Source organism: Musca vetustissima, unplaced genomic scaffold, assembly GCF_032173495.1.
Source record: "Musca vetustissima isolate MV318-11 ecotype Yass unplaced genomic scaffold, APGP_CSIRO_Mvet_v1 utg31629, whole genome shotgun sequence".
Lineage (NCBI taxonomy): Eukaryota > Metazoa > Arthropoda > Insecta > Diptera > Muscidae > Musca > Musca vetustissima.
Window position 1 is genome coordinate 269,060 of NW_026882559.1, and position 118,425 is coordinate 387,484.

A 118,425-nucleotide genomic window follows, 5' to 3' on the forward strand; every position below is an offset into this window, starting at 1 on the left:
TTATTTCCCACAAATATCGATAGATTAATAAATAAATCATATTAAAATTTTAAAAGTGTCTGTAAGACAGGGCTGTCCACACTAATACATGCAAATGTGTGTGTTATTGTATTTGTTTCAAATACAAAATTTTCAAATTTATGTTTCTCTCTTATTAAACTGTGACAAAAATTTAAAAACTTGTATTTCAAATTTTAAGACCGAAAAACATTTTGTATTCAATGCAAATATGCTTGTTAATGATATATTTTCCTATATAAAGATAGATTTGCTTCTGCTTCGCCAATCGCCATTGTATTGGTCACATATTTCGACTTTTTCTGAACTAATTTTTGAAAAAAATGTCCTAATTTTTGACAAAAATGTCCTATTTTTTTCGTTCAGTGTATGAAAACAAATGTTCCTATTTTTATCATTGTGTGTGTGAGAGTTTTGACACACACCAACAGCTCATGGGGCCTATTTTGAGCACTGCTGCTGTAGGACTTTATTTTTGTCATTAATTTATCGAATCTTTTCGTTAATTAACGAAATTATATGCACATGGAAATTTGGTATTATCGCCTCTAATTATTTCGTAAAACTGTTAAGGGCTAAGCAGAACGATAAAACTTATGGTGTTTTTAGACGATATGTATTTTACATATGTGTGTCAAAATTAGCGGCATACACAAAAAATTTATTTTTTTGTTCAAATCGGCATATGTATTTTACATATGACATAACCTATAAACAAAAAAATCACTTTTATCTTTTCTTAAATCAACATCAAAATAATAATTTGTAATTGTTGCCTTTTCATCCTTTTTTTGAATTGCAATTGAAATAATTTCTTCCAACAATGTGTTTCATTCAAACAGCTGATTTCCTTATGTTTCACATACGAAAATAGAGCGCGTCCTATTCGGAAAAAAATACATATGTAATTGCATATCGTTTTGACACATTGAAATTTCCGTATGTTTCACATGACGAGTTCGATTTCCATATGTAAAAAAGTGACAGCACATATGTAAAATACATATCGTGTAGAAACACCATTAGTGTTATCGTTTCCGTGTGGCTGTTGTATTTTCCTTAAAACTTAACACGACGGATGACTCAACGCGAACATTCTGCTTAGCCCTGTACAGAATCGCACCACAGATAGGTCATCATCCAATCGTAGATTTCGTAAGCATGTCCGATGTAAACATACACTTAGTATTCGAGCAATCAATTTTGCCACCAAACAGCTGTTCAAACGGTCCTCGTCTTGTTTGCTTTCAACTTCATTCGCAATGGATGGTCCTCGGCTCGTTTGCTTTCGTCCCAGTTTACAGCGTTGTATTTTTGAGTTATAGTAGAGACTGCCGTGCCGCTTTACCAAATAACAACAAATATGTTTTTGTTTGGTGTTGTCTTTTGATACTTGGGTCAGCTTTAAACTTGATCTTAGAGCATTTACCAACAACTAATTAGCATAATCAAATGCACTAAAGTTTAGTACGAGTCGATAATAGACACGTTGTGTGAAACAAAGTGACCTGTCACATGTGAAACGTAGCCCAATACATATTTCTTCTTTCTGTGGCTGGATCCTTGCTTCCACTTCCAAGGATCACATAACGTCGTCAATATGTGGACAATAACTATAACAAAGAAACGATGGAAACAGTTTGCGATCGGAGCTGGAATTACACTCGTTGTAATCGTAATATTTTTCAAAATGCTTAATTTGTCTCTTATCAACAATGGCAATTCTGCAATGCCGGAAAGCCGACCAGAATTTCAAGCTATTTACGAACGCCAACAAAGACTTCTTGAGGATCAACGTCTGGAATTGCAGAGAACCAAAGAGGAATTGACGCGTCTGCAAGACGACCTACGCGCTCTGCAGTCAAACACACCTCGCAAGTACCCTAAAGTAAAATATCTGAATTATAAAAACCGAAAAAGGATCTTAATCACTGGAGGGGCTGGATTTGTCGGTTCCCATTTAGTCGACAACCTTATGTTGGCTGGTCACGAAGTGATTGTTGTTGACAACTTCTTCACAGGACGCAAACGCAACGTTGCTCACTGGCTGGGCCACGAAAACTTTGAACTAATCCATCATGACATTGTAAATCCATTGTTTATTGAAGTGGATGAAATCTATCATTTGGCATCGCCTGCCTCCCCACCGCACTATATGCTGAATCCTGTGAAGACTATCAAAACCAACACTATGGGCACAATAAATGTTTTAGGTTTAGCAAAGCGTGTAATGGCCAGAGTTTTGATAGCAAGTACTTCCGAGGTATATGGAGATCCTACAGTGCATCCGCAACCAGAAACATACTGGGGTCACGTAAACCCAATAGGACCACGAGCATGCTACGACGAGGGTAAACGAGTTTCGGAGACGCTGAGTTATGCGTATGCCAAGCAGGTGAGATTTAATTTTTTTCCAATATATTTTTTTATATGAGATTCAGATTTGAACTTAGCAGATTCCCCAATTTGAAAATTTCATTGGAAAACCAACAGGAAAATGTTACATATACACATTTTCCTGTTTGTTTTCCATGGACTTATTCATTATAATCTATCAAATTTTGGGCATATTCATGAACAAAGCAACAATATAGATAAAGTATATGCATGCATCCGATATCCGATATGGCTGATGTTTCTCTATTCCTTTTTATTTCAAAGAACCATTCCCCTATTTGCTATTTTCGACAAAATGTATGTGTGTATGGAATATATTGTTATCGGCCAGTAAGAAAAATAAACAAAAAATGGAAGATTTTATATTATATGTAAAGTAAACAAATACAAGTGCATTGTAACAAAACGAGCAACAGCGAAATCTGTAAAACCGTTTTTTATTGATATTAGACGTTGATTGTTTAGTGAATGCAGAGATTAAATAAATGTTCTTTTATTGCAGGAAAAAGTTCAAGTGCGGGTAGCTAGAATATTTAATACATACGGTCCTCGTATGCACATGAATGATGGTCGTGTTGTGTCGAATTTCATTCTTCAAGCCTTGCGAAATGAAACCATTACGGTTTATGGCAATGGCAAGCAGACACGTTCCTTTCAGTATGTCGATGATTTGGTCGACGGTCTTATTACCCTCATGGCATCAAATTATACGCAGCCGGTTAACTTGGGTAATCCTGTCGAGCATACAATCGAAGAATTTGCTTTCATCATTAAAGAGTTAGTAGGTGGTTCCAGTAAGGTGGAACGAACAGATGCAATGGAGGATGATCCTCAGCGTCGGAAACCCGATATAAGTAGAGCCAAAAAATACCTTAATTGGGAACCAAAAGTACCACTAAAAATGGGTCTTTTACGCACTATTGACTATTTCCGCAAGGAGCTGGAAAGATCTGATCGCTATGCTGCAAGTTCGAAGAAATATTTCGAATCGCACGATTTGGAACGCAGCCAAAAACACTACGAGTTTGATACTGACAATGGTTAGTGTTCAATGCACGGGAGAGAAAATGGGGAAGAAGTACTTAGCTTAGATTGTTTCCTTAATTCTCCGATAATAGACGACGAAATTCATAGTTTAAAACAACAAAAACAAAATCCTTGAAGCTAGTCTGTAATGTAAATAGAAGAAAACGAAGAAAGACACCGCCATTATCTATTGTAAATTTAAAATTGTTGCAATTACGTGTTCCAAGAAAGTCGCTTCTTCACAAACCAAGTCATTGGAATGATATACGTAAGATTTGAAAACTCCCATCACTAATTTGCAATACGAAATTTTTGTTATAATAATTTGTATGGATAAATTCATAAATAGAAATTATAAGAGCACTACTGTAAATTTTATGTAAGTAATTTATTTTATAAGAAAATATATACACAAAATAAAATTTTTAATGAAATTGAATCTTCAGCCACCCGTTACTATCGATACATTAAATATGAAACCAGTTGCCATCCATCGAGAATCTCTGGTTACTATTCGAATAAAAGAATTTCTATTTTATATTGGTGTTATTGCTTTATTTACAAATATTTTACACATAATATATGTATAGAAATTACCTTAAACATACTTCTACATACTAAATAGTTTGTGTAATTTCGGGTTTCCCTAAATGAAAACGACCAGAATTTCAATATTGTTGTCTTCTATTTTTTAAATATTACACAGATATCTTTGGATTTAAGAACTAGCAAAATGAAAATTAATTCTACAACAAAAACAACTCAAATCATTAATTATGTGAAGTTTACAAATAAACGAGGTAATCTAACCACTGCCAGTAATTATTTCCTTAATTAAGGATGACACATTAACAATAGTCCTACATATTTAAGTAGTTAAGTCTAGATGAGGGTATATAAAAATATCTCTTAATGAAACAAATGCTAAAATTGTGATGTTGTGAACTTTAAATCTCACCGCGATACTGTTTCTAACATTTCCATGAAAAGCTTCTTTAGAGATACTGAACCTTCGGTATTAACATTACGCCAAAAACGACGCAGAATATTATCAGCCTGACGCAGGGAGGGCAGTAGCAGCAGCAGTTGTTGTTGATGCGAAACAGCTGAACTGTGGCGCAACAAATAGACTACATCGTTAAGAGAATTCAATATTGAATCACGAAAGGCTCGCAAAGAGCTTTGATCGTCTAAGAGGATATCACAATTGGCTAAAATTAAAGCTTTTAGCAAATAATATTCCTCTCGACGGGGTGAGATGCGTTCCAAACGCTGTGCCACTTGAACACAATGATAATAGAATTCGGTGTAACCACATTCCTTGGCTAATAACTCATCCATCCAGACGTCGGAGGCAAAGCATAGTTTCCCATTAAATGGCAGCGAACGAAATATCAGCTGAAGAGTCAAGATTTCAGCCCAGGAAACTTGCAGCAGTTTCATTTGGTCATTAAGTGGTAGTTCTGTGAAACCAGGAATTTGCTTGGCCCAGCCAATTACATACACCAATTCCTTATCGTACAAATCGCTGAGCACACACAAAATATCATGAGCATCTGAGTTATTGTTTGTCAGCGAATTAAGCTGGAAAATGCATGTGGTGCTTGTATTGGGCGTCGACGTACTACCCGCTGTCGATGATGTCGGTGTGGATGGCGGTGTTGCATCGGCAGAATCAGCATTTGGCACAATGTTATTATGTTCACTCTTTATATTGGCGCCGGATGAGTTGGTTGAAGGTGTTGACGCATTTCCGGATTCTTCGTCAATTAATGAAGATGTCGAGTTGGCCCTATTCGTTTGAGTTGCCGGAGATTGAACGGAAAGTATATCGGGCTCATAATTGCTGAGGGCATCTAGAATTTTAACATCGCTCAGTGATGTAATGCTTGATTGGTAAAGTAATTGCATGGTTTGGTAAGAGTTGGAAACCGGATTTCGGCGATATTTTTGACGACCGCCACGTACTCGATCCAGACGTACTCCTTCCTAGAAATAAATTAAGAAGTGTCAGGCGATACAATAGGAGCGATTGATTCAAAACTTACCTTTAACATTCCCATGAGCAGGCATTTTTGAAATCGACATGCCTGACATGCTTTGCGCCTTCGCTTATTGATTTCGCACTCATTATTTGCAGGACAGGTATACTCAATGTTACCCTGTATTGTACGTTTGAAGAATGCCTTACAGGCTTCACAGCTTGCTACGCCGTAATGGAAGCCTGAGGCAACATCGCCGCACACTAAACATAGACGCCTCAATTCATCGCGTATTGATGAACTACCGGTTGACCCTGATTGAGTGGTACTTCCACCTGCCGAACCCATATTACCATCGTTATCGACAGCCGTATATGAGCCGTTGCTGTTGAGACTTAATGTTGTCGTTGAGCTGCACATTTGTCTTTCCGGCGAAACTGAAGGCGAAGATTTCATACCATTTCCACCATTGCTACTGGACGCAGCACTGTTTCTTCTATTGAGGACGCCCCCATTGCTGCTTGACCCTGCTGCTGGTGTGGTTGTTGTTGTTGATGATGCCGTAGCCGATGATGGGCTGAAGCAGTTAATGTTGCTGATATTTGTATTTGGTTCCTGAATTTCCTGTTTTATATTTAACACATTCATTCCGTCTGTCATTTTTTGTTTCTTTTCGTCAATATCTTAAATATCTCGTAAGTCGCACCTTGACTGAAATAACAAAAAACAATAAAAAAAAAAATTAGAAATGCATTCCGAACTTTACGAATATATACTATCGGTTGCCCAAATGTTTTCATATTATCAAAATTGGTTTAGTTCTGCCAACATGTTTAAATGTGCATCACCTATGGTAGGTTACCCACTACAATTTAAATATGCCCATTGTAATGCAATCACAGAAATGCAAAGCCATATATGTCTCTTCTTCTTCATTCTTGTTTTGACAAAGACAGCGAGAGAGTGGAGAGTGTGTATTGTGCGAACAACATGTGGGGAAGGAAAACTACAAATGTGCATTTAATCAAACTGAATCGGAATAGTATTTTTTGTTTTGTTCTGTAAAAGCAAAGAAAAAAGTAATGACATTTTATGAGTGTCATATTCATTCAGTGCCAGCGTAATATAAGGGGAAGTAAGACCTACTGGATATTTGGGATGGGTAGTATTAATGGTAATGTACCAACACAAAACTAACTAGAAGTGTTCAACGTACATATATGCATATTAAGTTATAATGAGGAGGACCAAATGCAAATATTCAATTGACTTGAATTATATTTTGACTATTTATTATTTTGACATCTCTATGTTAGCATTCCATCCCACTATATAATGTGCAAGTTAACGGCACATAGGTATTGTAATAAAATATTACAACAATACAGTATTAGCAGCCGCAGCGATGATAACAATTATAAACAACAGATAACAACAATGCCTGGAGAGAAATAAAGAAACGTATTCGCAAAAAAAATCATTGAAGTTTACCAAGCCAAAAGACAAACTTACCTCGAATAGTTTTATTCACACTACTGCAGTATCTACTATCAAGAATGCATCCCGTTAAATTTCCATTATTAACGACAAAACTTTAGAAATGCTATTCTTTGTTGTCACCCTTAGTAACAGTGGAACAGACAGGTTGTAGTATAGGTAGTGGTGGTCTGGTAGTAAACACATAAAACCACGCAGCTAAAGCATTCAAATATCACTTTTTATTATTGCATTCAAGAGGATGTGACGATTAATGCCAATTCGTACCGATGTTGAAACACTTTCACATTATTTTCATCATTGGAACTATTTTCTTGGCCTTTTTATTTTTCATCTATTTTTCTGAACAATTTTACAACCATTTCAAATCTACCCTCTTTTAGCATACAGAATATTGGATTCAATCTACTGACATTATTGTTCCCGCAAGCACTCCGTCTCTATCTCGTTAAAATAAATCAATAAAGTTCCACAGCATTTATTTTCCAAAATATAAGCAAATTTACGAAATCTTCCAAATGTCTAAATAAATAAAAAATTTACTTAATAGAATCGATTTTCAACTAATCGTTTAATCGAATGATGGCAAAGCAATCGATTGTGTTCGCTATGTCGATGTATTACAGTGGGCAACTTTAATAATCCCTGCGATTTGTGTATTTACACAAAGCACGAATTAAGTGGCCTGTTCCCGTACTGCAAGGATATACTACGACAACAACAAGAAAATAGTAAACTAATAGATTCTTGCAGTACGGAAACATACAAAGGATCTACAAATTTTTACTATTTTTTGCGATATCATAAAGAAAAAAGTGTAATCGTAGTAAAAAATAGTAGGTTTTTACAGTAGAGGAACACGCCTAATAATTACAATAACCCAAACAAAAGGTATAAACGATAACTTTTTTAGTAAAAATTACTCACTAAAGGGCTAAACAGAACGTTCGCGTTGAGCGTTTTTTGTTATCGCGTTAACGCACGCAAAAAGTTAAAATATATTTAACTTAAAAGCGCAGCGCGTTGAGCCATCCGTCGCGTTATATGTTATCGAAAATACAACAACCACATTGAAACTATAATCGGTAGTGTTATCGTTTCCTTAGCCCTTAAAGGGCTAAACAGAATGCTCGCATTGAGCCATCCGTCGCGTTATATGATATCGAAAATACAACAACCACAAGGAAACGATATGCGTTTGTGTTATCGTTTCCTTGTGGTTGTGGTTATTTTCGATAACACAAAACGCAACGCTTAAGGGCTAAGCAGAATGCTCGCGTTGAGCCATCCGTCGCGTTTTGTGTTATCGAAAATACAACAACCACAAGGAAACGATAACACTAACGCTTGAAGTTATTGTGCGCTGCGCTTCGAAGTTAAATATATTTTAACTTTTTGCGTGCGTTAACGCGATAACAAAAAACGCACAACGCGAACATTCTGCTTAGCCCTCTAGGCCTTTAAACGCGAAAATTCTGATTTGCCCTTTACAGTTCTGTGAAAAATTGTTGGTATCGATAACAACAACAAATTGTAATCAGACGATAAAAGTCTTTGCAATAATTTTTGTAATTTTTATTACATATCATGATCCAATAATAAGGTCGTCCGATAAAGCCAGATCATTTCACCCGAACAGTCAAAATGCTTTCAATTTTGACTTAATTGAGTGAAAACGTAAACAAAAAATTTGACAGCTGGGGGATTTTAATCCAAAATTGTCGATAATGATTGCTTCTGACACGACCTGTTTATTGGATCATGTTACATATGTTTGATAACCCAATAATTTATAGTGTCGTTCGATAACTTAAAAGTTCAGTAAATTAGAGTAAAGCGGTGTACACACTTTTGAATATTTGCTTTATATTTTGTTTATGCTTTTACTGGTCGACTTCCTAATTAGAGCACGAGGCAACCACAACATCGAAAACTTGAATTCGATAATTTAACTATCTATAAACTCAATCGTCGAACTTCATTAGGTAATATTAAAATCGCACTGGACATCCCTATGCCTTGACGTCGATATTACTACATAATCTCGATAAATAGATAAACAGAAAGTCGACGTTGATATCCCTAACTGGTACTTTCGGATTTCGACTTGACGGTTTTTGACAGATGAACAGAAACGACGATACAAAAACCTCCTCTCCGTTGATGAAGGTTTACTAAAAAAAAAAATAAAAAAGATACAAATTAAGAAGTTGTGTATTTCTGTGTGCTTGCAATAAAAAGGAAAATCGAGTATTTCACAATTAAAAAAAATGAAATAATTCGCGATAAAATAAAAATGTGATGTTTAATGTGAAACAGAAAAATTGTCGCCAGACAATTGAAAAAAAAAAAAAATATTAAAGCATACAAAGAATAGAAAAAAGGAAGTGGCAAATCGACAAATTTTTTAGAAAGCAGTGAAGAAAATTGTAGAAAATTAAGTCGGAAAAAATGTTTCTGTGGAAAAAGTGACGTGAAACATAAAAAACCAATGAGAATTTGAAATAAAATCTAGTCGGGAATTAATGAATACATCTGCAAGTGTGTGCAAGACGAATGACGGCTCGCTCCAGCGCGATGTCGCTGCAATCTTTTGGGCGTGTATTAATCTTGGAAAAGTGAAATAAAAAACACCATGGAATTCGGAAAAAATCTAAAACAAATATTTTTCGTGATTTTTTTAGTCGTACAACAATAATTGAGAAAAAGTGTTCTGCTGTCTATTAAAATGATTGCAACTTCCTTTTTGTGATCAGATTCTTGATTCGGTGTCTACTACACAAGAAGTAAGAAGTGGTGCGTACGACATAAACGGAAAACCAAGAAAAAGTGAAAAAACAACGACAGCAGCGGCAGTGACAACAACGACTCTAATTTCCAATCAGAGCAAATTAAAACAAAAACAAAAATGATTCTAACAACAGAGACCGGGCTGTGTCGTTTTTCTTCAAGGCAAAAATAGAGAACAGAATTAACAAAGTCTTGGAAAAACTATCGGAAGAAAATTTATCACAGCATACACTCCACTTTACTCTGCCTACCCAGAACAAACAGCTAACCACCCACCCACCACTGGCAGGCTGGCTCTCTCGCTCTCTGTCTTTGCATTACTCTCTCCGCGCGTAAAACGTACTGTGCAATTACTATACTACACACATTTACAAGTGAAGTGACAAAGCGAAGCGCAGCGCAGCGCCTTTTTGTGTACTCAATCATCCTTCGTGTAATCCTCTCCGTGTTTCGCCGTCGTCGCCGCGTGTGTCTATTGTTCTTGTTGCTGGCTGTTGTATATTGTGGTGTAGAAACGAAAAAAGAACGACAAAACAACAGATAGAATTATACAGAATTTATTTCAACGTTTCTTTTCGTATCTTTGCTTTGGAACGTGTATCCCCTGATTGGTAGTACCGACGACGACGACAACGAGGACAATGGGTGCTCAACAAGGCAAAGAACGTGGCTCACATTCGAGTGGCGGTCATGGTGGTACCGCCAGCTGTATTGGTGTGTCCAGTAGCAGTCCGGTCGGTTCTCATGGCCTGCCCGTAAATGCTTTAGGTGCTGGTTCCACATTGCGGGGCTCACGCATCAAATCGTCTGTACCACCAGCAGCTGTTGCTAGTGGTTTGCATCGTTCAGTGGGAGGTAGTGGTGTATCAACATCTTCATCATGTCATAATCCAAAGGATACTCGTTGTGCTCCAATCGGAATGAATATCTTTACGGAACATAATGGTAAGTCGGTGTTTTTTAATGGGACAATGGGTGTTCTAATTGGAATTGAAATGTCCAATTGGACACATTCATGTTCTAAAAAGTGAAAGGAGGGGAGTAAATATTGTTAATTTTATTTGTTTGACTTTCGTCTAGTCCTAACATGACATTTGCCGCACTTGCACTAATCTTCCTGATAACTAGTGTTATCATATGTTAAGATAAACTCTTTCAATTTTTCCGAGACTGTCAAGAAGTTTTTAATGTTGCATTGTTGTTGCTATGTGTTCCGATATAAATACCTTTTTTGAAGCTATTTTACGGACGTGTGAAGTATTTATAACAAATGTTTTTTAATTGTATTTTATTTTTCTATATTGCAGTCATGGTATAATAATAAAAGGTAACAGCAAGTGTTGTTGTACAAAAAACGATACAACAACCACATGGAAATTTGTTATTGTAAGTTCTACTAGTGTCAACTCATTTGACAGAAAAATGTAAACAAACAAACAAATTATCATCAAATTATTTTTATTTTGAAAATGGAATATTTTCGAATCCTCAAAATAAAAATTGAAAAAACTTGAATGAAAATCTATCAAATTTATATTTCTATCGCTTCCACATCGTTCCCTTAATTGAGCCATTGCCATATATATGTGTAACACATATGACAATGCTGGGAATAGCGAGTAATTCCTTCAAAAAAGATTTGCTTCCTCAAACTTTCCCAGCAGGCAGATTGAGTAAATTGAATACGGGAGCACATTAATAAAGAACAAATTCAAATTGTTTGCGTTCCCAATTTTCCTGTTGGGTGAATTTTAAAAACATAATTTGTCAAATTCATATTGACACTAGTATTACGTTGGAATCAAATCAGCTGGGATTTGCTGTTACCTTTTATAATTGTACCATGTATTGCAGTATAGATACAATTTAGAAATAAAATCTTTTTTTCTAAATGATCGTTTTTTGACAAATGTACTGAAACATCAATATGGATAAGTTACATATTATGTATTCCGGCCTCTACTTCACTAAAATTTTAATATTTAAAAATTTGTACATATACGAAACATTTGAAAGGCTTTCCTACGTAGTGTACGGGTTCAATCAGTTTTCAAATGACTATCTTAATCATAAATATATTTAATAAAAAGTGGGATATTTTTTGAACTTTGAAACCCCATATCTCGGGAAGTACTGATTGGCTTAACCCCCTTTTTAGTTTACAAATCTTGCATTCAATACAAATAAATGTTATGCTTGGTATTTTAATTTGGGATATATATATATATATATTTTTTTTAATTTGTAGACAGTTTGATTGAATTCCATTGAGAAATCATGTTTTGTTGTATATAATATTGAACACAAGAAACCTGGTATTAATGGTAATTTCTGTCTAATAAATGGACTTTGCTTGGTAAATTTTTTTATAGTTTTTTTTAATAATATTATTCAAGGATAATGTGTATTGTTTTTAAATGCCTTGTTAACCTCGATGTGAGGCTCCAGCGAAATTCTCATGCAGTTTATGTCGTTGGTCAGCTATGTACTTCGCTTTGTTACAAGAGACATTTGGGTATGAAAGGTTTTTTGTATAGGGAGAGGGGAGAATATCCCAACAAAAAACTAAGGAAACTGATGAGGATCAGTGGCGTGATCCGAAACTATAGTCTTCCCTGCCTTACCCCTCGGCAAACAATGCCATAAATTCCCCACTAATAAATAGTTGTTTTTTATAAAAACAACAAACTGGGATTCAGCCTGACTATTTTGCAAATTCAAGGATATTTTGAATACTAGTACAGGAACACTTATATACTATAAGCAAGGAAAGGAAAATGTTCTATTAGCACAGTTTACTATATTCCTATATATGTATATGAGTTAAACTTCTATATATATGCGATGGAGGTATAATGGGAAGCTTAGATTTAATGTTATGTTGTGCAAATTTTTGATTGAATCAAGTTCTTCTTCGAGACTTGTGATTTTTTACAAGTTAATTTTTACTGAAATTAGTTTTACCTCAACACCCATTATGTTTTCAATTTTTTTTATGTAATATGGGGAAAAAGATGAAATACACCTTGGATAGAAAACTAAATTTTAAGAGTAGCTGTGTTTTAGAGTAGCTGTGATGTAAGGTGGATTATTTGTAATTATATATAAATTTCCCATTAAAGTATAATTTGGCTTCAATTACAAAGTAAATGAAGATGAAAAAAAATATACCTATAACCAATTTTGTTGCACGATGCTATCCTAATATTAATGAAATCGTTTCATAAATATCGAGTCATTCATGTTGCAAGATTTATTTTTTCCTTACATATAAAATATCAAAATGTAAAATCATTACTTGAAATGTTACCACAATGTATAATAATTAAGTAGAAAAGGAAATATATTTCTAAACTCTTTATGTATGAATCACTACCCAGTAGTTCGAGTAACTGGTGATGAACTAGATACTTTACTAATTAAAATCATTAGTGAAATGTTACCACTGGTGAATTAAATAATTGGGAAAGTCAAACCAGTATACAATATATTTCGATAGTCGATTCATTATGTATTAATAACACTGAATTGGTATGATATGACAAAAAGGTAACTATATCATCAAGTAACTAGCTATATAACTATATAATAGCGACAATTGATATTTTTTGAACAACTGGGTAATGAAAAGGCTGAAATACATAAATAATCATAGTCTTGAAAAATTAGTTTTATGTAAATATGTAAAGTTTGGATAAAATTGGCTTCCCTTGCCATTTTTGTAAATAGTAAATAAAATTTTCTAACTCCTGAAAAAAAATCATAGCTAATAAGCACGAAAATTCATACAATAAAAATTAGTTTTAATTCACTTAGGAAACATTAGGAAATCACAATCCATGGGAACTTCATAACTATAAGAACGAGCAGCTCAGCTTAGCTAATAATGCTTAGAGCAGAAAACAGCAATACGAAAGAAAAATACATAGGGCAGCGACCGCACAAATAAAAAAGATTAGCGTTGGAAATATTTAACAAGAGCAGCGTGCAAAGGAAGTTCTCGCTGTGCGGAGAAGCAAAGAAATGAAACGGCATCTAATGTGAAATACAAAGCACACACATTAACATACATTTTTACAATTTGCGTTATTTTCTTTACCCAAGTCTGGTTCGAACCCATGAGAGTAACTGTGACAACATTTGAAAAAGTCACCGACAAGCTTTTTTTAATTTTTCAATTCATATTTTCTCCTCCTTTTTTGTGCCCCTGATTTTTTTTTTTTATTCTCAAGTCAATATCAGTAGCGAAATGGAAAACCAAAAACAACAACGACAACAAATAAATCATAAAAATGCAAATTATGTATATTTTGTTGTTGTTGTTTTTTTAAAGCCCAAAGAAAGAACTCAGAAGCGTGATATAGAACAACAAACATGTAAGGCAAGACGGCTTTGGAGACATAAACGATGACAGAAATACAGACGAACGAACGAACGGACGGACGGAAACGAAAGATGGTGGCTAAACTAAACTACTGGTGTGGTGTATACCAAGTGAGAGAACAAAACAATTCTGATAAAGTATGAAAGCAAAATACATACAGATATTATCGTGGAGTTCGTCAGATGATGTAGAAGAATACACAGAAAAGTCACAAAAAATGTTCATAATGGAATCTGAACACAGAGCCATGTCTGCCTAAAACAAAATAATGTATATGGTGATAATTACTTAGCATTTTTATTGATATATTTAGCATTTTTATTGATATATTTATAAATGTCTCAAATCAACTTACAAATATGAACAAATATGTGTGTTCAAACAAATGCAAATCTTTTTAAATCAATATTGAGTTTTAGAAGAATTCCTAACTCATAACTACACATTATATATATAAAATGTCAATGAGTCCCGGTTATCCTGAACAGATTAACTAAATCAGCATTCACTAAGTTATCATTTGAGGTGTTAAAATAAATTTCGTGCAATTTGTGTAGCACCATTATTTATATTGCAATAAAAATGTCTGATACTTATTTAAACATAATAACAGTACTATTTCATTTTAAATAAACTGTGTTTTTGTGTGTGTGGTTTTATTTGCTCTGATTTGTTGCTATTTTCAACATCATTTTATTAATAGCGACATTTTTAAGGCGTAAATAGAAATAAATTGCACTCAAGGCCCGGAAAAAGGTGTCGCTGTAGAATGCCAGAGACGAGCGGCTGTTGAAACTAGACTTAGTCACGCATATGATGAAATAGTACACAGGCATTTGCCTGGCCACATGAAAAGGAGAGAAAGAAAAACACAAACATATAATCATGACAACTGGAGCATTTACAGCAACAGATCATCAATTGGCGAACACCCCAACGAATTGTGGAAAATACGAATGTCATAATCACTCAAAGTAAAAATATTGGTCTGCGATGAAATAACAATAAAAACAAAATTTTGGAAGAACAATAAAATTTCTGTTTTGCGTTTCTCTACCGGCCTACAAGGATGCTTAAACCGTCTTAAACTGAATTATCCATATACGAATATCGTTAAACAAATCAACAACCAAAATTTTCTTGTAAATGTGATTTGTTGTGACCTCATGTGTAATTTATTGCCCCGCACCCTCCTTCGAATGGATAATATTACAGTTATCACATAATGGCGTTCTCAATTGGGGGCAATAATAATTTATTCTGCTTGACCAACAGTAGCTATAAATCACTTTCATTTGTGAATACATCCAAATCAATCAAATTTTACAAAAAGAGTAATAAAATGTTTTATGAAGATGTGGTTAGATGTGTGTGGCAATTAAATATTATTATTATTATAAATATTATAATACTATAAGTATTTTTATATGTCCAAATACAATTCCTTTGGTTATTTGCGGATATATTTTTCATAGACATTCGGATTCAATGATTTTTTGTACTTCTATTTCCTATTTTAAATTCCACATATCCTCAAGCGCAACAGTAAGATTTTGAATTCTACTAATCAACAAAATATGAAAAAAGCAAATCAATTTTGAAAGCGTGAAATGTCTTCCGGTCATAATACGCTCACGTAGAACTACATACATATAAACAAAAAAACCTGAGGCAAATCTAATATAGTATGTGGATGTGTGTGGGCACACGATGTATTACGGTGGCTCTTTAAATGTGTGTGTGTGTGTGAATGTCTTTTTTCAACCCTTAATAGTCAAGAAAACATAAAAACTCCATCCGTATACCATGCAGTGCTATTGTGCCTTCGATAACGACAAAACACCACCAGTGAGTGTCACAGTGACATTATATAGGGGCTTCAATTGCAAAGCAACAAATCCATTGGGAGAACGCAGCTAGCAGAGTGTTGTTGCAATACGTTCCACCGTCCCCCTTCAGCGCGCCCTCATAAAGGAATGCCCCGCAACTAAACACATGTGAAGTGTTGAAATATTTTAACTCAATTTCATTTAGTTGGTTGTCATTTGTTTCCATTTATTTGATTTTGTTCATCCTGTGGCATTGGGTCTTTGTGCATTCTTTGCACAACAGCAAAAACAATGGGAAATGATTCCAGTCACCCCAAACCAATCAACCATCGATCCGACCATCCACCCACCTACAAGAGCAAACAAACACCGTGGACATGCAGGATTCAGCCACATTTTTGTTGTTATTTTCTGCACCCCCAGTGAATGCTAAATTCGCGTGTGTGTATGTGTGTGCGTGTTTAGATAGCACCATACGCATTGAGACAACGGTTTTGTATTGGCAATATCCAAAATAGCAACAACAAGTAGTTATATTCGTTCGTTTATTTTGCCTTTGTGTAATAATTCCTGCCTTTTCCCCTTCCTTTCTATTTCTTCAGTTTTTTTAGCAGTTCTATGGATCTTTATGTTGTGTTGATTTAATGAATTTTCTATATACTATGCTTCCCTCAGTTCTTTTGTGAAATAATTCTTCAATTTAAAGGATAAACCCTAGGGGGAATCGAATGCAAACATAAAACGTCGGTCATGCCTTGAACGATATATTGACTGCATTTATCTTTTGTTTGCTTTCTTATTCGTTTTTTTTTCATTATAAGTGGAAAGAAAGCCTTATTTGTTTCCAATGTTAATTTAATTTTATATCATTTTATGTTTAGAAAGTAGGATATTTGATAAGATATTATTTCTAAAAACCATATCCTGTGTGTCGAGGATTAAAACATTCAGTTAATGCAAGAACTTAGGGCGATCATTGAAGAACGCCTGAAAATGGAATAATATTAACTGATGTGGTACATTTCCAATCATCGGTCTACGTCAAAAAACCCAAGAGGTATTTACCGATTTTTTCTTTCTTAAATGTGGCTATCTCAAATGGTCACCAAGTATTGCTATTCCTTTTGAAATAATACCTATTTAATGTTTTTAAATATTATTTTGAAATAATTCTTAGAGGTTTATGTTCAGACGTTGATCCGACACAGTCAAAGTACGCGGAAATTTTATTTATTTCCCTCTCACAACAACAAAAAAGAAGAAGAAAACATGTTTCATATCGTTAAGTACTGCTTCCTATTCTAGGCATTATTATTTCTGCACTTTTCTATACTTAAGTAATTTGTTGTTTTTGTCGTCGTCAATGACGATGCCGGTGGTGCCAGAGCCGGTGCCATCACAAAACTTATACCATAGATGATATTATCCAATGTGAGTTGAGAGTTTTCCATGTCTAGCTATCGCCATTGTTGTTATTGCTATTTGTTCTTTTTTGTGTTTTTTGTTTGCTTTGCAGAAAACTAACAACAAACTAGCGTTGTATTGTTGTTGTTGTTATATCCGTCCGTATTTGCATAGTAGCGTAAATTATGGGGAGTCAATGAAATTGCTGGCTCCAACTTCTACGTAACGTAACTTATAGTTATTATTAGCTAAACATATGCTGACTTGAAGTACGGGTGATATACAGTAGAGGATAAAAGTGATTGGAGTAGTCACATTTTTACACGGAAACGGAAAGTTCACTTCTGGTCCCAAGGGACCTGCACCGGGCTCAACGTGTTAATAATAAAATGAAATGGATATTTAAATGATTTATAAATTTTAATGCGTTTATAATTTTCAGAAAAGTATCCATACTTTTAGCCCTCACGGTTGCCATTGAATTGATTTGCATGTCATACCCCTGCTTTACCAGCCTACCCAACCCGCTGTGTGATACTCTTCAAGTTTTTTCTTCTCCTTTGTCTTGTGCTCCAAGCCTTTCCGATGGAGTAGCTGATGTCGGTGTCACACTTGAGGCTATTTTGACAGTGTTTCGCTATGTTTATGTGACACATCTCTTATGCATGCTTTGGCATGCGTGTCTCAAATATTATACACACATATTAGGCTCAGTGTATATGTATGAAGTTGGTGCTTCTGTTTTTTTGTGATTACAGCTTGAAGCCTTTGAAGAGTAAAAATACAAAATATATATATATATATATATATATATATATATAAAAAAATGGAAACCTAGGAAAGATGTCTGTCTGGCTGGTATGCAGGCGACAATTTAAGTTTTAATTTATACGAAAATATAAAATTAGGAAATATTGCATTTTTTTATGCAGGTATGATTTTTTTGTGAAATATGTATTTGAAATGTTTTTTTTTTAACATATATCGGGTGTTTTCCTTGTGAAAGGGTGTTGGATTAAATTATATATTTAATTCACGTCTATAAAAATTATTAAACAAAATGAAATATTTAATATAAATAATATTTACCTAAATATTTAATAGATTTAGTGCCGATATAATAAACTATATGAATTCCACTCTTTAATGAATTAGTGAGGTAGGGGAAAATTTGAAGTGGCATTTTCCAGTATGTAAATATCATCTCCAGTAAAGCTTTTAATATGATTAATTATGCTATTTATGGGCTTTATTTAAAATCCTTCTAGAAATCTGTCCTTAGATTGTGTGTGCTCAGCTAGTACAAACATTTGATTATGTAACGTTTAACTTTTACCACAAAATATCAACATTGCCAAAATATCAACATTTAAGTGTGTTTATATTTGCAGATTGCTTACAAATGCATCTTGTTGTCTAAAGGGGCGTCGTTATTTTTGGTATTTGGTTTCTCCTTCAAACAAATCTGTCATTGAATAGATGACTGATTGTGTCTGCCAGTTAAGGGTGTGTGTGTGTGTGTGTGCATGTGCGTACTTTGTAGTTTGTCAACATTTATATGGGATTTCATCAGTTGCGATTATGGTAAAAAGGAAATATTTATATTTTTAAACTATACAATGGTTATAACAAATGAATGATAGAAAACTACTGTTTTAAAACTAAAAAATGTGAAAGCCGCCAACTTTGCAGTATCATTCAAAAACAAAATGTAAATTAATGATACGAAGTTGCAAGGCTTAAATCCGTATGTTTTGTATAAATTCTATAAATTTTTGTAAAAATAAGTTTCAAATGTAGGTCTTTGAATACTCCATATTTTTTCCTAACTCTCAACCCTGTTCAGCATTTGTCACATAGTTTCCCCCCATATGTAACCATTGTGTAAATTATATAGTTTCCACAATTGCCACTTACATGTTTCTATTTTGGAATTGCTCATTACAGCATTTCATACCTTTCAGTGTAATTGAATACTTGGTGTACATTTTCACATCAATGCATACATATTGAAATACGTTTGTACAAAATCTCTTAAGATATTATTGTAGACAACACAATGTATGCTCGCGACATAAATATTTGATTATAATATCTTGGGATTTGTTTGGTTTCATTATGAGAGTTTATCTTCTGCACCGACAAGTTCCTATAATACACCAGTAAATATATTTATACTTTTTTTTTTTTTTTTTTTGGGAGAAATTTTGCAAATAGTTTGTCAAATTCGAGAAAAACTTAATGTTTGCAGTTTATTTCCAATATCTCGGATTTGAATAAATTGTTTATTCAGAGAATATGAAAACCTAATTTAGCTTCAAGATCAATTAGAATCTATGATGGATGTCAGCATCATCTTCGAATGTTGATTTTGGTATATTTTTAGTAAGAAAATAACACACTATTGTGATTTTCCATTTTAAATGTCCTTCAGTGGACATATCAGTATTATTCTATAAATTCATAAAAGGAATATGATTTCCATTTAAAAAAGTAATTGTCTTAAAGTAATATCTTAGTCTAGCTTAACGCACACACAGTCTGTTTTGACCACTGTAATTTTTTTGGAATTTTTTTAACTATTAAAATTGTCCGATAGTTCTTGTCGAAAATACATTGTCATCGTTAAATATCTTCATCTTAATGCAGTGCATGTCAAATACAAAAAGAAAACAAATTCATTAATTGCCACATTACACATTCGGTAGACGATGCACGACGTAAATTTGTGAATTATAAAGCTAGGCGAGACCAATGCAGAGAGAATTGATATGGAAAATATATCAACACACAAAAAAAACTCCATCGAATAAACAAAAAAAAAACTTTGAACTGAACACTTATTGTGGATGACTAATTTTAGAGTGTAACCACCAAGACAAAAGACAACGGAGTGTAAAGGAACAGACTTTGCCACCAGCGACTATGTGCCGCAGCTGACAGACAGCCAACAGCAGTGAATGCACACCAAACATTTGCTACAAAAAAACTTTCAACTTTTGCTTTGCACAGGCAGACACACATTTGAATGAATGCATTCAGATAAACTCACGGTCAGCTCCGTCTAATCCAACATATGCATTACGAGGGGTGAGTTATCCAATGGGGGATAAAAACACAACTATCTAACGTTTCGAAAATCATCCTATAATTAAAACATATGGGGGATTTCACTCAATCACAGTCTTTAGTTTATACAAATACTATTACAAATGTTAATAAAAATATCCGGGTAATAGAATTTAGACCACAATCCAAATTACCAATTATCCCGCAGGGCTTACTTATAATTTCGGTGAAAGTATTTAAAACTTTTCATTGCAAAAATATGAAATTTTAATTAAAAGGTACAATTTTCACTCAAATAGGTAAAATTTGTTGTGACCCCGTTACAAAAGGCCTTGTGCAACCATACTGCACTGCTGTTAATTCTAAGGGTTTCAATTAAAGTTATTAATTTAAAAAAATCCAAGTTATTACATTTAGTATTTTTTTTCCTTGTTTATTTAGGTAAATATTAATTAATCTTCAGTAATTGATTTCTAAGCTCCACTTATTTGTAAGTAATATAATTAAGAAAAACAATACCAAGTGAATTGTGTACTTGTGTAAAAATAAGGTCTGAGGAAAATTATATGTTCGTCAATTCTGACGAATTTCCCTATTTTCTGCACTATTCTTTGCATGCCAGCACGTGTGTATGCAGAGTTCACAAACACACACATATATAGTGAAATATATTCAACATTATTCATTTGCCAATTTAATTTATATATTATATCTTCCCTTCGAGCCTATTATTTGCGTAAATACTCCTGTTGCCTCATAACCATTTATTTTAAACAAAAAAAAAAAAAAAAAATCATTGGAAAAATTATTTTTGAAGTACGCATTGCTGCTGCCTTTGCAACAGTGTGACACAACTGAATCGAAAAGTACGGGTAAAAAATAACGAATCTATAAATAACTTTCCAAAGTAATCGCAATAAATGTGCGGGAGCGCTTCATTATGTGTTCCGCCTGTAAGGAATCTAAATTATATGCATCTTTGTGTATGTACGTACGAGTCTGTGTAATTGAGGATGTACTCACATGAAGCATGGCTGACTATAAATAAAAATTGCCGTCATTTGTATTACAAATATGCAGTGATAAAATGTGACATAAAAGAGTTGGGAGTCAGTTGTGCACAGTGGTTAGGTAGGAGAACATGTTTTATATTAACCGGTTTCACGGATCCGGTTAATATAAAAGGGGTATCATTTTAAAGTTTATAAAAATACGCATAATTAAGGTTAAAATACCTACCTCTGAAAAAAATTCAGAACAATCTGATTGATTTTACTAAACTAGAGTTGTTCCATATTTTATTATAGTTGTTTCCTTTTAACCAAAAGGTTCAAAAAGTAACATGGATATGTGACGTGAATGATCAGTCATTCCAACCACTGTCCTATCCAATGTCACATGTAACAGCAAAAACAGCGACTATGATTTATTAGCTGTTGTGTTCTTATAATGGTCCCAGTGACGACTACTGGTATTCCATTTCAAGGAAATGCTTTATTAACGCACAAACCACTCATTCATCCATACATCATATACTGGCCCCAATGGCGAAGATGCAGTTTTTTATGTTTCGTTTTTTTAGACTTTGCATAGATTGAATGTGTGAATGGTTTATTGCAAAAAATGCATATATAAATATGTGTGTACCCATTGTAATAATTTACAAATTCACCACTAAGCTGGTGGGGCATATTAAGTTTATCATCTCATTTAGAACTGCACGAAATGATAGCAAATTGTTCAGGATATTCGGACTAAAATATGAAAAGGATGTGAAGAAATCTATGCCACAGTTGAGGTCATTGGTTGGTTGGGTGCCCAAAAACTCAGATTTGTCATTATTGAATAGATTACAAAGTAATGTCTGTTGACTACTATGATTAGCATAAGCTCGTATTCCATACTTTTTGGTAGTAAATATATTAAAAGAATGATTTATATACTATTAATTTGGCTTACTATAAAACTGAATATCGCGAGTTTAACTTTCAGTTTGGGCAAATTCACCAATTCTCGATTTCAAAGTTTGGACGATTTTCAACCGGCTGCCAACTGGGAATATATTGCATACATGTATTTGAAGACTTGAAGTGGAAGAAAATAAGTTGACAAAATGTTGTTGTTGTTTCTTGTATTTAAAAAAAAATAATTTTTACGACGGTGGACATTAGTGCCGATCACTGGAACATCCAAGTATCAAATTTGCAACGTTAATAAAAAGAGTACATATCTGGCTCTGGTATGAACTAGGTTTATTGACTTCATTCGAAAATTAGCAATATGGTGGACGTAGGACAATTAATTTTTGAAAAATATATTTTCGACCAAAACCATTGGGAAATAGGAAAAGTCTCTTGGAGGAGAGATTGAATTCGATTAGTTCATACGAATTCCCCTTAAAATGTCATGAAAACATTTTCTTTTGTTGACTTCCACTGCATTATGTTGCGTTTTAATTAAACTATCATTTGCTTGTCTAATGGACTTAATCCATTTTACATTATACAACAACAAATATTCTGTTGCCATTCCGCACATATATACACATTGGAGGTCAAGGTGGCGTATCATAGTCTACTTACGTGCTATGTGTGAATAACCGAAGAATAAACATGTGAAACAGCAAAAAACAATAAAATACGTGATATTAGCCACAATTCAATTGATTCCCAAAGAAGAAAAATAAGCCATTGTCGGTCAGAGTACCTTCGCAAGAAAAATAAAAAACAATGAATGAAATTGGCACACAGAACTGCAAGACAAACCGAACAAATTTAAAAATTCGCATTCAAAAATATAAAGCATTGCTACAACAAATCTAAGCAACAACAAAAAATACAATCGAAATATAAGAAAATATATTCCTCTAGAAGCTGCCTTCACCACATAAAGATGCTAAATTTTCAAAAGAAATTGCAGGAATATCACAAAAAGAAAAAAAAATTAAATATTGAGATTGTGTGATACTGATTAGCATTTAACTGTTTATTATTTAACAACATTTCTTTGGAAATTTCAACAAAATTCTTGACATTCAGTTTTGTTGCTGCTTTCTTTTATTTATTTTTTTGTTTTGTTTTTTTATGAAAAGAAATAAGAAATATTTTTTTTTTTGTTTAGAATAAAAGAATGGAACCAAAGTCAGACATCTTTTGTTGGTGTGTTAGCTAGCAATGCCACTCAACGCTTTTGGCCACAATGAAACAACATCAACTTGAATTCCTGGCTACTTGCTTACTCTACTGGCTCTGAAGCACTGACTGTGTAACATCCATCAGCCGAAGCCAGTTTCAGTGTTGTTTTTTTGTTACTTCTTATTCTTCCTGTTTGCTGCGATTGGCTTCTCTATTGGAGCGTAGCATTGTTAACGTAATTATTAACAGGTTAGTCAACTGTAAATTGCTCTAGTTTTGACATTTAATCGCCTCTGTTATTATGAACGTTTTGTTGCTGCCGTTGTTGTTGCGGTTTAAGACATATTGCCGTTAGACATGATTTTTGGTGTGATTATGGTTATTGCCCTCATTAAATGAATCGCAAATTTGTATTCTTTTTTCATCCGATTTCCATTGGATTTCGTACGGCTAACACCTCCTGCCAACCTTTGTCCGTATGAGAATCTTAATTTACACTTAAAAGCTATGGCATTCTCCTCTGTGTCAGATTATTAGTTAAAAATGATAACTATTTGATATCTTTATTTGTGTTGATCATTGGCTTCGCGTACCGTTATTTTAAGGAAATTAGTATACGAAATTTATCGAACGTTTTTTTTTAATAAAAAAACTATTCCGTACAAAAAGAGGAGAGGTAATTCGGCTTTATTTTTGACCCCTTCGGTAATTCAAGTGTATAATTTAAATTCCGCTCCGCAAGTTTATTTTGTGATTTAAGGTTTAAGGTAAAACGAGAGTTATATATAGACAGAAAAGTAGTAATACGGCCTATAATCTTGAGACTCATCATGTGGAGAAGAAGAGGATGAAATTTCTTGAAGCATTTTCCGGGTTTATATTTAGAAAATGAAATATTTTTCAAAATATTCATATATTTTGGTATAGCCCTCATATAATTTTCCCAGTCAATTTTGAATATTTTGAAGGTTCTGGTCATATGTTAAAAACTTTGTGGCTTAAATTTGGTATCCTGTTTCGAACTAAACATGATTTTTTCAGTAAGGACTTATTTGACTTTCTTATCTGTGAAGAAGAAATGGAAAATTGAAATAGGTTGCAATCCTTTTAATAAAACAGGCTAAATATTGTCGAAATTTTTATTAGGTAATTATTTTTGTTGAATTATCACAAATAATTTAAAATCTTTTTACTTCTACCTTACTTATGATTTTCATTATGATCCTATAGAAATACGAATTCAAAATCATTTACAATCAAAATCCTCTACTAATTGATTCAATTATTGATGACAATTCAAAAACTTTCTAACTTGTTCACCTATTGCTCTTGTCGAAATGTGTAACATTCAACCAAAAATCTGTCATTGATTTCTAATATTTCCAATACCTTGAGACATGTCTGATGATCACTTCCCCATATAAGTTACAATTGTTTGCTAAACAAAGAAGATGAACTTCTTTGTTTTAAACAATACTTTTATTTAATGCCTCGCATAAATATTTATATTTTCCTCCTACTCACTACATTTCGAACGTTTGTTTGTCTGTCTGTGTTTACCATTGATAATTGTTTCCCTTATTTGGTTAATTATTTTGTGTGCCCAAAGCTTTTTTCTGTTTATTTTACGCGACCTTAAATGGTTATTCACGACCTTGGTTGGCTGCTTGCTTGGTGGATTTTTGTTTTATTTATTTGCGTTAAACACAAACAGACACAATCAAGCCAAACGATAAGACTTTCACTTTCAAACAAATTATTGTGCCATTTTTAACAGCTTCCAATTACATTTAATTCTATAATTACAAAACAAAAACAAAAAATCATCAACAAATTGGAAACTTTTAGTTTTCGTTTTTGTATTTTTTTACATTCATTGAACTTTTTCTTTGTCAGACTTTTGACCAAAAACTAAATATAATTACTTAATGGTTAATTAATATTTTCAAAATACATTTTTCTCCATTTCGGGGTGAAATTTCATTTTTTTTATACGCGCGAATAGAGAAAATGAAAAACTGCCGTTAATGCAAAAAATATATTTGAAGACATTAAAAAATTTTTTAATGTAAAAGAAATACATTGGTTGAATTTGTAATGAAATATACAGTGGTGGTCAAAACATATGCAACTGAAATTGAATATGTGGACATAACCGTATTTTTTAAATTCCTCAGAGTTGCATATGTTTTGGCCCAGCTAAAATCGAGTTACCCATTTAATCAGTAAATTTTACAAATACAAAAAAAAAAAATACGTTTTGACCACCACTGTATATGGAAATAAAACATTTATACTGTAAGCGACAGGGTTGACAAATCAAGTAAAAACACAACAAAAGACAGTGAATAAAATAGCCACTTTAGTTCGACACTAATTTCAAAACATCTAAAATATGGAAAATTAAATTATGGAGAATTATAAAATTGTGTGGGTTCCAAATGTTTACTGCAAACGTTTACTACTGAGATTATATACTTTTAAGTGAATCTACACCTAACATGTGTTCATATGCAATGAGGGTCTAATTAAATGTTCGCAATTATCATATGGATATGGCATTTATTGCATTTTTTTTAAATGTCAATGTTATGTTCCTTTCTCCTTCTGAAAAAACATAAATGTGTTTCATTCAAATGTTTTCCCAACACTGACATGCATTGGAAAATGCAACAAATAAAAACAGACACAAACTGTGGCATACAATTATAAATGGAAGATAATATTAAATCTAAAACGGAAATGAATTTCACATCATCATCTCCACACTGTATGCTCTAAATTTCTTAGTACATATATATATACATATATCCATCCATCCATACACAAGAGAACGAAACTGATGATGCTGCCAACCATCCAGTCGAGAGATCTGATAATTCCATGTGTCCCCTTGAATGTGATTTATTTTCTTGTCTTGTTTATTTATTTCAATCTACGAACTTCCTTTCACAGAGTACAGTAGAAATGAAAGAGTCGGCATATTCGGTCATGTGTTATACCCTAAATTGGAATTGGAAATTTTCAGAGAAGGATAAAATGGCTTTGAATATATAAACTATATTTTTTAGTTTCAATGGGAAAATTATTTTGCTTACTTCTTATAATTTTATCTCTTATATAATCTTTATACACGCTGAAACGTAGCCCATTATCCCATGCCATTATAGATGACTTCTCCAAAATAGTAAATAAACTTTTTGGCCATTAAAATCGGTATTCGATCCGATATAAAAATATATTCGAAGGAACATAAACAAATCTGAAATTGTGATACGGCAGATTCTTCTCTATCGTCGCTTTTACATGCTGAAATTATTCAAAGATGTGACAACATTTAAAGACCCCCAGTTTTCCTGACTTTTATATGATTAGGTCACTATGGTTTGTTGGGTGTTTCTTTGTTGTGTGTGTGTGTCTTACGATGTTCATTTAATCGTTATTCATTATTATAAGCTTTGGTATGCATTTATCAAGTTTTGTTAAAGAAAACTATTGTAATTATACGCCTGAGTTAATTCCGTTTAACAAACACTCGTCTTAAGAAAAAAAAACAAAGAAAACCAAAACGAATCGAAAAATACAGTATAATTTTAGACAAGTACGTAACGACCTACATGAAGTAATATTTATTAAGAGCTCTTCTGTAAGCACCCAACAAAGGAAGACATCTATTAGTGTTGAAAAAAAAATTGTAGAAGAAATTGTATTTTTGTTTTTTATAAAAAATTGATTTCAATATTTTTATAAAAAGAAATCCGAATATTAGTTGCACTTGGTTCGAACATGATCGATTCATTTTTGCCCATCAACTTGAGTCTCATGAATTTATACATTTTTTTTAATTTTTAATGAAATTCAAGTTGGGGTAGTTGTGCTTGTTTTGTTTTTATTTCTCATTTTGTTATTTTGTTTGGCATGATTCATAAGTGCCATAACAGGTCTGGGGTTGTCCGATTATTTAGCAGAATTTTCATTATTTAATGGTGGCGCTAGCAAAAACGAAAAACACCTATTTGGCTAATATTAATGGAAATTATCGATCATGATAGACATTTGTGCAAAAATGCAAATGTTTTGATATACATACATCACTTCCAAATTACCTTTATTCCTTACATTTTGAATTTCAACAAATTGTGTTTATATCCATCCTCTGACTTAAGGCTAATAAGTAAGGAGTAATGTAATTGATACAAAACTATTTGCAAATCCATTTCTTACCATTTATATTCTGTTCCTTTTGTGGCTATCCCACACGGAAGGAGTTACCAATTAAATCCAAAATTATGAAAAATTATAAATTTCATTATCCGACTTAGTCCAAACTTTGGACATAATAGTACGAAGTCTACATCAGGTATGAATACGGTCCTTATCGGGTTCAAATTTGGAAAACTTGCAAATTTCTTATGAATAGACTTTTGTATTCTATTGGGGCCAAATATTGCAAATATATATACTTTTACTAAACATATATTTAGTGTAAATAGGCTGACGAGGATTAAGCCTGACTATTTTGCAAAAACAGGCTGACGATATATATCTGTCCACAACACCGACCGATATAAAGCTGATGTCCTATATTCTTATAGCAGGGTTATGATCGAACACACACGTTTTAAACTTATTGAGATTAGGCCTTTACATAAATAATTGAAAAATCATCGATATTTTAAACGAAAGATATGTATGTCCTCTTAAGAAAATAATATATTCCAATGTTTTCCTTCGCCGGTGAAATTTCGTTTAAAACATCAATAGAATTGTTTCAATTTATTACCAACTTTTCAAGTTATTTCTTATATCGGCTAAAAACTGCTAAAATAAACCCGTCCAAAAACAATCGTGTCATGGCTACTTAAAAGAGGCTAAAATTATACAATTTACCTAAATGACGCTTTTAAACATGTAATTAAACAAAAATGTTTTAAACGAATGTTTGCAGTGAAATTTCACACAAAGCAAGCGAAAAAAAGAAATAAACAAAAACAGACCCGCTCACCTCTTAAACACTGCTGCAACAGCAACAGTAATACGATACACTCGAGTAATTAAGGCATCCAAAAGGTTTTTGACACATAAAAGCAAATCCATGAGAAGACACAGGCGAAGAAACCCAACAAATGCCATCGAGTAAACGAATATTTGAAATTCAATAAACCCAGACACCATTATCACCCTGTGTGTTGGCACTGCGACAGGGAGGTGGAGATCGAAGGCGAACGAATCCACAAAAGTAACTCAACTTCATGTCTGTGATTAACTAACCAGTCAAGCGATACAAAAATTACACAAAACTCAAATGAAAAATCCCATCACGAGGCGAAGAAGAAGGAGTAAAATATGTTTTCTAACCAACCCGCCAACCAAACTACAAACAAACAATATCAAATAAGTCCAACCATCTTGCAAGCAGCATTCATTCATTCGATTGTTCGGCCAGCCGAACATAAGTTACAATAAAACAAACATTAAGAAAAATCATAGATGATGCCTAAGATGACGATGAAATTGTTTTCCTTCCTTCTCCCAGTCAGTTGACAGTCAAATTACTCAAGCTATAAATAATTGAGAGGGGCATGTACTGCTGCAGTTCACTTTAGTTCACTTCAGTTCAGTTCATTCATCGCGTTAACGTTGTATATAGTCAGAAATATATGAGGTGGCTTTGTCAATAGTCTCAAATTACGTTATTTATTAAAGGCTCGAAATGCAATGCAATAATGAATGGGAATGGTGGAGAGAAAGGCAAAGGCAGGCGCTCCAAATATATTTGTCTATATGTGTATGTGTGTGTATTCATTCACTCATCGCAAGTGGGGCCGGAGTATCATCAGCAAACAATTTGCTGCTTGCTTTTTCAATCATCATCTTCGTCATCGTCTTCATTCACAACACACACATCTACATACTCGACATATAAAGTGGGTGCCGCCGCTACAGTCAATAAAATTTGGATACAAATTTTAACAATGATATTTACACACCCACTTGAAAATTTGTTTTTCTTTTTCGACTTCTTTCTTGGCTTTTGTTTGTTTTTGGGGAAAACAAAGTACATCAAACAATCGAAACATTTTGTTGTGGTTGCAGTTGTTGTTGTTATGTAGAATTTCATTGGAATTTCACAACATGGAAAATTGTAGTAGGAAGTCTCCAAAAGATATAGGGACAATAAAATATTAAATTTTATTGCTTACAAATGTCTTGCCAAAGAACATGGTCCAGTGGTGCTATCGTTTCGGGAATCCAGGGAATTTAACGCATTAAATTTTCATTTGGGTGACATAAAATGTCATATTTCGTAATTTGGTCTACATTAATGTTGTTATGAAGATTTAGACATGGTAAAATATAATCCCTCCGAAAATATGCCATATAATTTTTTCCTAAAAAATACACGCATAAAAATGTTAAAACTATTTAACGCAAATTGCTCAAAAACATCTATTTATATAATCTCCAAGTAGTTCAATGTACCCGATTCCATAGCTTCTAACTCTCAATTTTTTTTTAGAGAATTATAAAAAGTAACAAATTAAAATGTTTCATCAAGAATTCCATCGAAGAACATTTGTATGTTTAGACATGTGCTGGGTTATTAATTCGTAGCTCAATCCATGTCACAAAAAAACGTTTGTAGCCAATTTCTTTAACCGAACTGATCATTTAAAACCGAAATCATGCAGTCATGTCCAATAGAACAGTTTAAGAATTATCGATATTGTACTACATCATTTTTGGTTTAGTGGTTTTATATAATTAATTAAGTTGAAATATTCAGTTAAGAAATATTCCCAAGTGTGTATGTATATTCTTTTCAAAATCAATAAATCAATTTCTTTTTCGCACATAAAAAAAGAAAAAAAAATCAGCAAAATGTATACATAACCACTTCATTGTCGATTTGTTTCCATTTTTTTTTAATATTATTTTTTATGGATTGGCAATTGTCATAATTTGTTTTCAGTTCATTTTTTTGGCAATAATAGTCCAATTTAGGCACACGAATAGTCGGAAATATTAATTTTTTAACTTATGGTAGACAATTTCGTTTTCTAATTTGCTTTTTTGGCATTTTTCAAAGTTTATAGACCCCACCTCCAACAAGCTGCCAGTGTGTGAGACTCGTACATTTTTTTTATTTTTCAAAGTATGAAACAATTTTGCACTGTGTGTGTGTGTGTGTTCGCGAGTTTTGTATCGGTCTCTTGATTTTCTTTTCGTTATTTATTTTTTTTTTTGCCTTTATCCGCATTTGGAAAATAATTTTACTTGCAATTTTTATGTTGCATGTTTTTCCTGTCGACTTTTTTTGCAACTTTACAGACAATTTAGATTCGCTTGAAAGTTTCCATTTGTACTCTGCCAATTTTTGTCATGTTAAAAAGTGAAATTATGACAAAAAGTGTTGTGCCTTTTATTGGAATAGAAAACAAATTTATAAGGTTTATGAATATACGAACCTAAAAATAATAATTTTGAAAACTTTTCTAACTACAAATTATGAAAAATATATAAACTAGAATAGATTAATATTTTACTTCAAAGATTTTTCTTGTGTCGGTTTTATCAATTTTTTAAGATGAAGATAGAGGGATTCAATTAGGCGATTAAATGTTGCATTTTGTATATTTTGTATAATACAAATATTTGAAATTACTTCTGTCATTATGTACACCAGTGCCTCAAAGTCGTCGGCCTCGGTTTGATACACAGCTTGCAAATTATTGGCGCCCAAGATGACTGTTACGACTGTTACTTTCAGAAATACTTGGAAGGATTTAGACATATATACGGAGATAAAAATATATACCACAACATCAATTTCATTGATACTAATATCAGTATTTCTTCTTATTTTCAGGTAAATACATTTGAAAAATACTGTGGCTATAATCACCTTATATCATGTAAGTTGTATCGTGATCGTGATTTTTACATAAACATATTCATATTACTCATACCATCACGTGGAAATTACTTACAACTTATAAATATATTTGAGAAATAATCACAGACAACTGAAAAGTTATGCATCCAAAAATCTCAATAAATAACCAAAATATTAATGAAACTTATCCACATTGAGGAAAATTATATAAATGTAAGCATCGATCCTTTATATGAATTGGCCATTGAATTATCCATTCGAGAGGCTAAAATACATACTCGATTTTAAAAATGTGGCGAATTTATTCTATACGTACGGCCTATCGTTGTTGACATGCTGGTGAAAACTCAAATAAATACAAAAAATTTCTAAACATCTAAAGATACACTCAACCGAAATTTGCATTAGAATAGATTCTAGAGTGTTTCATCAATATTCATCACAAAGGGACACTGGTGAAAGGGAGGAAAGAAATAAAACTCTTACTTTTCAATTCGACTCTTGCTAATGACCATGGCGGGCAGAACCCGCCGTTTATGTATGCACAATAGTATTCGGAATGTTGCTCGTGCTTTATTTGCCTCGGTCCCTATCCAAGTGGAGTTTTATGGTGTTGTTGTTTTTTCAGTTATTTGCCTTTTTTGGCATAATGCCAGAGAGACAGAACTCCGTCAAGCCAGTCGCCAGCCAGTGTCTGGTAAAATATTTACGTTTTCCTTTTATGTCGCTGCAAATCGACCAAATCCCAGATGACAAAAGAACTTCGACGACAGCGACAACTATGTACATGGACGTTCTGTTAGCCAACCCCAAAAAAATAAAAACTTTTTCTCTTTCATTATTTTTGTTGCGGTTGTTGTTTTCTCCTAAATAAATTGAAAAGGCATTGAAACTGAAAATAGCCGCGCTGGTAGTTGTGTGTTCATTTTACCTTCTCCAAATCGAAAAGCCATAAATGGTTGCTAGTTGTTACATATGGTCGGATGTATTACAGGGGGGGCAGCCAGCAAACCAGCCATCCTGCCCTACAACAGCAACAACACGAGTATCTGTATAATGAGCGTATATTTGGTGATGGTGGTGTTGTTACCAAGAATACCAATAACTTCCGCTGTAATGGTCAAATAGAATAGCAAACTATGTTTATGATGGAAAGTAAAGGGAAAGGTCGGTCGACGCTCGATATCTCGGTGGTCTCATGACTTGGCATGGCTTGTCTCTTTGGCTAGGTGGTGTTATGATGTTGTTGTACTGGTGTGTTGTATGTGTCATGTATGGCATGTGGCATTTATGGTTTGCAACAATGTTGGGCTTGGTTGGTGTGCTCTGGCACTGGTTTTTGTTTATGTCCTATGTTTTTATTTTTTGTGGTATACGTGTATATGGATGAGGCCAAGGTTATCTATCTTACGTTCATTCAACGTCGACATTGTACATCATCCAATCGAATTGGGAAAAGCCACAATTGCGGCGAAAGAACTTTGCTCTTGTTGTTGTGTTTGATGTCTGTGTTAACATTGGAAAATATCAGGGTTTCCTTCACATTTTATTTGCCTTTATTGTTTGCTGTGTTGTGTTGTTCCTTTTTTTGCTGTTGCAGCTGTATTTGAAACGAATAGTCATCTTGTTAATATTTATCACTTTTTATATCTCGTTATCCGTTATCGTTATGGGTGGGTTTCATTCAAGTAGCATCATTGATGTGGCATAAAGACATATTCAAACTTCCTGTGTGGATCTTCGAGGTAGCATTTGGAGAGGTGCTTTACAAATATTAGGTGATGCCTGTGTATATTAAACTAATATCACGCTATGGTTAAATTTCGTCAAGCTACCAAAATCTTGAAGTTAGTTTCATTTTTTTATTTTTCACAAAAAAGAATTTATGCTAAGATGCTTTCAAATCTAAAATGGAATAAAAAACCCCCTATATGTTCCTCATTTCTTTAACCAACCCCCACTTGAGGGGTAATCCGCACATGTAACAATTCACACATGCTTGCCTCCGGATTATGGTCTGTAAAGGACAAAGTAATTGTTGTTTGAATTTCAATGGCAATTATTTTATTGATTTTTTTCAGATTTTTTTTCCTTTTCACATTTATTCCCTTTCGCCAGTAATTATCCTTTCTCTTTACAGTCATTCATTAGTGAATTTCCCACAGCATTGCTTTGCATTGCCATTATAGTCCTCATTTCATGTTGTTGTTGTTGCTGTTTGTATCCTTTGTGGATAGACACAAAACGAGTGGTAGGCATGTTCATTCATGCATTTTCGTATTCAAGTATACCGACTTTGTGCCTGTAAAATGCTGTTGGGAATGCGGCAACAACAACAACTACGATACGATAGGCCGTGTTGAAAAGTACACATGGCTAGAACTACTACAATACTGGTTAGTATCCAGACTACACTCGAAAATAAACAAAAACCACTGGAAATGGCAATTGAACCAATTATTGATCGAAAGATACATCTTATAAATGTTTAAATTTATTGGATATATACAAGAATAAGAAAAATACAGCTCTACAATGAAGTTTTATTTGAACTTGAATATTCCAAATGTGACTAACATTTTGGTTAACCATGAATGTATATTACACTATTTATATTATTAGTATTATTCTCCAAGGTCAGCTCTGAAGTCATCCTTGGCAATGAACATTTATTATTCGAAGAACAAATAAATATTTGTAAGATATATTTTTGTCATTTCTTGTGATAAAACGCTTGCTGTCCCTGTGCCATCTTATGGCTTGATTCGAACTATAAATATGACTTCAAACCTCTTTGTTTACAACTTATTTCCAATTTCAGTTGAGCTTCTACATATTTCTTTCTACAGATACATAGAACAATAAACAATGTTCTGATCGACAATTCTGTTTACCAAACAGAGATATAAGTTTCATTAATGTTGCCGTAGCAAAATTATGTATGCATCTCTATTTTTTTTTTTCCTTGGCTGTAGACAATTTTTGATCCATTCATTTATTTCGTTTATCCTTTAAACTGACACAAAACAAACAAACAACAGTTCTACTACTCAACGTACTCGAACGTTGCAATTTATTTTATTTTAAGTAAACAAAGTTCTAGTGAGCTATGGAAGTCAGTCTGAGAGTGTCTATCCTGTCGTCTGTCTGTCCATTCAGTTCCAGAGTGACTACGTAGTAGTTTGTTGCCGTGCTGCTGGTAATGGATCGTACAACGTTGTAGTACTACACATTTTTGCAACAACAACAACAACTTCGTATCCTCATAACAAAGGACTTATTTTGTTTTTCCTTTTTCTTTTGTCCTGAGCATATTTTTCTATATCCATAATTGGGGGTGGTTTTTTCTTCCATCATTGTTCCTTGTATATGTTTTTTGTTGTTCGTATCGTTTTGCTCCTAATATTTGTTGGCGTTCTCTTTTTGTATCCGGTATTTTTACGTCTCTATTTTATTATCCCATTCTTCTTCTTCTACTACTAGACGAATTGTGATGAGGGTTAACCATGGCAATATACAAACATTTAGTGTTAATGCTTTTATGTCCTTATTAGGATTTTCACCAACCGCCAGCCAGCCATCCAGTTAACCAACAACAAAAAACAGCAACAATTCCATTCCATTGCAATGCAAGGGAAAAAGGAACCATAGAGAGTAGTTTTTCAGCAAGAAATACTCTGCTGCTGGCTGCAATGTGGGTGGGTGAAGCCGGGGAGTGTGTCACGGACAGACATTCGTGTGTAATAGCAAATTCTTGTAACTGGATACTATCAAGGAATATACATATGGCTAGCCGGCACAGCCCTCCATTTTTACAGAATTCTGTACATTTTTATTACTCTTCCAAGTGGGTTTGTATTTTAATTGTTATTGCCCGTGGTTGAACGAACGCCAAGTTAGTTTCAGAATTGAAAGTCATCTGTTTTAATGCGTTTTCCATTGTGACAAATTTCATTTTGTACTTCAAACTCTTTAATTTATTACAGCAGCCGTGTACAACAACAATGGAATAGCCACATGGATTTAATCGAACTATTAGTAGATTCTTTATTGGATTTCAAATTGATTATGACATGGTGGTGGTGGCTAAAGGGATGCCATTATTTGTCGAACAAATTTCGTTGAGTGAGAAGAAGTTATTTTTTGAAGAAGAACTTTAAAAACATATTAGGGCAATAGAAATATTTTAAAATTGTATTACTAATACATGCACAATAAAACTGTCAGAAATTGTTTGACTTTGGATCCGAACACGTGGAAATACGATATAGTTATTGTTACGAAATCGCAAACAGATTGCCTGTATCTGCAATGTTGTATAGATTTCGGATATAGATAGATGACAAATTAGATATAGTTTTAGAACTTATAATATATCTTTTTTTTGCGAACAAAATCACAATAATAATCTTAAAGACGGATAGATTATTTAATGTATTTCGTCCAGAGTCAGTTTATTTTCAAAATTGTTGTGAATTGTGTGTTTACGGTTTTTTTGTTGTTATACGTTTAGTTTACATACATTCATCTTAATTACCAAACTAAGAACAGTTTTGCGGCTTTAGACTACATAACTGCCTGCAGTTAATGTTGCACCCTTAGAATATAGTTCGCCCCAGTTATAGCAAATACATTTTTTTGCATATGAAATAAATTTGCATGTCCAGAATGAGGTCACATGAATGATATTAACAGATTTTCGTCTGATAAAAAATAGAGGGTGTTTGTGATTGCCGGGTGGCTGGCAGCTAGACTGGCTGACTGAGTGTGCTTGTCTAAACCAGAGCTTGTAAAATAGTTTGAGCTTGCTATTTTTTTATGAATTTATCATTCATTCGGTGACCCAAATTTCGCCATCATCAGTTTCAGTAGCAGTAGCAGCAACATCATGAAATGATTGTTTGTTATGGGCATATTGTGATGTGATAGCGTGAGATTCTCTACAGAAATGTTTTTTTTTTTGTTTTATTTTTGCAAAAGATAAAGTCAACTACCCTGGGCATGAGTAGCGTTAATAGAACTACAAGTACGAAACTGATTACTGATTTCAGATTTTGCTGCGATACAAAGTGTAACGCAAATGAATGCCATTGTTTTTGTTTTTCTTTCTGCCTTCTTCTCCCATTCACTCTCTCATTATATCGTTTGCTTGTTTGCTGCGACACTTTTTAAGTTTAAAGTACAAGAAAACAAAAAAAAAAGAAAATGAATAAAGATTATGGCCTATGGCTTTCTCAAAAGTAGTTTGAGATATGTTGCAAATGTCTTGTGAAGTCATAAATGGAAGTAGATATTTTAATGCAGATACAGTAGACCACGGATATAAGAACATTAAAAAAAATCGAGAAATTTGTTCTTATTTGCGGGTTTTTCTTTAATGAATGTATTTATATAATAAACTGTTTTCTTATATGGGTGAAACATGTTCTTATGTCCGTGTTTGTCTTATATAAGATCTTCCTATGTCCGTTTAGTTTTGCTCGGGGAGCTATGAATGGTAAAATGACATTACACTCCTTCGAGTCCAGAAAATTGTTTACATTTAACACATATTGTGAAAACTCTGTCCCAAATTATATTACAAGTTTTAGCTGACATAAATTATAAAAAAATATCCCACTACAAAATTGCTCTCAGAGTACAAAATAATTTGAAAAGTTCGGGAATGCAAATCTAGTTAATATGCCAATATTAGATGACAATACTTCAAAATCAACATAACAGCCAATCAGAAGTAGGCATTCCTGTTTACCATTTTTACTCGACCAAATTTCTCGAGTAAAAAGTTTTCAAAGAGAACGCCATTTTGTTTTGTGCTCTCTTAAATTAGAGTCAATGTTTTACCAGATTTGTTTGTGGGTTAAGAAACGGTTTTCAAGTAAAAAAAAAATGTAAAATGAGTAGATTCTTTTAGGTTCTGGAACGGAATTTATGTTATTTGCAGTTCGCCCAAATAGTTTACATGTCCTCCTTTCCTAACATTCGGAGCGAAAACTTACGGAAATCAGAAAAGCTATATTAAAGTTGTTCGGAATTTTCTTTCACACTTGAAATTCCTAGGATAAAAAGCTATACAGATTTTTGTCATCGTTGGACCGCGAGAAAACAATTATGCTTCGCTTTTAATGCAAACATGTCTGCCTTCGACATCTGCTTTCCTCGATATACACATTTTTTTTAATGCTCCAATAATTTAAAATAAAGAAACAACTTTGGATCTGAATAAAATTAACTTTCGCTAAGAATTCACATAATTAGACACGTCAAGTACACGCTTACCTTTTTTCATCAATTTGAAATGTAATCGAATTCACTGGCGGCCTCAGTAATAGTGAGTTGGTATTCCCTTTCATTTCTTTGTTTTTGGTTTTATCTTTGAAATTAACCCTCATTTGAAAAACGTGACGGACATTTCAATTGAAGAAATGGTCTGAATGAATGCAAGTAATTCAATAATACTTTTGGACATCTGTGGACATTAAAAGTAAAGCAAATATAAATGTCTTCTATACTAACTACCAAAAATTTGGATAATATTAAACCAATTATTAAGTCAGAATATCATCGAAAAGGTATTTATTTATTTTTTAATTAAAAAACGCCAATTGTCTAGTTTACCAAAAAACCCAGAATGAATGAAGCAATGATGAGCATGAATTACTTAAAAATATAAAAAAACAATCATTCTACCGAAAGTGACTGATGGCTGGCTGTAATGTCGTCGACATTGTTGTCTCTTTTTTGTCGTCTATGTCACATTTGCAAAAAAATACATCAGTCAGTCCTCCATTTGTTTCGAACTGTCTGTCTGTCTTTTCGGTTCTTTTTGTAAAGTTCTTCGTGAATTTAATGGCATGAGTTCAGCAAGTATCTGTCTGTGCCACTTTCAGACTTTGAGACGAGCGACTACTACTTGAGTTTTTTCTTTCTGTTTTGGTTTAAATATTGTGTGCCTTTGTTTTTGAAAGTGTAGCAACGCTGTTAGTCGTCGTCATTAAATTTCATTCATTGGGATGTAAGTTTCCTCTATATGAGGTATTCATGGGAATTTGAGGAAATTTATCAAAATTAAAATCGAATTTCTACTAAAATCAATTGTTGATTTTACGACGTGGTTTATATTTAGAATGATGACATGTGTGGCAAACAAAAAATTTAATATTGTAGTATTAGAGGTTTCCAAAAAACCTATAAAAATATTTTTGATGGAACAAACCTAACCTATCGTAATACAATATCTTCGGTGTACCAATAATTTTTAATTTTGATTAGTATACTAAAATTTTACGAAAGTAGTTTTCCGGACCCATTGGTCAGAATATCTGTAGAAATATCCATTCAGTTAAAACGGATATTATGCCCGGAAATACTACAATTGTGTACACCACCTTCTTATTGTTTTTTTTTTTTTTTTTTTTTTTTTGAACATATTTTTATTTTCTATTTTCTTTTTAATTTGAGAAATTACATTTTTAATGCTCCTGCTGTTGTTTTTTCCTGTGCGAGTTTATGACGGTGGAGACTCCAAAAAGAAACAGAACTGGATAGCAAAACAGCATGACACCAGCTATCAAGAAGCTGTTTTTGTTTTTCTTCTAAAGGTTTACAACACACATACACATACTTATGTATGTACTTGTACCCTGAGAGATGTCATCTTAAAACCAGGCACAATCTCACTGACTCACACACATACACACACTCCATAAAGACAAATCTTAAAGTCCTTGAAAATAATTTATCTTGTTTCTTATTTTAATATACAAAATACGATGAACATGCACATTCATGAAAAGCATGCATCGCAAGAATATGTACATGTGAGTGTGTTTACTTCATGCGTGTTCAACTCATGCAATTCAAACAATACCCAGAGTAAATTGAAAGATATGGCACAGAACAATTTCACTGGATAAAAGAAGAATATTAGGAGGTGGACAGAAGGAGAGGGACGGACAGACGTACGAAGAACGGTCCAAAACAAGCATTTGTTGTTTATCAACGTCATCATAAACGAATAGATATCTTCCTACTGCATCTACTATTTGCAGGCCCTTCGTATGCATTGTGTCTGCTATAATTTGCTGCATTTCTTTTGTGACGCAGTCGGTATTCTGGCTATTCTTAAACATAAGAGTACGTCCTAAAAGTTGGCAACCAAGAAAGAAAGAAAGTCACTGTCAACGAAGAGACAAATTGATACCCTTTCGAAAATGAGGGTGGTTTGCTGTTCCATGTTATTTGCCATAAAGGCGAGGTGGAGGGAAATTTAAAAATGTATGTGTCATGCTAGTTATAGTTAATGGATTTTTTTTTATAAATCGTCAACTATGCACAGTAATGATCTTTACAAATTTAACATTGAATTTAAAGGACATTTTTGAAAATACATTATAGTGGATAGTTTTTATATATATATAGGGTTTTCCAATCTAGCGACTACAACTTATATATACATGCTTCGAAATATTCGCTCAGGCAATGGGGCCGCGAGTATTCGAACTATTGCAATTATAATTTGCTCCAAAGGGTCTTAACTTCTGATTACAAATTTGAACTGCTGATCCGAATGAATAGGCTTTAGCCACAGCCTCCTTTGATTGCAGGGTCATCGTACATTACAATTTTCTACAAATCAAATAGGTTAAAAAGGAATTTTTTAATTTCGTTTTTATATCGTGATGTACGTCTCGTGACAAATGACAACTACAAAAAATAGTAATGTTTATATCGTTAGCTAAAATGCAAAAAGGCGTAACTAACAAAAAATTGAATATTTACTTTTTGAATGAATATTGTGAATGTCAACAAACTACATGTGTTGACAAAGTTTTATGTGTCTGCGGTCAAAAAGGAGCTTCTATTAAAAAAAAAAAAACAAAAAAAAAACGTAACTACAAGTGGGTTTATTTGATAAATGCAAAAAGGCGTAACTAACAAAAAATTCACGTTTTTACTTAATTGTTATCGCTGCTATTAAACTAAATAACTAAATTTGTTAAAAAAAATAGTCTATTATTCGTCATATGCAATATCACCCTGCCGGGCATACTTTTTTTGACATGTTTTAAGTTTTTATTCAAAACAGTTTTTTGCTTCTCCTACACGCTTTTGTTAGTTACGCCTTTTTGCATTTTAGCTGACGATATACTTTTATAGATAAGGCAACAAGAAACTCATTAGCTTAGTTTGTATATTAGGGTGTTTAAAATTCTAATATTTTAGATGTTTGGCATTGAAAATTCATTATTCATATTTGTAATATTTTGCAGGAATTTGTCACATTGTTTTAAAGATTTGATTTCAATTTGCTCAATTCGTAAACATAGCGGTTATAGCGGCGGGGTTATTTGATATAAACAAAATCATTTAAGTCTTTACTTCACCCACCCTAGTATAAAATCCATTCACCTTGGAACTCGTAGAAAATTGCCATCATTTTCTTTTTTTTTTTTTTTTTGCAAAAGTGGTAGATAAATTGTTCTATCACTGATAACATTTCTATAATGTGTGGGAAAATAATAAGGTTTGCTGTGATAGATTGGTTGGTTATATGTAATAATGGCTTTCAGCTTACTTTTTAAGGGTGTGTGTTTTTGTAAAAGCCACCAAGCTACTAAGTATTAAATATTAAGTTGGGGAAAATAAATCCATTATTTTTATATGAACTATAGGACTTTATTTAACATGCTTCGGAAAGTCCGATTTGGGCCAAATATGCACCGTCTTGTTGTATGATTTGTTGCCATTTTAAAGTTAACTTCATAATGTCTCTCTCATAGAAGTCCTGCTCTCTATTTGATCCCTAGATATTAATTTTTTATCATTTAAGAAATTTTGCAATGCCAATAAATAAAAATAAAAATTGAAAAATCTACAATAAAAATGTGATAAAAATCTAAAGTCTAATTGGAGATTTGTTTTCCATTATTACCAATACAAGTCGAATATTCGATATTAACAAACATAATGTTAAATTGTAAAGACCTTCTAAAAATCGACATTAAGGTCATTGATCTTAATGTTTATTCTAATGCACAATTTATTTATTGTTGTTACTCTTTACATTGAAGATGTTTTGTTCTGTGAAATGGCGTTGGCATCATTCAGTCAGTCTATCAAATGCACTCTCCCACATTCACCCAATGAATACATCTTCGTTTCTTCAATTCATTCATTTGCGTCAGAAATATTTTCCGATTATACAAAGGCTGACATGTTCGCCATCGACCTCTTTCAACAGAGGAAAGACTTATTCCGAAATCATTTGCACTTGTGCATCTAATCGTTTAGGATCTCACGATTTCAAGTTGATATACATGTCATCCGCAGCGTATTCTCAGTTGCAGCTTCGATTGTTGTTGTTGGGCATCCGTTGCTAGATATGAAAATGATTTAACGGGGTGGGGGATGTGATTTAACCCCAGCAAAGAACTTCATCCGTGGCAACAAAAGAAACTAGGAAACAAAAAAGCAATCATTATGTTGGCAAGAAAAAGTGGAACAATGACTTTTAAAGATTGGTCTTAAGTTTGTGGGCAACAATTGCCGCCACGTCTTTAATTCCCCGAACACGACATTTACATTTCATTTTCATAATTTCCCATCATAGGGTCGTTGTTTTCAATTATTTTGTTCCCATCCATTGTTGTATATACTCTACTTTTGTTTCTTATTTTTTTATATATGTATTATTATATTAACAACTAAAACCAAAATCCTAAATCCTTTTTGATGTTATATCTTCTATTCCACTTCTATTTTAGGTACACTACACAGACTTCCACACCGTGATACAGGAAAATATCAAATGAATTTAGGTAAAATATAACACTTTTATTAAAATTGTTTTCCAAATTGTTTTTTTTTTCTATAACACATAATATCTGATAATAATTAACTTTTAAAATACCAACACAAGTATGTAAACACATTGCCATGGAGTAAACGAAATTCTGACGTCGAAGTACCTGTGAATTGTCAAACCCGTCATAATGTTTGCATTTCATTTAATTTCATTTTTTTTTTTGCCACATTGTTTAACCAAACATTGTCTGTCGCAAAAAGTGAGCGTGGTGAAGCATTGCAAAATGTTTTCTCACCTGACTACGAGATAAGATAACAAAAACGCAAACAATGACATAGTTTTTTTATTTCTTGTATTTAAATAATTAATTTTCATCAAGAATATTTATTGGATAATACATTTTGATCGATTTGTCGGAGGGAGAGTTATTAAAAATGACGTCCAGAAAAACATATTTAAATATGATTTAAAATCATATGGTATTCGTAAAGATCGGCTACATCTTCAAACCCTTTTGATATTTCTTTGAATTAAATTTTCCTTAAGAAAAACCTATATTCATATCTTTTTTTTATAAAACTTATTTTGAAATTAAAACATATAAAACTACTCATGTACTCTGGCTAGGCTAGCTCCGAATTGTTTATATAACTGAAATGTGTATTGATTTGAATTTATTTTATTATTTGGTGACACATTAGCAAACAATTCAAAATATTATAGAAAAATTACATTCTATAAAAATATTTCCGAATTTCAGAAAATGTAAAAGGGTAAAATTTACTCCCGTCCAAAGGATGTTCCACAATCCAAAGGATATTCAACATCACAGGAGGTCCTTGAGGCTTTATGGTCACCCAGTGACCGAAAAAGAAATCATGACTATTTACAAGAAATCTATTATTTTTCGGATTTTTATTTTAAAAATATTGCATAGTTTTCTGAAAAATACCCGCGTTCGAAATACTGTTTTTACTAAAGCATTCGAAGGTTGAAATTAACTGATCAGCATATATTTTCAAAAATATCAATTCGAGAAAGAGAGTCTTAAATTCATGTCTAGGTACAATACCTCAGCCAATCTCAGATCGGCTCGAAATTTTTTGCAATTCTTTTTTAAAATGAGTCAAAACCGTTTGACGTATCAACTACTTAAGACCAGTTCGTGAAATAGACTTCGGATGATTTTATTTTAATTGAAAGATTCTAAGTGAAACCATACTTTTCTTTTGAATTAAATGAAATAAAATATATATCGGGTCATATTTGTATTTTTTTCTCATATATTGCTTCAACACAAAATGATTTTTTATGAAGACGGGATGTGTGCAAGATATGAATATCCACTCCATTCAGTAGTAATAGTGTCTGGCCCTCCGATTTATTTGCCGTCGTATATTATGTGAGCTGAAGAACAAAAAAGACTTCTCATTGTATTCTAATCCCAATAAGGAAATACTATTCACTTAATTTTAATTTCCTTGCGATTCTGTGTAGCAATAACAAATGATCACCAGTGCTGTATTGGCTGGGCTGGGTGTTCCCCCTGAACTCTTTTGTCACACATCAGTAAATTCCTATGAGAACTTTTTTAACGTTTTTTTAGATGCATGGTTTTATGACTATTTCTTTATGAATGGCTGGATTTGTGCCAAGGAAATATTGTTTTGCCTTCCTCCCACCCGTTTTTTTCGGTAGGAGATTATTGGCTATTGTTAAATGTGCGTTCGGCGTGCGCTCTGCATACGTATTGGGTCATTATTGTTAATTCAGTAGGTCAACATTAAATGGTTTGTGGAAGCATTAGGCATACCGTAGGAAGAGATTATAGATATACGATATGAATTAATTACCTGGTTTAGAACATTTAATAATAATTTAATAATAATAATAATTAATTTTCGATTTCCTTTACTCATTTTGAATAAAAGCCCATAAAGAATTATTAACCTATATTATTAATGTCTTTCCATCATCAACAAATCGTTAATTTCTTTGAGTGTACCGCTGAGAGTGATGCGTATATTTTTTGTTGTGTGTGTGTGTCTTGGATTTTCATGAAAAGTCATGCGTTTGTTTTTTATTCCGGAACTATTATAGCTTCCGTTTCCATTTACCCACAAACATGATTAACAGTTCTTTTCATTGTTTATGGAAAATTGTTATTGTTGTTCTATTCGGTTTTGTTTATTAGCTGCTGGCACATATATGGCTCACACAGACACACACACACACGTGGTCAGTTGCACACCCATTCCCCAATATTGTATCTGTTTTCATTTATTTTGTATGTCTGTCTACATGGTGAAGTAAAATAATTTAAATATTCAACCAAAGTGTAAATGATCAGATATGGGTCGTTCCGTTCGAACTTCTCCATAATGTAGGAGTTGAGTAAAACTGATACCCAGTAAATATTGAATATTTGTTGCTTATGATTTGAATGTCACTTTTATGTTTTAATTATATGTAATTATTGAAGATTCTTTGCTATCAAAACAACTCTCACGCAGTTTACATACACAACTTCACAATAAAAGTTGTGAAGACAGCAGTGTAAGCATTTACGTGGATAAGATAACGAAAATATGTAGCTCTTTATCTGTTACCATTCTTTCTTGATTCAATCGATCTTCTTCTATTCATCTCAAACTAGTAAATATTTAATTCAATGTTTTTTTTTTCTTAGCTCCAATGTAAAGACCCACATTCAACCTAATTTTAATAATTGTCATACTTCCTGAAATGTCGTCACTTATTTCCATACCTCTACACATGTAGGTATCTCACACACACATTCGAATTTATATTCTAAAGAGAAAACACACAACGTCTGCCGACACCTTTGCTTTTATTGACATTTTTATTTGTTTATAATTGCATTACCGTATGAAGGTGTTGTCGGGAATATTAATTTAGAAAATTAAAAATATAGGTATTAATCACATAACAGGATACTGGAATATGAGGTTGCAAAAAAAGTCATAGCCCTAATATATATATATATATATATATATCTTGAAAACGAGGCCTATACTTCGGTTGGTTATTTTTCACAATTACAATATAAAAGTGAGTTGACTTCAGCAAAAAATAACTAATAAAAGTTCGTAGCAGATCCAATAATATTGGAGCTGTAATATTGTTTGTAACTAAAATATTCGTCTCTTAACACGTAACGGTGGAACAGTGATTCATTTCCTATTTTGGAGTTCCAGATGTACTGACCAGGTTTCACATCTTTGGTTTTGGGGGTAAATTACAAAATTTGTTCCGCGTCATAATTTTATGAACATAATATAATTTATATTTTTCAATTGTTAATTATATATTATCCTTATTGTCAATATTCGTAGTTATCGCATTGCACATAGTCAGCATATTAAAATTGTAAGCATGAATATATCTTTAGTTTTGTTTCAGATTCTTTCTACCTCATTTAATCAATTGTTACGGTCTAATTTGCAATGAGTTCAATGTTTTTATTGACCCAACCAAGAAATGTAGGTGTAGTTTACACAACCACCGCCGCCCACTTATACATCTAATATGAAAAAGGTCATTACTCATGCGTGATTAGAGCTATGGCAAAGACAAAAAACACTTGGATATGTTTGAACACATTAAAAGTATCATCCATCAGTACCACAAATGATATCGGTTAGAGATTTTATTTTTGTTAAGATTCATATTTGCAACAACGACTTGGATTTATTTGTTTGTGGTATTAGGTTGTCTGAATCGTCGCGTCTCAAGAAAACTAATGCTGAAACCACTACCACAGAAGTATCAGTAACATTAACATGAATCTCTAAAAGCGAAACTGCATATTCAATTTAAAATTTGGCAGTGTTGAATAGCAAGATTTTGGCATCGAAAATATATATAATAGTATTAATTTTTTTTTTTTTTTGTGAAAATGTAAAATGTAGGAGCCAAGTATCAAAAAGATCGCATGAAGAGTTTTAAGATGAGCTCTCTCCTTAACAATTCGTTATTATTTTTAATTGTTTTTTTTTTTAATTCTGAAGGGGCATTCTTGTATGATTAAGTTTCGAATTAAATAAAAATATATGTCCTTCAACAAAATCCCATATATGAAACTAAATCATTTCGTTTGGGTACACAAATTACCTTGTAAACTCATCTACATGGGCCACTATAAAACTTCCTCCTTTCTCTCAATGCCTCCGTTTTGTGGGATGACAACATTCTCATATAAAATTCCCAACGTAGAAAATTCTCAACATTACATACCCACAGATACATTACATCATTCTTAAAACCCACATGAATAGACAACATTCCAAGCTGTCTCAATGTGAGAGCGAACCTTTGTCAAGAACACAATGGAAAATGTCCGCAGCTTAAATCTTTTCGCATATTCTACTGTCGTAGCGCAAAAAACAAAATAAACAAACAAAGATAGACCAGAATTATTTAATGAATTTAGAGAGAGAATGAGGAGGAAACAAGTTTAGTTGAGATTTTTCACTTGAATGACTTGCCGAAGAAGAATAGCTAGAAAATAATTCTTTACAACTTCTTGTCGTTCAGTTTTCCTTTTGTTGTTTTTGTGTTTCCATTCTGTATCTTTTTCCACTTTCTTTGTCTTTATAAATTTGTTGTTATTAGGTTTTTGATTATTATTTTTTTTTGTCGAAACAGTTGTTGAAAGTCATTGTTATTGTCATGGCTCTTCCTGTGCCGAGAAGTGGCAACTGAGATAGGCGGTAAAGCTGTCATAGCTCATTTCACCTTGGCATTTTTATTTTAGAAAATTACCTTGGAAATGTTAAAAGAAGCGAATAATATTTAAAAGAAATGTCTGTCATGTGTATATAACAATGGAAAATAGCACTGTGTGTGTTAGTAATGGTAATGACTTAAACATCACCACTTAAATAATATTCCTGACACTAGATTAGTCCATAATTTTTCTCCAATTCCGGAAAATGTTCCAATTGAAAGTAGTGACGAATAAAATATATGTATGTATAACATGTTTTTTTAAAAGTTAATATTCATATTTTTATTTTTTTTTCACTCTACACTACTCCTGTCAACAATTCATTAGAGAATCGTAAAATTGGATTTGCTCAATCTTACTTTGTCTGTTCCTTTGGTGTGCGTCTGCCATATATTCAACAAATTCCCTGCAGAAATCAAACATCGGGGATACGTTTCATTGTCGCACTATAGCACAATGTTCACTGCAAACGTGTTTTGTAATTGAATTCTGTCCCGCGAGGATGTATGATTGATATGACAGGCCTGGGAAAAATCAAGGCCACTACATTTTTATTTTAGCAATTAGGAAGTAGTCTGCAATGATTGCTGTAATGTGACACGTGGAAACATTTAAATAAGCTCGGAATTTTATATAAATGATATTGCAACTTAGTAAAAAAATCAATAAATTCAAATGGATTTCCAAGATATACCCTTGAGAAAAATACTTGCTGTTGAGACAAAATCGAAACACATTCGATAATTCAACGTAAATATATTATCAGAATCAGTCAATTTTATTTTCAAATTTATTTTATTCCCATAATAATGCATTATATACTTGTTATATTTGCAGAAGCTTTGCTACAATCACGTCCTCTGCCTCACATACCTCCAGGCTCCACAATACTGGGAGGGGTCAGCGATACCTCAGATCATTTGGGCCAAGATGGTATTTCGCTACATACCACACAATCGCATAGTCAAGGACATAGTTCTACAACATCAGGTTTTGAATCTGCTCACAGATGGACTTCTAAAGAGAATCTCCTAGCACCTGGTCCCGAAGAAGATGATCCACAGCTATTTGTGGCTTTATACGATTTCCAAGCGGGCGGTGAAAACCAATTAAGCCTAAAGAAGGGCGAACAAGTACGCATACTGTCATATAATAAATCCGGCGAATGGTGTGAAGCTCATTCCGATTCGGGAAATGTGGGTTGGGTGCCCTCGAACTATGTCACGCCACTTAATTCGCTGGAAAAGCATTCTTGGTATCATGGTCCTATATCACGCAATGCAGCCGAATATTTGCTCAGTTCCGGTATAAATGGCAGTTTTCTGGTCAGAGAAAGTGAAAGTTCACCAGGTCAAAGAAGTATAAGTTTAAGGTATAGCCTCAATGAAATCAAATTCGAATCAATATTTTGTATCATTTGTTTTTTCTGCTGTGTTTACAGATATGAAGGTCGTGTTTATCATTATCGTATTTCCGAAGATCCCGACGGTAAGGTTTTCGTTACAGCTGAAGCCAAATTTAATACTCTAGCCGAACTGGTACACCATCACAGTGTACCGCATGAGGGTCATGGACTGATTACACCCCTCTTGTATCCTGCACCAAAGCAAAATAAACCAACAGTATTTCCCCTTAGTCCTGAGCCGGATGAGTGGGAAATCTGCCGTACTGATATTGTAATGAAACACAAATTGGGCGGCGGCCAATACGGCGAGGTATACGAAGCCATATGGAAACGTTATGGCAATACTGTGGCTGTTAAAACACTCAAAGAGGACACAATGGCCCTTAAGGATTTCCTTGAAGAGGCAGCCATTATGAAAGAAATGAAACATCCAAATTTAGTGCAACTAATTGGTAAGTAATACACATACAACAATACGTAGGGATAGGAAAGTAATTAAATATTGAAGTAAAAAGTAAATACCAACTAGCTATCAATTCAGAAAAATCTCTTCCTCGCGGAATAACATTTTAAAAGGAAATCTTAGAAATATGTTACTACACTTTATCTGAAAAAATTGAAATGCTTAATGGAATGATGTATAGTTGTATCTGTCAAACTAATTATACATATACGAGCCTACTTCTTTTTTCTCTATTTCATATCCCTATTCTTCTAATCATTTTTCACGCTCTTTTTCAGGTGTTTGTACAAGAGAGCCTCCTTTTTATATTATCACCGAATTTATGTCACACGGTAATCTTTTGGATTTCTTACGCTCCGCTGGCAGAGAAACCTTAGATGCTGTGGCTTTACTATATATGGCAACACAAATAGCTTCGGGTATGAGCTATTTGGAATCTCGTAATTATATACACCGTGACTTGGCCGCCCGTAATTGTTTGGTCGGCGACAATAAATTGGTAAAGGTAGCCGATTTCGGTTTGGCTCGTCTGATGCGTGATGACACCTATACGGCGCATGCGGGCGCCAAGTTTCCCATCAAGTGGACCGCCCCCGAGGGATTGGCCTACAATAAGTTCAGTACGAAGTCCGACGTTTGGGCATTTGGTGTTCTTCTGTGGGAAATCGCGACATATGGTATGTCACCATATCCGGGCATTGATCTAACCGATGTCTTTCATAAGCTGGAGAAAGGCTATCGCATGGAAAGACCGCCGGGATGTCCACCAGAAGTGTATGATCTTATGCGTCAGTGTTGGCAATGGAATGCGGCGGATAGGCCGACATTTAAGAGCATACATCATGCTTTGGAACATATGTTTCAGGTGGGTGAATTATGGGAAAGTGGTTGTGGTGTTATTGGTGTTGGTGGTGGAGTTGGTGTTGGTTACCATAGGAATGACGATGATCATAACATTGATGGTGACGATGAATATGAGGACGACGGCATTGAGCTTTGATTTCAACTCACGGATCACGATCGTGAGTGGACACAACATCAAAATCATGGCTATAACAACAATGCTTTACTACATTGTAGAGACATTACTAATAAAAGACTAGAAATCAATTGTTTAGATAAAGCAAATAACAATAATAATGGACAAGCTCATCTTAATTTCTTCGATCTGCAGGAATCATCTATAACTGAAGCGGTCGAAAAACAACTGAACGCCACTACAACGACCTCAGCAACAACGACAAATATCGCTCAAAGCCTAACGCCACAAATGACGAAAAAGGGCATACAGGGTGGTGGCGGCGGAAGTGGTAGTGGTAATAGTGGAGGAGGTGGTCTGACACCAGGTGGTCATCACGATCAGCAAGCCAGTACACCAATGTCAGGTAAGTCGAAAATATATCTATATAACATTATGTCCATAAAACCAACCAAGTTTGCAACTCGGTTCCACTTGTAAATTTATTTCAAATTATAGAAACTGGTTCAACATCAACAAAACTGTCGACGTTTTCCAGCCAAGGCAAAGGCAATGTACAAATGCGTAGAACCACCAACAAGCAAGGCAAACAGGCCCCAGCTCCACCCAAGAGAACAAGGTAAACGATAATTGTAATGTTGTACTCAGTGGCATTTTGAATAATGAACAAATCTCCAATTGTCTCTTGCAGCCTTCTGTCATCGAGTCGTGATAGCACTTATCGTGATGAAGATCCAACGAGTGCATCTACTCGACAACTGATCGATGAAATGCACACAAATGGTAAAACTGTTTACAGATCGTTTACCTTAAGTAGAACTTGTAAACCCTTACATTCGACCTTTTATTCTGCTTTCAACAACAACTACAACAACAATATCAGCAAAAATTATAACAACAGCAACAAATCCTTTGTTGTTAACAATCCCTCTTCTTGTACACAAAAGTTACAGAAGAACGAAATTCAAAATTCTGTCCCCCTCAATCCTACAACGGGGTTTGCTATTAAAAAATCCTCCTCATGCAGTAGTTTTCTAGTTGATATATTATTTCGAGGTATTTGTCCGAAGCGCAGTAAGACGAAATGTATTTTATTTTTTCTTCCTTTCTTTTTCTTGTATTTGTGTTGTTTATTGTTTTTGTCTTGTGTTATTTTTATGTTCTTATTTGCAAATATGTTATTTTTTTTATATTTAATTTTGAGTTTTGTATATTTTTAGTTTTATTATTTAAATTACTAACATAGTAGTATCACATTTGATGATTTATTGGTTTCAATCGGTTATTTTATTGACAACAAAATTAATCTCCTGATAATTTACGCTTTAATATCTGGTCTAATCGGATTAGTTTTTTCTTCTTTTAATCTACACTTTAATTCTGCAGTTTTTCCTAGTTTTATTTTGTTTAATATACAATGTATGTACACAGTTGGAATATAAAGTATTTAGGTATACAACTAACACATGTATATGAGGAAGGATATTTATTTTACCGGAAGAATAAGTAATGCTCAACACAAATTCGTACTCATAGACTAGCGATATTACAGTAATTAGGTATGTTTAATAGCCCAATAATTTGTAATGTTTGCTACTGCGTGTACAAAAGTAATAGTAGGTTTTGTAAGGTGAGGTTGAAAAGAGGGGCGGTCCCACCACATATTCTGTTTTTTATGCTCCCAGAAAGGAAAATATCGCTATTCTTCTATGAGTTTTGTGTTCTTTCACATTCATCAATTTTGTTTGAAAGTTGTTCAAATGTTTTTCTTGCAATGGACACAGTATAATTTTACGTATTTCAAGAAAATTTACATTTAGAAATATTTATAATTAATTTTGTAAAATCTCATTATAATTGAGTATGTGGTAATTGTAGGTGTCTGTATTTGTTATGTCTTTTTTGTTATATTATTATTTGAATTTAATGAACAGTGTCTCACAAAAAATTAGATAATCGAATGCACATCTAAAAAGTAAAAAAAAAATACTTAATTATAGAATTATAATTCTGATGCCAAAGTCGTATTACGAATTACATTTTTCTAAAAACTTTTCGATTTTTGTGGGACACTATACTTATATGTAGTATTTTTGTTATCATTTTTAGTTATTTTTTATAGTTTCTGCTTTACATTCATTTTCTTGCTACGCTTTGGAATGTGGAAAAACGATTTACTGCCCGCAATAACCTCGCAACGTTTCAAATTACAAATCATCACCTAATTCATTTTTTTACCTCTTCCATTCTACCATCTTTTCTTCAACTATCTGTAGGATTACTAGTTGGCAAGTAAATATCCATCTAAACATATCCATTTCTTTATCTCAAAACAGGTTTGACACGTGATATTAACAATTTGAATCAACGCTATGATTCGGAAAATGATAATGCCGGTGGGGGCGATCCCGATACTGATCATACTGGCGATAGTCTGGAACAGAACCAACCAAGTCAACATCAGCAACAGAAAATGCAACATTCGATGCATGTTACCGCTGGCAATAATATTGCTGCCCGAGGAGCTCAAACACATTCCTCATTCAAAAGACCAACTCCTGTTATGGGCAATCGAGGTTTGGAAACACGACAAAGTAAACGATCTCAACATCCCAGGCCAGATACATCAAATCAAAATACCGTTGGCACGGCTCAACCTATACAAGTGGGAGCCTTGGAAGTCATGAATGTCAAGCGAGTCGTAAATCGATATGGCACTTTGCCCAAAGTGCAGAGAATTGGACAATTTTTAGACAGCTTGGAAGATTCTAATGACAGCACCGCAGGAATACTTCCGCAGCCTCCCCAGCCAAACACTAACGTCGTTACAAATGGCCTCGGCACTCGAGTCCTAAATTCAGCAGCCAAAACACCCGTTGCAGGTACTCCATTAGCTGCGCCATTGCCCCAGCAAATGATACGAAGCAATTCATCGGGTGGCGTGACCATGCAGAACAACGCAACGGCCAGTCTAAATAAACTTCAAAGGCATCGTACAACTGCTGATGGCAGCAGCATGATGACATTTTCCTCATTCCGAGGCAACAGTTCAAGTAATTCTCCCAAAAGAAACCAGCAACCAGCTTTGGCCAATTTAGAGTTTCCTCCACCACCGTTGGATTTGCCGCCACCCCCAGAGGAGTTTGAAACTATGCCTCCTCCACCTCCACCACAGCCAGATTGTGATATTGTTCCTCCATTCCCTATGCAATCCCAACATCAGCAGCAACAGCCGCCGCAATACTCCGTCGGAAATTTAGCAGCTAAAACAAGTTGTAATGATGTTTCAAATACGGCACCCAGTGTGGAAGAAGCCAGCTCAAGGTTCGGTGTTTCATTAAGAAAACGAGAACCATCGACAGACTCGTGCAGTTCACTGGGAACTCCAGCTGCCCCAGACAATAACAACGGCAACCAGAGCCAAGACATGAAGGAAAAACTCATGGCCGAAATCAAAGACCGGCAAGTAAAAGAAAATAATTCTACATCAGCTAATATACAAAATGGAAATGCCGGCGGTGTTGATCCGGTTTCATTGCTGGTCAATGAATTGGCCGAAAGCATGAACTTGCCTAAACAAGCAAAGGTTGCCACAAACAACACATCACCGAAATCTCCACCTACTATGCCGGAGACAAATGCAAGTAACTCGAACACTTTCAAAGCTCAACTTAAGAAAGTCGATTCGAAGAAGGTACCGACACCCACCCAGAAACCCGATGCTCCATCAAATATAATCGATTTTAAGGCACATTTGCGCAGAGTTGAAACAAAGACAAATGACATTAAAGACAACAACCAGAAAGAATCTAAAAAAGACAATGAAATTGTGATCACAACTAACACAACAAAGACTCCCACAACGACAAATAACTCCAAACCGGCCATATGCTCTGGCTCATCAACCTTAGGCCGTAAAGATAAGGAGGAGACCAAATTCAGTATTGCTTCCAATGCAGGTTCAATTGTGGGCAGTGGTAGCGGCGGAGGAAGCCAAACACAAAAGACTGAAATCAAAATAGATTTACAAGGCCAACATCCCCAACAACAGCAATCCCAAAATACCAACGTTTCGAATGCCAATGTGACGAATGAAAATTCAGTTGAAACGCCTCAGCAGGACAATCCAGCAGTTGAGGGTGGTAAGAGACGTAGTACAGGTAGTATTAATAGTTTGAAAAAATTGTGGGAGCAGCCCGGCCAAAATCAACCAGACTATGCATCTACACAGAGCATGCAAGGAAACTCCGTTAGCACGAATAGCTCCAATCAATTGTCTCCAAAATTTGCATTTAAGCCCTCTTCCGCAGGTGCAGGTGGTCCACAGACCACGCCCACAAACGCAACCAGCGCCACTAATTCGATATCCAACAACACCACTAGCAGCACCACAACCACTATTATGCATCAACGCACTCAAATATCACCAAGATCTAGCAATAACAAACCTCCACCACCCATGCAACCCCCACCACCACCTCCTCCCCAACAACAACAACAAACTCATAATCCCATTACCAACTCCACCGTCTCCAATGCAACCACATCAACAACATCTACACATTTAACCAATTCCATTTCGACACAATTTACAGAGCTCACCAGCAGTAGCAATAATGGCCTCGCCGGCGGCGAACACCAAGAAAGTGCAGCCAATCAAGCCAATAATGATCTCATGACCCAATCAATGTTCGTAGAGAACACCAACTCCTGCTCAACCGCAGCGGGCAACAACAAACTCACCTCGTCGACCATCAATAAACCGGCCGTTCCACTCAAACCCACCAAACTAACGATCTATGCCACACCAATGGCTCAAAAAATTGCCTCAGCAGGCGGGAATACAGACATCCCCACGACTGCAGCCACTCCAAATTCAACGCAAATCTCACGGGAGAGTATCTTGGAATTGGTTAGTCTGCTGGAGGGTTCTCTCAAGCACCCCGTCAACACAATATCCGCCTCCCAATGGCTCCAGTTGAGTGATAAGCTAAACATTTTACAAAATTCATGTGTCGTTTTTGCCGACAACGAATGCATGCCGCCACACTCCAAATTCCACTTCCGTGAATTGGTCACACGGGTCGAGACGCAGTCGCAAAGTTTGCGCGTGGCTGGCACTAAGAACGTCCAGGATAACGAGCGTTTGGTGGGTGAAGTTGGCCAATCATTAAAACAGATAACGAATGCATTGCATAGGTAAATATTAAGAAATGGGGCGGGCGGGGAATTGTGGTTAGATGCAGAAGGGAATTTCATAAAGAGACAGAAATAGGATGTAGTGGAAAACATGCAGTATGTACAAGGGAATTTGAATTTTTGTAAAGGGTGTTTGTTTTAAGAAATTCCCTTCTATGTCTTGGGAAAAATAACGGCAACAATTGTTAAGGATGTTTGGCAGGGGTATTAGCTCGTCTAAAATTATGAAAGAGGATTCGGGTTTTAAAGAATGAATAATTTTGTTGTATTTAACTTTTGAATAAAAAAGTTATATAAAAATGGGTGTGGCCGAATCACTTTCACAATTAACATTCGTCTTTCCAAGGTCGAGAAAACATCTTTAACAATTAAGAAAATAATTGCTTTAGTTTTTTCTTTTGTTGGAACATTTTTACGTCTCGAAAACCACAATTCAAAATTTACGTTTTAATTTGTAAGCAAAGGTATATTATTTATAAGCTTTACATTTTCTTTATATATAAATTATATTCGTAAAATATCGTCGTACATACATATACATATATTTTTTTCGATCATCTATATTAAACCGCAACAAAGAGGATATATTTATAAAATCTAGTCATATAACAAGCAAACAAAAAACACGATGAAAAAAATTATTAGTATGTATATCAAAGAAGAATAAAACGAAAATAAAATTACAAAAAAAAAAAACATTAAAATTAAAATAACGTAAATATTATACCACAAAAATTATTCTAAAACTAAAATTAACTAAAACGAATTATGAAGAAAGAACTCCATTTATATCGTAGATTGTAGAATTTCATAATTACATACGAACAGAATAAAAGAAACAAACACTCATATATACACATATTTATCATATTCATATACGAAAATACATACACAGACTTATGGCATAAATAAATAATTTAGCTATTCCAAAAACCTCAATAAAAATAAAGCCATCGTCGATTTGGTTCTTTTTCATGCTACTTCTTAAGACAATCCCAAATTACTTTCGACCATTTTCCTATTCACGGTTTTTGTTTAAATATATTTTACATTAATTTGCGATTTATATATTTTATGTATTTATTTCAAATGTTTAGCATTAGTCTTAGAATATTATTATATTTTTTAAATATTGTTTATTTTTTCCTATCAAGCCAAATTATTTTTTAATATAAAAAATTATGTTTTTATTAAATTAAATAAAAAGTAATGATAATACTATAAGACTTCAATAAAAAATTTAAGTCATTATCTTCCAAATAATACAAAAATAGAATTATGTTTTATTATTTAGCGACATTGATTTTTTGAAGTGGTAAGGTGCAGTGTCTTTCTATTTATCGTCAACAAATGATTATTCCTCGTGGGAAGTATAGTACACAGTATTTGTTGCATAGATATGTAGAGGTGGACATAGATACGTTCGAAGTGGACATTTCATACAAAAATTTATTTTTGAAATAAAAATGTTCATATTGAACTTCAGATTACCTTACTGCTGTAGTTACGAGGGACCCAATGTAGGCTATTTTATTTCTATTCTACGGGTATGGGTATACAAAAAAAAAATAATTAAAAAAATGTATGTAATGATTTTTATTAAGTTTTTTGTAATTTATTTTATGAATTATGTTAAAAAACTTTCTATTCCGTTTTGGTTACCATATTGTATCAGTAATATTCGATTTAACGAATTCGAGTGTATTACTGCCAAGATTCTTAAAATATTATATATATTTTTTGGTTTTTTTAAGAAACGATTTCTACACAAATAGGACAGTTTTATGAAAAATAGTTTCAAATCCAAGGGTAATATTACATTATTAATATGTTTTCGAATAAATATGTAATGTTTATACAGGCAAATCTTAGCCATGAAGTTAAAGTAAATCGAGATTTCCCATAATTTACAAATAATTACCATTTTGTATGTATTACAACGTTTAGTTTTTCTTTCTAAAATTGTAAATGTTTCCATTCTGTGTTAATTCGTAAAATGCATAAAAAGCTTCCTTTAATAAAGTCAAAGTGAAAATGATACCACCAAACAAGAAACATTACTGGAATACTCAACAAATTATAGTCTTGGATTTCACATTTACTCTAATTAAACTAATTTAACTTAGTAATGCCATAATTATCACAGCATATATTTTTAATTCAAACTAAAAATAACAAAATATGGCAAAGAAAGTAGATTTGATATTCAAATATTAATGTCCATTTGCTGCAATTTTTCGGAAAATAACTACATATTTTTATAATAGACATCGGAAAAAAAAATTTATTATATATAATAGAAATAATTCAAAGCTTTCTCATTTTTTATTTATAGTAGGTATAGTAAGTATAAGTATATCTCTAACTCATAATGCAACTCAGAACAACGCAATTTTCATAAACAAGTAAATACAAAAAGGAAATGAGTACACTCATGCCCTTTAAAAATTATATTATGTGTATGTGTCGGTGTGAATTACTATTATCTTATTATCAACATATACAAAGATATTTATGGACATTGACAAAAGAAATATATATATATTAGCCTTTAGCCATTAAGTACGGCATCTAATCATTAATATAAAAAAATAACAAAATTATATCATCAAATATGATAAAGTGATTAAAAGAAAACTAAAAACAAATACTATTTAATTTTCCATACATATTTTAAATAATGTAACCAATGTTTTAATCATTTAATTAACGTGTTAATCATTTTACAAATTTAATCATTTTAAAACCGCCATCATTAATCTGAAAATAAATATCATTAAATTCCACACTCTTACACATATATTCATGAACAACACATACATTTTCTATTTCAAATAGAAATAAATGCATTTTCTTTCAATAACTGCAATTAGTTGATAAATATTTTATTCGTGTCCAATAAAAAAATAGCAATTTATTTTTGGAGGATCAAATATAAGGCGGATCAAGGGATAAATTATAATACTATTAACAAATGACATTGAAACAAATATATATAATAGTTTTGTCATACCAAACACACGATTTTATTGAAGTGGTAATGAACATGTAAGTATTATTCGAAATCAATTCCGAAAGCATATGCAGTGTTGCTAATAATAAATTTACATTGTACCAGATTAAGTTAACCCAGTGGGTTTTAATTGTCAATTCCATTACATATTTGTCAAATAAATCGTCATAAAGCATGCTAACCCTGCAAAAAGTTATAATGCACATGTAGTTTAACATATGGTCTGTTCCCGTACTGCAAGAATCTACTAGATTTTACTATTTTCTTCGATATCATAAAGGAAAATTCGTTATCGTAGTAAAAATTAGTAGATTCTTGCAGTACGGGAACAGACCAATAATTTGCCTAACTTCTGCAGCCAAAATATTTTGTTCAAATCCCCATTAAAACTCAAAATTAAAATTCACCTAAAGGAATCCTTCGACTTAGTAGACTTCGAGGAAGAAAGGTATCTAGTTTTATAAAACTAGTATAGCCAACTAGATGCTTTCATATGGTCTGATCTGTACTGAACTTTTTTAACTTTTTGAAATTTTATTGTATAAAGAAAAATATCTTACTCTCCCGTTTAAATTTACGAAATCCTCTCGATCTCAAATGTAAATTCCGTAGCGTTTACGTTATAGTCCACTTGATTTGGGAATTGACAATGTAATTGACAATTTAAATTCTCTGGGTTAACGAAATCCGGTACAATGTAAACGTAGTATATGTACTAACCTCTGTGATGATATGGCTACCTTATTAAATCTGTGTTGAACGTAATTTTACGGAGTTTAAACGAACGTTTTGCCGGTTCCTCTCCTCTATGTGGATTTATTTGACATATATGTAATGAAATTGACATTTAGGTCGACGGAATTAAATAAATCAAGTACAATGTAAACGTACTATTAGAACGGAATTATAGTTCATCGTTTTTCAATTGCCGAATATATCTCGATTAGTCATCAATAACGTGTTTATGGATCCCTATTGCCACTGCCGTTGCCTCTCCGGCATAGAAAGTACATCGGCGACACACAACCGTAGTTATAATCAAAACGGCTTTGTTCTCTGTTCACGCAACAACTAGGGATACATAGTCGAGAGTAAAAGTCGACTTTTAGACATTTCGATTTTTGCCTCTGAATTTATGGGTACTAAATGGTACTATATTTGGAACAATTTGTATTGTTTGTAAACCGATTGAGGTGGGATCCTCAAATTTGGAGTTACTATCTTTGTTAGGGGGTTAGAATTGGGGCATGTAGGAAGTTTTGCAAAATGGTACTGGAATCCTGAAATTGAGAAATTTGATTTCTATTGGATTTATATTAATTGGTTTGTTCCCGTACTGCAAGAATCTACAACTTTTTACTACGATAACGAATTTTCCTTTGTGTTATCGAAGAAAATAGTAAAATGTAGTAGATTCTTGCAGAACGGGAACAGACCAAATGTGTACCAAATGGTACTAAATTTGATAAAATTAAGATTTGGGTTAATCTATAGAGCTCAAACCATGAAATTTGGAATAAGATTCGGAAATAAGTACTATTAGTAATGACCAAACCCAACAGTAACATACAGTTCGAAATTGTTCTTTATTAAATGTCCTCCCTTATTCAATTTACTTAATCTGCCTTCCTGGAAGGTTTGAAGAAGCAAATGGAATTTGCAATTTTTAGAAAATTTTGGGTTTGGTATAATAACCACCAAATCGATCTTGAAAAGTCGACTTTGCAATTTCCTCAAAAATCAAAAGTCAACTTCGACTTTTTGACTTTTCAATACAAAAATTCGATTAATCGATTAGTCGAAAGTCGATTTACTTATCCCTAGCAACAACTGAGAACTAAGAGATATTTTATTGGGAAAATTTTTTAAAACGATAGAAAATTAACATTAAACTTTGCAAATCCACTTCGGCAGTAATAAAAACAAAGCAACGTAATTAAATATCGAAATAATAAAACTGTGGAACCAGAAATTTGGATAAAGACGATAAGCACAGAAGAAGACTAAAAGAGAGAAAAAAGTTTTGTCAGCAGTCTGTCCGGTGAACAGTCAGTCACAGTCACACACGAAGAGCAGAGCAGAAAAACGAAAAAAAGCGACAAAAGGCAAGACGACACATTGCAGACGAAGAGCAAGAAGACACCCTTAAATACCACAAATAATAAAAAATAATACCAAGAACACTTACAAACAATTCCATCGCAGCGATTTAAAATTTTATTTTTTGTAAATTTTTAGTTCGTTATTTGTGTGTGTGTACGCGCGTACGTGAGAGGAGGCACGAGAGGATATGCCGCTCTTTGGTAAATCACAAAAGACTCCAGCTGAGCTGGTCAAGTCACTCAAGGAAGCCATCAATGCCTTGGAGACCGGCGGAGATCGCAAGGCTGAAAAAGCCCAGGAAGATGTCAGTAAAAATCTGGTCAGCATAAAGAATATGCTGTACGGCAGCACAGATTCCGAACCACCGGCCGACTATGTTGTCGCCCAATTGTCTCAGGAATTGTACAACAGCAATCTGTTGTTGTTACTGATACAAAACCTGCAACGCATAGACTTCGAGGGCAAGAAACACGTAGCGTTAATATTTAACAACGTTCTGAGAAGGCAAATCGGCACGAGATCACCCACGGTCGAGTATATTTGTACGAAGCCGGAAATCCTCTTTACCCTTATGGCCGGATATGAAGACGCCCACCCTGAGATTGCCCTTAATTCCGGTACCATGCTGAGAGAGTGTGCCCGATACGAAGCCTTGGCGAAGATAATGATACACTCGGATGAGTTTTTCAAGTTCTTCCGCTATGTTGAAGTGTCCACTTTTGACATAGCAAGCGACGCGTTTTCGACGTTTAAAGAGTTGCTAACCCGCCACAAGTTGCTGTGCGCCGAGTTCTTGGAGGCCAACTACGATAAATTCTTCACCCAGCACTATCAGCACCTGTTAAATTCGGAGAACTATGTCACCCGACGCCAGTCACTTAAGTTGTTGGGTGAACTGCTGTTGGATCGTCACAATTTCAGCGTGATGACACGATATATTTCCGAGCCGGAAAACCTGAAGCTAATGATGAACATGCTCAAAGAGAAATCACGCAACATACAATTTGAGGCCTTCCATGTTTTTAAAGTATTTGTGGCTAATCCCAACAAACCGAAGCCCATACTCGATATCCTGCTACGCAATCAATCAAAACTGGTGGACTTTTTGACCAATTTCCACACAGATCGTTCCGAGGACGAACAATTCAATGACGAGAAGGCGTATCTAATCAAGCAGATTAAGGAGTTGAAGCCACTACAAGAGGCTTAGTGCGCCAGCATAACACACGCCGCCGCCGCCTCCAGCCCTCAAACACACAGCAACAACAAATCCTATGAAGAATGCCAAAATGCATAAAAACGAACATTAAATAAAAAAGAACACACACACAAGACGTTAGAACTGCATGTAAAACAACAACCATTAGACCTAAACCAAGAAGCAGAAAATATTTTAGAAATTAACAACCAAACACACACACAACAAATACTAATAATATCCCGAACCCATAATATCACCACCAATGGCCACTCCTCAAAATGTCCTGGAAGTTGACGATGATGTTGGACTGGAATCAATTTGAAAACTGCTTGGCAGTATGGTTTTTGTTTTCCTTTTTCTAATGATTATGATGATTAAAAAAAGAAAAACAACATAGTAATAGTTTTTATTTAGTAGTTTAACAAAACGTGTTAATATAACGCGACAACCGAACCCGTTTAACGAACGACAGACAGACAAGTTGATGATGATGATGTTGAAGAGACACTACTTTTTAGCTTATACTACAAATTTATAAAGTAAAAGTAAAGAGAAAAAACATAAAACAAAAGAAAAACATATAAACACTTAAAAACAAAATACAATAATTTAATTAATTAAAAATTGAACATTTTTAAAAATAACTGAACAACAACTGAATTTAACAACTAAACTGAGAAAACAACAAAAAGTAATTATATTTTATAACAAAAAAAAAACAACAATTTAACAAATGCAGACACAACATAATTTGGGTATTTCATATCCTTACTCCAGGAGAAGTGAACGGACTAATAGAAGCAATCACGGTACGCAAACACAGACACACACACCCACACATACAGAATGTTGTAAATTTCAATTCCAAACACTTTTCCCTGTTAACTTAACTCAGCCAGTCATTATTTCTATATTCAGAAATCAATTCTTTGTATTGAGCAATATTAATTTATTCCCTATTCCCGATTCTCTTTTAAATTCTTGTAGATGATTTTCCTACATCCGCAACCATTACCCCTCTTCGTTATTTGTATCTCATTAATGTTAGCAAGATAATTTTTTCTTGAAATATTTGTTTAACTATGTGGAATTGAAAATGCATAAAACAATATTTATGTTAAGTTGAAATTTAATGGAAATAACTCACAGCTTATTGAAGAAAAACAACAACAGCAACAAATCAACAACAACAACATTACTGCATATATTATTATAAATTATATTATTATATAATAAAGGAAAGAAAAACAATAAAGAAAACACACTAAAAAGACATCAAAGTCGTAGCGTTAAAGTCGTTAAAAGAAGGAATTGAGGTATAATTTCTTTTTAGAGTCATCAATCAAATCAGTTGTTGTTATATGGTCTGTACGGTATACGGTAGGTAAAGTTTTGAAAATTCTATTTACATTACTTCGTTAGAGAGTATTTATTGCGGAAAGTAAGTACGCATTGCCTTACCCCCGACTGCATACCTATGGAGTTCGTGGAATTTGATTATGTGACATTACACATTGGAAAAACGTTTAGCATAGATATTCGTTTTATTTTGTATTCTTATCAACATTAGGTGAATGCAGTTATACAGGTGCGTGTGTATTTGACCCATTCATATTTTAGACATTGCACAGACGTTTATTGAAATCTTATTTTATGGGGGGAAATCTCAAGTAGCGGTGTTCTTTTTTAGTATTTGAAATAGTACTAACACCGTATTATTAAAAAAATAGGAATGTCGGGAAGTCTCAGGACAAAGAACTTTCATATTTGGAAGATTTAAAATTCTGATCGCATTTTTCCGTTTAAATTGTATTGGAGCTCGGCTTCTTTGAAATTTTAGTCTATGATGCAATAAAAAAATTAAAAATTTGTTAATTCAGTAAAATATTGTTTTTCTTGTTGCCAATAGTCGGCATAATTTTGCCAGAACAAAAATGTATTCAATCCATTGGTTTACATGTATTTTTAAAATAAAGTGGTATTAACGAATGTACTTTATCATATTTAAATACCATAATAACCATGTTAAAGGCGATTCAATTTATTTGCTTTATTGCAAATTCATTTTTATGAATTTAAATAGCTTTATAAAAATGTAATTAAAAAGTTGGTAGCGGAAAAAGTAAAATGACAAATATTTCCTAAAACAATACATTTTTATGCTTAATACAAAATTATGTTCTTTGTACGGTTTTTTAAGACGTACGTGCTAATTTTTTCATAAGAAACATGAATTTTTGTTAGTGTTAAATCAAACATAGTATTCAAATGAGGGGTTTAAAAATCTTTCGTACAGAAATCCCAAGAAAACGTTCTGTCTCTCGATTCAAATTCTATTTGAACGCCCGAGAAGTAGGACATAAATATATGTAAAGTTAACGTTAACTAAAAATATGATCGTGGCTATATAAACAGGCTAAAAAAGTGGAAAGGTCATAACAGTCGTCAAACATGGCAAATTTCAAAATACAAAATCTACACATATATTTTACCAAAAAAAAGCATATTGAGTTTATTTGATAAACCAAGCTCCAATATTATACAATGAATTTCTTATAGTTAACAAAAGTATGTTTTTAATCTTTTCTTAGTTGTACTTCTTTGACTTCAATGCCATCCTTGGTAATTATATTAATAATAACGGCATCACCGGTGTAAATGTCACGTTCGGCAGCTGAAATAAATGTATCCGTGGCGATGGCAACAGCACGCTCCTTGTCCACTTTGGGAATTTCACCATCCAGTTGCATGTTTTTGAAACCAATCTGGTTATCCAAAACGGGTTGTAGCAATGCCCCAGCGGTACCACCGGCTCTGTAAGTGGTACGTTCACAATGTCCAATTGGATCGTATGAATAGACAACACCCTTGCCTTCATTGTCCAAACCAGCCAAAACATTGGATACATAATAGGGGAAGAAGCGTTTGTTGTACATGATAATAGACAACATTTGGGCAATGGCATCGGTGGACATGGTCTTCAGATGGGTGTGCTCGTACATCTGCATGCGAGCTTTGACTAAAGCCGTCAGGGCCAAGGTATCACACCAGCAACCAGTTGAACCCAAAACAGTTTTCTCACTTAATTGGAAAAGTTTATTTTGCTTGCGTGTATGAATGGTGTATCCACTGCTGAGACGAGTGTCGGCTGCTATGACCACATAATCATCGCCTCCAATTGCCACAATGGATCTGCAAACAACATGACGAGTTAATAACACATTTAACCTTATACCGAACAAAAATCTACGCACCCTCCATTGGATTCATAAGGAGAAAAGTCCTGGTGTTGTGTGCCGGGAACTTTGTAATCTGGAAATTGTTCAATACCCATGAAATTCATTTTCGGCTATATTCTATAATTATTTTTGCGAAATTTGCAATAAATTGCCTTTAATTCCGGCTGACTCTTGAAGATGACAAACAATTTTGTTTAATGCCGAACCAGTTCAAAGGAAAGACTTCGTGAAATGAACGGTCGGAACCAATGCAGATTTTATAAGGCTGTCACAAGGTATATTTAATAAGGTAGCCGCATCGGCCCAGCTGTTGGACAAATAAATGTCAAAAATGTTGTTGTAATGTTGAACCAAAAAATTAAAAAACAAAATTATAAATGAAAATCTCCGAATTTCGAAAAGCTTTTTTGGCACTACTTTTATTAACATTTTCTACAAGAATTTTTGTAAAAAAATCTTGTCAATCTGTTTGTTTTTGCAAAATATTTTTGACATATCAAAATACAACAACCGATGTTTGTTGTAGAAATTCGCCGATGCGGCTACCTTGTATATCTACCTTGGGCTGTCACATTAACACAGCTGTTTGTACAATTAGCTGTCAAAATCAAAAAGCACGAATTTAAAAAAAATTTTTGGTGATACATTTAAGAATATTTTCCAAAATAATTTATGTAAACAAAATTATGAATCTGTTTTAAAATATTTTTGGCACATCTGAGTTCTACAACAGTTGTTGTAATCAATAGCTGATGCAGCTACCTTCTAACTTGATTGCAACGATATTTTCTCCATACAATACAATTTAAAATGGTTGTTGTTATGCAAGGGATATATCACCCATGGTACAATAACAAGAAGAAGGTTAATGGTACCCATCATGGTACAATGAATAGGTAGTCCATTTAGCGCAGCTGATGCCTTGATTAACTGTCAAAGTAATTTCTACTTGAGTTCTATGTGCAGTGTTGCCAACCATTTGAAATATTATATGGAAAAATTTGACAGATAATCGAGACAAAAACAAAGGTTTTTGTTTTGATACATCACCTTATTATTGCATCATGGTACCATGTTCTGAAAAAAATTTTACATTCCATTAATTTTTTCGCCATAATTTCCTTATTTCAGAAAATGGTAACAATATGTCAAATAAACAAACCACTTGTTAATATGACATTACACTAGACTACAATTTTTGTTAATTTCGTCAAGTAAGTCTACCTTTTGTTATTGTACCATGTTATTATACCGTGGGGTCAAAATGTTTTTTTTATTTTGATTGGCCATTTAATTTGGCATTGTCGATGTCGATGTATATATACATATATTTGAGATTGAAGCGGAAGACGATATTGCAATCTGAATTTAATCGATTATTTACTGTCCAACAATTATGAATGAATTCGAGGTTGACCGATTAATGACGGAAATAAGCAGAAACAAGCATCACTACTGATAGTGTGTACACCGCTATACACATCGACTTTGCGGTTTTAAGCTACGTAAAAATCGATTAGTCCACCTATATATCCCTAGCCGTATTTGCAAAAAAAAAAACATTTTTTACTTGTTGATTGGAGTTGGGCAATCTAGTTCACGTAGCGGATCGATCATTCTCGTTTCTTTTTTAAAAAGGAACTAGTTCCTTAATGTAGTTCCTTTGAACTATGTAATTACTTCATAATTAAGAGTCGAACCACGAATGAGAGAGGGAACAACGCTCGTCTGTACATGGCATTAGACTTTTCAATACAAAAAGTCGATTTACTTATCCCTAATCATAATTTGCCTAAACCTCATTCGTAAGCGTGGTTTTATATTTGCCGGGATCGGTGTTGAGATTTTCTCTCTCTCTCAGTGGTAAATTGTGAATTGTGTTGGAAAACATTACCACAGGTAGGAACAAAAAAGTGCGAAAAGGTACCTAAAATTCTACTTCAAATGATAATAAATAATAATTATCGAGAAATATTGGCCAATATTTATACCAGTTATTTGCATAAATAATATATGTTATAATTTAAGCGTAAATGTATTCACGAATAATAAAAAATCTAATTTTTGTTTTGGTACGTTTATGTCAATTCGTACCTTTTGTGAACAAAAAGTACGCATGTTACAAAATTAAAAATAGCGCAACTCTAATTACTCTCTCAAGAGAGAGAAACTCTCAACACCGATCCCGATCCCGACAAATATAAAACCACACTAAACAACACGGTTTCCATTTAAGTGGGCCACACACGTCAAACATGTGTTTTCGATCGGTGTGAAGCTTCTAGCCCACACACCTCAAACGGATCCACAAAACTTCATTTCATATTTATTTTTGAAGCGTAAAGATGAGCAGCGATAGTGATGGCGGAAAAAAGACCAAATATTTTTATTTAATATAAATTTAGTAAATACCTTTCTTTTACTCCGGGAAAAACATTTTTACTTCCCACATTGTAGGATATGTGTAAAAACCATCAAAAAATACTTCCAAAACATTTTTTGCATATGTTTGACATTGTCCTCTGCTCCGCACTCCACGAAATTTCACAACAAATGAGAAATTATCCACACACCAGGCCACAGACGTCAAACATGTGCGCGTCGCACAACGAAAAATTAAAAAATTTTAATTTCTTTCGATCGGTGTGCGCACCGCCAAATCGGTGTGAACACCGTACCACAAACGTCAAACATTGATTCGATTCACACCGATCGAACGCACATGTTTGACGTGTGTGGCCCACTTTAGTCTCTATCCCACCTCATTCGTAAACTTTCGGTTATACCATTCGATATTTATAATTTTTAGTAGAGATATTTGGTACGCAATATGAACCCAATGTACAAAATTGCAGCGAATTCGGTTGAAAAGCGCGCTCAAGAACCCCAAAATACCGAAATTGGGGGGTACCCTTATATGGGGGATATCCGAAAAAATTGACCTATATTTAAATTTTTTTGTGGAGAGATTTGGTACCTGCTAAGAACTCAAAATACTAAATTACAGCCAATTCGGTGAAAATACGATAAAAACCCAAAAAATACTGAAAATTAGGAGGTACCGTTATATGGGGGCTACAAGAAAAAGTGGACCTATATTTATAATTTTTTGTGGATACATTTACTACAAATTCGCTTGAAAAACGCGCTCAAGAACCCCAAAATACCGAAAATTGGGGGGTACCCTTATATGGGAGCTATGCCTAAACGTGGACCGATATATCCCATCTTCGAACTTGACCTGCCTGCAGACAAAAGACAACCCTATGCAAAATTTCAGCACCCTATCTCAATTCCTTCAGAAGATAGCGTGATTACAACAGACGGACGGACATGGCTAGATCGTCTTAGAATTTTACCCTGATCACGAATATATACTTTATAGGGTCGGAAATGAATATTTCGATGAGTTACAAACGGAATGACAAAATTAATATACCCTCCATACTATGGTGGAGGGTATAAAAAGTACTGGAACAGACCATTTGTTGGCGAAGGTTTGCGTACGACGTCGCTTGAGTCTTGGCAGAACGACGATTAACAAGCGAATTTTATGAAGGCTGGAGTCTTGGAGGCTTCCCACTGTTCTTTTGAATCTCTCTCTCTCTTATTATTTTTTTTTTTCGTTTTTCCATATATAGTTCCTTTGCTCCATATAGTTCCTTTGATCCATATAGTACCTTTGCTCCATATAATTCCTTTAGTCCATACAATTTCTTTGCTCCATATAGTTCCGACTCCTACATAGTTCTTTTGAATCTCTCTCTTTCATCATTCTTTTTTTCGTTTTTCCATATATATTTCTTTGCTCCATATAGTTCCTTTGCTCTTTATAGTTCCTTTGCTCCATACAGTTCCTTTGCTTCAAATAGTTCAAAAAAAGAACTGGATCAGAGAAAGGAATTATATTAATTAAAGTACTGGAACTAGTTCCGTTCGTTTCTTTCTCGGAATAGTTCCAATGAACTAGTTCGTTCCGGAACTACCCAACATTTTTTACTTGTTGATTCGAGTTGTTTTGTCTTTATTTAAATGTAGGATTAATGTTTTTTTTTAATATTTTAAGTGTGTGCGTTTGTATTCGGGATAGAAAAAGTTATTTGGCAAAAAGTTATAAATCCGTTTCAATCTAAAACTATCAATGAAAACATTTGCGGTTTGTTTGTTGTAATTGCAAATTGAGTTGCAAGTGCTTGTTTTGTGAGAATTCTGAAAGCAGCAACAAGAAGAGAACTTCCAATTGTCGAACAGACAAAAATAGAAAACAAAAAATCATGATTGTGTTGTGAAATGAAAACAAGTGCAAATTGTTATTAGTGTATAAATAACTCTAAATTTCTGTACAAATTGTCCATAATGTCCAAGAATACCTCACCGGTTTTAAGCTCTGTTGAGCCGCCTGCAATGACTGACGACTCTGCAACAACAATAGGCGAAGATTTTGTTCTTATGGCTACTCCAGATAAATTTAAAGACGTTGAACCAGCTGAGGATGAATCGAAGGGTGAGTTGCCAAACAGTCAGTTTGTCTATCGATGTTATGGAACACCTTTTTACACACTGCATGTTGTGTTTGAATGCTACTATAAAATTAAGGCTTAAATGCACTTTACGGACACCTCGCAGATCATTTTGAAATTTTTATCATAGGTAGGCCTTCTGATGCTGGTTACAACAACATACGTTTTTTGGGGAGAAATCAGTACTTCCCGAGATATGGGGTTCCAAAGTTCAAAAAATACCCCACTTTTTATTAAACATATTTAAGAATACCACTCCGAAACGTTTAATTTTTTTACAGCAAATAGTCCTTTTGGAGCTGATTAGAACCACATAATTTTTTTTGGGGAACTTCGTACTTTCGAAAATATGGGGTTCAAAATTTTAAAAATAAGCTTATATGGTTATTTCTTTGATTTAAGGATTTTTTCCTTTAGGGACACTCGGATTGTTCTGGATCAGCAGAGGTATGTATAATTTACATGATTACATAAATATGTTACTATGTGGGAGGAAGTCCATACTTCTTGAGAAATGGGGTTTGGAAAAAATAGGCTGGGGCCGGGGATTTAGTAATGAAGCTTATTAAATATGATTTTAATTTTATTCAATCACGTATAACTTTTAAAAAAGAAATTGAAATTAAAAGAGAATTCCGCTCGCGTAGCCCAATTTTTCACCTGTCCATAGAAGAAAGTCTTAAATCCCCGGCCGAAGGCCGGCTATTTAGAAAAAAATTTAAATTAAAAGAGAATTCTGCTTGCGTAGCCCAAATTTCCACCTGTCCATAGAAGAAAGTCTTAAATCCCCGGCCGAAGGCCGGCTATTCAGAAAAAAATGATATTTAAAGAAAATTTTGTTCTCATAACTCAATTTGTTGTCGGATAATAAGTAAGGGTATAAAATGTAGGTTTTTATTACATTTTGAAGTACGAAGTTCTCCCAAAAAAAAATTATGTGGTTGTAATCAGCTCCATAAGGACTATGTCCTGTAAAAAACGTTAAACGTTTCGGAGTGGCATTCTTAAATATATTTAATAAAAAGTGGGGGTATTTTTTGAACTTTGGAACCCCATATATCGGGAAGTACGGATTTCCCCCCGAAAAAATTTATGTTGCTGTAATCAGCATCAGAAGGGCTACCTATGGTAAAAATTTCAAAAATATCTGAGAGGTGTCTGTAAAGTGCATTTGTTCCACAAAAAACAAAAAGCCGTAACTACAAGTGGGTTTATTTGATAAATGTTAAAAGGCGTAACTAACACGTTTTTTTACTTAATTGTTATGACTGCCTTTAAAGTTAACAACTAAATTTGTTAAAAAAAATTATAGTCTGCCGGGCATACTTTTTTTGACATGTTTATAGTTTTCATTCAAAACTGTTTTTTGCTTCTCCTACAAAATTTTGCTTTCGTTAGTTACGCCTTTTTGCATTTTAGCTGACGATGTATGTACCTATGTATGTTTCAAATATGAAACGAGTCATAGCTTCTAAGTTCATTAGTCAAAATGTATTTGGCTTATCTCTGTAGTATTATAAAATATATATTTCTCATATATTTATTTATTCTTAAAAGAATAAATATTGACAGCCAATGAGGACAGCTTATCGATTATGCTACTCCAAAGAACATTTATCCTAATATAACAGACATATTGGATACCAATTTTAATAACATAGAATGGTCGGCATATATGCCTCTAAGTTCGACAATGCATCCATCGGTCATGCCGGAATATGTCCCTTAGTAAAGGTACATATTATACATTCATCCTGCCTTGTATATCTTTTTTCCAACATTTGCTCTTTTCAAGACTGTTCACTATTTTTTTCGGTAGCATAGCCGAAAATTTGTTCGGTAGCATACAATTGTTCTGTCGTTAACCATACCGATAGATATGAAAAAGTTGGCATACATTTAATTTTTTACATGAAAATATAAGTTTTCTTTTTACCGATTTTTGTTGGTAATTCTAAAAATAGTTACAAAATTGCACTACTGGTTCTGAGACAGGTCAGTTTTGACATTTTGACTATAAGCAGTCCATGGGTCCTTATTACAACGATGTACTTATTTCTTGCGCAAATCGTTATTTTCGTAGATATGGGCCTCTCAAAATTCCGAAATGATCCTTATATATTGGATCGATTTAAAGTCCGGGGACGCTTTTGAAATGCTTTAAAGTAATTTTGGTGTTAACTCTTTTTGCGCTGCCGTTCTTTTAAAAAACACAAAAATGGCAATACCACTGTTAGAAAACAACCGTTATCTCAGTGAATTTTTGTAAATGATTTTAGTTTTTTGTTGTATCTTGTTCTATAGCCCCTAGCTTCATTTTTTAAAACTAAATTTAATTCAGAAATAGTTATTAATAATTAAAATATTTAAGTTTTGAAATTAAATTTAAGATATTTTTAACAAATCTGAGTTAATAAAGAGCGACTGAAGTGCAGATTGCCAAACATGTAATAATTTTTTTTTTATTAAAGACTACATTTATTGTGTACAATGTTTAAAAATTTCTCTGATTTCATTATCTGCAAAACTAGGCTTAATATAGCCAAATACCTTCCTAATCAAGAGTTATAAAAGTTTATTATACCCTACACAATTATGTTGTCAGGGTATTATAGCTTTGTGCCGACACTACTGCTCCGCTCACTAGTTTTTTTTTTTGTTTTTTTTTTTTTATTTTACATTTTGATTATGGTTTTATTATTTTTTTCGTGAAAGTTTTGTTTGCATTTGAAAATATCTTAAACAAATTTACGTTAACGCTAGTGTTTTGCATGATTTTTTTCCATTTTATGTGCTTTTGTTTTGTATTCCGATAAAAAATGTATGGCAGTCAAACATTCAGGTTAGTATTTGATGAATATATCCTTTTTTCGTTTCATTTGTTTTCAATGACCTTGTATGTTATCGCTGACAACTATTAAATATATATGCACTTCTATGCTCTCGAATGAAGAAAATACTCATGTCATATTTTCTTTTATTTTAGTTATTAACAAAGATCTCCCTCACATTACGAATCTCAATTGCCTTTTGTTGGCGGACACGACAATGGAATGCGCGCCTGCCCATTTGCAACATTTACTACAACATTTTGAAAACGCTTCAACAATCCCACCAGGGGAGTTATTGTTTCTGTTAATCTACATCATCGCTTTAGAATCGGGATTTGTAGCACAGAAACACTATGAAGAAATTGGCAAAAAGATACAACTGATGTCATCAACAACATCATTTCATTCCAAAAATGTTTTGCGCCTTAGCCGATTACCACCCGAATATAAAGTCATCGAAGAGAAGACCCGTCTCTATTCGGAATTATGTTCCATTACCAATATGGAAGTAAAGTCAATGGATCACATATCTTCTTTATTGGTAACATTTGTAACAGGAGATTTCCTAATTGTAACCCTATCGCCAGCTACATCAACGGCTGCCAAAGGTTACAGCGTAGCACTTTCCATTGGCCGATATATTCTATCCGTGGCCACGAAAACTAAACCGATTTATCAAAGACTGAGAAAGATGGATGAATTATCGAAAATATTGCGCGAGCAATTATTTGTGCCAATGCGTAATCAACATCTTTATTGGCTGGGTGCCAACATATATCCTTCTTTAGATAGCATGCCGCCGGAACTTTATGATAATATATTAAAATATCTTAACAAAAATCAGTTGAACATTTTGGCCAATGTTAATAAATCTCTTAATAGTGTAACAAATAATAGTAGATACATGTCAAGGAATAGATAGTAGTGAGTTTTTATATAAAAATATGATATTTTATATGTTAATACAATTGTGGTGTCGGGTAATAATGTATGGCCAGATATATGTACTATTTTAAGGAATATTTCTTAAATTATTGTAAACGTGTATCTGAATTGTGAAATAATTACAATTTTTTCAATATTTTTTTTTAATAAATATTTGAATTACTGAAATAAAAATGAAGTTTTATTAATTCTACATTTTGTTTTTTTAATCATTTTTATGTTACTTAATACTTTAAATGTTTTGTAATTTTTATTTTACTTTATTTTTTAAATATTTTGTTATTTTTGTTTTTAGATATACCAGAATCACCCACATCTGTTGTAAGCTCGGTTACATTTGCAGATGGCACATTAGGTAAGTAATATTTCTGTAATATTCGATAAAAATTCGAATTAGTAACTATCAAATCTATTCTTTTGTTAAAACTATTTTGATTACTTACATCAAAACAGTCGAAGATAATAAAAGTGGATACGGGGTTTTTATTCTATATTTTTTAATACAAATTACTGTAGTAAATATGAAATATTAATAAATTGATTGAAATATTATACCACTTGAATTATTTTTTTAAATATTACTTCACACTGTTATGTGCACTAATAGTGATAAGATAAACATTATCATTATTTTATAATTCTAATTTAACTGTAGGAAATATTATTTCGCGCAATTATATGAAAAATAATTATTTATTTAATTTGTTTACGAAGCAATTAAAATCGCCGTTAAGTTCGGCCGGGTCGAACTTTTTATACCCTCCACACTTGGTGTCAATTGTTTTTTCTTTGTACATTGTGCCGATACCTCACGCATTAAAGTACAATTAAAAAAAATATTTTCCCGGAAATGTCCATATATAAATATAATCCTACAAAATGTGAAAACTATTTTTTACTATTTTATTTGAATAATCGTCGATATTGTTTATCTAATTGGTACTAATAACACTTTTTATTATGGACTATGAGGATTCATAGCATCTGTCATTCAGTATGCAACACCACGAAATACTCGTAGGAGACGCCATAAATGCGAGTTGCAATCACGATAGATAGATTGCATATTTATGATAGTGCTTTGGAACTACATCTTTGAAATTTTGTACAGAAATTACTATCCTAGGACGTTTGGTATTGCATATGGAGGGTAGCCGTTAATCCACTGTCTCACTATGTGTTGTGGGTGTATAGGAAGTTATTCCCACTCTGTTATTGTATCGTCTTGAAAACGATTTTGGTTTTGTACACACTAGCACTTACGTAGTACATCGGTGTATGTAGGTGTAATGTACTGGGACTTTTTCTCTGTTGTCTAATTTCTCTGTTATTAGGTTCCCTACTTTTACTGGCATCTCTGTGAATATTTCTGGTTGCCTATTCCCATATTTGCTTAGTGATATCATGGCTGCTTTCCAATGTGATGAGTGAGTGGTACCGTTATCAATCAGTCAGTAAACGAGAGGTTTTCGTGGCGGGTCTGCGGCGTGTAAGTGCTGTGGTGCTTAACACAAGTAAACAACGACGATAAGAGTAACAAGAGTTGCAGCAACAAAAATGATAGTGGCTATGCCAATTTTTGATATACAATTCTATGACAGCTTATGACATAAAATTGCTAAAATAACTTGTATTTGGAATGTTGAAAGTGTTAAGAAATTCTAGTAATTTTTCGTTTTTTTTCTTGGTGTTGTTGTTTTTATTGAAAAGGGTATAAAAACAGAAACCCGGGAAACATATTTTATGACTTATATTTAGCACTGGATAAAGTATTTCCCTGTTCCCTTTACGTGCCCAAGATTCCTTTCAAATGCGCCAAAAATGGTGTTATCTCCGGGGTATCATAACGTATCTGTTATCACTGTATTTTTTATCTGTGTGTATGCGAGAGAGTTCTTACAGCATCAGTTTTTTTGTTTTCCGCTTTAACTCTTGAAAACATAAATAAGCTTTTCTCTAAAGCTCTTTTTCATCCAATGTAAAAGGAGATTTCTCTGAGAAAATTCATTGTTGCCACATTTTTACATTAAGCAATTCTTTTAAATGTATATTTTATAAAAATTTTGCTAAACTATTCTTTGTAAAGAGATTTATTTTTTTAATTTATTAAAATTTGTTTTTTTAGTAAAGAAATAAGACTGTTTTTGCTTTTAATATCCCTTGAGGATAGCTCCATCACTGCCGCCACTTGATTGATTCATAAAAAGTTCGGTTTGGCCCAAGTTCACTGCTGAATTCCAATCATCTTCGGAGAACTACTTTTATTGTTTACACAAATCTGGCAACTATCGAATATTAACATAACACTTTGTAGCCTCTCTTTCTTTTTTTAGCCGATTTATGTGAATGTGTTGGTGAAGGCCCCTATATATTTTTATTATCATCGTTCTCAGTCGATGATGAACAGATATTTCGTTTTTTTCCTCACTTGCGGTCTACTCGTGTGTGTGTTTTTTTTCAAAGTTCGTTCAACTTGTCTCGATGTTCGAGTATAAACGAAACTTAAAAAGGATGCGTGTACACTTAGTAATGTTGGTTTATGTGTGTGGTTGTGTGTACGTGTATTATGTGTAGAGGTATGCAAGTTATGTGGGTGTGTGCGTTTACGATGTTTTGTTGTTGCAATATCATTACTCTTCGTATTTGTTTTATTTTCTTTTCTATTTCGTAGATGGTTTTGTGCGTTGGTTGTTCATTCACTTCGATTTGTGAATGTCTGTTGTACAAAACGGATTTCTATTACTGTTGGATGAATATACAAGTATGTATATACATTAGACGTACACTATTATTCATCCTACTCGAGTCCCCCATACCAAAAACAACAACATCTTTAGGGAATTTCCTCATTTGCTTTTTTTCTAATATTTACTCGTTAGTGGGTTTGTTAATTTGTTATAGTTCTGGTCATATGCACATACTACTACCCTTCGCGTGTAATGATTTTATTTATCTTCCCCACTTGGAGAACTCCACAGCAATTAAAATTCATGGTTTTTCTTGGTCATAATGCTGTTGTTTTTGTTAGTATTTGTATTAATGATGTATATTTTTTAGGCTGGTTGTTGGTCTGGGCGAATGAACTTAGGCAAATATCTACGTAAATAATTGCGGGTAGATTCTATGTAGTTACATCGTAATTGTATATATATCTATGTATGTATAAGGAAACATAATCAACGTTAATTTGTCTGTCTGCAGGAATGTCTATTGAATTTTTATTCCGGTGATTAGAAATTACAATTTATGACAACAAAGTACCAAATCCTTTTTTTTTTGATATTTTAATTTTTAAAAATAAAAACATTTCATAGCTCATCTCGAAAGAGAAATTAATAAAAAAACATTTCCTTCTGCTGTTCTAAAGTCATATTAGAAGCGGCGTAACGTGTCAGTTGCTTATCAGTTACACAGAATTAAGGCTGTAAACAAACCGGTAGGTCGTTTTGGAGTAATCTTAATAGACATTATGGTTATTACGGTTCTATACTCATATACAGTATAGAACCGTAATAACCTGAGTTTTCACATAATGCATATCTGTTTTGCAAACAAAATATTCCTTTTTCCACATAATATTGTTTTAGCTCAGTACACATAGTCGTAGCATTTTTGTATACTTCCAAGGCCAATGTCTGCATCAATAGAGTAATTATGTTGGCTAAATTTTTTTGGGCATATTATAGCGACTATTACGTAGTATTATTGTACCATTTTAAATGAAATATAAAAAGGAGTTTGAAAAAAACTCGTATCTAATATGTAAAAATCTATAAGTCAATATTTAATTGAATATGTTTTTTTTAAATTATGCTTTAAGGATATCTTGTTATAAACCAACCTAATGGTATTAAGATAAACAGACGGATGTTTCATCTGCCATGTATGTCCTTCTTGTATTTTTAAAATGATAGGATATTCAACGGCATCATTTACTGTTGTCGCCGTTGGAAAAATATCTAAAAATTAGTTGGTATTTATACTTTCAAATAACAAAGGCAGCAGCTGAAGCAGGAGTACAGAACATCTGTTCAAGCTCAACTTGTATGTCTCAAGGCAATCTTCTGGTATGACAGGCCAAACAACAAACCAAACAAAACATTGAAAAAAGCCTGGAAATACTGATACAAACGTACACAATAGAATAAAAACACACACCCACACAAGCGTTAGAACACTGATTGGTGGGCTGTGATATGCAAAGACAAAAAAAGTAACAACAATAAGTTTATACGAAAGAATAAATTAGCCCATAAACGAAGTATAAGGAGAGCAAAACAACAATAAGGATACAAAAAAAAGTAGTAACAACATCGCTCTAGAAGAGTAGTAATTGTGCATTAGTAGGACACGCATTTGCCAATTGAATGCCATAGCCGAGTTTTTTGGGGGCAAAAAACTACACTGACTGACTCATTGGCTGGTTTACTCTTACTTTCGCTACTCTCTCTCGCTCTGTTTATTCATCACCAAAGCTTTATTTATATTACAATGTGGGAGAAAGCGTTGTAATCAGAGCGTGAGAGAGAGCGCGTACTATTGAGTATGAAAGCTTTTAGGGGTAAGGATTGTGAGTCGACAAATGTGTTGTTGTTTTTTTTTTGCTAAAAATGTGTTACAGTTTTATTGTTCCAGTGTACGTTTGTGTGTGTGTGTGTGTGCGTCTGAAGCATCTACAGGACAATCGTTTTAAGGATAATGGCACAAATTTCAGTTTCATTTCGGTGCTGGTTTCGAGAGTTTGTCACCTGTTTCGAGCGCGCCATCAAAACGTCTGCCCAAACAGAAAGAAAACACACAAAACGCCAACCAACAAACAAACGGACGCGTCGTGAACTTGACACACTAACCAAACAATCACCAAAAGGGAAATTTCAAATCTTGGCCGTTAAACCGTTTCGTATGCTGTGCACATGTCTTGTATTGCCCTGCTTTTTGTGCGGGCCAACTATTGTTGGCATGCTTGTGTATCCCGAAAAAATGTTTTTAAAGTGCTCCAGATATTGACAACAAAATAAATTGTCCTTTTTCTCGTGTATATTTTTTAACTTCGGTTGCACGGTTGTAGTTTCGCTCGCCCCAAACGGATAATGATTCAATTCTGCGAGATGTGATACATTTGATAGCAAGCGTTTTCCAGTGAAGCGATTAAGGCGCCTTTCCCGTGGTGTTTGTTTAGAATGGAATTTGGCCCCAAGTCATTGTTAAATTATCACCATAAATAGTTCCGTCTGTGTGGCATCGCGTTCAGGCTATCGTTGCCATCGAATCGTGTACGAATAATAGTGTCGTCCCATCCATTTAGCATGGTGTTTGTGTCATTTCGTGTACGGAAGTGTGTGTGTTCGACGCCCCAGATGTTGTTAAGTAAGCGATCACGCACAGCACAAAGTTATTTGCATAAATATGCATAAATTCTCGATGTTGTGTTTTGCTGCTAGTGCGTTCGCAAAGAGGACAATTCTGTAAATGATGATGGTGTGCATTTCTATTCTGGGGCCAAGCAAATAAAAAGTTAAATCTATTATCGACAAGTTATTAAGGAATTAAGGAGGATAGAAAATATGTCCGCCTTCGTGTTGGTTAATCTATATATATTATAATCCAAATAAATTAAATGGATTTGAAAAAATTAAAATAGTTTCTTATGAAGTGAGCAATATTAAATAATCAAGTCGAAACGTGGTCAAAAATTAATTGCATTGAAAGAAAATTGCTTCAAATAAAATAACCATTTTGGCAGCAGATTGTACCATAAAAAGTGTTATTTATAGAGGTATACGACGGTCCATTAACAACGATCTTTATCTTTGATGTTGTTTGCTTTTTTTGCCTCCCCAAAAAGAAACAGAAAGTTAATTAGAGAACAACTTATGGGTGATTCCATGTGAAAACTCTATTATATGAAAATCACACATATTTTACTTAATCAATGGGGTGGTTTTTATTCGTGTATATTCTTTAGATTTCTTTTAAATGTGTTGTTGCAAATATCTTAGTAGGTGGTAGGAAAATTTACAATACTTGAGGGTCTCTTTTTTAAAGAGATTGAAATTACAGTAAACTGGATTCATAGAATTAAACTTTTTTTTGAAAATTATTGATATTATCGGAAATCGAAATTTTGGGAATTACTGTCAATACTGTTTGGATTCTGTATAATTTGACGTCTCCGTACAATTGTTCTAACGATATTGTACTAATATAAACAAGATATTGGCTACAATTCGGTCTAATAATTACAAGGAATTAACAAACTGGGGTAAACAAATTATAAGGCGGAAATACAAACTTAACTCCTGACATGATAAATTACAATAACGCGAATACTTTTTTAAAATGCCAAATTGCCAGTTGCTTATTCGTATGTTTTAATATTTTCCCTTGACTAGTTTAATATTTCCTTATATTTTGTTCCGATTTTATATGGAATCACTCATATGTCAAATAGTTTTTGTTCAAATTCTCATTTCTTGTAAATGTGCCAAATAAAAAAGAATGCAAAACGTAAACGAAAACTTAAAAAGGGTTTGAAGGTCACCAAATTGCCTTTGCCACCAACTCATTAAAACGCGAAAGTAAATGAATGGCGGAAATCTTGATGCTGGTGGTGTTGCTCCTTGGGAACCTCCCGAAGTGCCAGAATAAATAGCAGATGTAAACAAAATGTGCTGAACCTTAATATGATTTTTCAGTCATTACCAATTTAATTGAAATAAAAATAAAAACTAAGAAAACAGTATCGGTATTGGCAAAAGGACCGCCGCAATTCCATTCCCACATTCGATATGCAGATTGTTTAAGTGACAAGTCTCACTAACTACTCCACAGCAAATAACGACTAAGCAATTTGGTACCTTGTGCCAACGCGTTAACTGATTTCCAACCGATTAACAAACCACCAATCAACGTGGATTATTCATCAAATAACGGACCATGGGAGAAAAACCCTGCTGCGGTAACGGCTACCACAGCCGGAGCCGCTGGAAACACCGGAAATACCGGAAACTCAAATCAAAGTCATAGCACAAGTTCTACGAGCAATAGCGGCGGTGGTGGCGGCAACAACAATGCAATATCGGTCGGAAGTGGTGGTGGGGCCAACTCTAACACAGTCACAACGCAGTCCTCGCTGAAAACAACACACCATCAGTTAATGCAACAACTACAACAGCAACATCAGCACCAGCATCATCAACGTCAATTACAGCATCAACACAGCATTGCTGCAGTGGGTGGTGGAATGGCCCACATACACACCCATTCGCATGCACCACGGCAACTGACACATCAACATTCACATCCACCACTGCAGCATGCCAGTGGTGGTAATCTAGTGCTTCCTACGACAACCACGACAGTTGTGGCCAATACGGCTCAACAACAACAACATCTTCAGCAGCAGCAGTCCCATCATCATCACACACATCAACAGCATGCGACACATCAACACCAACACCAGCATCAGCACCACCACCATCCACCTCTTCAACATCACATGTCGTTGAATTTGACCAGCAGCGGTGGTGTTGCCAACATGACTTCTTCCAATGCCATGGCTGCCTCCTCCTCTTCCTCCTCGTCATCGGCAGCGGGCATCATTACCACGGCTCATCGATGTCAGGCCTCAAATGTTAATTCATCAACAACAATGTCGGCAAATACGCTGCCCTCATCAGTCAAAATGGCAGCTCATCATCATCATGGACGTCATCATTTGACGCCACAGCATAGATCATTGTCACAGCAACATGCTGCTGCAACCTTGAGGCGTCGCACTCTGAGTCATGTACCACGTTCCTATTCTGCTTCGGCTGCTGCAACACCGGCTAACTCAGGTGCCAGTAACATACAAGCAATAGCCGCCGGGGGATTTTCGAAAGGTCTCATCGGGGCTGGGGGGAAAAATGATGGTGGAGGAGGAGGTAGTAGTTCCACAGCTGCTGGTGGCATGGGTGTTTCTTCGGGCGGTGGTGGTGATCGCTCACGATGTCGATCACCCATGATGTTGTGTCACTCACATAGCGATGGTGAATTTCCTATGTACAAAGGTGAGTCTAAAAATTACTATTCTGTGTGGGCAATTATTATTTTTCATTCGACAAGGACCCTGTTTTAAATAAGGTAGTCTATGCCTTATAAGTATCCGTTCCTTGAATGTATTCCGAAAAGCAATTGTTGTTTGGTCAGTTTTCAGCTATTTATTAGTTGTGAAACCCTTTATTTTTCCCCATCTATTTTTTTTTTTAATTTGTACACTTCGCGTTGAGATCTTTTCTAAGCTGGATTTAAAAATGACGTGCATTTTTTGCTCATCATTAATCATAGCAATGTTGAAGTGCATAAAAATTAAAAATCCTCGTGAAAAGTTCGCAATAAAGAAACTATTTTAATCGCTGACAGCCAACAGTAAACGCCCCTTATGAACTCTTACTAGCTGTAAATAAATGTTAAAGTAATTAATCATTGGCAAATCTGTGGAGAGGTTAGGTGCTACATTTCCACTTTAATATTTAGATTGAACACTTTTTTGTATTCATAGCTAAAAAAAGTATTTGATTTCCTTATTGCTGGTCTGTGGCGAAAGAATAAAAAATCTAGAAACAAAATAAACAACCACTAATGCGAATTAAATTTACTTTTGAAGCGAATGGGAATATTCTAGGAAGTCTGTCCTGAATTTATACAGTTATACAACTTCAGACTATTAGAAGTACGCACATGCATGATGAGGCAATGTTGTTGTGCGAAGGGACAAGGGTCATCGAAGTCAATTTTCTAGTTAATTCTCTATTATTTATTTGGGTTTATTTTATTGCCTTTGTGTTTGTTATCCTGTTTTTTTATTGCTCTCACCGTAATCCTGCATAGATTTACATGCAAAGTGGTGCTAAAAATTACCTATAAATATTGTATAAATCTAAAGGGCAAGCTTTAAGCGTCCATTGTAAAACAAAATAAATTAAAGTATATTTCAAGTACAAGCAATACCCAAAGCCATTGTTAAATTGAGGAACCAACATTGAATATAATGTCTGAGTATTGAAAATGTCCCAACCTGTATGTAAATGTGATATTTGTGAAGACCAAACTTAAATAAAATCAAAGTATGTTCGCTGGTCCATTTTAAACCAGGGATCCCTATTGAGAGGAAGGAAATAGGTTTCCTATATCTTATATTATAATATTACTGATAAAATATCGAGGAATATTTTAGTATACAACTTTAACTCTCAACCGACTCATTGAAGGGGTCTTTTCGGTCCCCTTTTCCTGAAGTAATTGAAAAGCCATTCAAAACGGGGTTAAAAACTGAAACTTAACTTACTGACAAAACCCAATGCCAATACTCCAAAAAAGTAGTACCTAAAGTGTGGTTTGGACTGAATCATTATGTGTTCGTCTTTAGACTATTTTCAGATCCTACCCTGTCATTAGATGTTTTTTAATATTTAATCCCCATGGAATATATATTTCCAGGGTATGAACCATAACAAATATTTTAGTCCCTATAGCATATCATTCCAAAGACATAAAAATATCACATTTTATAGTCTGTTGTTAAGACATCTTTGCAATGCATTTTGTCAAGTCTTCACTCAGTATGTCTTTGATCATTAAACTTCACTCCCTCACAGTCTTTTCTACACTTTTTTTTTGATTTTATGCCTAAACAATAACACGCCAAACAATAAAACAATAATGTTTATAGTTGACGTTTGATGAATCGTAATGTGCAATGTGTTACAGGCGTAATAAGTTTTCTAATAGTCACTGTCATTAGTGCTGATTTCGCATGAAAAATAAAAAAAATGTTGGCTAAAATTTGTCACATCATTTGAAGGCTGTTCGGCAACATTGTCCGCGAACCACTTTAATATTATGAACTATGTATGTGGTTAAATAAAAGTAATACAATAAAAACATACGGCGCCATATTGTTAATATATTTACTGTGTGGCTGTTTTTCTTGCACTACACCACAATAAAGAACCAAACGTGAAGCTATCTGCCAATTTGAGGGTTTTTTTTTGTCTGCTTCGAAAAAATAACTTTAAAGAAAAGGACGTAGCCAGATAAAGAAAAAAATAATGTTAATTCCTTTACAACAGCGTTTGTTAGAACTAATCAATTAAAAATGAAATCGATCATATGCTCTTCAAATGTAATCATTGACTGAAATAATGTTAAAAAGTAATAAAAGTTTTCATATAAAATGTCGGCGAAGTTTTTCTTTTTGGTTTTATAACATGTTAACAGGGCAATAGTAATGACTCTATGGTTTTGGCAAGTTCCGTACTACTTCCATCATTCACTTGCCTGTCACACTGCTGCATTAAGGCCTATTGGAACATTGGAGTAAACACACACATAAAGTGAAGAGAATAAAAGCTAACCTAACACACACACACACTAGAGAAAATGACATGAATGAACGCAGTAAAGACATTGGCTTAATGTTGACAAGTGCACACACACACGACGCACAAATGTACAAAAGTTTAATGGACTTTTTGAAGGCCTCGTGTGATATCCATTCTCACTAGAAGATGTGTTTATAAATGACAGGAAGAGAGAAATAGCTTTGACATATGAGTATCACAATATTGTGCCAAACATTGCTAAACAAAAAAGAAAAACAAAAATGACACTCACACACATACCAACACCAGAATCATCTGAATTGTTTGCATTGTTATCATCATTCTAAGCAACAATATATTGTCATTGTATGGTCCAACCACCATACTTTGCACATCCTTCAATCCACCCCTTCTCTATGTGGGTGTTGCAGTAATATGTGTTTGTATGTTTGTGTTCGTGGATAGGTTTTAAAGTGGAATTACTATTCGATCAGGGATATTAGCTTTTCGCCTTGAAATACATTTGCATTGCGATTGGTGTGGTGGTATATGCGGGTATTGCAGTTTTGTAGAGGTTATGAGGTTAGATCATTTGCGTGCACCGTATGAAAATGGCCGTTTCACGCGTACGATTGTTTTAAGTTGTAGTAGGTCAATAGATTTGGAAAATAAATAGGTTTTGATTTATTTTGGTTAAATTCCTGTAATTCTAATGTCATATAACATGAAAGGGGATGTATAAGCCACTTGAAACCCCAATACTTTGGCGCCATCTTTATGATTCGTTTTTTATTATAACCCTCTTTAATATTACTTACTTACATAGCTGACTTGTGACAGAGCATTTGTTTCATAAGCCGAGCTTAAAAAATATTTCCAGGTACGTCGGTCTAGAGTGCAGTTCTTCCAATTTGAAAGACCATGTCTACCACTTGAAACGATGTCTACCACTTGATCTTACCATCGAATTCGTGGACTTCACCTTTTACGTGAACCATCAGTTGGCTCGCTTTTATATTCCTTTGGGAAGAGGGCATCCTCATCCCATTTCATAATGTGGCCTAGCCAATGTAGTCGCTGCAGCTCGATACGTCTATGTCGATGCCCGTGTGTAGTTGATATAGCTTGTGGTTCATTCGACGGCGATATTCGCTGTCGACGCATATCGGTCCATAGATTTTGCGGAGCATTTTTCTCACAAACATTCCAAGAGCTGCCTCATCATGGTATATAAAACTTCGACTACCTACCTTCGACTACATGTTGTTTTCATGTTCCACAGTTGGTCCGATTCTACAGTTTGGTCTTCCCGTCATTTACTGCCAGACCCACATGTTCGACCCATAATGTCGATGTCATCGCGTATGCAAGTAACATGTGTTGTTTGATTGTCAGAGTGACATTTCTATTCACCTTTGCCTCTCGTATCTAGCAGGATGTTAAAAAGTTCGCACTAGAGGCTGCCGCCTTGTCTGAACCCTCGTTCAATATTGAAAGGCTTAAGGGGTCCTTTCCGACTTTAACTGCTGACCTTGTACCAGTTAAATTTATCCTGCATAGCCGTATTAATCTTGCAGGAGTTCCGAACACAGACATGGCTTTAAACACCTCCGAAGGAATATGGCTGTCGAATGCGGCTTTATAGTCGACGAAAAGGTGGAATGTGTCGATATGTTTTTAATGTTTTTGGGCATTTAGAAATGAGCCGAATTACATTATGATTTCTGTTCTGCCTTTTCCAAATGAAAATGACTGTATCAGCCACGCCCAAAAGGGGGCGTATTTCTATTGATATGGCTTGACATTTTTAAATTCCCTATTAATTTAATCATATTGTTACGTTCTTGGATTTTACTTAATCCCGTGTAGACGTTGTTTTATTTCCCAGTACAGTTCGTACTAAATAAAACGCGGGTTCTTTCTGATTACGAATATTACAATGATTTTATTGACACAACTTTACTTTGCACTTTACCTTACTTGACGTTTTCAATTCGCGATCTGATTCACAACTGACTAACTGCCTTGCTATTTCCCCTATTTATATGAGCCTTACCTGTCGCTACAGAAGTTTCTAGACGATCTGGTAACACCTAGATTACGAACAATCTGCCAATACAAACTTACATTGAGTGAACAATAACAACAACACATATACAGGCGAGGGAGTAACAAAGAAAGAGGAATTAAGCGATCACCAATGATGACGTTTAACAAGAATTGTACGTCAACAACAAAATAGACAATGAAAGAGGAACTGGAAGGATGTAGAAAAATCTATACAGTAGTTGTTGTTGTGAAGTTATTCGAATAAACTGCGTAGTAGAAATTTACGTTACAATTCAAATTCTTTAATTAACGGAATTCATCTAAATTAACTTAAATCTAAAGTTATATTCGTAACAATATTTAATTTTTATCGGTATCTTATCTCTTTGATTTGTGTCATAAATACCGGGGTTAGATATCCAGATACTTGGTGTTTTATATGGTTGTACTTTTTTAAATAATATTGCTATCAATCTTGGATCAGGATCTTATATAATACGAAAGGAGTTTGGGAGTCAATAATTTGCCCACTGTGTATTACAATGAGTCATTGTAGAGAGAAGTATTGAACCATACTACTTGCAAACTTTCAAAATTTTAATTATTTTACTTCGATTTTCTTTGTTCGTAGCATTAACGTATTGGTATTTATTATGCTTTTCGTTTACATTTAACTTTCCTTAGAGTGCTCAAAATGTATTTAATTTAAATTCAAGATGAAGCCTCATCCTGTCAGCACAACATTTTTTTTAAATTAAACGAAATTGAAATGTTAACATTTTTTTATTTGAAAATCAAATAAATTCCAATAAACAAACTGCGTTTGGCATTAAGCCTTAGTCTTCTTCGTATTTAAATGCAAAGGCATTTCAAGTATTTGATTATGAAAATGAGAAAAGAAAACACCAATAATCTAGACATTTTCACACATCTTTATAATAACAGGCTATTGACATTGTCTGGACTTAAATGAAATAATTTAATAATCCTCCATACAAGTGGAAATTCGGAAAATAAATTAAAGAATTTTATGTTAACCAAGAATTTTGTTGTTGCTGTTTAATAGAGACCTTCTGCGCATCTCATGGGTTTATTAAGACAATTTATGTGCGGCTTGTTTCTGGCATATCTGGAATATATAATTTTGTGGTGTGTGTTGAAATCCAAAAAAAAAAAAAACTGAAAACTGAATGTAGAGGGAGGTATGGCTGGAAAATGTATATACACAGACAGACGCACCCTTAACATTACTTTCACTCTCGACTGTTAGTTGCTCTCATGCTGGTTTTTGGAAACAGCATGCCGTGACAGTTGTTTGAAGATTGTGATGGGGAGTAGCAGATTTAAAGACAAACAAATCCTGAAATATTTTCACTGAAAACGAATCATAAATAATTAAATTCTGAAAATAATCATGTGGGGATTTTGTTATAAAGTTCTAAATACATGAATAATATAAATCAAATTACAAATGAATGGTTATACATTACAAATGAAATATTATGAATTACATGTCTTACTGCAAGACGAAATGGCCAACATTTTGAAAAGGCACAAGTATGCGATGTGATGTCGCACATTGTTATATTTTTACAAACCGTTTACCAATGTATCAATCTATTTTTATGATTGATTAAAACTTAGTGCATAATTGGCATTGCATTCCTCAGTTTGTACTCGTTTTTGATTATGTTTTTTTTATATATATTTCGTTCAGTTGACCTTGGCCGCAGAGTTTCCTTTTCCATTGGCTAAAATTTAATTTTTAATAAACATTTATTTTTCGGGGACCTTCTCGCCAAACAGCATCCTTTTTATTTGATTGCTTTTCTATTATTTGTTTTCATCGCCAAGAAACGACTCCATTGCAAATTAACTTTCATTACTACAACCGAATGCTTTTGACTTCAGTTTTTCTTCTTCATTATGAATTTATCCCTTTCAGGCTATTTGTGTAGGATTTATTCATTTTTTTTGCATTTTCTTCCCTTCGCCATTTGTGTGTATGCGCGCGTTTTTTTTTTTTCTTTGCCTACCACAATATTAATAATGGAAATTAACAACCTTGGCGGGGTTTCTAATTAGCATTGTATTATTTGCGTTAAGGCTGAATAACCCTTTTGGCTAGAGGCAAACTGAATTCGATGTTGGGCATTGAAATCATTTCTCTGCTAACTGACTATTAACGATGGCGTATGATTAACTAAATTAAATAGGAGGCGTATGATTTACAACGTGAATCTGTCTTAAATACTAAAATCAGCCTTTATGAATGCATTTAAATTATGGATTTATTAACTCATTTGGCCCTACCCTCCTTTTTAAAGAACACCAGAAATTACAAAAGCACTGCGAATGTTTTATCAGTGAATTTCTCAAAATTATTACATTTTATTGATAAATCTTCTTCTAAACTTCCCAAGCTTCACGATAAAATTGTATTTTATTATATTTCATTATTAATGAAATATTCAATTTCTAATATAAACCATTCCATTTAATGAACAAATCTCGGTCGGTATCTGGATTAATGTCGGAGTTCATGAAGTTTTCAACATCGACATCGAAATAGTTTAATAATTTGATTTTTGTGTGTAAATGCCAATACATCCAGTTCCAGAATGTAAAAAATAAATTAATCTAAAAATAAAGTAAAATAATAGTTTAGAAACTAATTTGAAAAAAAAAAAACAGGAAAACCGACATTGTCTAAAGAATATTAAACATTGACATTATGAAAATGTATTTGACACTGCTTTCGGATATTGTATTCGATGAAATTATAATTATCTTTATATTTTCCAAGTGGGTATTGTTTCTTAAGCTTTTATTATTCCTTCTTACATGAATGAGAATAAAGAAAAAGTCACAAAGTTTAGAAATATTTTGATGATGATGACATAGCTGAACAAGTGTGGATTTAAAAGGGCACAAAAAGAAGCCTACCCAAAAAAGAAAAAAATTCAGCACAGCAGTCATCAAAAACCCAACATGTTTATGAGTTTTCCACAAATGCGTGCGACTCCACTTACGCCTATTACGAATTTTGCCAGATGCTCATTCTTTAAACTACAGACAATCACAATTTACAGCTGTGAAATGGTAACCTGCCAAGAAAAATACCAGCAACAAAATAACAAACTTTTTGTAATGGGAATATAGACCTAAACAAACATAACATAATGGATTTCTTTAAATGACGATAAGGTAGAACAAATATATAATAAAAATAAATCCAACTTTGTACATGGCTGAAATGATTAAGAATCTATGGTGAATCGTTAGAACTGGCAGGAGAGATTTGGGAATTTTTACTCAATTTTAAGGAGACCCCCCATTTTCGGTTTCAAAAATTTAATTTGGTTTTTTTTTTATTTAATTCGAATCTTCACTAATTCAAGAATGTCTTTGCCAAATTTCAAGTGAAAATCTCAAGAACTCTTGAAGATATAGCATTTTTCTCGAAGCAGTGTTTTTACGATCGCTTCCAAATGTATAGCTATCGTATGAACTAGGATAAAGCCAATGGGCGAAGAACTTCCTTATTTTTTAACTTAGTTTGTGGTCAAAAATAGGCGAATTTCCAAAAAAAAAAAAAAATAATAATAATAATAATTTTTGAGTGAGACCCAGACATATATTCTTTCTAACACACTTGGAATTTCCGGATTCCGATGTTCCAGTGAGAAGGCAATTTATTTTCCTTTTCTTTTAAATCTTCAATTATATATGTGTAAAGTTACAAACCTATTCATTTACAAGCCCAATGAAAATCTTGAAAAATGAAAATCCAGAATGGGGGAGGTTCCCTTAATTCATTAAATATATAAAAAAGTCTTTCGTGGCCAATATCTGACAATTTATGAAACAGACCTTCATCATTTAAATACGAAGTCCACTTGAAAGTCTATCGAGTGGTCTACATCCGACGAACCTCCTTCAAAGTATGGAACAACTTTGTCCGCCACGATTATGGCGCATGCATAAAATCGTGTTCTCCAGATCTGGACCACCAAATATTTTCACTTCATCATTCATTGCATAATTGTGAAATTCGTAATAATGTAATTCCAAAAAGCGGTTTACTTTGATAGACCGGCTACTTTCCAATTGACTTTTTACAAGTAGTAACTATTTTATTATAAACCTTGGAAATAGCATTCCATATATTCGTCTTTATCATTGTTTCTGTAATTTTTTACTAATTACGTTAATTGTAATGATAATTTTATTATTCGCAAATTTGTTTTTAATGGCGTTTCGTGTAAATTTTGTGATTTTAAACAAATTATAATAACACTTAAATCTATCACCATATAAAAATAAAAAAGGCAATTATTTCAAAAAAGTATTCTTTTATATAGAAAAACATGAATAAACCGACTCTCACTGTGAAAATGTAAGTGTAAAGAATTCACTTCAAACTGTTGTAAAGTATGTTACAGAACAGTTCGACGTGTGTTCGATACACTTCTACCGTTGAAGTGTATGCCAGAATATGAAGTTTTGTCCGGCCTAAACGACGTTTTATATGTTCTAAATAATCAACTGACTTTTTTACAAAAATCAAAAATTTATTGAATATTTTTGTTCGGCATAGGTAATGTGTCCCTTTTTGGCAGAAGAACAAGCGTAAAAATTTGCTTGATGCAAATGTGAAAATAAAGAAGGGAATTTGTAACCCAATTTAAAATATTTTAATAACCATACATATTCATAATTAATTTTAAAGATTTTTAACTTTACAATTGTGGTACATTTATTTGCGGTACCAGCAAAATGTCATAAAACATAATGCAATACATTTTACTTTGTTCAATCACAGGCCAACCATAATACGGAAGTAATCTATATTTACACCCAAGATAATAAAAATGTGTACATAAAATCACAGAATTTGTGACTTTCTCTACGGAGGACTTGATTGAAAATACCTTAAATTTGGGGACAAATTATGCACATCCCCTGGATCAGAACACTCTATTTATAATATATTGCCCTTCTCACATCCACCAAATTGAAGATAAGAACATGACACACTTACACACTCCATTGAGTATCCCCGTCGTTGGCGGTATGTGTGCAAGTATTCCACGTAATTGGATTTTAATGGAGAAATCTTTATATATTTCCAACCCCTCTGCCCCCCATACACCACACCACACCTTCACTTAATTTTTTTCTTTCTTACCCCTTTTTGTTGGTTTGATTCTCTGCATGGAAAGTTGTTGAAAAATTGTTTCACAATAAATTTATTGCTTCGATGATAGCTTTGAATTTACAACCAACCAGCCATGTCGGACGGCAGCCAACAAAAGGTACTAACCAAAGCAATTGATTTTTTTAAGTTTTAACATTTTTTTTCTATCAGTTCCTGTATTTTGTTTTGATTTCTTTTTTTTTTGAATTGTGTGGCAATGATAAATGTGATTATTTATTTAAATGCCACTCTTGTCGAACAGGAGAAACCAATAATTGTTTATTTGTTTCATTGTTGTTTCTTCGGTGCTTTGTAATGCATATTTCATTGTGGCCACAAAGTGAATGGGGAATAAAAAGGAGCAGAGCAACCTGTTCCACCATCCCAAAGCAGACGGATGGCTATAAAAAGTGTAATAAACTTACAGTGCCGGGGCGGGTGATGAAGTGTGCATTGATATTGGCTTTGCCATTGCCATTTATGGATGTATGTAGGTATGTATGTATACGCGAATGAAAATTCCCATCAATCATTAAGCGATTGAGAAAACCTGTCATATACTGCTTTCAGAATAGTCTCTATGGGAGCGTATGATTTATGCCAATTCAAAATTAATATCACTTATACGCATCATTGTTTCTTATCAGTTAAGTTACATAAGATGCCTTCTACGAGGTATTTCTATTCAATCCATCCCGTTGAGGAAATTTTTATCTTAAATATGTGTGTGTGTGTGTGACTTTGCTATTTGAACAAGAACACAAATCAATTATCGATAACGTGATAATTGTTTGTTGAACAATTTCATGACATTTTAAGTGGTATCTAGGGTCCTACGTAATATAATTTCCAATATTGGTACACACGTTAAAATGGTGCTTTATATATGGAATTGTGGATATGTTTGAATTAATATCGATTAATTTCAATACATCAACATTTTGAGCTAATGTTTTTTTATTTTTGAAAATTTAATACGATTTTTTTACACACCAATTAAAAAATTAAGTCCCTTTGAGTTTTGTATGCCTATTTTCAGCATAAATCGGAATAACAAATACTTCAAATCTAGTTCGCATTGATTTTTGTTAGTTAATATCGTTGCTCTGTGGGTATAGAAAAAAGAATTAAAATTTGGAACCGTTTGACTTAATAATTTTAGTTTAAAGAAACTGTCTCGCATATCGTATATCTTCAATCGTTCCCCAAAATTCCGCTTACATTTTCAAAGATATTATATGCATATAACATTCACAGCTGTTTCAACCTCTTATTCCTTATGGGATTTTAGACGATTTGCATGATTTCCAATATCATCTTTAACAAGGCCACTATTTTAGAATTATATAATTTTTTTAAGGATTATTTTTCACTATTTTCTGTATGGATTTCCTTTGGTTTTCAAAGAAAGCTGTATCATATTTCGATCAACTGCTTCATCAGAATGAAGAAAAATAAATAAATTCTTTCAGTTCATGCGTTAAATGAATTTCTAAATAAAAATACGAAAAGTCACAATTTAGACCATTAAATTTCCATATTAAAATTTTCATCACTTTTCTGCAAACAAAAAATTAAACAATTTTTTTTCATTTTGATCAAGAAAGAATAAAGAAAATATGCAAACTGCTGGTAAAATGTTAATTACCTATGACAATCATTGCAAATTTAACAGGCCCACTTGAGAATTTGCCACACAACTTATCACTTGTAATCATCTCGAAAGGAACCAAAAAGAGTCTACCAAAAACAATGCGTCTATATACAGAATTGAATAAGCGAACGGGCCAGGGGAAGTAGATTACAACGAAAGAACCAACCTTGAACTGCTGAATGTCACACCTCCTGCGAAGTATTTCATTGTGTGTGATTGTCTGTGGGTCTTTTTTTTTGTTCACCCACCAAGTCATCACTTATCTGACTTTACACGAAAACAGAAAAAACAACCACAACAACAACAATATCTTAGTATATTATACGATTTTTGTTATGGTTGCTGTTGTTGTCGTTGTTCGTGTAAGGTGCCAAGAAAGCGACAAAGGCGCCAGATGGGAAAAATGAGTCGATCCAAAAGTAGTCGCGGCACATAATGTTACTGCCAAAGACTTTGTCCTTCGTCTTGTCGTCATTATCATCAGTGACACCGACAGCTACGTCCCGCCATTCGACATTAACCCACCGTAGGCTGTAATTTTAGCATTTGACTTAATTTCGTAAAATTGTCACGCGTTTGCCTTAAAGACTTTTTCAGATGACTGGCAAAAAAGGAAAGAAAAGTGAGCAGAGCAGCCGAACAACAAAAAACAAAAGAAAATCTAGCTGGTGGGAAATTATGTGAGAAAGAGTAGGTGTGTGTACACGCTTCTTTAGTGGATGCTGTTCTGTTTTAAATGTATAAGTTTTATGGTTTTACACCAAAAAAGTAGTCATTTGTGTGTTGTACATACACATATGTAAGGGGTGTGCGGAGGAATATATGTGCGGATGTGCGTGCGAGGACGTATAATATTCAACAGGGATTATCCAGGATTTTTTAAGTTTTACAAAGATTATTGTTTGAAATATTCATTACAGCTGATGGTTTTTTGTATTGTTGTTGTAGTTGTTGTGGTTCTAAAGGAACGTGCATTGTTGTAAAAAGATTTACTTGATCGTTCTTCTAAGACTTGTGTGTGTAACATCCTTCAATTTCATTCAGGTTTTTTTGTGTTCTTGGAAAAAAGTTGCCTGAATGTCAATATATGTTAATGAACATGTGTGTGTGTTTTTGTGTGCCAAATAAAAAAGTTGTATGTACACGAACATCTTGTTGTGCTGTGTAGGAACAAGTGCTATTTATAGATATTTATGAGTTGCTTCATAAATATTAAAAAAATTAACATATGTACATTTAACTTTACATAACTTAATTCGTTATAGTTGTGTGTAAAAATAGCATAAATATGTTTAATGCTCAGACAAATTTAATTTATTCGATGAATGACATACTAGACATATAGAGAATTTTAAGACTAAATAAAAAGATTCAAAGCATAGTTTTCATTAATTAATATTTATTTATTTTTTGTTTCTTTTCAGGTAAATATATGAATTATACAAATTGATTGTATTTTGAACAATGATTGGTAAGAAAATGGTGCTCATGGAATGATCTTCGCACTAGAATGCAAATACTAAAAAAAGACAATGATCTGAATATGTGGTCAGATTTAAAACAACGATTTGATCCTTAAATGCAAACATCTGCAATCCTGTGGGAGTTTATTGAAAAATTAATAATTTCAGAAACAGATCGTTAATATTTATGTGAAAGTTCTTTTGTATGCATTTGTTATATTTCTTCGCTTAAGTACCACACAGGATATAATGAATGCACAGAAAAAAACTCAATTGCAACTAAAAACCAAATTCGACCTACAGCACAACAACAAATGCAAAGGTTTTAATCCTAATTACATTTAGCTACTAAAAAATTACACATAATTGTTCTAAGAGTTAAATACACTCCATTTCCGAACGACATCAAACTGTAAATGAAATTCTGTTTTGCAAAAAAAAAAAAAACGCATATCATAAAATTCCATTCGTTTACACAATACAAAATTGTTTTATCAAATATTTGTAAGAGTTAAAACCCAAAAACTTTAGCTTCCCAGTAGAAAATACTCTCTTGCGTGACAATTTCGTTAACGAAACGTTAACGAAAATTATGGAATTGTCATTCATGACTAAACACATGATATGTCGTCGAAAATGTCGTTCTTCTCGAAATATGAAAACAAAACAAAAATGGTTTGAATCGAGTGTACTATGAAATATTGACAGAAACAAATAGAAAATTCTTCCTGAAAATATACATATGTATATAAGAAATTTTAGATAAAGAAAACGTGTTTTCTTGGTTAAAATAGGTAAGTTTAAAAGAATATATAATTATTTATATCATTATTTAAGTGCATTGTTTTACTCTTAGGATGGGGCAAATTAATGGCAATTGGTGAAATATTGTAAGTAATATCTGAAAGAAGTTTCATATTCCAATGCATTTTAATTTTGTTGTTTCTTTACAGATGATGTTACAATGGAGATAATCATTACGCCAAATTCTCACACAATGTGCTTATTTATATTATATGATATTATGTAAATATAAAGTATGTTTTTGTAATATAATAAATTTCATGCTATAAAAAATATAAATGAAAAATATGTATATATATTATTATTTGAATTTTAAATGGGGTATGATTGACGACAGGATTGATGACAATAGGTATACAGTCATCAATGAATGTGTAAACGACAGGAAGTGAATCTGTCGATAACGAAAAGTAGGGAGATTAGTCGCCGAAGTTGTCGTCAACGACAACTTCGCTTACCCTGTCGCCCAAGTTGTCGTGCATGAATACTGCGACACTTGTGTGAAAATTTCGTCAACGATTTCACATTGTTGTCTGCAAGGTGTCTTCAAGGAATTGCCATTGTCTTACAGGATTTGTTAATGTTGTCTGCAAGACACTTTCTACTGGGTTTATTTATTCACCACACATTCCGCTTCAAATAAATAACAAACTGTATATGTAACAGGGGGTTACGGGGATGCGATTCCGGCGATTAGCTTTTGATGAAATTCTGACGAATTTCTAACAGAAATTGTTCATATCCGCTTTTTTTGCTAAGTGCAAATTTCCTTTCAATTAGTTTTTTAGTGAATGGCTGTAGTTTGTTTATGATGAGCAGTTTGTTATCTGTCTGGATGTTTATACTCACTCGTACACTCGTATTGACGCGCGGCATATACATGTAAATGTCATGGGGTGTGTGTATGTGTGAGCGTGCAGCTGAATGTATCACAATCAACACAAAGGAAGTTGTTATTGATGAACTATTTACAACAACGACAGAAACAAAACAAAAGCAGCAGCAGCAGCAGCAGCGAAAGAATAAACATCATTACAGTATAATCAATGAATACAAATACATACATACAGACATGTGTATGTATTTGTTGCCATGAATCTATATGCATATATATGTATGTGTATGTGCGCCTAAAACAAAAGACCACAACTAAACACTCATGGCAAATGAAAAATCTTGTGCAAACACACTGGTGCTGGTGTTATTGTTATTGTTTGTCTGTTTGTTGTTGTTATTGCTGCTGCTGCTATTATTGTAATTGTTATTTTTATAATCCTTCACACTTGGGCGCCCAAAAGACTGACCCAGAAAAGAAAAATCTGCAGACGAAACCTCCAATAGATACATGCGAGCTTGTTTGTGAGCGGGGAAAGGACAAAGCTTCACATCCTCTGTTTTTTGTTTTGTTGCCATCGTCTTGCTTTTCCTCGAACTGCTCATTTCTAAGAAATTCCACAACTCATCAGCCGGTTGTTACATGCGGAGAGAGAGTGAGGACTGGGGGATGTATTGTCGTCTAGTTGATTGGAGCGGAAAAGTACAAGATATTTGTTTTCTTTGCATACAATATTTGTATTTAATATACTTGGTAACAAATACATACATACACACATATGCAATCGGGTGGCAAGAATACACATGCGCTACGGCTTAGATGTTGTGAGTAATGGCATAAATCAGTTTTCAAAAATTTCAAATAAACAAGAAAATTAAATAACATAGGAGGAAATTACACTGAAAATTGTCTACCCAGAGGATTCTTATCTCACTTATATATAGCTGGTATAGTTGGAAAATTTCGGTAGGACCTTCAAAATATGGTAAATGGTTCTGCAACGATCCCAATTTAATGGGAGGCTCGAAAGGTAAATGAAGATTGAAACGGCTAAATATCATAAAACGTTCTGACAGTTTTGTACAGCACCACGAGTTTGTAACGCCGCGAAATATTGGTTCTAGACCCACCTTTTAGTATTCCGATCGTCATATCTTGACTAGCTCAGTCGATATGTACATGCGTGTCCGTCCGAACGTCTGCTATACATGGCACAGTTATGGACCAATCGTCACGAATTTTTGCATATAGGGTCCCCGTCCTACATGCAAAAATTCGTGAGGATTGGTCCATAACTGTGCTATGTATCGCAGACTTTAATTTTTTCTGTTTCTCTTGTCGCTGTAGAGTCCACAATTATGACTTGAACACCGCGAATTTTACACCTGGAAGGGGATCTGGCCAAAGAATAAGCATGACTGTTTTAATGAAGATCGGCCAATATATCGGAATCGGAAAAAATACAAAATTTGTTTTCTGTGGTGTATGTATATATTTACTCCTGATGGGCATATTTCCGAGAAGTTGTATCAAAAGGAATGTTCTGGTGTGATGCCAAATGTCCGAACCTTGACACGGTTGAATTTAATTCCAAGATGCAATTTCGCAACAATAGTCGACATAAATACAACTTATCAATTAAAGACATTTGTAAGCCACATTGCCCAATATGCCTGATGAACCGCTTAACCAACGGCGAAGCGCGTCGCATAGTGGTGGGAATGTAGTATCTCTCTGGCTTTCCTTTTCATTGCAACTCCGATCATGTAGCTCATCTCGAAAGAGAAGTTAACATAAAACTTTATTTTTGACAGATTTTGTAGTCGTCCATTATTATATGCAGAACATCACATATTTTACATGGTGAAGGGAATCTGACCACATACTTAGAACGGCTGTTTAGATGATGAACGGCCAATATTCCGAGTGTTACATCAACCAAAGCCTAAAGTGAAGAAATTTTTGTTTTATTGGGTAAATAAGATTTGAAAAATATGCCAGGATTAGAATCTGAAGCTATTGGCCCACAATCGGTAAGAGGGTGGAAATATCGCGAAATATTGCCCAAGCTCAGAATATAGAATCGCAGAAAGTTAGATTTTCGTTGTAGTTGTGTAGTTTGAAAATATCACTGGTTTGAAAATAAATAAATTCCAAAAATTTATTTTGGAGGAAAATTGCACCAAACGTTAATCAAATTACTCAGAATCGGCCGTTCAACAACTGGCAATTGAATTGCTTTTTGTTTTAATTACTTTTCTAAGCACTGTATTTTAGATTTTATAGCAAATGATTTAAGGCATTTTACAAAAATAAATGAAACAATAAAACCTCTACACTTTGCGTAGCTCAACAAACAATTTTTCAAATTTACAAAGACATTCTGTTTATTTCTTTCATTCGTTTGTTTTAATTTCTGTTTGAAGTGCGAATGTCCTTTGTAGAAATGTGCGGTTGTATGGGTAGGTGTGTGCTTGTGTGCGTGAGTTATGCCTGCATAAAATACTACATTCGGCTCTCGTTTGTGTAGGTTATTTAATGTCTAGGCTTTTTCAATTTTAAATCTGCCATTTGCACGACGCAACATGGCTTTGTAAGAATTTTTAAGAAATATAAACGATTGACTTACGCACTTCCATCGAAGGCTTCGATAACAGTGTGAACGTTTTCATTTGATATTTCTATTTGATACGGAATGTCATTTATGTTTATTATAATATTTTCTATCATAACAATGAATAGTAATATTGAGTAAATTCAAATCACACCCGACGCCTTTAATATTAAATTTATTGTCAACATTTTCTTTGCTGCTTTTGTCGCTGTTGTTTATTTGGTTTGTAGAAAATTATTATTCAGAATTATGTTGTAGATTTTGTGGTTTATTTTGAACACCACCCAATAAACCGCCAAGTACGATGTTGTAAATATTTACCGAACTATAAAAAGAATGTTGTAAACACAATGTCCCCTTTTTCTGTTTGTTTTGTCCATAAAACGCTTAATGCAAAACTAACGACTAAAATATAAAAAAAAAAACGGAAAAAACATATTTTGTCCCTTGATGATGGTCATCACTCTACATTGATATTAAATCATTTTAAATAATTTCATTTTTTTATGACTTTATTAAAATATGCGAGGAATTTTTTATGGAACTGCTAACATGGTGTCAAGTTGTAAACATGTTTATGTGCGACAATGTTTTAAACAATGTCGTGTCGTTGTTTATCATTATTTTAGCCATAATAATTGTCATTAAAAGAGCTGTCATAAATTAAAAAAAAAATCTTGCTAATACTGTTGTCTATGCTGCCCCCTGCAGCTCATCAACGCAAATTGGGGATAGTGAATTGATCAGTTGGTAGTTCAATGGGTGTATTCGCTGGCATACATGGCGCACATTTGATTGGAAGCGCTTCTTACATCAAAAATTTTGTTGGATTTGGTTTTGAAGAGCACGTGGTTTCGAAGCCATACGATTCCTTACCAGTGATATTATGAACTTTTTATGAAGCCTGCGTGCTTCCGCACGTGGTCTTACGTCAAACCATACTGAGTACATTTATATTAACAGATGTAAAACATTCCAAAGGAAATTTCATATGGTGGCAGGAACTATATGCCCTCGTAGAGTGGTCACATTCATTGAAAGTTTGGCGGGTTATTGTTTTAGCTGCCCTACTATTTTTACACAATAGATCATTTGTTTTGCTGTTTTTACAGTAACAAAAGAAATTTTAACTGATTGATATAAAGAAAAATACTTGAAAATTAATGAATAATAATGAATTGCTGGAAATTATGAGTTCTTAGATCGAGTTCCTCAGTTGAACAATTTTTTTGTAAATTACTGTAGCGGGGAACTCGATCTAAGAACCCGATCTAAAGTAAGTTATTTCATATGGTGTGGGCAGGCACTTACATCCAAAGCAAACCACAAAGAAATTTATTTTTATTTAAAAAAAAAAAATAATCCAAATATTCATAATAATGTGTCAAAGGCAATAACAATTCTTCAAAAGTATTTTAATCGCTTTATGAATTTCATATCGATAATGAAATGATGAATATTTTACATAAATTTTTTACACAGATAATACAAGCGCAGTCACACACACACACACTCAACTCATGTACACATTATGTTGACATGATAACTAACAATCACCTCATATTGACATTTGTATTACAAGCTCATTGACAGAATAAACTAACCGTTCAAATAAAATTCCATACATAAATTTTGCAAATTTTCGTTTTTGTCAGTCAGTCAGTCAGTCAGACAGTTCGTTTGTCCGTCCGGCAAGTAATGAGAACGATACTGATTATGGCAAATTACACAACATTTTTGAGTACATCTCCCATTACTACAACATTTTTGGCATGGATGTTCAATTGAAATTACTAAAGTTGTATTCGATGGATTGATAGATTCATGTGTCAGTGTATGTGTGTGTGAGTGTGTGGATATACTGCACAGCATGTAGCAGTAATTCTAATCTGCTTTATATTCTACACGACTATCAGTTACAACATTTGTGATTGATACGAACCTCATTCCTTAATTGGAGCGCCCGACAACATTGCTGAAGTAAATTGGTGTGTGCAACGTAACTATGTCGGCAGGCGACATGTGATACAAACATTTAAACAGAAGCCAAAAATATTTCATTATGTTACATATTTTAATATTCCCTTTGATTTAGGGAGCTGCACACTCATTCTCAGGACATAATTAAAATGTTTGTATTGAGATTATGTTACATTGTTGTTACTTTCTATATGTGAAAAATGAAAATGATCGCACTTATTAATTGCACCCTAGGGCGCTTTGATTCTCTTTATTTGGAATTAATTAATGGAGTGTCTTTTGCAATGCTACTGAATGTATAAATAAATAAGAATCGCCCAAATACATAAAGAGTTCACGGACGCTACCCATTCTCGGTTATTGAAAACAGTATTTTATTTAATTTCCGACTACAACTACTAATTTTTATGCTCTCCACCACTTTGATCATAGTAAATTTCTATATCGATAATAGGTAGCAATATGCTGTAATAGGTGGCAATATTGAAGATAGAATTTCGAAACTTTGCACTCCCATTTATAATACACCTAGTTTGATATCGGCCAACTTTAGGACGTAGTCCCCCTTATGAAACCCATACCGTAATTGATATTTTAGAAAGCCTAGGGAGTAAACAGATCTTACGTATCATTAATACCCTAACTACATTCTATAGCTGAAGAGGTTTTAATTTGGCAATTTGCGTTTTTTTTTTTTTTTTTTTGAAGTCCTCGCCATTTATTCTGACTGAAGTGGTTGTAATTTGGCAGTAAAAAAATATCTCAATTCAGAAAATTTTCAATATAAAATCTAGGAAGAAACATTAAAATCCAATGAGTATAGTCGGATGGACCGACCATACCCTACACCACGACCACGAAAATCTAATTTTTTGCGGTTCAATACTTTGAGCCTGGGCAATATATCGGGATATTTGCACCCTCTTGACCGATTATAGGTCAACAGCTCCACTTTATAATCCTGGCATATTTTACAAATTTTGTTTCCACGAGGTGAATATTTACGCCATAAATTAAAAATGTTTCACTTTAAGTTTTGGTTGATTTGACCTTCGGAATATTGATTGATCATTATTTAAACTGCCGAACTAAGTCTTTGGCCAAATCCCCTTCACCGTGTAAAACATGTAATGTTCTGTATATAATAATGAGCGACTAGAAAATCGGACAAAAATAATGTTTTCGGTCATTGCACTCCTTTAATACCATTTCAACATCACCGAAAATTATAGGCGTCGTCCTTGACCATAACCGGAACTTGATGTAAAATTTCAAAACGTTCAGCGTGATATTTACGTCCTCTGGTGCGGTAATAGTAATACTATGCAGTATTATAGTACATAGACACCGTTAAATATTTACGTATGACTTTCACATCCGAGTACATATAACAATATAGTTAGTATCAATGTAAAGGTCGACCACTCCTCTTGGATATGCTATCAATTTCTCGGGCCTACATCCTTCAGTAAATATTTACGCCCCGCAATACAAATTTTGTAATTTTTCACATAATTGTGGTCTCTAGAGCGACCATTTCATCCCCTAAATATTAACGAATCATTACCATACTACATGTCTACATCGACTCATCTAGTCGAGGTATGACGATCGGTATACTATAATACCCTGACAAAATAGTTGTGTAGGGTATAAAAATAAGTTTACTTCGTACTGCTATACAGGACATATTTATTTTGTCATACAGCGTTTTGGTTATTCTCAATAAAATTTGGCAGTATTACAAAATTTTTAACAGCGATAAACGAATATCATCTGTGAAACCTCTTTTTTGTTGTAATTTACATTTCAATATTTAACACACGAATTTACATTTTGAGCGAAAAAGTTGAAACAAAATATACTGCATACGCTGCTACTAATACTGGTGCCAAATTCCACATGAACATGAACTGATAAACTTTATAGTTTACTTAGTTGTTGCAGTCAATCTGCATTTTTCTAATTTCATTTTATGCTAATTCATATTTTTTCATAAATCATGAAATGTTGTGCATTCTATGTTTTCTTTGGTAAGCCAGCATTCCCCGGTCCCGCCACTCTCATGCTGGGTTCCTGGTTTCTGCCTTGCATTCATTTCATTATTAATTCGTTTTTATTCTAATTTTTATTTTGCTTCCAACATTTACGGCAATGCGATGTGGGCGGGTGGTAACTTGCCATGCATTTCTAATCTAATTTGTTAGAATAATTTTGCCGCCACAATTCGGTTAGAGGTCAAGATATGGCGAGGGACGACGCCACACAGTTCAGCTCAGACCAGAAATCGATAAAGTAATGGTTTGTTTTGCTTGTCATATTCCTCTTCTTCGCCCATCGTTCCATTGACATTCTTTGTATTATTTTGTGTTTTTTTTTTCGTTTTTGTTCTCATCCAATGACAGCAAGTTTTGTAGTTTTGTTATTACCTTGTTTCAGTACTTAAATGAACGTTAAAATAATAAAACGGTTTTGCGCTAAAGTATTTCGGAAAAACTACTTGCGCTCTAATATACATACATGTATATTTTTTAAATAAAATAAAATTGATTGACAACAAACATAAAAAAAAAATAAAGTTTGTGTTTGTATTATTAAAACTTCTTGAAACGATTTACATAGAAAATTCCATTGTGTCATCCCATTTTCCAATTGAGAGGTCTTTTTCGCCATTTGCATGTGGCCCGAACAATGTTGTGCCAAGAACATAAACTTTTGCCAAAGAACGACCAGCATGTGGCGGATTCGGAACATCATTGTCAGTCCCCTATACGACAACCGCAGCAGCAGCTCCATCATCATCTGCTTCAACGGCAACGCAGCAGGATAAAACAACTTTCCATGCGTTCGTATGAACCGTATATGAAATACCGTGACTATCAACAGATCAAAGAACTTGAAGTGGAAACATTGCCGTCAACGCCTACGAAGCAACAACAACAACAGGCACATCCACAGCAACAACGTAAAAATCCTGTCGAAAGGAAAGTCAAACCAGTCAAGTTGAAAAATCGCCAGAAATTATGGAAATTGTTGATGAGAGGTAAATAAAAATAAAAATAAACAAATCCTTAGAAAAGAATTCATTGTGTGGAAGTTTGGTCGGTGGCCGCACAACAACAAAAACAAAACAGAAATAACTTCACACACACACACACACAGAAAAGAAGACAAATACAGACGATGTGAGATTTATTTTTATTTTTTGTTTTTTCAACGAAGCCTTAAAGTATGCTTCGATTTGATAACTGGTCGCTTTTTTGTACGTGGAAATCAGATGAAAATATCATGTATTGGATTATATATTTGAATTATTGACTTTATTCTATATTTAGTACATTGGAAAACCTTAAAACTAGTTATTTACGTTCATATATACACACATGCATACATGTATTGGGTCATTGTACCTACTTTGGTACAACCTCAATTTTGAAATTCGGATTTTAAATTGTTCATATTTATACCCTAAACAACTATGTTGTGAGTGTATTATAGCTTTGTGCAGCCGCAATTGGCTCTAGGCCCATTTTTAAGTATACCGATATCTCGAATAGCTGAGTCGATCTAGACATGTGTGTCTGTCCGTCTGTTCGTTCCGTCCATTACAATTTGTATACACAATATTGACCAAAGAATATCCGTTAATATTTGGAGGATGAATGGACCAACAACATTATTTTTGTTTGTTTTTTTCTGGTCGCTCCAGAGGCCACCTGAAGGGCATATACCCCATTCAATTGATACCAATTATGTTGATGTATGTACGCGGATGAGGGAGTTTTAGGTAAATATTTACAAGGACCTAAATATATGAACATTGTTTAGTATTACCATTACCATGGAAATGTCGCTTTAGTTTCCGTTTATGGTCATGGCCCAGGCTTATTTTCGATGTTGATCAGATGATATTTCGGCAAAGAAATTAATCGAAAACTTTAGTTTTGTCCGGTTTTCTAGTCGCTATAGACACCGCACTTAAAAACCCGAACATCATAATTTTTCCATGGGGGAGGTGATCAGACCAACTAGTTCGAAAGAATGTCTTGATAATGAACGGTAAATATTTAGCTGGTCAAATGAGTCAAAGCCTCTAATGTAAAATAACAAAATTTGAATCAAGAAAGCCACGAAGAAGATACCTGCAAAGGAGATGTTGACCTCTAATCGCCCAATAGAGTGTAAATATCGCGAAATATTACCCAAGCTCGGAATATGGATCCGCAATAACATAGAGCTCAGTGGTTGTTGTGTAGGGTATCATATGGTCGGCCGCGTCCGACTATACTGTTCCGCTCGCTGGTTTTATAGGTAAACATATTTTTTTCTTTTCGATTTTTCGTTCAAGCCATAATTATTTCTAGACCGTTATTTCCTATTTACTTTTAAATTTTTGTGTAAAATATGTATGTATTTAAGTTTGAAAATAAATTTCGTTTGGTTGGTATCTCTACCAACATTGGTCAACTTAATTAAAGTCCTCCCTCACTACAAAACTAAATGCATTACAAACATTGTAAATAAGGCAAATGCTACCATTATACATATGTGTATGTACGTATGTAAATAATGTGGTTGAATAACTAATAGAAAGTGGAAACCTGGTTAAAAACAAAACAAACCGAAAAAAACCTTCTTTGCCGACAAAGCAACCCAAAGAATGTGGTAAAATCGACACAAATATGTAGGAGTGGACTGTTTGGTTTAATTTGGTTTTTTGTTTCTCTCGAAAAAGACGGCAAAGTACAAAGTACTTCAGAGCATCTAACCCAAGTAAAATATCAAATCCACTAGAAGAAATGTAATAGAACACATTTGCAAAATAAATAATGTTGACTTGAATTAATATATATTTTTAATTAAGTGTTGTTTAATATATATATATATATATATATTTATATTTATTTTTCACAAAACGACTTAGTCCATTTGTATGGAAACTAAAGTAACATTTAAACCAGGCTCGGGCAGAGAGCTGCTGATTTGTTCCATTTTTAAACACAAATTACTCTCAAAGAGAGCACGTGTGCAGTGGTTTGCCTGGTGCGGATTTCAACGTTGTTTTTTCTCTAGTTTTTTTTTTTTTAACATCTACTTTATTCACAGTTAGTTTGAGTAACAATTTTGTATACTCTTTTCTTTTTGGGGTAAACTTTTCATGTGTTGGTGAATTTTTGGTTTTCTCCATTTTCTCTTTTCGTGAGTGTGTGTGTGTGCGTTAGTTTGTGTCGTTTTACACTCGAACGCCGTGTGTATTTGTTTCCAAGTGTGAATGTTTTTGTTTAAAATTCTTTATAAAAAATACCAGGTTTATATTTTTACGCTCGGTAGGAAGCTGATGAGTTTTTTGAATGCGTAGCCATGTGAAATAATTATTTGGATGCCCCGAAACAGAAGGAATATTAAAATGAAACAAAATGGAGTCAACATTTGCAAGAAATAATGAGATTTTAGAAGTGAAGTTGTTGAGATATTGAAAATTAAAAATGTAATAAAATTTTCAGTATTTAAATATTTTAGAAAGGATTCACAATTTAAATTGAGTGTGAAAACAGTAATTTCAATAGGATTTACTACATTTGTCAGTCTCACAAGCCGAACAAATTTCGTGGACATGGGAAGAAAAAACCTGGCCTTTTATCAAAACCTAGTTTGATATTTCCCATTCCAAATATTTTAGAAATACATATTTCCGCAGATCTGTTGATTTCTTGTAGATCTTGTTTCTTTAAACTTGCCTCTGGTTTTAAATTTTAATATGTTGCAATGAAAGTGTATTTGGAACTTTTACTCTTTCACATTTCAATTTTTAAAAATTGGTCTTATACCGTTTTTTTTTTGTCGAGCCAACGATACACCTAACTGTGGGTGATCTTTATAGGTGATGGAGTGCGTTGTATGTAAATAAATATTTCAATGAGTTTATTTGTATATATAGGAAAATATTGCCTTCGTTCGCTACCATTCACCATGGTCTATAAAATATGCAATGAACACAAACAAAACAACAAATATTTTGGCCCCTGTGTACTATCCCGCCATTGATGATGTCAAAAGACAGCTACACAAAAGACTGGATTTATTTTTTTCTGCTTTATCGAGCATTTATCTAACGATCCAATCTCTCATTCGGATGTCCTTTCCAGTTCGTTAAAGTTTGTACGTGTGACGGCTATAAGCGAGCGTCTGTTTGCGTGTCTGTCGATTTGTATGTTTGTATTGAGCGATAGTGAAGGTATATTTATTTTAACATTTGAATTTTATACGTTTCGTACACACAACGCCGAATACTCGTACACAACTCAAACAATAATACAGACACGAGTAGCGTATTCCTCTTGTAAATATATTTGCACGTTTATAAAAATGTAATAAAAGAAAGGTAAATATTTTACAAACGCATACATCCACAGGAAAAAATATTAAAAATTCTGTACGTGAAATCAATATTTAAACTTTTCTCCAAATTTATGGTTGACAAGTTTATAATTCCAGACGCATGCGAGGTATATCGCTTGAAAACCGCTTTTTGTAGTCGTCAGAGGATGGGACGACAAAAATACAAAAAGTAAATAACTAAATAAAAGAGAATATCATTAATAACGGCAATAACCGAAAAATAAAAAAAATTTTCAGGTTGAGGGCGAAGTGTACATTTAATCATTATCGTATAAAAATATATGATCATTTTATATATTTAGATTGGATATTAAGGGTAGTATCCTATAAACAATTTTGAAAAGGTATTGGTTTCATAGCAAAATGTTCCCTATATCCACTACTGATCTTTCACTGTAAACATTTTTTCCAAAGAAAATTTTCTAGCGGAAATAATAATTTGTGCAATTGGAAACATAATAATATTTTTTCCTATAAAAATAATTTTTGTCATATGAAGGTTTTCATTTCAGCACATGTATCTCATTGGATATTTTATTTATATTGTATTTTCCTAAAAATATTTTATTATTAACCCTTTCAGTGTAAAAAAAAAAAATTGTCGGAATTAAAATCTAAAATTTAGCATTTAAAAACTTATAAAGGCACATAGTTTAGAAAATATTGGAATTGTCATTTTAATCCTCTGACAGTTTCGTCTGTCTTTCATCAAAACCAAAAACATTAATAGTAACGGTGCAGAAGATAACAGAAAAATAGCAATGAAAGAGAGTACTTTTAAATATCGAATATATTCGACAAAAACACTGAAAGGGTTAAAAGAAACAATGACACACACTTCTTTCGGGGAAAATCAACCTTTGAATTTGGGTATTAATTTTTCCATTCATTTCTCACCTGTTGTTCATTTCCCAGAAATGAAAAGAAAAACGACATTTTGGCCCTGACCTGTAAATTGAGCCAATTTCATGCCAACTTGGCTTTTAAATATCATTTTCTGCCTTAACCCTTTTTGTTACCCGCTCGCTCGCAAGCTGTGTCTGTTTTCAGTTTCATTTTTTTGCCTTGTTTATACAATATTTTTTATTGAACCCTCTTCAATTTGTTTTGACACTTTTCGATTTTTTTTGTCACCAGAAAAATACAAAAACAAAAAAATATGTTTGTGTGTTGTAACATCAGAACCGCAAGGACAACGACAATGGCAAGTGACAAACGACAACAATGATAGCCAAAATATTTATTCTCTTATTTCCGAACTTTTGTGTCTTGGCTTATTAACGGAAAAGGAAACGTGTGGAGAGAGATAGGGAGAGAGTGATTGTGGGGGAAAGAACTTTGTCAGTGGGTCACGCCCTTTTGGCAGTTGAGGGAAAATATGTTCCAACTTCAAGAAGGGACGGTTAAGCAACACAACATCATTCCCGACAGCCGTAATAGTTCTTCTGCGCTTGAACTACAAAATGACAAAAAAAAATGGAAGACAAGAAAGAAAACTGTAACTTTACTACAATTTGACAACTTATCAATATTTTGTTGTTGTTGATGTTTTTTGTAAAATGAACATTTTTTTGTATTCGCATTGGAGCGTTGTGGCACCCACACACATCCACATAATACCATACAAAAAGTAAAAGTTTGCGTTGAATGCCATGTAATCCAGTTGGAAGCAATCGTTTGTCGCTTTTCTATAACTTGTATTGTCCTATTGGGTCTTGTTTCATCATTCTCCCATTTACTTTTCGGAATGATATACCATTTCTGTGGAAATAAAATCCCCAATGGTAGAGTGTATACATTTGAAGGGAATTGTGATTTTAAATAAAAAAGAATATGTTGCATAAATGGCATGATGTTTGTAGATGTAGGCATGTATATAATTTTATAAAAAACATCGACGCTAATGGGTTTGAATTTTTCTCATATTTTCACAAATCCAATCCAAATTACTTCGAAATATTTTAATGAAAACCTTAATCATGAATTTAAAAGTTCTTCAGAAAAATTTCCAAACTGACGCTGACATTTTTATTGCGTGCTTCATTCTTTTAGTCACTTAGATTTATCTAATTTATGCTTATAGCTGTTTTGAAAAAAACAATTACCTCAAAAAAATGTATATATATATATATATATATTTTTATTTATACATATTTTATTTATTGATTACATTCTCATTGGAATAATCATTTAACAAAAAGCCCAATACATCATAAATATAATTGTGTACACACACACGCACACATAATCTATTATGTCCAACAACCTCTCTGCTAATTGGTCGTCTTGCAGAGAAAATAAATCGCCATGACTACAATTGCCAACAAGATGTTTTGTACTTAGCTCATAGCCGCCGCCTCCTCCTGGTAGACGACGATTTCATTTAGTGTAGTTGCATTGGCTGTTGGCGTTTTTGTGCTGTTCTATTAATAGGCGATGTTATCCTTTTATTAGTTTCTTTTTTTTCGAAAGAACTCCTAATGAAAGACTATGCCGGAAATTTCAATGGGATGTTGGTATCTTGGAGAATTAACGAGGGTAATGTAGAAAAGCAAACATTCAGCAAATAAAGTTAAATAATTAAATTGCATAGTGTTTCTGTAGAAGGAACTAATGTAGTATTGGATAAGAGCCTGTTGGATCAAAAGTTGAACTGGGGGAAAAAGGAAAGACTGCAGCCAAAGGAACTACATGAATAAAAGAACCAGACCTATTAAACATCTTTCCTTTTACGGAATAGTGTCTTTGAACTAGTTCGTTCCGAAATGACCCAAACGCAGTTGGACGAGATTTACTCTTAAAAAATATTGTTTAGCGATTTTTCGATGCAGTTCCGCCACAACCCTATGTCTTAGGGATCAGGACTGGGATATGTGCTCTTTTTCTCATGTAATTATCTGTTCCTCTCCTCATAACTCATTCATTTGTCTCTATGCTCATCTTGCTATGGCTTTGTTCACTTCTTTTCTGCCTTGTTGAGATTTCTTCATTCCCAAGTTGTTGGCTTCTATGTCTTCTCTTCCTCTGGTACGTGTTGAGCTTTGGAGAAAAGTAAGGCATTGCATTTCTTTTGTTGTTCTCCATTGTGTTGTTGGTGGCTTTGTTGACTATTGTTTCTGTTCACTTTTTATTGTTGTTGTCCTTGTTGTTGTTGTTGTATTGTTTTGTGCGTGTGGTATTTGCCATTGTTATCCTTAAACAAACACACCAACAGGATCAGAATGAAAGTACAAGAACAAAGCCCACAGAGAGTACCCAAAAAAGGAGAAGGAGCACTTTGCTTATTCCGGAGCATACGAATGAAATGAACCGCCACATGTTCGTAATAGAAAACAAAAACTTCCGAAACAGAGATTGCTTAGAAGTGGAGAGATGTGGATTTTAAAGACTTTCTGGTTAAATGGAACTATGGGAATAGGCAATGCGAACTGGTCCTTTTTTTTTTGTAAGACCAGTTAAGTTTGGAAAAGAAATCGAATTGAGAATTCATTTACATTGTACTTAGCTTGTATATTAAAGGGATTATGACTTGGCTACTAAACTGGAATGTCAACACAACACTTGATTAGTGCATTAAATGGCAAATATATTTATGTTCCAAATATATTTTAATATAGAAATACAATTTTTTATAAAAAAATTTGTTGATGAAGATTTATGTTATTCATTGAAGTGATTATTATATAGGCCTTCTCTAAATACTACTTTTGTTAAATATGTTTAAAAATAGAATTAGTTTCGACTACTATTTTCCTGCCAGATCTTTAGAAGATATTCTGAAAACATCCAAGTTTACAATCCTTGCTTTTAAACCCAATAATCCTATAAAATCAGTATTTTTAAAAAATGCTAACATACTTCACAAAATATGTTTAACCTTTATTTGATTATTCTATTATCAATATAAAATAATGCAATGCAAAACCTTAAATCTATTTATACGTATATATATGGTTACGGGACTGTAGATGGGCGGACACACAGTTATTAAAATCATATCCTTGCTCGCAATAATGCCATTGTTGTTTTAAAGTTTACACATTTCCATTCTTTAATTTCATTTCATACAATTCTATTTATTTATTTTTTTATCAAACCTACACATATGTCAGATCAACTTTTCTCGCAGACTCATTTGTGCTCCATGAAGCCTTTCGTCAAAACAATAAGGATGTGCTTGCAATGATAAATTACACTCTAATTACACATGAAATTTGTGTAATTAAAAATTTCAATGTATTCTTTTCTTTTTAACAAAAGGAAAAAAATGGAAATGATAACATTTATTTCCATTCCCAACTCCCTCTCTCGCTCGACCACATTCCTTGTTGGAAACAACTATAAGACAACTGACGAGTAACACAAGTTGGCAATTAAATAAACGATTTATATTTAAATTTAACTTTCTCCTCTGACAAAAATGTGAAGTGTGCAGCTACAGAAAAAACGAATCAACTATTTCTCATAACAAGAAAAAAAGAACAAGAAAATTATTTTTCGTCTGAGTTTTCTGTTGCCCCTGTCACTGACACTCACCCGTTTCTTGCTACCTTTTCCTTTTCATTCTGGGTCATTTTGAATGAAAATCTTTTCGTTTTTTCCATATAACAAATATTTAACTTAATTAAATTTAATGATGTTTAAACATTAACAGTAAGTCTTACAATAATAATTCCTAAACTCACCTGTTGTTGTTGTTGTTGCTGTTTTCTCATTTCGGTTTTCTTTCTTTGCAGGTAAGTCTTTATTTTGACGAAAGGAGTTGATTAAATGAACGGCATTGCTGCTGTTCTAATTAAGTTTTGAAGGTAACTAGAATTAAGCCACGTTTTATTTTGTTGGTATGCCTACAAAAGTTTGTGGGCACAGTGCAGTTGATGATGAAGTCTTACATTCTTAATTATTTGTATTGTGACAATTGAATAAAATATGATAGAATTAGAATAGAATTTATTTAAAAGTATACAAACATTTGTTCAAATTTGTTTTAAATATATTCTGTATAAACCTGTCGAATATAATAGTTCATAAAACTTAAAAAAGTGCTCGCTCCGTCGCGTTGAATTTGACACCGCCGAAACACCAACTGATCTTTTGAAAAAAGGTCTGACATCATTTCCTCCATTGACACATCATAAATTAATCATAAGTCATTTCATTTTATTTTGTGTATTACTTATGAGTCCACAAAATATATTTTTAAACATATATAAATATAATCTAACATAATATGAAGTACACATGCCTTCATGGTTTCCGTTTTTTCGTATAAGACATTCCAACACCAATGAACCAATGAAGGTCTCTTATATACAGACTACCTTCCCGCAAATCTAAAATATATGTTTACATTCCTCTCTCTCACTCTGGTATGTCACTCGAAAACAATTTCATATTTATTTGCATTTTAATTTTTGTTATCTTCACTCAAAACGGAATGCGAAAAACAAGACACTTTCTCAAAAAATACAATTTTGCAGATATTTTCTAATAATAATGACAGCATTTTGCTACAACCTTGTCCCATAAAAAAATAATGTTAGCGTTGATGACGTTGCTCAATCTCGCTCAGTTTTTTTTATTGCTCTGTTTATATCACGTTTTTCCATTTCGAAAAGTACCGTTCCCCGCCCCCTGGCACATCCCATTAGAGCTCAGGAAAAAACATGCAGGAGCAGAGTATTAAATGTTTAGAACTTTTGGTCCACCTCCCGCTCACCGTGCCTTTATTTGCTTTCTTCTTCAACCACTGGTTTTATGACAGACAAGACGAAAAATCTCAGCTGAAATGTAAACAATTTTTGTAATATTAAAAATGATTGTTGTTTTGTGTGCCTCTAAGATGTGTGCAAGTGTGTGTGTGAGTGTTTGTGAGCCCCTGAGTGAGTGAGTGAGTGTTCGTTTGTTTGCATTTTTCTTATGCATACACACAAAACAAATTGTGTTGCATTTGTGTCAGTTTCGAGTGACTGAGTGAGGGTTTGCATGTTTGAATGAGAATGATGCACATTTGTGTGCCAAAAACATGTTAACGCACACACACACACACACACATACACATGCAATCAAACACTGGCTGCCAAGCGAAAACTGAGACAGTGATATAAATAAAATCATAGCTGCCAGAATGCAAAAGGAAATCTCAGTCAAGATGAACGTACAATAACCGACAAATGTTTGCCTTGAAAATCTGGATATTCGACTTTGGCGTAAATCCCGTAACACAAGCCATACATGCAAAACTGGCATTCAGTCAGTCTGACAGGCACACACACACACGGGCAAACAGACATCCATTCGTTGCATTCTTATGTGTTGGGCTAATGTGATTACTTTTCCAAAAACGCTAACGGTGTGGGTATTTATTTCCTGTGTGCGTGTTTGTGTGTACGTGAGCACTTCTTTAGATTGCATTCACTTGAAAGTTCAGTTACATTCACACGAACATGTAGTAACTACGGCCAAGGAACATAAAGGCACAAAGGGATGTGTTAGTATTTGAATATACTTCAATTTTTTTTGTTTGTTGGTTGGTTGGTTTGTTGTAACTTCCGCCGAATGATGCAGATGCACTTCATCTTCATTGGCAGCAATGCTTCAGTCAGCCAGGCCCCTGTGAAAACAGTCGTCACCAACAACATTACCATCATCATCCTCATCATCAGTGACAGTAACACTTCCGTTTCCTTTACCCACACACACATGCACATCAGTCTCAGATGTGAATTTCAACCGTTTTGAAAGAGAGTATTTGCACTGATGTTGATTCGCCAACAATGTTGGAAAATGTGAAATAAAACAACAACTAAAAAATAAATGATATGTTCGCGTTCTTCAAGTCTGCTAATGAAAACGTTTGAGTTTTTGTCTCCTTTTCTCGGTGTACCGCCACAATATCCTCTCTGCAACAATGGCATATGACGGGTCCACACATTTTATTTGCGGATTTGTGTTTTTAACACTAGAAAGACTGGAATTTTGTATATACCTATGCTGCCTAAAATCGGTCAAAATTGTGTAAAGAAATTTTTTTTAAACTTATTTGTTTAATATTTTTTACATTTTTTTTCAATCATACAAAACATTGTTATTATTTGTTTTCGGTAGAGCGCGGACAAAATGTTCGAAAAGGAGTAAGAGTTTACTCTAAGAGTGAAATCGACTGGAAATATAAATTTGTATGTTCGTTTTTCGATGTTGTTGTACTGATCTGGTCATATACGAAATTTACTGTATACAATAATAAAAGTAGTTTGATTATTTAATATTTCACAAGAGGTCAAAATGACCGATTTTAGGCAATATAGGTATAGCACATGTGAATACGGGGAATGAAAAAGGGGGGGAAACAGCTACTATGATTAATAAATGCCGCTCTATTTGGTACAAAAAGCCACCAAATTTTAAAAAGCTTTGTCATAATATACACAATTGTTTTTGTACTTGAATTTGAAAAACGGTCAAAATGACCGCCTTTGGTAATCTAGTGTTAAATTCAATAAGACAATTGTGTGAATCACGAGATTCTAACTATTTATGGAGTACGATTTAAAGAATTCACAGTTGATGGATTTTTGTTGTAAAAACTAGATCATGGATTTGTACTTTAAACAGGTCAGGGAGTTGCAAAAATAGACAGACATTTTTTATTATACCCTACACAACTATTTTGTCAGGGTATTATAGCTTTGTGCAGCCCCAAGAGTTTGTAACGCCGCGAAATATTGGTCCCAGACCCTAAGTATACTGATCGTCATATCTCGACTAGCTGAGTCGATCTAGCCAAAGTTATGGACCAACCTTCACGAAATTTTGCATATAGGATGGGTTCGGCTCAATGAAGACCCCTATTGTTTTTGGTAAAGATCGGTTAATATTTAGGAGATGAAATGGACCAAATATTTAATTTTTGTCGGGTTTTCTGGTCGCTCCAGAGGCCGCAATTATGGCGCAAACATCTTGAATTTTTACATGGAGAAGGGGGTTGGGCCAAGGAATAATCATGCTTGTTTTGATAAAGATGGTCAATATTTAGCAGGTCAAATAGACCCTGACTTTTATGTGAAAGATGTCAAAATTTGTATTCTATAGCGTATGTATTTACTCCTGAAGCACATAGAGCTGAGAAGTTGATAGTATATCCAAGAGGTGTGATTGACCTTTAAATTGACACCAAGTATATTGTCGTAGTACTCAAGGACAACGCCTATAATTTTCGGTGATGATCAGATAATAATTTTGGGATGGAGTAGAGCGAAAACGTATTTTGTATTCAACCTATAGGCTACAATTATAAGCTGAACATCACTACACAACCCACGGTGAAGGGAAGTAATTTGAAGGGCTGTACTGAATATGGGTAATATTCGGAAAATATGTCAGTGTAATTAAGAGGTACTGTTGACCTCTAATCGGCCAAGAGAGTGCAACTATCACGAAATATTACCCAGGTTCGGAATAAAACCCCTTAGAAAGATAGAGTTCTGTGGTAGTTGTGTAGGGTATCGTATGGTCGGCCCCGTCCGACTATACTGCTCCGCTCACTGGTTTATTTATTTATTTAACATTCGATAATTGTATGAAAAAAAGTTGGAATTCACATCAGACCCAAAGAAAATATAATTGGATATATAGTAATTTTATAATTGGATGAAGTAAATTAAAAATATAATTGTTATAAAATATACTCTTATAAATAATATAAACAAATTTATTTAACAGTACATCATTTGACGGCTATTGTTAACATATCTGCCTGTAAAAGTTAGGTTAGATCGGAGTATTTTTTATTTTATTCAAATAGTTAATGAACTAATATATTTAGGTATATTTACCACGCGTAATTGATCATTTTAAGGGATATGTCGGCAAAAACCATATTATATTAAGGAAAGAATTTGTCTCGGTACTTTTGGATACAGTCCATATAACCGATATGTCGTTATAAACCATTTTAACTGCACCTCTAATTTTTGTCTGTACAACACGATATAAGAAAACTATCAGTCACAACTTTAATATGCCAATGTTAAATTTATCTTCAATTCATTATACGCATCAGCCTAAAGTTATGCCTCTGGTTGACTTTTTCATAACTTGCCAGAGGCTTTTCGCTTGCTTTCAATCTTTTCAAATGCTTTCAGCCTTCTTGAGTGACTTGTTCACATTGGCATGACAACAGCTTTTTGATTTCGCCTTTCCCCTCTGCCACGGTTACTCACCTAAGGAGGCCACATATGGCTATCAAACCACAGACAGAGTGAGCAGGTTGTGATGACTCACGACAAGATGAGTGCCTTAGTAGCTTCATTTTGTTCCTTTGTCACTGGCAGATTTAATCTTTTATTAACTGAATTTATTATGTTTGTTGAGTGGAATGAAATTGTTTGTTAAATTTATCATTTCACCTAATGTCAGGCACTTGGTGTGTTGGCACACCGTCGATTCAGACCTACGAACATAGGAATTTGTTCATGTGTGTTAGCGTTGGGTTATATACATGTTTGAGCATATGTTCGTGGACCCAAACACACTTCTGAGTATCAAACACTTTGGTCGGAATCCTCTTAATCTTTAAATTGCACTCGAAATGGCTCTTCACTTGAATAGACACACAGTGTGATGCTGACGAGGACAAAGAGGATAATACTAATGTCGATAGTGGTGATGATGATGACGTTATTGCCAAAGGCAATAATGATTTACTGAATTTGTAAGAAGCGATGTATTACAAACAACAAATGTGACATCTCACCAGGGGCCAATAATGGGACCAAAACTTATCCTATAATTTTAGATATTTTTGATCCTGTCATTGTCATTGTACGTGAATAGCTTTGGGAGGAAAAGAAGTAAAGTTTGAAAAATTGGAAACAGTAAATGTGCTGCAAAAAGAGTCCATGAGAAACTCCGAATCTCATTAACAAACATTTTTTGAAGAGATTGCAAGTGGAGCTGACTTTTTCGATGACTTTTCCAAATAAAACAAAGATTGCATAATTTAATCAACAACCCCAAATACATCTTTATGCCTTGATCCTGACAAAGTATTGACTTTCGATTTCCAGAGGGTGTTAGTGCCCTTTGCAGTCGTGTATCCAATGTTATGGAGTCTGAATAATTCAACTTCTCTACTCTGGTCCCCATCAATTGTGTAGTTTTGCATAAATTAACAGGTGTAGTTATGTGTGTGTGTGTGATGGCTCCTTAATTCATGGTCACATTGCTGTCAGGTACTTGTTCGTTACTTATTTATTTTTATGATTTTCACACACCATAACTATTTGGATTTGTATTTTTATGGACTCAACGGAATCTAAGTGGATTTCAAGTTAATGAAGATGATCGTAAACGAGGTATTTATCGCACACATGTGAATTAGCCTTAGCCTTTGTCATTAAAGCAACTGGCAAATGGTTTCGAGGAAATGAATTTCACTTTCGCCAACAAGGCACACACACACAGGACGAGGGAAAGGATTTCTGGATATATTGTTGTGCAGTAATTTTCCACAATTACACGCATACTTTGTACGATACACCACCTACACAATAGCCAAAAATATATGTTTCACTCGGTATGTAATTGTTGAAAACGGAAACACAGTGGGAGATTTAAAGGAAATGTTTTTATAACATGTAAAAAATAAAACAAACTATGTGCGGAATTAATATTGCATAATTATCGAAAAATTATCAAATCAAAAAATCGAATCATTATTTTATATGAGTATTTCTTATATAAGAAATACTCATATATGCCGTTTTAAAGTATTGGGTTAGATTTGTTCAAAAAATATTTTGTAATGGTATTAATTTTGTATCCATTACATATCTGTTGCCAGATACATACTGCGTATGTATCTATACTTAAATTTTTTATTTTCTCTTCTCGTACCTATATGTAATTTGTCAGCCACTGTTACTTCCAAAAGACCTAAATGAAAACAAAGAAAACCGTATTGTTTTGTACAAAAGTATGTTTGTTTTGAAATGCGAAACGCAACACATGTTTACCGGGGGGAAATCACAAATGACTAACATATGTCATCTGCAATTTGAAGGCAAGGTGCTTGACTGAATCCAATTTGCTTACAATTGTACTCTGCTTAAATCATTCAGCATCCACCATGCTCCACCTCATTCTCTTGTACATGAAAATTCGCATGGAATTTTAATTATATACGTATTTGTGTTTTTGGAAGGAATTTGAAATATGTATGTATGTCTGTTTTTTTTGAAGATGGTAAAAATGGCGAATATTTGGCTTAAATAGGTAATTGAGAGATAGAGCTTTAATTTAAGATTTCACTTTAAATATGTACACGTTAAACTTTTGATTTCAAGGTTTTGTAATTTGTGAGACATATAGAAAAAATATAAATTTTAAATTTACATTTTTTTTATAATTTATAATAAGTATTTTATAATTCGTAAAACATTTCTTCAAACTATCATACTAAATTTATTTTTTAATATAAAATTAAATAGAAATCCTCATCTCAGAACTGGAATTAAAACAACGATCCAAAATATCTAACTGAAATAATATTAAGTTGGGGAAAAAGAAATCCATTATGAAAATGTCGATAAAATCGGAGAAATGATCGAAGTTGACCAGCATGTTATCAGTCGTAACATCGCCCAGGATCTAAAAATCGACTATAAAACCATTTACACAAAGCTCGATGCAAAAAGAAGCTCGATGTGTGGGTGTCACACCAATTAACGAAAGAAATGAGATAGACCCATTTCTTAAACGGATGGTGACTGGAGATGAGAAATGGATCACATACGATAACCCTGTGCGAAAACGATCGTTGTCAAAGAGCGGTGAAGCACCGCAGACGATGGCCAAACCAGAACTAACGGACAGGAAGGTTCTGCTATGCATTTGATGGGACTGGAAGGGGATTATTTATTATGAGTTTCTTCAATATGGCCAAACGAAACTGTCAAAAACTGGACCGTTTAAAGATAGCAATTGACCAGAATTGGCCAACAGGAGAGGCGTCGTGTTCCACCAGTACAACGCTAGGCCACACACATCTGCACTGACTCGTCAGAAACTTCGGGAGCTTGGTTGGGAAGTTTTAATGCATCCGCCATACAGTCCGGCACCAAGCGATTATCATATTTTTCTAGCATTGCAAAATTTCTTTAATGATAAAAAATGTGTATAT

At 33.6% G+C, this 118,425-nt stretch overlaps 5 protein-coding genes across 5 annotated transcripts; 3 read left to right on the plus strand and 2 right to left on the minus strand.

The window, feature by feature from the left end:
• Positions 1-1,602: 1,602 nt before the first annotated feature.
• On the plus strand, positions 1,603-3,524 carry LOC133329027 (UDP-glucuronic acid decarboxylase 1). Its single transcript, XM_061537526.1, has 2 exons — positions 1,603-2,413; positions 2,918-3,524. Exons 1-2 carry the CDS (start codon positions 1,619-1,621, stop codon positions 3,458-3,460), a joined length of 1,338 nt encoding a protein of 445 aa, XP_061393510.1. The 5' UTR covers positions 1,603-1,618; the 3' UTR covers positions 3,461-3,524.
• Positions 3,525-4,350: 826 nt separating this feature from the next.
• Positions 4,351-6,083, minus strand: LOC133329026 (steroid hormone receptor ERR2). Its single transcript, XM_061537524.1, has 2 exons — positions 5,490-6,083; positions 4,351-5,430 (listed from the first exon to the last, which is right to left on the minus strand). The coding sequence occupies exons 1-2, from the start codon at positions 6,081-6,083 to the stop codon at positions 4,396-4,398; spliced, it is 1,629 nt and encodes a 542-aa protein (XP_061393508.1). The 3' UTR covers positions 4,351-4,395.
• A 4,258-nt stretch (positions 6,084-10,341) lies between these two features.
• On the plus strand, positions 10,342-55,100 carry LOC133329031 (tyrosine-protein kinase Abl). The gene is made up of 9 exons (XM_061537530.1): positions 10,342-10,655; positions 42,194-42,247; positions 47,822-48,356; positions 48,426-48,841; positions 49,131-49,717; positions 50,027-50,237; positions 50,330-50,450; positions 50,523-50,614; positions 52,168-55,100. The coding sequence occupies exons 1-9, from the start codon at positions 10,352-10,354 to the stop codon at positions 55,032-55,034; spliced, it is 5,187 nt and encodes a 1,728-aa protein (XP_061393514.1). The 5' UTR covers positions 10,342-10,351; the 3' UTR covers positions 55,035-55,100.
• A 4,940-nt stretch (positions 55,101-60,040) lies between these two features.
• LOC133329039 (protein Mo25) lies at positions 60,041-61,892 on the plus strand. The gene has a single exon (XM_061537537.1). It carries the CDS (start codon positions 60,334-60,336, stop codon positions 61,354-61,356), a length of 1,023 nt encoding a protein of 340 aa, XP_061393521.1. The 5' UTR covers positions 60,041-60,333; the 3' UTR covers positions 61,357-61,892.
• Positions 61,893-63,919: 2,027 nt separating this feature from the next.
• LOC133329040 (proteasome subunit beta type-1) lies at positions 63,920-64,722 on the minus strand. The gene is made up of 2 exons (XM_061537538.1): positions 64,602-64,722; positions 63,920-64,539 (listed from the first exon to the last, which is right to left on the minus strand). Exons 1-2 carry the CDS (start codon positions 64,688-64,690, stop codon positions 63,924-63,926), a joined length of 705 nt encoding a protein of 234 aa, XP_061393522.1. The 5' UTR covers positions 64,691-64,722; the 3' UTR covers positions 63,920-63,923.
• Between the last annotated feature and the right edge of the window lie 53,703 nt (positions 64,723-118,425).

Coding starts and splice junctions, on each gene's coding strand:
- LOC133329039 (XM_061537537.1), top strand. CDS start 60,334: ATGCCGCTCTTTGGTAAATCACAAAAGACTCCAGCTGAGCTGGTCAAG.
- LOC133329027 (XM_061537526.1), top strand. CDS start 1,619: ATGTGGACAATAACTATAACAAAGAAACGATGGAAACAGTTTGCGATC. Junction 2,414..2,917: donor GTTATGCGTATGCCAAGCAG/GTGAGATTTAAT, acceptor CTTTTATTGCAG/GAAAAAGTTCAAGTGCGGGT.
- LOC133329040 (XM_061537538.1), bottom strand. CDS start 64,690: ATGAATTTCATGGGTATTGAACAATTTCCAGATTACAAAGTTCCCGGC. Junction 64,540..64,601: donor CCTTATGAATCCAATGGAGG/GTGCGTAGATTT, acceptor TGTTGTTTGCAG/ATCCATTGTGGCAATTGGAG.
- LOC133329026 (XM_061537524.1), bottom strand. CDS start 6,083: ATGACAGACGGAATGAATGTGTTAAATATAAAACAGGAAATTCAGGAA. Junction 5,431..5,489: donor TGCTCATGGGAATGTTAAAG/GTAAGTTTTGAA, acceptor ATTTATTTCTAG/GAAGGAGTACGTCTGGATCG.
- LOC133329031 (XM_061537530.1), top strand. CDS start 10,352: ATGGGTGCTCAACAAGGCAAAGAACGTGGCTCACATTCGAGTGGCGGT. Junction 42,248..47,821: donor AAAATATCAAATGAATTTAG/GTAAAATATAAC, acceptor TTATATTTGCAG/AAGCTTTGCTACAATCACGT. Junction 50,451..50,522: donor GCTCCACCCAAGAGAACAAG/GTAAACGATAAT, acceptor TGTCTCTTGCAG/CCTTCTGTCATCGAGTCGTG.